The sequence below is a fragment of the Bubalus bubalis genome, chromosome X (assembly GCF_019923935.1).
Source record: "Bubalus bubalis isolate 160015118507 breed Murrah chromosome X, NDDB_SH_1, whole genome shotgun sequence".
NCBI classification, from domain to species: Eukaryota; Metazoa; Chordata; class Mammalia; order Artiodactyla; family Bovidae; genus Bubalus; species Bubalus bubalis.
Genome location: NC_059181.1, coordinates 89,157,193 through 89,301,371, shown reverse-complemented (window position 1 = coordinate 89,301,371; position 144,179 = coordinate 89,157,193). Strand labels below are relative to the sequence as shown.

Here is a 144,179-nt window from a genome sequence, read left to right as displayed (position 1 = left end):
CTATGTACAATGTTGAACCAAATGATACATATATAAACCAGGCCATCAAAATTTGCACTTCATTTCTTCTAGAGGTATGCAAACAAGGATGGCATCATCTCTATCCAATGTGAAGTGCTAGGTAATCAGGCACACTCCCTGTTTACTTATTATTCTTTTATAGTGTTTTACATGTACACCAAATGGTGACTTAACTAACAAAATTTCACAAAAAGATCAGATAGAACTAGTAGAAAATGTAACTTTAAGAGTGAGGAAAACATCAACTACTTTAGGGGGTCATCTAGGGGACCTAGATGGGGAAGGGGAGGAGGCCCAAGAGAGAGGGGATATATGTACAATTATGGATGATTTGCATTGTTGTATGGCAGGATGGCATCACTGACTCGATGGACGTGAGTCTGAGTGAATTCCGGGAGTTGGTGATGGACAGGGAGGCCTGGCGTGCTGCGATTCATGGGGTCACGAACAGTCAGACACGACTGAGCGACTGAACTGACTGACTGAACTGATGGCAGAAACCATTACAACATTGTAAAGCAATTTTCCTCCAATTAAAAAATAAATTAATAAAAGGAAAAAACAAACATATTTCTTTCAACAGTCAAGGAAAAACTAGGTGTCAAACTCCTCTGCTACAAATGATGATGTTTTAAATTATATAATAAACTATTTACTTAATCTGAATTCTTTGAGAGGTTTAAATGATCATACTCTCAATGGACATAGATATTTTAATAACTATCTTATTAGCATATACTCATAGTCTTCTGATGACAATGTAATTTTATGATTGCATAAGAGATAAATTGAGTTAATACCACTAAGCATACGTGACATTTTTGTTGTACTGTGATCATAGATGAGTCATGAAGTAAAGTGATTAATTACAAGTCAATGTTGCTAGGGTCATTGAGTGAATATTCTTCCCTTGCAAGTATTTAGAAACTCTAAATTTATAAGCTAATGAGTTTATCCTAGCTATAAACAGGAATTAGCTTCAGAGTATTCAGGAAATTTGTGTGCAATTAACCTAAAAATGATGACTATCTAAATATATTTTGGCATATTTCTATCATACAGGGTATTGTGCAAATATATAAAATGAAATCAAATACCTACAGATAAATTTTGAATAATGGAATCCTAAGAAAATTATTTTAATGGAATAAAATTTTAAAATAAGAGAATTTTAATATAGGTCTCTAAGATATTGAAGAATGATAAATCATCCTCATCAGCCTATAAATGGCTTTACTTCATTTTGCCATGAATAGAACTTGTAACCTTAGTAAGTAGCATTATCATGACCTAAATCATGTTGAAAGGAACAGGGCTTTACAAAGAGATAAACAGTATTCATGCTTTCCATGGATATCCTCTTTCAAATATAGGAGAAAATGAATAAAACCATTTGGATTTTGTAAATAACTCTATTTGATTTGCAATCTCCATTAAGCTCAGATTAACAAAGCTATTATTAGTATTAAATTAGCAAAGTTCTTTGCACATGTGTAAGGAACCATGGGGATGTAAGAATGAAGGATAGTGGGGAAGACAAGTAAACGCTGCAAAATGAAGAATGTAATACAGGCTAAAGCTCCTTTAGATTACTTCCTTCCTACTTTATTGGCATTAAAAAATAGCTTTCCCTTTAATGAAATGCATCTTGGTTCCATCTTTTGTGAAACTGAAAACCAAAGCAAAATAATGCAAGCTGTGTGAGGGCAGAGACTGTGTCTGCTTATTTTCCACTTATCCCTTATGCTTAACACAGTGCCTAGCATATAGTAGGCATCCTATTGCTGAATACATAGATGAGGAAGCAGCAGCTGAGTTTTCCTTTGCAGGATAACAAGGATGCAACAGGAAATCATTTCATCGTATATTTCATAAGTAATGTATTGGTTGTCTATTGCTGCATAACAACATAACCCCAAAATTTAGCAGCTTAAAATGACACACACTTATTATCTGACAGTTTCTGTGGGTCAGAAATCTGGTCATGACTTAGATGGGTGCCCTGAGCTTAGGGTTTCTCACAAGGCTGCCATCATCTCAGTGTTCTACTGGGAAGGATCCATTTCCTAGCTCATTCATGATTGTTGGCAGGATTCAGTTTCTCATGGGCTGTTCTATCAAGGCCTCAGTCCCTTGGTTCCTTGCCATGAGGGGCCTCTCTGCTGACATGTCACAGCATGGCAGCTTGCTTCATCAGAGTGAGCAACCAAGAGGACAAGAGAGAGCACAAGCAAGATAGAAGTCACAGTCTTTTATAACCTAATCACTCACGAGGTCCAGCTCACACCTAAGGGAAGGGAATTACACAAAGGAGTGAAGCACCATGATCTTTGGGGACCACATCAGAACGTGAGTACTACAGATGCTGAGTAGACTGGTTGTTTTGAGTATAGGTAAATGAAAAACTGCATAGATGGTGAAGCTGGAAAGTAGACTGGAGTTAGGCCAGCTGTGGAGGTTCTTGAGATGTCCTAAGTTGTCTGAACTTTGTTCTGATGCTAGCTACTCAAGGGCATACACACTGAGGAAACCAGAAGGGAAAGAGACACATGTACCCCAATGTTCATCACAGCACTGTTTATAATAGCCAGGACATGGAAGCAACCTAGATGTCCATCAGCAGATGAATGGATAAGAAAGCTGTGGTACATATACACAATGGAGTATTACTCAGCCATTAAAAAGAATACATTTGAATCAGTTCGAATGAGGTGGATGAAACTGGAGCCTATTATACAGAGTGAAGTAAGCCAGAAAGAAAAACACCAATACAGTATACTAATGCATATATATGGAATTTAGAAAGATGGTAACAATAACCCTGTGTACGAGACAGCAAAAGAGACACTGATGTATAGAACAGTCTTATGGACTCTGTGAGAGAGGGAGAGGGTGGGAAGATTTGGGAGAATGGCATTGAAACATGTAAAATATCATGTATGAAACGAGTTGCCAGTCTAGGCTCGATGCACGATACTGGATGCTTGGGGCTGGTGCACTGGGACGACCCAGAGGGATGGAATGGGGAGGGAGGAGGGAGGAGGGTTCAGGATGGGGAACACATGTATACCTGTGGCGGATTCATTTTGATATTTGGCAAAACTAATACAATTATGTAAAGTTTAAAAATAAAATAAAATTTAAAAAAAATGTAATTCATTGATCAGCAGCATTCATATCACCTAAATACTTGCTAGAAAGACAGAAGCTTGGGCTCCTATCACAGACCCACCAAATTAGAGTCTGCCATTTTAACTAGATCCCAGCTACATCAAAGTTTCAAAAATGCTGCTTTTGTTTCTGATAAGGCGAAAACAGCTTTTGTGAAAAGATTGAACATGGAAAAGGAGGAGGAATGAATCAAAGACTACATTTTTTTTTAATTTTATTTTATTTTTAAACTTTGCATAACTGTATTAGTTTTGCCAAATATCAAAATGAATCCACCACAGGTATACATTTTTTGAACATACAAGATAGGACTGGTCTGCTCATGGCATTAGGAGATTTACAGAAGAATATGGCTGACCCTCAATACCAGTGATTCCCATACTTAATTCTGCATTAGAATCACAAGAAGCTTTTAAAATGCTCCTTGGAGAAATGCTGATTCTAGGGCTGGAGCATCATGTAGTGCCCAAAATAAAGTGCTCAAAACACAAAAGGATAGGAGAAGGTCAAAGGGATGCTGGAGCCAAGCTTTAAGAGTTCCCAACATCCAGAGCTGGAAAAATTTGAGCAACAAAATAAATAACATGGTATTATGTTATAATCCAAAGTATAAAATAAATATCCATGAATCCATACTGATATAAATGACTGAATAAATGAGAGGCCAATATCCAGGTGCTTAGTCCCTCAGTTGTATCTGATTCTTTGAGACCCCATGGATTGTAGCTTGCCAGGCTCCTCTGTCCATGGGGAAATTCTTCAGGCAAGAATACTGGAATGGATTGCCATTACCTCCTCCAGGGGATCTTCCCAACCCAGGGATTGAATCCAGGTATTGAACCCAGGTCTCCCACACTGCAAGCAGATTCTTTACCATCTGAGCCACCAGGGAAGCCCAAAAGGGATCCAGTAATGCAGGCAGAAGTCACTGCAGGTGAAGGCCCAGTGAGGCACCAAGGGAAGGTCATGGTCAAGTATGACTGCAAGGAGCTACAGAAGCGTCTCAACCTGGAGAAGTGGATCCAGGAGCAGCTCAAAGACTGCCAGGCCCTTGTTTCTCCCTCCTCCCTAACCCCTACCCTAGGAAGAGAAGATTCCAGAGCTAGAAATCAATGTGGATGAACTGGACATGGAGAGCAATGATACGTGAGCTACCAGGGTCAAGGAGCTGCTGGTTGACTTACAAACCCACTGAGGCCCTCATCTCTGGTCTGCTGGACAAGGTCTGGGGCATGAAGAAGCTGAGCACACTCAAGAAGAAGTAAGGGTACTCAACCCAGGTGAACAGTGGCTCCCACAGGACAATTGCTGGTCCCCTCCCCCAACCTCATAGCAACAGCAATGGGGGTGGGGGGCAGCCTGCGGCCAGGCCTGGTGCCATGAACTGGGCTCCCTGTGCCCCTGGCCCAGGGGCCTCTTTTCTGCCCCCAGTTTTCCATTTTGGGTGTTTATTATTATTATTATTAAACTGATGAGATTTTGTGTTTTCATGTTTACTGCAGTGTGGGCCCTCTAATAAAGCTAGGATATGCCTTTGGTGCAGCTAAAAAAAAATCATGTTGATAGTATGTACCCTTCAGGATAATGAGAATGGCACCTCACCTCTATGGTGTGTGCTCAGTTGCTCAGTCGTATCCAACTCTTTGGGAGCCCCATGGACTGCAGCCCACCAGGTTCCTCTATCCATGGGATTTCCCAGAAAAGAATACTGGAGTGGGTTGCCATTCCCTTCTACAAGGAATCTTCCTGACCTTGGGATCAAATCCACATCTGCACTGGGAAGCAGATTCTTTACCACTGTGCCACCTGGGAAGTCCATCTCACCTCTGTCGTAATCCTCTTCGAATCTCAAAGCTCCAGACAAACCCAAACTGAGGATGACATTCCACAAAATACCTGACCAGTTCATCTTATATTTGTCAAGATCATGAAAAACAAGTGAAGAAAGAAACTGTCACAGATAGGAGAAGCTAAGGAAACATGATGATTAAATGAAAGAGGGATCCTGGATTGGATTTTGCAACAGAAAAAGAATTCATGTTGATATATGGCAAAACCAATACAATATTGTACAGTTAAAAATAAAATTAAATTAAAAATGAAAAAAAGAACATTAGTGGAAAAACTAATGAGATCAAATAATGAATGAAGAAATAATAAGTCTGTAGTTTAGTTAATAGTAATGTACCAATGTTGATTTCTTAGTTTTGACAAATATACCAGAGTTACGTAAGATGTTAACAGTAGGGCACCGGGTAGCAGGTATACAGGAATTCTCAGTGCGATCTTTATAACTTCTCAGTAAACAGACTTATTCCTAAATAAAATGTCCATTACAACTCAGTAGATGTCCATGCCTCACTGTATGAGATTCTGATTCACTATTTCTGGGTGAGGGGGGACAGGTGGTTAAATACCATTATTTTCTATAAATTCCCCAGATGATTCTGGTGTGGGGTCCACACTTTAACTACTGCTCTGTACCAAACTCTTATGGTGATTTCTCTCAAACCACTGTGAAAAGTAACCACGTGATACAAAGCAGTGTTATACGGTGCAAAGAGCACTAGTTTACAGCTCGAGACTTAATCCTTCATCTACCATCATTCAGCTACAGAACCTAGATAAAGCACTTCATCTCTCTTAGCCTCAAGCTTCTCATCTGCAAAATAGAGAGTAATGACCATTAAATTAAATAAAATCTATAAAATCTAAACATGTTTCCAACATTTTTAATATTTTAAAAACGTTTAAAATTATTTATTTGTGGCAGTACTGGGTCTTCGTTGCTGCATAGGCTTTCTCTAGATGCAGAGAGCGGGAGCTACTCTAGTTGTGGTACTCGGGCTTCTCATTTTGGTGGCTTCTCTTGCTGCAAAGCACTGGCTCTAGGTGCTCAGGCTTCAGTATTTGCAGCACATGGGCTCAGTAGTTGCGGCTCACAGGCGTGAGTTCAGTGAGTGTGAGTGCAGGCATTGTGGCACTGCCCCGCAGCATGCGGAATCTTCCTGGACCAGGGATCGAACCTGTGTCCCTTGCATCAGCAGGCAGATTCTTAACCACTGGACCACCAGAGAAGTCCTCAACTTTTCAGATTACCATCTAGTTCTGTTATCGCCAACTTAATAAATAATTCCATGAAATCTAAGACAATATTTTTAAAACATTAGTGGAAGACTTTTCTCTAGGATACAAGCTAAGAAGTAAGGAAGACTATTTTAATCAATAAGTCAGAGCTAATATATCTCAAATTAATAACATCCACACTTCATGGTATTACCATATACCCAGTCCAATGATGCTGTCATTGCCCCAGATACTTTGGGACTCCTTTAATATAGATAGAAGCCATTTTTTAGGCCACAAAAGAAAGTCTTTTAAAATCACACCTCATTGACCAAATGTAACCAGCTTTCTCACCCACGTTTAACCGCCAGATAGTCCTCTAAATGACCCTTGGTTATTTCTAAAAGCCAAAACTGCCCTAAAGGAACAGAGCCTGGGCCATTATGGGGAAGAAAATTCATTTGAGAACTTCATAAAAAGATACACAGTCTTCCCCAGAAAAATACATCACCATGCAAAAAAAATTTGCCAACAATTTGAATCCCTAGACTTTATTTTAAAACTCCAAATCTGGGGAGATAAATATTTACCATTACTAAGAAAATCCAAATGTTCCGAAAAGACTCAGAAGAAATCCTTTGGAGGCAACTTCTCTGAAGGAAACAAATGCACAACAGGAAAACACTGCACGTGGGGTGTGAATAAACATCTTAAGATTTAGCTGTTACTAGTTAGGAGCAAAAAAGTCACCTTCCTCTTAATGTCAATTTCCTCATTTGCAAAATGCAGAAAAGAGGATTGTGCTACATCAATGGTTCTCCATGTGTTCATGGACCAGCCTCACAAACACCTAGGAGGTCATTAAGAGTGCCTACTGAATCAGAAACTTTGGGAGTGGGGCCCGGCCATCTGTGTTTTAACAAGCCCTTCAGGGGATTCTGATATACACTCAAGTTTGAGAACCACCAAGCTAAATGATCTCTCAAGTCTCTTTGAGCTCTCAAATTCTACAATTTGGAAAGTATAAACTTCAGTAATTCAAAATATAAAACCAAAACCAACAGTTTCAGTCACACATCTGTTAAAAGATTTTCTAAAATTAATTTCTAAGGGAAAAAGAATAAGAATCTTTACTTTTACCTTATATCCCCCACAGTACCCGTGCATACCTATTTACAAATACCGAGCATTCATATATTTACCATGTGGTCCAACTTGGCTGAAAAAGAAAATTCTTTGACCCAGAGGTAGGTGACAGAGAAAATACCTAGTTCAACTTATCTTGTACAGTTATTTTCCCTACCTTCTACCTGCAATCCAAAATATCCCATGGCTTTATTAATAAAGTAGTAGGGAAAACTGGACTTTGTTTTTATCTAAAAGCAATACATATCTTGTTTTCACTGGAAATATGCTCAAGACACACCACCAGGATTTATCAAGCAATAATAAAAATAATTATTCTATCTTAGTGCTAACAAAAGTATAATTTTGAAATAAGGCTGATGATAATGGTTTTGATTTCAAACAAGTAAACCAGATATTTAATATTAAGGAATTATTTTAATAAGTATGGTGATATCATGCTGCTGCTGCTAAGTTGCTTCAGTCGTGTCCGACTCTGTGCGACCCCATAGACAGCAGCCCACCAGGCTCCTCCGTCCCTGGGATTCTCCAGGCTTGAACACTGGAGTGGGTTTCCATTTCCTTCTCCAATGCATGAAAGTGAAAAGTGAAAGTGAAGTCACTCAGTGTGTCCGACTCTTAGCGACCCCATGGACTGCAGCCCACCAGGCTCCTCGGTCCATGGGATTTTCCAGGCAAGAGTACTGGAGTGGGGTGCCATTGCCTTCTCCGATGGTGATATCATAGTTATGTATAATATAGAAGTGCCATTATCTTTTAAAAAAACTTGATACTATAATATTTAAAAATGAAGAATAATACCTGTGAACTTAACTATCATCAAGTATTGAGCTAAGGTGAGTGGTTCAGTTCAGTTCAGTTGCTTAGTTGTGTCTAGCTCTTTGAAACCCTATGAACTGCAGCACGCCAGGACTCCCTGTCCATCACCAACTCCCGGAGTTCACCCAAACTCATCTCCATTAAGTCAGTGATGCCATCCAACCATCTCATCCTCTGTCATCCCCTTCTCTTCCTGCCCTCAATCTTTCCCAGCATCAGGGTCTTTTCAAATGAGTTAGCTCTTCACATCAGGTGGCCAAAGTATTGAAGCTTCAGCATCAGTCCTTCCAATGGACACCCAGGACTGATCTCCTTTAGGATGGACTGGTTGGATCTCCTTGCAGTCCAAGGGACTCTCAAGAGTCTTCTCCAACACCACAGTTCAAAAGCATCAATTCTTCAGTGCTCAGCCTTCTTTATAGTCCAACTCTCACATCTATACATGACCACTGGAAAAACCAGTCTTGACTAGATGAACCTTTGTTGACAAAGTAATGTGTCTGCTTTTTAATATGTTGTCTAGGTTGGTCATAACTTTCTTTCCAAGGAGTAAGCGTCTTTTAATTTCATGGCTGCGGTCACCATCTGCAGTGATTTTGGAGCCCAAAAAATAGAGTCAGCCACTGTTTCCCCATCTATTTGCCATGAATTGATGGGACCAGATGCCATAATCTTATTTTTCTGAATGCTGAGCTTTAAGCCAACTTTTTCACTCTCCTCTTTCACTTGCATCAAGAGGCTCTTTAGTTCTTCTTCACTTTCTGCCATAAGGGTGGTGTCATCTGCATATCTGAGGTTATTGATATTTCTCCCAGCAATCTTGATTCCAGCTTGTGCTTCTTCCAGCCCAGAGTTTCTCATGATGTACTCTGCATATAAGTTAAATAAGCAGGGTGACAATATACAGCCTCGATGTACTCCTTTTCCGATTTGGAACCAGTCTGTTGTTCCATGTCCAGTTCTAACTGTTGCTTTCTGACCTGCATGCAGATTTCTCAGGAGGCAGGTCAGGTGGTCTGGTAATCCCATCTCTTTCAGAATTTTTCACAGTTTAGTGGATGGGGAGGTAAAAGGAACAAGATTGGCCATGAGAGAAGCGTTGAAGTAGATATGGTATATGAGGATGCATTTTACTCTTCTACTTGAAATTTTTTAATAAGACAAAGCAGAAAATATGCCAATTCAATTATCTGCTGTTTTGAGTAAAAAGAAGCATAGAGTGGGATCCTGCCAACCAAATGAATAAACTGGAATTTTAAAAATATTATTCCTCCATTACAAGGGAAGTAATGTACTTAAATTTAGTATCTTTCAGCTAAGAAACACAGATAATGTACTAAAACATCCCACTTACCATGAGACTCAAACTGATAGTGGGGGAGAGGTAGAGATTGTCAGACGTAAGTAACAGTGATTCTCTTAAAGCTCTCACATTACAAGAAAAAAGACGCACTCTGAGGGATGATTCTGAAATAAGCAGTTTTTTTTAATAGACTCTTTAAAAATGTATGTCCTAGTACTGTCACTTAGGACTGATTTTGCATCAAGAGAAGGATGAACTCAGAGAAATCTCCATGGTAGCACTCTGCAACAATCAAAACAGAAACTGGCACCTAATTTCCACATCATTCAAACATTAAATTGTACTCATGGTCAAGTGAAATAGTCAATATTTGAGAAATGTCTCCATTAAACCATCAAGTTCCCAACTTAGATAGTGGCCTTAAGGAAGTAGACAATGAAATGCAGCACACTCTTCCTCTCATACCAATCACTTATAAATAGTAACTGTGGGCAGAAGTTTTGAGTCAATGATTACTGTTCACTGGTAAAATGATGATAGTGGTCACTACATAAAACAAAATACCTAGATCTGTACTATCCAACAGAACTGTGATGATGGAAATGTTCTATATCCTGTATTTTCCAACGCAGTAGTCTCACCATATATGGCTACAGCACTCTTGAAGTGGTGCTAATGGGACCAAGAAGCTAAATTTTAATTTTCATTCACTTAAATAGCTACGTGTGGTTATGGGTTACCATAATAAACAGTATATACAGTTTTAGAGTACTTAAGAAACACATACACACAGATAAACACACACATTTCACTTAATATCTGACTCACATTTATTAAAAATTGAAATTACAGAAAAGCATGAATAATATTGGCTTTATTAAACAAGCTTAATTAACTTACCTTTGACTAACAAATCAAAGCATTTAATATCACAAAAGGAATTTTGAGCACGAGGTCAATTCCAACCTCTGAAGTTAAAAACAAATGAAAAGCAGCCAAGACATTTTCCAAAGGAGAGAGCAACCACAGATCTCCCTCTAGTGGCAAGAGATAAAGTTGCTGCTGAAAAGCTGAACTGCTTCCTTTTATATAACTTAAGAAAACTCTAGAAGGAAAATAGATCTGGTTTTTGTAAACAACGTTAGACCTAATTTTCACTTACTATGAATTCTAATGTCTCTAGAAATCTGATCTTTCCAGGAGAAAAGAGATTTGCCAGTGACATCTGGGGAATTGGGACTTACACAAAACAAAAGCTATGGAGCCTTAACCAAACTGAGCAAAAGAAAAGAGAGAAATTTTTCTCTGTTGATAAATGTTCTAGGATGGGACATGAAAAGGAGTAGATTCAGAAGTATAAAGTAGTAAGCAGCAGTGGGTTTGTAAAAATCCATGGTACATCAAAAGAGACAATTTAAAATATTACAATTTTTTTATAACTAAAACACTTTTCATTCTTATAATCAGTTTCAAAAGACAGCTCTGCCACATTGCCATTTTAATTACAACCGTACATACTATATAGATTTAACTACTGAATGACTACTTTCAAGTACAAGAGGAAACTCAAAATAGAAGTGACTTGTGTTAACAGCTATTGTTTTTCCCTCACAGCTTCAGGAAAAACAGCTTTTATATACACTGAAGTAAGTACAGAATGTACAGAAGACAGATATATATATACAAAAGTGCATTAATACAGTAATACATTTAGCAGAAATACAGGAAAAAAATCCTGGTTAACAATCTGATACATTACAGTATTTAAGACTACTTGAAGATTCTCCAAACCAGTCAATTTCCTACTTGCTTTGGTTATGATATTGATGCTACATAACTAACCTTTGAAACTAAAACAAAAAAATTGAAATTTTTAACCATCTGTGAAATGTTTTACATATACTTGTGTTTATTCTTAATAGCTTTTGAAAACAGTTTTATAAAACTCCCAACACAAAGATTTAGAATGGATAATACATATATCTAAATTAGAGTATTCAAAGAGGAAATTAAATTGATTCACTACAGGAACAGACATGGTCTGCTCCATTCCTAAAAGCCTCAGCTTGGTAACCTAACCTCAAAGTCTCAACTTAAATCCAATTGGTCAGCTACTATTAAAGAGCAAGCAGCTCCACAAAACAAGCCATGGCTTCAGGCCACTGTTCCTTAGAACAATTCACAATAGGTAAGTGTTAACTTGTCATTTATACATATTAATTCTACAACTACCTTTATATAGCCAAAATGCATAATTAGACTACTCTCTGCATATGTATAATTAGACTACTCTCCTCTTTTCTACCCCATCCCTCACAAAAAAAGAACACAGATTTCCACAGGTTCCATTGACCACAAAGATGTAACAAAGAAATCCAACAATACTTATTGAAATCAGAGAAGACCAAATCAGTTTTTCCAAGTTCAGTATGGATATCAAATTTAAAAAATTAATTTACCATTATGTGATCTAGGTTAAAACATTAATAACCTTAATTTAAAATACAATTGTGAAGGGGGGCTGAAAACAAGTAATTTTCATATTGGAAAAATTATGTAAATAAAATTTTAGTGAGTCAACTCGGCTATACCATGCAACTTCCTATTTTTTTGTCTTAAATTATTTTATTGAAGTATAGTAGATTTCTTACTCTTATTAATAATAGCCAGTTACTTAGAATTTGTAGAGTTCCTTCTAAGCCTTATGGAAATAAGAATTAAGGATTAAGAAATAAGAATTAAGCATTTCTAAGGAGCTATGTTCCAGATACTACACTGATAAGGATGCCTAAGTCTAAATCTCTCTCAGATACCTCCCACCACTTAGCATAATTTAATTGTAAAGATAAAACTTATCTTACTTTGTCAGACTTAAAATGAATCCAAAGTTATCACAGTACATGTGTATACAAATATTTATTTTCTACCTAATAGTCCTTTTAAGGATTAAACTTACCTCTAAGTTTAGACATATTGAATGTCAGTGTGCGCAACATCAATACTATCATTTGACTGTAACTGGAAATTTTTCTATCAACCATCTCAAACTATAAACTGATTTTAAGTAACCCCTTCCCAGTTTGAAGCAAACATTTTTTCTTGTAAACAGAAGTGTTAAGAAGTTAAAAGGAAGAGGAATGTTATGCTATTACATAAATGAATACAAGAATCACTAAAGTTAACAAACAAATCAAATTGCTATATAATCTCTGCTTTTGAAGTACTTTTGCCTTGAAAATTATCTTTCCAGAGTTAACTCAATTTAAAAAATATTCTTGGGAATTCCCTGGAAGCCCAGTGGTTATAACTTCATGCTTTCACTGCCGAGGGCCTAGTTTCAATCCCTGGTCAGGGAACTAAGATCCTGCAAGCTGCACAGTGAGGCCAAAAAATAAAATAAAATAAGTAAAATAAAAAAAAATCCTGCTTCATGAGTTTTATCAGGGGAAAAAAATAAACAAATACATTAAACTATACTTTGCTGCTACTGCTGCTAAGTCGCTTCAGTCATGTCCGACTCTGTGCGACCCCAGAGACGGCAGCCCACCCATCCCTGTGATTCTCCAGGCAAGAACACTGGAGTGGGTTGCCATTCCTTCTCCAATGCATGAAAGTGAAAAGTGAAAGTGAAGTCGCGCAGTCGTGTCCGACTCTTAGTGATCCCATAGACTGCAGCCTACCAGGCTCCTCCGTCCATGGGATTTTCCAGGCAGGAGTACTGGAGTGGGGTGCCATTGCCTTCTCCAAAACTATACTTTAGATGACTTCAATGTTCTATGACCTAGCTGGGCCAAAAATCAAGTTATATAAGTGAAACTTAAGATCTGAAGGTTTTCGGTATGTACTCTATTATCATTGATTAGTTCGATATAATGCCTTTGCTTACTGATATCCAAGAGCATGGGCATTTTATAAAATGAATTACAACATTTAGATTACTTTTGAATTTGGAAAAGCCTAATGTTGACAAACAGTATAGAGTTCACCTTTAAGGCACAGGAAGCTATAAACAAAAGACTCTACGCTAGAGAATCCTGGGAACAAGACTTTTCTATTTGTCATGAACTAACATTTTTGGCTTAAATATGAAGACATTTGATAAATTTCACAATTTTTAAAGCTCATCAGAATCTGGATACCTTTATATGGTAGTTCTTAAAATTTTTCCTTTATGAGGGGTTTTAGCACTTCTAAGAGCTAAATGAGATGTCTATTCAATCCACGGAGTCATCAAATTTCAAATCAGTTTCTGGCATTAATTCAGCAATATCTAGTTAACCCAGAGGACTGACAAAATGGACAAAACAGCCACCACTTAACTAAAAATGAGACAAGTCTCAAAAAATAAAGTTATTTTACTCTAAGTTCTTCTTGGGACAGAAGAACAGTATAAAGTCCTTTGTACTTCACTACACATTATTCTACATTGCCTCACTTAAACTCAGTTGCAAAAATATAGGAAAAAATGCATCATTTTGTTTAAACTCAAGGTTTGCGCTTTTAAAACCTGTGATAGGGACTGACAGACTTCTACAAGGTCTCTTTTCCCCAGTTTTGTTGAAATATAATTGACATACACACAAGATCCCTAATAAAATGTTCTGGATAAATGTGATGTGACTTCATTATGCCCTTATTTAAGAAGTCTTATTTTTTAATCATGCCCTCATGTAACAAGGCTTATTTTTAAAGGGAAAGACTTATTTGCTCTAATGTCAATTCTCTACAGTTGAGAACTGACAATGGAGCAAATAAGTCTCACATTTTTATTAATTGGTTAGTCGAGGTTTATACTTTTAAAGAAAAAAATTGAGTTGGATTTGTTTTAAATTGCACTTAGAAAGAGATCAGACTAAATTTATTATTTATTCTAAGAAATAAATAATTCAAACCTGAATTATCTACATGAGGCATTAAAACCAAAAAAAAAAGTATAGCACATTAACAAAGACAAGAATTTTTTTTGTCTTTTTCTGTTGTTTTATTTGGGGGGAGGGGGCATAGGTAGAGAAAGACTTTGTAATCTCCCTCTTTAATCATAAGCAAACACAAATTGCTTAAATTTTTTTTCTGTTCTTTATTTCAATCTCTTCCAAGCCACCTTACTGAGCTATCTCTAATTTATGATACCATAAAGACTGTGCATCCAGATTTGCACAACACTTCATGGTGTACTTTACTATAAACACTCAAACTTTTATAAACTTTAAAAATTGGCTTTGTGGCACTTTGGTAAACTTGTTTAACAGTGACCTAAGTTAAATCTATGGTAATAAGACTGCGATTATTGGGAGAGTAGAGCAATTGGTCTTATTAGGATCTTTTTTTACTGGTCACTGTCAAGTAAATTGTTTCCAAGTATTTAACAGATACATGCTGTTCTATGGTCTCCAAAAGGGGCCTGTTTTCCTTGAAGAGTAACTAAAGAGAACAGGCAGTCATTCCCTGGAATTTTGCTTTTGCTAAGAGCAGGTAGAGAATTTAGCTGTATTTGCTCTTCTATTTACTCTTTCTGTATTTAGAAGGGAAAACACAACAAGGTGGACCCTTTCAATCTTCCTCAAGAGTATTCTGGGATTTATCCCCAAGCTCTCTTTGGGCCCTCTAAGCTAGTCAGAAGCACTAAAGAGGGGGTAAGGGGAAAGTTAGAGGGAATACTCCAACTGACAACCATATACACATATATACTGTTATTTCAGTAAAATTTTAAAGTATGAATTTAGTAGTCTTCAAAATGTTACAACCATACCACAGACCTCAGTAAAGCTGCAATATATCAATTTTTCCCTTAGTTTCAATTCTTTAACTTTTGAGGAACCAAAATAAAGTAAAAATTTCAAAACACATGATTGTAAGCAAAGGTTATGCTGAGAATTAAGAATTCACAGCTGAGAATTAAGGATCTACGTTGTTAATCTTTTTAATGGATTACTTGATATGATACAGTGTAAAAAAGGTAGGAATCTATCAACCTCTGACTCTAGAGTTTAAAAAAATATTAACAACTCATCCTACAAAATCATGATTACCTCCCAAGTTTCCACAATAAAAAGAAAATTATGAAAGTCAGAAAGCAGCTTGATTGTCAGTAGTATCAGTTTCCATTTTCTTTAACCCGTGTGAATGTTTAAAGATGTGTGGGAAAATAAAAGGAATCACACTACTTATAATGTTCATGATAACAAACTCTTCATGAAAACATTTAGAGACTCCATGATTTCACATTTAAAATTAGAGTACTATTAGTAGCCAAGAAGCAAAGGTTTTTTAATATCTCACTGCTCAGTGTATTTCTAGCGATTTATAGAGTTTAGCAGAACTGTAAGGGTTTCTTGAGTTAATTTTGAACATTAACTTATTCACATGCCATAAAGCTGTTACACCAAATATTTAAAAATTAGAGCTGTGCTGAAAATAAAAAAAAAACTACAAAAAGAAGTTGACAGAGATGTTTCTTGCCTTTAAGACAGTTTCACAGCCTAAAATTTCAAAAAGCAGTGAAAAGTAGAATTGGTTGTTTTGCTTGCTGGATTTTTCCATTTGAATATTAATCAATGTAGCATTAAGTCTAAAATTCAGCTACTAGTAACATTATTTTCTCAGTAGTCATCACTTGCAGAAAGGATTCTGAATATACACAAAGTGAAAAACAAAAACAAACCTAACAAAAGATGTTAGGGCCTATTTTTTACACATTTGAGTTAAAATGAATGAAAACAAATAAACCTAATGAAGGCACTATTGTAAACAGCAATCCACATTCTATCCCTACAACCTCAAAAAAAAGACGTCCACTAGGAATTGAGAATTATGCTATGGCCCTTTAGAAAAACTAAGAAATCATAACATTAAGAAGAAACTGAATTATGATCTCTACACATTCTATACTGACATAATAAATTATCTGTCAGCAGTACCTTGAAATCTCCTAAACTGTTAAAGTACTAATCTGAAAAAGCCCACTTAACCACTCTGAAGTTTAAATAGTTAAAACATTTACTAAATCAGTGGTTCTTAAAACTAGAGTGTGTGGCAGAATAACCTGGTACCTGTTGAAACACAATGCTATGCCCCTCCCCCAGCATTTCTGATTCACTAGGTCTGGGGTGGGACCCAAGAGTATGCATTTCTAATAACTTCTCAGGTGATGCTGAAGCTACTGGTCCGAGGACGAACTGCTGAGAACCACAGACCTAAATTATGAACGGTACGTCAGCACAGCCCTAACCAAAAGTTTGGTCAAGATGCATGTAAACAAATAAGGATAGAATAATGCTTAGAAACAATGCTGATAAATTCACCCTTATTACATCAAAACATCTACATCTGCTTCATGGTCTTCCTCAGTCACTTTCAAGGACAGCACTTCTTCATTAAGGAAGAGCCCACTGAGCCTCTCCTTCCGAGCCTGCCTCTGCTCTTTCAGCTGCCTCTTGCGTAAGGCCTTCTGTTGTAACTTCCGCTGTTTGGATCGCTTCTGTCAAAATAAAAAATTCTAAATCAGTGAGGTTCAGTTCTGGCATACCCACCCCAAAGTATGGATCAAATTCGATATTTTCTGAATAGAGATGTTCAAATTCCTCTGCAGTACAATCCTGGTTCTAGTAAGTGAGCCATTAGCTTAGACATGAAAACAATTTTTCAAGATTCTGTATTTATGGTATTTGACTAGGAAATCTGATTAGGAAGGTTTGAAACTTGATCATTTGACTAGTTATGGATAACCAATCATTTCTAAGGCTTTTTTATATTAAATTAAGGTACACTGGTGTCAGTGCAGAGGAAACATGCAGTGAACAATAATGAAAACATATGTAGAGAACACTGGCAAAATCTCTAATGCTTATTCTTTGAAGGTGCCTTTCATCCAAAAGCATTAGCAATTTTACAATTGCTGGGAAAGAACCATGTCTTTTTCATATTAAGCAAATGCCATCTTTTAAGCCCATTAGAAACCCAGTGGGTACTCTATTTCTTGCCACTGGTGAACTGATGCCAAAAAAGAATGACCACATACACAGAGGAAACCCTTGGCAACCAACAAAGCTGGCTATGTTTCTGCTACTTTGGTTAAGAACCAAGTAAAGAATCACTTTCCAGGAAAAGTCACCACTGGGTTCCCAAGAGTTATAGAGATACCCTTATCATCTGTAAGTTAGCTCCACACTGTCACCACTGCAAGGAACCGAACTTTCCCACTAAGCATAACAGAACTATTCTATATACATTTAAATTTTCTATTTTTTATGCGTCCAAAAATACTATACAGAGTTTTTTCAACTGTGAAAAGAGTAGTCAGAAATTAGAGAAAGCATTATTACATTTAAAAAAGAGCTACAAAGAAACATTCATGGTTAAAACTTTAAGAAAACATTTAACACACACACATACAAGACATACAGGACATTTTTAGGAGCTAATAGACAGCAACATCAGCAACCTAGTGAGATCTGCTCAATAGTAAGTTGCAGTCAGTATTGCAATCTTGAGACTCACTCATTATTTCCATCAATTTATCTTACTTAAAACAGACACAAAAATCAGATAAAATTGAAGGTAATATGGCTGTGGGTCAAAACAGCATTTCAAAGCACTCAATGTAGAGGGCTTTGTTCAACAGCAGAGAATCCTGCTTGCTCAATTAAAATCAAAACCCACAGGCATCTATAGAGCAGGATAATTTTAACTCTTCAAGAACTGTATGTGAAGGAATACTAATGTTAATATTGAAAGGTAAAGTTTTGTATTGATTAGACGTTTTACTTTTGAATCCCGAATCCGCTCTGCTGCACTTGCAGACAAGTTGCTGTCACTGTGTGCTCGACTCATGTTGGCACTGGAGTTTGAAGCAGAGTTTCCAACACTGGACCCACTGCTGCTTGCAGAACTGACCATGCTGGCACTGCTGCTGCTGGCACTGGCACTGGCACCGCTCACTCCACTGGTGCTTGCACAACTAAAGTTGCTTCTCTTCCAGGCCTCTCTTGTGGGCCGTAGGCGAGGGCTATGCTCCTTGATATAGTTTCTGACCTTGGAACAGACAGACAAAAACTGGTTAGTATTGTACCTTGATGTTCTGCCCTCAAAATAATGGAGAAAAGAAGAATATTGTACTTAAAGATTGTCAAAAGTGCTACAGATGCATATAGGTTGACCAGAAAGACAAAAGAAATCTCTAAATGTTGAAACAAGTACCAGAAAAATTCTGGTGCTCAAAATTCTAGAATAAATGTTATGAAGCTAGATTTTTTTAAGTATATAAACTATAATCAGTAAATGAAAAGCTACTAGCTTCCAGAATTTAGGAGTGTAAGAAAATAACACTAGAAACAGAAACCAACAATAAAAGAGATAAGAGTAGGCATTTTTTAAAAGGTTGCCACTTAAGTATGCTGCTGATTATATTAGAGTGTTTCCTAGAACTTAGGTAGGGGCCCATAATACCTGTCTTCAAACACAAGGCATCAATTTACCATACTAGTGAAAAATGGGCTGGAATGTAAAAAATTATATAGTTTGTCTGTTGAGAGAAACACTGAAATGAGAGAAATTTTTCATAAATGATGACAAACACAAAAAATTAAAATGTTCACTCAAGTATAGCTCTCAATAATATTTTGATTCTGTCCACTGGTCTTTTGTAAGATGAGTTACAATAAATCTATACCTTAGCATAACAACTCCTTAAATTGTGAAGTCAAATTTCAAATCCTATATAACTAGAAAGTAGGTTCTAGATCCAAATGATCCCAGAAAGGTATGGCCACATGAGATATACATAAAACCTCTTAAAACCACATGTTCTAATATTACATTTCACAGCAGTGATTTTGACCTTAATTATCTATATATTTATATATGACTATTCAAGTCATATATGACTATTCAAGTATAAAAAGCAGAGACATTACTCTGCCAACAAAGGTCCATCTCATCAAAGCTATGGTTTTGCCAGTAGTCATGTATGGATGTGAGATTTGGACTATAAATAAAGCTGAGCACTGAAGAACTGATGCTTCTGAACTGTGGTGTTGGAGAAGACTCTTGAGAGTCCCTTGGACTGCAAGGAAATCAAACCAGTCCATCCTAAAGGAAATCAGTCCCGAATATTCATTGGAAGGACTGATGCTGAATCTCCAATACTTTGGCCACTTGATGCGAAGAACTGACTCATTGGAAAAGACCCTGATGCTGGGCAAGATTGAAGGCAGGAGGAGAAGGGGACAACAGAGGATGAGATAGTTGGTTGGCATCACCGACTCAATGGACATGAGTTTGAGTAAACTCCAGGAGTTGGCAGTGGACAGGGAGGCCTGGTGTGCTGCAGTCCATGGGGTCGCAAAGAGTTGGACACAGCTGAGCTACTGAACTGAACTGCTTCAAGTATACATGTTATCAAACAATGGCATTTTTAATAGCTGTAGAATCTGTATTTTCTTTACATACCTGCTTCAGTTTTTCATCTGTGAGACAGTTAAGTTCAATAATAAACTCACTGTCGGTAGGGGAGATTTGAGCAGAAGGATCAATTATTTTAATAATATCAAGTTGTTCCCGAAGACCCATCTCAGTACTGACTTTACGACTCAGATACTCAATATATTCCACCTATATGATGAAAAATTATAATAAATAAGATCAATGCCAAAACCTCTGATCTTTTAGTGTGCAACTTATAATATGTTTAAGTATCAGAAACACTTATATTTTTCCCTGCAAAACAATTAGAGCTCAAATTCATATTTACTAAGCAATCTACATTAATCTAGTAGCTTTAAATTAGACAATAAATGAAACTTCACATATTCTCCACATATACGCTTTTAATTAAGAATGTCAAGATCTCTACCTGCTCATCGTTTGTCATTGCACTCCAAGGAAGTTCATCTAAATTCCGGTGCTTGTTTTTCTTTTTAGGAAGCAGGCAAGGTGAACTTGGAATACTGGGTATGACATCAGAAAGTACATCACTCCCACTGGCAATGTCACTGCCAGGTAACTTTATAAAAATAAGGAGAAGGTAGGGAAAGAAAAATTAAAAGCAAGAGTTTAAATGCCATGTTTCATATTGACTAAAAATTACTTTAATAAAAGACTAATGACAAATACTGAATCAGAAGACATTAACTCTGATCCACTCTTATTTTAGACAAAGCAGCAATATCATACTCTTTTTATATGCAGTCATTCAATGAGCAGTATTTTCCAAAAGCTTAAAATCACAATCGAAGCTTATTAAAATGCTAACTTAAGAATCACTCATCATTAAGGTTTTAAATTCATATGAATGCAGGTTAGGGCCCACACTGCATAATGAATAAGAAGCACTAGTCTCTATCTCAAGAAACCTGAGTGATCTGCCACTATCTGGCTCTTTGCCAGACACTGTGGTAGATATACTTCCAAAACAAAGACAAATAAATCATGTCCCTTGTCCTCATGACTGTATTAATAACCTCAAGACAATTAAAATAATTTAAAATATGTTGTTAATACGTATCCATGGCATTGTAACAGGTACACGGAATCCAAAGGAGTCTAAGTCATGGTCCTTACACAAGAACTTTATATTCTACTTGGAAAGATAACACAGTAGCACAAACATATAATTATACAACATAACGAACAACAAATGCATGTTTGAGATGACAAGTCATCAATGGAAATACCTAGCAACAAACTGAAGCTACAAGACTAAAGCTTAGAGAACTACTAGGGGACAGGCACTGGGGAGTCAATTGCATAGAAGAGATGTATGAAGCCACAAAAAGGGGGTGGATCACTCTGCAAGGTGATCATGTTTACAATGAAGTTATCTAAATTAGATATTCCCCTTTAAAAACATTTTTACTTTGATAGTCATTGATGAATCCAAGTACATAAGTGACATCCAACAATCTATGACTTCCTTCAAAATCTCATTAACTAACACTTCTTGAATTGTTTACCCTTGGCCCAAATGTCAGTGTAATAGTCAGTATTAAGAACATTGCTGAATGCATGCACAAAGGCCATCTTTTCCCGTTTTTAACATCAATAAAACATTTTGCTATTTCCCCTTTGAAAAACTTTAAGTCACAACATTACTATGTTAAAGATCCTCCTGGGGTTCCTAAAACAAAATGAGGTACTCCTTATCAGATGAAAGGCCTCCCCTACTTCAAACTACTTTGATAAACTAGGTAGAAAAAGGAACTTTCAAAATATCTATACTCTCAAAACATAAGAAAAAATTTCATCTAAATCTTTAGCAAATACCTGTTAAGTGCCAGACTACATGCTAAGCATTTTAATTTGTCCCTTTAATTATGTTTACATGGTTGTTGGGGGGTGGGTGGTAAAAAACAGGCAATTAATGGTCCTTTGGCCATTATTTTTTTCTGGGGAGAAGTAAAAGATTCCAGAGTTCAAATCCCAGCCCCACTGCTTACTAGCTGTGTGATCTTGTAGAGGTTAGTTCCCTTCTTTGAGCCTCAGAGTCTTCAGTAAGTTGTGGTTACTATCATCCATCTCAAAGGACTGTTGAGAGATTATATGAGGTAACATGCCTGGCACATAGGTGATACTCAATAAATTGAAGTGTGTACTTTTTTCTGTACCTTGCCATGGTTATAAAAAGAAAGGAACATAAACTCTGAGAATATTTCATGTTGCTTAAGTGGCTGGGTTAAGTTTCATATGTTAGTCTCTAAGAATGACAGCTTGGGGTAAAGGAAGAGGCATTCACATAAAGAGAATAATAAAACCATAGGTAGAAGAGAAAAAAAAAACAACACAGGATGAGATTAAGAAGACCTATATAATTAAAACAAATCAGTGCTAGGGATTTAAAAGCTTTACAAATGAACCAGAGCTGTTATATGATATAAAGAAGTAGGCCAATAACATTTCTAAATAGAAGAAGTAATAATGAAATTGGTCTGGAAGGAAGATGAGTTAAAAAGCAGTATGGGGGCTTCCCTGGTGGTTCAGTGGTTAATAATCCTCCTGCCAATGCAGGGGACATGGGTTCAGTCCCTGGTCTGGGAAGATCCCACATGCCTTGGAGCAACCAAGGCTGTGTGCCACAACCACTGAGCCTGTGCTCTACAGCCTGAGAACCACAACTACTGAAGCCCTCGCACTGTAGAGCCTGTGCTCTGCAAGAAGAGAAGCCAATGCAATGAGAAACCTGCACACCTCAACGAAGAGTTGCTCCTGCTCGTTGCAACTAGAGAAAGCCCGCGCCCAGCAATGAAGACCTAGCGCAGCCAAAAATAAATAAGTAAATAAATATTTTAATAAAATACAGTACGGGAACAAAATAGAGGAAAGACTGGAATTAGGAAGCTCTTTTTGTGATTTGGACCTAGACTAAGATAAGCAAAAACAGAAAGAAAAATGGGAACAGATAGGGAAATTTTCAAATGAAATACAATTTATAAGACTATTTGATAACTGAATAGATAAGGATAATAATCAACTGGGGCTACCCAGGTGATGCAGCAGTAAAGAATCCACTTGCCAATGCAAGGGATTCAGGTTCGATTCCTGGGTCAGGAAGATCCCTTAGAGTAGAAAATGGCAACCCACTCCGGTATTCTTGCCTGGAAAATTCCACAGACAGAGGAGCCTCGTGGGCCATAGTCCATGCAGTTGCAGAGAGTCAAACACGACTAAGCACACGGCACACAACAGTCAAATGACCATATGTGAGACCAGAAGAAAATTGGCAACATTTCACAGTCATACAACCCATCCAGGTTAACACACAACCCTTAAAGACCTCATTTTTTTTATGGCAAGAGACCTGAGGTAATGTTATATAGATCTAGTCCAACACCTCATTTTATAAGTAAGGGAAAAATGATATCCAGGGAGGGTCATACGGTTAGTGGCAGCATCCAAATCAGGACACAAGTCCAGAACTTTCAACTATATCAGACTGTCTTGCCTTGCAGGTAGTTTGGATTGAGAGAAGAAGGCAGTTTGGGGTATGGTGAGTTTGCAGTGATCATGAGAAAACCAAGTACAAATGTTCTTTGAAATTACCATTATCATTTTTCAATACAATATAAGACATGTAACAAAGCAGAGTCTTTTTTTCCCTCCATGAAAACACAGTAATTGGAAGTTGCATTACTGATTAAGGATTCAGCACCAGATAATGGGTTAGCATTAAATAATAAGGTCATTCAAGTGGAGATGTCAAGTAGCCAGTTGGAGACATGGGATTACAGCTGCAGATGTACAGAAGAATTTACTGTACGGATTCCTGTGTATTTATTAGAGCAGCAATTTTCCATTTTATAACTGAATATATTTCAGAGTCAAAATGGTTAATAACTCTCATATTTTTCATAGACAACAATATTTTGTATATTTATATTAGAATCAGTAATTGTGGCAAGGAGAATTAAATCAAACCTCTGCCATATTTTCTGTAGCATGTAGCAAAACTTTATGAGTAAGCTCATTTCTGTATCAGCTGATGTGCAATTTCAAATTGCACCTCTAGGTTTCAAGCATGACAGCTGTATTACTCACTTTCTAAATTTTCTATGCTTTCCTGCTCAACAATAAAATAATTTCTCAAGCTCTAAGACTAGTCAAATATATCTTTAACAATAAAAGGACTGTAAGCAAAGAAAACTAAGTGCAAGGCAAAATGCTTTGATGCAACTTCAAATGCTAAGATGCTTTTCATTCTAAGGTTAAAATCCTGCCTTATCAGGTAGTTAGCATTTCTCTTCCGAGAGAATCTATGAATCATTTATATTTATTTTAGTTGTAACTGAAACATCTGTTTAGAAGAAAGATTTAAACATATGTAGATTTTAATCACAACAGAGGTAATATGAATTTTTTAACTACAGTCAATGATTTTTAGCCTATATTAATCCTAACACATTAATTTGTAATTATCTTCTAGGGTAATTTACTATTCATCACTATGAGATCTCACAAAGACAAGAGAGCTTTATAAACCTTTCAGCATATTTAAACAGCAAATATCCATGGTAACAGAGTACCTACACTCCAATTTCAGAAGTGGGAAAACACATTACTAAGGTAGGCCTTAGTTTGTTTCAATGTTGTAGTCAGTCGTGTGCATTAATGGTGAGTGTTTGGGGATAGTTTTCCACTCCACTCATAAAATGAATGAAGAAGTCAGCAATTAAGATTTTAAAACGCCTGCCATTTTGCAACATTATGGATGATAAGAACTCTAAATAAGTCACATGAAATAAGCAAAAATAATAATAATTTCTCAGAATTATCAGAACTCCATCTGCTTACACTTTATTAAAAATCCTTGTAGTTGGATATTAAATACAAAGTGTGCACTTCAAAAAAATGAGACAGTGGGAAGTAGAGGAGCAAAGAATGAGAATTTGTGATTAGCAGAGGCAAAGTATTATATATAGGATGGATAAATAACAAGGTCCTACTGTATAGCACAGGGAACTATATTCAATATCCTGTGATAAACCATAATGGAAAATAATATATACATATCTGGGAGTGTGTGTGTGTATAACAGAGTCACTTTGCTGTAGAGAAGAAGTTAATACAATATTGTAATCAACTATACTTCAATAAGATTTTTTTAAATGAGGCAGTGAAGAATAAAAAGGTATAATATCTAAACAAAAATGCACACTACTTTATTATTTATAATAGAAAAAAACTGAAACAGATATGAATAGAGGAATGGTTTCATAAGTTCTGGAATATCTAGTACCAGGAATATTATGTAGTCATCAAATGAATAATTTAAATATCACAAAAAAGTTTATATGTTAAATGAAAATTTTTTATTACAGCATCTTATCCAGAAGAAAAGCAAACACTGCCCAATTCACTCTGTGAGGCAAAGTGATACAAAGGCATCACAAGAAAGGAAAACTACAGACCAGTATCTCTTATGACTACCAATGCAAAAATCTTCAACAAAATAATAGCAAACCCAATCCAGCAGCAATTTAAAAGGATTATATACCATGAGCAATTACGATTAATCCCAGGAATGCAAGGGTGAATCATTATTAGAAATCAATATACTATATCACACTAACAGAAGAGAAGAAACTGCATGATCATCTCAACAGACATGCAGAAAAAGCATGTGACAAAATCTAATACCTTTTCATATTAAAAACATAGAACTAGGAATAAAAGGGAAATGCCTCAATATGACAATAAAGAACATCTGTGAAAAACCTACAGCTAACATACTCAATAGTGAAGGACAAAGCTTCTCACCTAAGATAAGGAAAGAAACAAGGATGCCTGCTTTTGCCAGGGGTATCTAGATCTTCTCTCTTTCAACATTGTACTAGAGATCTCATCAGGGCAATTAAGCAAGGAAAAAAGTATCCAGATTGGAAAGGAAAAAACAGAACTATATATTCATAGATGACATGATCTTAAATACAGAAAACCCTAAAGAATCTATACACAAAAAATTATTAAAAATGAGTTCAGCAAAGTTGCAGGATACAAAATCAATATATGAAACACAACTGTATTTCTATACACTAGCAGTGAATAATCCAAAAAATGAAATTAAGAAAACAACTCCATTTACAACTATATTGAAAGAATAAAATGTTTAGGAATAAACTAAACCAAGGAACTAAAAGACCTAATTAAGCATAGAAAACTATTTTAAAAATCACTGAAAGAAATTAAAGAAGGCCTAAATACATTCTGGCCCATGTTTATGGACTGGAATATTTAATAATACTATTAAGATAGCAACATTCCCCAAATTGATCTACAGATTCAATGAAATCTCTATCAAAATTCAAACTTCCCTTTTTGAAGAAGTGACAACCTGATCCTAAATTTTGATAAAAAAAGAACAAAGTTGCAGAACTCATACTTTCTGATTTCAAATCTTGTTACAAAGCTAGAGTCATCAAAATATAAGGATAAGAATATCTTGCCATAGATAGATATATGAATCAGTGGAATACAATCAAGAGTCCAGAACTAAACCTATATATGTCTATGACCAATTCATTTCCACAAAGGTATCAAGATCATTAGATAAGGAAAAAATACAGTCTTTTCAACAAGTGGTGCTGGGAAAACTGGATATCTACATTCAAAAGAATGAATCTGGAACTCCTACCTTATACCATATACAAAAAGTAACTCAAAAGGATCAAAGACCTAAAATGTAGGAACTAATTAAAGCTATAAAATTCTAAAAAGGAAACAGATGAAAAAATTTGCATGATCTTGGATTAAAGGATGGTTTTAAAAATATGACATGATAAGCACAGAACTCAAGAAAATATAAATTGGAATTCTTTAAAATTTAATTTTTTGTGTATTAAAGGACACTATATCAAGCAAACAGACACAATCAAGTGAAAACACAACACACAGAATGGGAAATATTTTTGCAAATCATGTATATGATAAGGGTCTAGTAGTCATCATGTATAAAGTATTCTTACAATTCAATAATAAAAGACAACACAACTTAAAAATGGGCAAAGGATTTGAAAAGACATTTTCCCAAAGAAGATATACAAATAGTCAGTAAGATAAGAAAAGATGCTCAACATCATTAGTAATTAGGGAAATGAAAATCAAAATCACAATGATATACCAACCTTACATATAGTAGGATGGCTGTAATAAAAAAAGACAGACAATGTAAAGTGTTGGAAAGGAAGTGGAGAAACTGGAATTTTCATGTATTGCTAGTAGAAATGTAAAATGGTACAGCCACTTTGGGAAACATTTTGGCAGTTTCCCAAAAAAGTGAACATAAAGTTATCACATGACCCAGCAACTCCCAATTGTATTTTCAAGAGAATTAAAAATAAAAATCCATATGAAAACTTATACCTGAATGTTCATAGTAGTATTATTCATAAATAGCTCCAAAGTGGAAATAATCCCTCAGTTGATGATGAATTAAACAAAAAGTGATGTATCCATAAAATGGAATATTCAGTCATAGAAAGAAACTGCTATGGACTAGATGCTTGTCACCCCCTAAATCCGTATCTTGAAGCCCTAATCCTCAATGTGATATTGAAGATGGGGCTTTGGGAGGTAATTAAATTTATAAGACATCACGAGAGTGGAGCCCTTGTGATGGGATTGGTGACCTTATAAGGGAACAAAAAGAGGATATTGCAGAAGACAGCATCTGCAAGCCAAGAAGAGTGTGCTCACCAGAACCTGTCCATGATGGCATTCTGATCTTGGACTTTCAGATTCCAGAACCATGAGTGTTTGTTTTTTAACCCACCCAGTCAATGATATTTGTTACAGGAGCCTGAACTGACCTAAGACAGGAATGAAATATACTCTTATGTGCTATAACATGGATGAACTTTGAAAACAGTGAAAGACCACAGACACAAAAGGCCACATATTACACGCTGCTGCTAAGTCATTTCAGTCGTGTCCAACTTTGTGCGACCCCATAGACGGCAGCCCACCGGCTCCCCCATCCCTGGGATTCTCCAGGCAAGAACACTGGAGTGGGTTGCCATTTCCTTCTCCAATGCATGAAAGTGAAAAGTGAAAAAGTTGCTCAGTCGTGTCTGATTCCTAGCGACCCCATGGATGGCAGCCCACCAGGCTCCTCCGTCCATGGGATTTTCCATGAGTACATTTATATTAAATGTCCAGACAGGTAAATCCATAGAGAAAGTAAAAGAGTGGTTGCCAGGTGACAGGGGGAAATTAGGACTATCCACTAACAGGTATGGGTTTCTTTTGGAGTAATGTAAATATCCTGGACTTAGATATGGTGGTGGTTTCACAACATTGTGAATATATTAAAATTTCTGAATTATAGAGTTATTAAAATGGTACCTTTTATCTCAATTTTTAACATGTTTTATCCAAATCATATTTATAACTGGAGAAGGCAATGGCACCCCACTCCAGTACTCTTGCCTGGAAAATCCCATGGACGGAGGAGCCTGGTAGGCTGCAGTCCATGGGGTCGCAAAGAGTTGGACACGACTGAGCGACTTCACTTTCACTTTTCACTTTCATGCATTGGAGAAGGAAATGGCAACCCACTCCAGTGTTCTTGCCTGGAGAATCCCAGGGACGGCAGAGCCTGGTGGGCTGCCGTCTCTGGGGTCGCACAGAGTCGGACACGACTGAAGTGACCTAGCAGCAGCAGCAGCAGCAGATTATTTCTTCCTCTTTAAAAACCTCTTATTTTTCAGCATAGTATTGTTTATAACTAGAAAAAAACTGAAATCAACCTAAATATTCATTATTAGGGAAATGATTAAATTATGCTTCAGTTATTGAAAAGAATGAGATAAAGTAGCTGAAACAGCAGAGGTGACCAGGGATCAAACCTGTGCCCCCTGCAGTGGAAGCACAGAGTCTTAACAGCTGGACTGCTAGGGAAGTCCCTTTGTGTGCCTTTTTAACACTGTGCAAACATACTGTATCTGTATAAGCTCTTAATGGTGGTAACCACAGCAGAGTTGGACTTGGAGACTTATTTTTAATTTTATGCCATTCGGTATTATTTTATATTTTAATAAAAATTTTTTGAAATAAAATGTTTGATTCCTCTTTTGTACAACAATTTCAAGTATCTAGAAGGCGATATTCAAGCAAACACTGAATATAACAGTTGCTGTATGCAAGGAAAGCTTCTTCAAATGTTATTGTCTTTTTTGTTGTTGTTATTCTCTTTTACAGTCAGAAAATGGATGTTGCAATAACATGATCTACATTTTCTGAAGGACTGTTTGGAAATGCTGCCTCATAATGACAGTAATTTGCTACAAAGCCATTTTTTTGTGTTATAATGTGCCACAGAAGAAAAAACACTGTTAGGTGGAAAACATCTCTACATATGAAGAGAATACAAAATGAGAAATTATATTCCTGACAACAATGAAAAATTATGTATTATGGAGTGGTTTGTGATCTTATATATAATGTGACCCTGGTGTAAAATTATTATACCTATAAGGACATGAAGGCCATTTATTACTAAAGAGAAAATTTGCTTGGATTAATGCATAGAAAGGTACTGATGATATATATATTAACAGGAACATTATACAAGTACTAAATTACATAAAAATGTACAAAAGGTTACCTGCAGCATGAGAAGCCTAAAAGGTACATTAGTAAAAATAAAGGATACATATTTCTTCTAATTCTTAATGCTGTCATAGAATCTTTAGGACTGAACAAAAATTGGGAGAAATTTACTTTGAGGTAGAAATGAAAATACCCGATACAGAAATTCATACTTCTACTTATGGAGTAATAATGGCAATATAAGAAAAAAAAAAACCTACCTGCCATTCAAATTCGCTATCTGACCAATCCCAGTATGTGCTAATAGAAGAAGAGACATCACTGCAGACACTCCCTTCAGGAAATAAATCAAAAGACGTGAACTCTTGATCATCTAATAGGGAATAGCAATCATCTTGATCTCCAACAGAAACGGATGAGAACAGTTCTTCACTGCATTCTGAGCTGGCCACACTTGTTCCACAGGAAGTTAAGTTCCACCTTAAAAACGACACAAAGTCAATCACAACAGAAACTACAGAATCCATACAATTTTTTTTTCCACTGATAGATTTATTTTTTTTAATTTTATTTTATTTTTAAACTTTACAAAATTGTATTAGTTTTGCCAAATATCAAAATGAATCCACCACAGGTATACATGTGTTCCCCATCCTGACATACAATTTTTTAAGATACAAACAGTTCAGTTCAGTCGCTCAGTTGTGTCCGACTCTTTGCGACCCCATGGACTGTAGCATGCCAGGCTTCCCTGTCCATCACCAACTCCCAGAGCTACAAACAAGATATATTTATTACATTTATGAGGAATATGAGCATATTTCTAGATACAATATACGATAATTATTTTCAAAAGAGCTCTTGTAAAGATATATAGTAAAATATTTATGAATGAGTATGTCTGGAACCTATCTCAAAATTATATGGAAGGGATTGAGGAATGAGTGCATGTTCAGTTGCTTCAGTCGTCTGACTCTGTGTAATCTTATGGACTGTAGTCTGTCAGGTTCCTCTGTCCATGGGATTCTCCAGGCAAGAATACTGGAGTGGGTTGCCATGCCCTCCTCCAGGAGATCTTCCTGACCCAGGGATAGAACTTGCATCTCTTAGGTCTTCTGCATTTGTAGGTGGGTTCTTTACCACTAGCGCCACAGATAGGGGCATAGATAAAAGTACGCTGCCGTATGTAATTACTGAAGCTGCATGATAGGCATATGGGGTTCATTACACTATTCTCTACTTTCACATCTGACTGGAGCCAGAATGAATTCTAATTCTTGCTCTGTCATTTGCCTGCTGTTTGATCTGAAACAAAACAAATCTTTGCCAAGCCTGGGTCATCATATTTAAAATGCAGTTACTATGAACATTATATGACAATGCATACAGAGCACTCAGTGGATATAAAATGTGCTCAATACATGGCAGCTATTATTATTTTTTTTTAATTATTGGTTTTAGGTTGTGCTGGATCTTTGTTGCTGTGCCCATGTTTTCTCTAGTTGCTGCAAGTGGGGGCTACTTCTCCAGTTGTGGTGCATGGGTTTCTTATTGTGGTGGCTTCTCTTGTTGTGGAATATAGGCTCTAGGGTGCAGGCTGAATAGTTGTGGTGCACAGGCTTAGTTGTTCTGTGGCAGGTGGATTCTTAACCACTATGGACGACCAGAGAAATCCACAGCTATTATTATTAAAGGAAGAGGGCAGTCAGTGCAGGGCAGAGAAAAGTACCAACACAGTATACAGGCAGAAGCTCAAAGTGTTTCTTATATTTAAGTAACTTTTAAAAATTATTGCAAATATGTAAGAATAAGAAAGGAGTCATGAATAAGATTAAAATGACCAATAATTCCACTAATTAGCAATAACTGATCCATAATATTTTGGTACTTTTTTCTACATGCATATGTATATTTTTACGGAATCAGTGTTTTGTGTGTGTATAGGTATTAGTGCCCTATTTATTTTCACTTAACATTATATACTGAACATTTACCCAGCTATATTACTTGAAAACATTTTAATGCCTATATAAATAGTCCATTGATTAAACATAATTTATTAAACATTATCCTTCAATAACAGGTACTTAGCTGTTCAAAATTCCATTTTTTGGTATTACAAATAATACTGAGATGAAACCTTTTTGTTTATAATTATTTATCCAAATATATAATCTCTTAGGGTAAGTAACTTGAAAGGAAATTACTAAATCAAACAATATGAACACTTCTAAGGGTGATAGTATACTTAGCCAAGTACCTTTCTGAAACGTTACATAAATTTACACTCCCTGCTGCTGCTGCTGCTAAGTTGCTTCAGTCGTGTCCGACTCTGTGCAACCCCATAGATGGCAGCCCATCAAGCTCTGCCATCCCTGGGATTCTCCAGGCAAGAACACTGGAGTGGGTTGCCATTTCCTTCTCCAATGCATGAAAGTGAAAGTGAAGATGCTCAGTCGACTCTTAGCGACCCCATGGGCCGCAGCCTACCAGGCCCCTCTGTCCATGGGATTTTCCAGGCAAGAGTACTGGAGTGGGGTGCCACTGCCTTCTCCGTTACACTCCCTAAAGCAGTCTATAAAAGTGTTCATTTCACAACCTTAATAGCACTGAAATTTTCATTTTTAAAATTTTACCTAGCTGATAGGAGAAAAACTTTTTTATATCAATTTTTATTTCTTTGACTACTGTCAAGAACAAAATTAAAAATATTTATTAGCTATTTTACTACAGCATTTTACAATGTGTTAGTATTTTTCTTGTTGATTTTGTTAAGAGTTCTTTATATAGTAAGGATATTAATATTTTGTCTGTATTATTTGTATGCAGGTCAAGAAGCAACAGTTAGAACTGGACATGGAAAAATGGACTGGTTCCAAATTGGTAAAGGAGTACGTAAGGCTGTATCCTGTCACCCTGTATTTAACTTACATGCAGAGTACATCATGCGAAATGCTGGGCTGGATGAAGCACAAGCTGGAAACAAGACTGCTGGGGGAAACATCAATAACCTCAGATATGCAGATGACACCACCCTTATGGCAGAAAGCAAAGAGGAACTAAAGAGCCTCTTGATGAAAGTGAAAGAAGAGAGTGAAAAAGCTGGCTTAAAACTCAACATTCAAAAAACTAAGATCATGGCATCTGGTCCCATCACTTCATGGCAAATACATGGGGAAACAATGGAAAAGTGACAGACTTTATTTTGGGGGGCTCCAAATTCACTGCAGTTGGTGACTGAAGCCATGAAATAAAAAGACGTTTGCTCCTTGGAAGAAAAGCTATGACCAACCTAGACAGTGTAGTAAAAAGCAGAGACATTACTTTACCAACCAAGGTCCATATAGTTAAACATTACTTTACCAACCAAGGTCCATATAGTTAAAATTATGCTTTTTCCAGTAGTCCTGTATGCATGTGAGAGTTTGACCATAAAGAAAGCTAATCACCAAAGAACTGACACTTTTGAACTGTGGTACTGGAGAAGACTCTTGAGAGTCCCTTGGACTGCCAAGAGATCAAGCCAGTCAATCCTAAAGGAAATCAATCCTGAATATTCATTGGAAGGACTGACGCTGAAACTCCAATACTCTGGCCACCTGATACGTAGATTCATTAGAAAAGACCCTAATGCTGAGAAAGATTGTAGTCAGGAGAAGAAGGGGATGACAGAGGACTAGATAGTTGGATGGCATCACTGACTGAATGGACATGAGCTTGAGCAAGCTCCAGGAGATGAAGGACAGGTATGCCTGGCATGCTGCAGTCCATGGGGTCTCAAAGAGTTGGACACTATCGAGCAACTGAACAACAAGTGTATTACCTGTTGCAGAGTTATGCATTTTTATTTTTTTTTTTTTTTGGTCTTGAAACCTACAAATCTGTTTTCTTTTATAAATTTCCACTAGCTTTGTATTATTGAGATAATCTTCATTGCTTTGGCAGTAGCCTAGGAAATTAATCCTTAGGATATGAGTTAGTATATCTGATACTAATCAGGTACTGAAATAATGACTTCCTGAAGAATAGCCTATTACTTACCTATTATTGGAGAAGGCGATGGCACCCCACTCCAGTACTCTTGCCTGGAAAATCCCACGGATGGCAGAGCCTGGTGGGCTGCAGGCCATGGGGTGGCTAAGAGTTGGACACGACTGAGTGACTTCACTCTTACTTTTCACTTTCATGCATTGGAGAAGGAAATGGAAACCCACTCCAGTGTTCTTGCCTGGAGAATCCCAGGGACGGGGGAGCCTGGTGGGCTGCCGTCTATGGGGTCGCACAGAGTCGGACATAACTGAAGTGACTTAGCAGCAGCAGTACCTATTATTAGGTTGTTTCTCATCCTTCATTAAATCCACGTTTTTTCTTGAATTATGTATTCATTTTTTAATTTCCCCTCTTATTTTACATAGCTAATCTTAATTCCAAAGTTCTTGATTTATAAAATTTGGGCAACCTGACAATTTTATGGCACCTTTTCCTTTGTGATAAAGGCAGAGTATTTTAAAGCACTGAAACATACACAACATAAAACACTGAAACACACACGCTAACCTAGTATAGTTCCATAATATAAAAGCAGATGTCTAAAAACTTTTATAAATAGGCAAAAACTCAAAATTCATCTAAGAATCCTAGAATACCTTTTAATATTACCTAGCTTTATCACACACTTGCTAGGTAAGCAGTATACGCATTTTTAAAAAAGATCAACAAACCTGGTAGAATTAACCTAATTGCTTCAGTCATGCAATAGGACAATAAAAAGCCTTGAATGGCAATTACAAGTTCTGTCCTTTCACACACTCAGCAGACATTTAGTTAGTCAGTATTTTCAAAGCGCCAAGCACTGTGTCATGTACTAGGAAAAGCTGTTAGGTAATTGTTTTAATAGGCATTTCTTCTCAGCTTCAAAAATTTAGTAGAAATGTGTTTTTTTTTTTTTTCATGAGTAATAATGACTCTCTTTTTTAAAAAAAAACTATGCCATATTTAATAATTGAAACATTAGGTCACTGACAAGGGAGTCTGGAATTTGCTTGATTTTGTGCTCTTACCTTACGGCAAAATCAGGATGTTCCTCAGTTTTTCAGATCTGTAACTTTTAATAGATATTACAAAGTTCTGGGTATTCTTAGAAGCCTTAGCTCCTTGTTCTTTTCTTTTTTTAATTAACAACAAGGAAACTGATCTCATACTTGAAAGTCATTTACAAAACGGAAAAACAGCACTTCAAGTTTTCAAAAAATTCTCTTATCTTCTAATATGCAAATATTATTATTGTTGTTTTAAAACAATGTAGATAAAAACCAAGTAGGAAGTACTTTCATCCACTGCCAGTGGGAGTGTTATATTGGCACTGACATAATCTGTATATATAGATTTGGTACATATATGTATAAAACATTTTGGTAGTGTATATATAAAGAGATTTAAAAAGGTTCATTCCTTTGGACTCAGTAATTGCTTTGCTAAGAATCTATCCCTTTTCCCAAATAGAAATTTGGAAAAGAAGATGTATATACAAACTTGTCCAAATATTATAATAGCAAATAAAAAAGGGGGGAGACAAACGCTCCCAAAACATTGGGAATAATTAAATGAGTATATTTTATAATCATTAAAATCATATTTTCAGACCATTTATTGGAAAATAAAATACAAGTGCAAATAACCTGGTCACAAATTATATATATAGCTCAATCCTGGTTTTTAAAATTATATGTGTACAAAAAAATAATAACATTAAAAGTAACAACAGGGAATTCTCTGATAGTCCAGTGGTTAGGACTTGGTGCTCCCATTCCAGTGGCCCAGGTTCAATCTCTGGTCAGGGAACTAAGATCCTGCAAGCCTCATGGTACAGCCAAAAAAGGTAACATCATCAAAATGTTGACACCTGTTATCTGTGGTGAAAAGGATTATAAGTAGTCTTTATGGTTTTGTATATATGCCCACAATTTTTTCTAATGAGCTTTTAAAATAGAAATTTAAGTGATGCTTTTAGACAGTTCTGTTGGCTTCAAACATGTAACGCAAGAGCACCATGTATGTGCGCTCAGCACTGAACTCTTCAAACTTACAAAGCCCTTAAATCTTATTCCACTAAGAGAAAACTACCTAACACTAAGATCCTAGCCACAACCATGCAATTATTTACAAAGGACACTCTCTCCATATCTCAGAAGAAAAATGTTGAAAAGAATCCATGAAATGGGGTTTAACTCAGTAACTAGGCTTACTGCCAAAATTTTAATTAAAAAAAAAAAAAAGCCAAGAAGACTTATCCGCAAGGCATTTCAGCAATAATATACAGATGAAGGGCTTTCAATGGCATTTTTGTAAAATTAAGAAAAGTACATGCATCATATACATTCTTCTGAAGCCTTTCTCAGGAAGACCTAACCATTACCTCTGAGAATAAGAATCCAATGAGCACTGTGGAATCAAGTCCTACTGTCAATGATGAAAAGTCATTCCAAAGCCATCCTTTCTCAGTTAACAATCCCCTATCATCACGTGTATTCATCTCGGACGCCCTGCTAGAATTCCCATACAGCCACCTTGACGTCTGCTACTCTCTGGAGCCCAAAAGGCCATCAGGGTCCCAAGTTAGAACAGATGACACAACCCCCTACTCGGCTCATTCAAATTTCCAACTTTCATCCCAGCGACTTCAATTGTCTTGGGATCCTTACCCATCCTCTTACCCCCTCTATAGTTTGGGAGGTAAACAACATTCCATGATATTTCTAAGGCTAATTCTTCCATTTAGCCTTCTGAGTTAATCCCATCCATCTCCTTGTCATCCCACCTGCTCTAGTATTTTTGATTTCTCCTTTTCCTGTGGGCTTCTTCTAAGGAGCTAACATATCTATTCTTCGAAAATAAACACTAGACAAGGCAGAAAGCAAAGAAACTTTCACTTTTTTTCCAAATTATCATCACATCTCCCTTTCCTTTCCCTGTTAAATTTATTGAAAAGTTTCTTCTATTCTTTCAACCTTTGTAACCCACAGTTCCACTCCTATTGCACTACTGAAATTGCTGTTCTGATTACTCCCCAATCTACATTTCTAACCTGGGTAGTTCTCAAAAGCCTTATCCCCATCCTCAATTTGTTGCAACAAATCCCTAAATAAAATTATTCCTGCCTCTGTAACATATCACTTCTTGAAATGTGGTTCTCCCACCTATAACTCACAGCTCTTCTGCACTTCCAATTTTCTAACAAGACAGGAAAACTGTGGGTGGAACAAAAGGCACCCGGTAGTCTTGGGCTTTTTCTAGTTAATGGGGCTAGAAATGGGGCTCTGAAATCACAGAACTGAGTAACTAACTGCTGTATACAATACGTAGTTCATTTTGTATCCTGCCAATAGGGTGTAGCAAAGTGAGACACTGTCCTCCCACATGCTTTTCACCATTGTTCAATGTCAAAGTACTGATGTACTCCTGAAAGAGGAAGAGATAAACACACTGAGTAGTTCATATTAACCTCCTTCATCTCACAATTATAGGATCTACCAATATTGCTGTAATTTTTTCAATTTGCTAAAGGATATCCTTCATTTGATGACAATGGAAGTACAGTGGACAAAGGCTGAAAGAAAATCCACAGTTACATCAGAAAAATTCTATCCTCCAAACCAAAAAAAAAGCCTTAAAAACTATATACATATATATTTCATATTGACATTTCAATTAAAAAATGTTTTTTGGCTTACTGAAATTTATTTTATTCTCCCCAAATTCCAGACAAATCCAACTTGGTCATAAAATCCTAAAAGATACTCCTAGGAAAGTGAATTCTCAGGAAGTTGGCTATGTTCATGTAGTTTATTTTCCAGTGAACCTAGACCAGTGACACACCAATATAAGTGACAGGTGACTCTAAACACAACAAACATTCAAACTTAGGGATCGTAAGTAATAGTGCCTTGGCCCTCTTGGTTAATGAAGACTGCATAGATACCCCAGAGTCCAGTAAATGAGTGGGCACAAAACTGTCATCATCACAAGGCCCTTATCAATAGCATTATCTAAACAATCTCCACAGTTTTGTTATCAGGTAACAGTGAAGATGCAAGATAAAGGTAAATCAATTATCTACCCACTGACAAGCTTTCTGTTTTTAATGGGACTTATTTTATAATGATTAAACCCAAGACATGGCTTCCCTGGTGGCTCAAACAGTAAAGACTCCACCTGCAATATGGGAGACCTGGGTTCGTTCCCTGGGTTGGGAAGATCCCCTGGAGGAGGGCATGGCAACTCACTCCAGTATTCCTGGCTGGAGAACGCCCATGGACAGAGAAGCCTGGCAGGTTATGGTCCATGGAGTCTCAGACAGTTGGACATGACTGAGCAACTAAGCACACAGCAAACCCAAGACATAATATCAGTGCTCAACTATTCAGATCTGATTGTTGGATTGTTCCTTGAATTGATGAATAACGTGCTGTGAAGAAAAAAAGTGACCCATATGATTCTGAAATAAAAGAACTCCTTAAACTAAACTTTGCCCACATATATGATTTAGCTGTTTGCTTCTCCCTGAAAAGAAATGACTGGAAGCTTATTATCCTCTCAAATGCCACCCTGAGGAGGGGATAAGAAGGCAGAACATTCCAGAAGGAAAAAAGATTTAAAAAGCAAGGTAGCCTGGGGCAGAAACATCACCTGCTCTAAGAATTGCTAATTCTACTTTCCCTAAACTCAGCTGAGAAGAGTGCAGAGCAAGATACACTAGACCTGCTGCTACCATTCCAAGCCCTGTGAAAAGGAGTTGTTGTTGTTTAGTCGCTAAGTCCTGTCAGACTCTTCATGACCCCCTGGACTGTAGCCCGCCAGATTCCTCTGTCCATTGGAGTTCCCAGGTAGGAATACTGGAGCTGGTTGCCATTTCCTTCTCCAGGGGATCTTCCCGACCCAGAAATTGAACCCGTGTCTCCTGGCATTGGCAGGTGGGTTGTTTACTGCTGAGCCACCAGGGAAGCCCAGAGTAGGAGAAGGGGTATTGAAAAACAGGCAGTAACTAGAAAAAAATAATGCTGACTTGGAAAAACTGGGGTTGAACAAGAACCTCCCCCCTCTATCTTCATCACCTCATTCTGGAAAACAACCTTGACCTTACCAAGGTCTGATAGACAAGGGGGAGAAAAACAAGGAGAAAATGGGGAGGAGGAGAAGGAACAGAACAGAACAATCTGTAAGAAATGTTATTATTCACCGTTCTTCACTCCCCAACACCTCCACACATTTTGGGAGCACTTAACCCCTATCCCCACTCCCCTGCCCTCATCATTAGAGCAGGCTAATCCTGAGATCATTTAACTTTCCTGTGTATATGATTTACTCCAATGCGGCAAAACTTAAATATCAAATATGTGCACAAGTATTTTTATTTTCCAATGCAAACAATTCTAAGCACACTTGATTTCATAAATGTTACATTCATAGTAACATTTAGTCACATCCTGGGCTTCTGTGAGTTAGTCTAAGAAACTAACAACCATTTATAACAGTGCAGCCATTAGCTCTGTTCCAAGTTTCATCACTGTCTCCAAAGGAGTAATCCTGGCTTTGCCAAACTCGGTTTTATGACCTTGAACTCAGTCTTTTCTCTCTAGGCCCCGGTTTCTTCATTTTTTATAACCAGGATTTGGAACAGTTAAAACAAACTTACCATGACTTTCTTTTCAAATGTATTACAGTGATGAGCTTCATCATTATTTAACTGTAACACCTTGTTTTCAGACTATAACTTTCTTTTAGGTAACAAATGTATTTTATACATTCCTGGTACTCAGTAGAAGCTCAGCAACTCTGTAGACTGATTTAAGGGATTGGTGGGGGAAGCATGCAAAAGGTATTAGAATGTGGAAGGATTTGTTTGTGCTCATATTGTAAAATGGACCAGAAATCAGAACTAGAGGCCTTTGCCTTAATTCAGCTCCAGTATTTTCCATAGCTGAATCTCTCTCTCCTTCCCTCCTCCCTTGCCTCTCCTCCTCCTCCCTTTTTCTCCACACACCTTCCCCAGCCTGTTTGTGTGCCCCTATACAGGCTTCCCTGGTGGCTCAGCAGTAAAGAACATGCCTGCCAATGCAGAGACTTAAAGAGACTCAGGTTCGATCCCTGGGTCGGAAAGATTCCCTGGAGGAGGGCATGGCGACCCACTCCAGTATTCTTGCCTGGAGAATCCCATGGATAGAGGAGCCTGGTGGGCTATGGTCCATGCAGTAGCGAAGAGTGACATGAGCGATTGAGCCTGCACATACACGAATACATATAATATGCACCTATGTTATAGGTTGGGGCTGTGTGTAAAACATCTTCAAATTCCCCACATTTGATATAACACAAATGTCTGCATGATAGAATTCTCCAGAACACTCTACCTTCTAATAAAACTAGTTACAGGATGCACCCTCTCAAGAAATTTGTATAAGCAAGCTCATCCTACGCTTCGCTCCATCCCTCCACTGGCGGAGCAAACCAAAGGATGTGCTTCAGGAAAGAATCTTCCAGATTTAAGCTTATACATTTTGGCAGGGCCTAAAGTGCTAGGGCAAAGAGTTCACAGAGAAAGGAAAAAAAGAGAATCATCTGGTTTTCTAGAGCTTCACTAAAAAATGGGAGGCGGGTTGGAGGTTGGAAACAGTGCTATAAGACATTTAAAAAATAGAGAAAGGAAGATTCTAGCTTTTAAAGTGCCACCTTTCAAAACGTCGACTGATTTTGATTTTGAGCCATCCGAAATCCTCTCTATAGCATACCGGAATTGGAAGGGGTTAAACTTTTGCGGGTGGATGGAAACAGGGAAGCATCTAAAAATCAAGGGTGGGGGTTTGGGATTCGCAGGGTACAGATGGGGCAGGAGGGGGAAGGGAAGAGTAGCTGGGTCAGAAGATGAATGGGGTGGGGGAAGAGAGTAAAATGCCGGCCAAAAGGAAAATCGGAGGGAAGGGGTGCAATAGGGAGGGGGAGAGGGAAGGAGCCCGGGAATGAGAGCTGGGTGGAGAAAGGTGGGGGAGGGGGCAACTGGACGCACAGCCCCTAGGCCGAGGGCCAGGATCGGGGGGAGCCGGCGTTGTCCGACTGGAGGCAGGGGTGCGGTAAATTTGCTCCTGCCCTCAGCAGAGGATTGTACCTGTTGGTGTGGAAGCGGTGGAGCGGGTCCGTGCGATGGCAAGACGAGAGCTGGCAGCCAAAATCGCTGATGTCCAGGCAGCCCGGCTCCTCGCTCGGGCAGGTGCCCACCCCACGAGGGGGTCCCAGAAGCGGGAAGGGCTCCTCGGGAGTTAGAAACTTCTCGTATGAAGTGGTGGCTGACGCCTCGTCGGACATGGCTGGAGATGGCCTGGCTCGGACTCCCCACTCCGGCCCGGGGCTGCTCCCGCGCCTGCCCCTGCCCCCACTCTAACCTGTCCGCGGCCCACTGCTGCCCGGGGAGCGCCTGGCGGCTCGCAGGGGCTGCTCCAGGCCACCCAATCAGCGCCTCAGTGGCTTCTGCAGCCACCTCAACTGTCGTCGCGGCTGCCCGACCTAGCCCAGCGTAGCGCCGCCGCCGCTGCCACCCGGCCCGCCCACCGCGCTCGCCACTCGCGACTGCAGCAGTCTGCCAGGCGCCCGCAGGGAGGGGAAGGGCGGCGGGAAGCCGCTCCCTGTGCCCCCTGCTGGCGCGGAGGAGGAACTGAATCTCCGCCCGCCGCAGCTCGCGCCGCCGGCTCCGCCCCGCCCCGCCCCGCCCTTCGCGCGTCGAATCAGGGATTCCAGGAGCTGTAAGAGTCCGACGCTTCAGGCCAACCTCCTCCTCCACTTTCTCACCCTCGGCGGATTACTAAGCAGCAAGCCGCAGTCCCAAGAAAAGGGACTTGGCCAAGGTCACACTACGGGTGCGTGAGAAAGAATCCAGAGGCTTTGGTTCCCAGCACAGTCGATCACCCTGTCCCAATTCAACAAGTATTTATTGAACTCCTGCAGTGTGTGTGCCCAGCACTGTGCAATGGGCTGCAGGGGAAGAGGGCCAAGTAGGAAAAAAATAGTCCCTGCTTCTCTCTTGATCGCCTAACCCCGAGAACTCTTCGCAACAGCCGGCGGGCTTCTTAGAGTTGCCGGGCACGTAATGCTCTTTTGTGCTCTGTGTTCTTGCTCGCATTATGCATTCTGCTTGGAAAACCCTGCTTTTTCTCCACTGGTAATCCTTAAAGCCCCAGCTCAAATGTTACCTCCTCTGTGAAGCCTTCCCTGACTCCCAAATGAGACTTAGGCATTCCTACTCCTGTAGAAGATATAATACATTATGGCGCTAAACGTCTTGAACTTGATAAATCAGCTTATTAGGTGTCACATGCTTTTCTTTCTTCCTTCCTCCTTCTCGTCTCTCTCATTTCTAGACAGTAGTTCCAGATCTTGGGAGTGTAAAATTTTTAAAAATAGTCGAAGGAAAACACAAGGTTACCGATTACTTATTTTGCCAAAGACAATTTTTAAAAGTACCTACTATTTTACAAAAGGAAGTACATTTTAATATAAAATGATAAGGCCATAATCTCTCAATTAAAAAAACATTAAATATATTTAGCTTTATGGAAAAACATTGCAATGATCCTTGAGGGAAGTGTAGAAGTAGATGGAAAAGAGAGGAACAGTAAAAGAATGCAGGAGGACGGGAAGGAGAAAGGGGGTTGGGAGAAGTGGGGAGTTGTCACATGAGCCCCAAACAGTGTCTTGTCCTACCAACTCCTCAACCGCTCCTTAAAATTTAATGTCTTGCTTCAGTTATTTGGCTACCCTACTGTTGAGTATATCTTCTTTCACTCAATTTAGAGATCAAAGAACAGTAGTGATCTATGATGGAGAACTATGGTCTCCAATGCACCCATTTTCAGGGGCCTGGACTACTGAGACAGAACGGCCCATACCTTAGTCCTCACTAACAAGAGACTTGATTGTCCAATTGAAGCAGGAGTCAAGTGCTGCATTATAATGCAGGTACTCAGGTAATAGTACCAGAACGTATTAGTAAGAAGCTAACAAAATAGTCTCATTTAAACATATATTTATTTACACATACTATAATAGGGCAGTGTTTTTCAAACTGGAATCCAATGACAGAGTCTGAGTTTTTCTACAAGTATGTTTTACATTCAGTTTTAGGCATATTCTGGAGTATCTGGATGACTGAATGGTAACAGCTGCCACATAATTAGGACGTGTATTTGAGTCTGTTTTTAAAACCAAGTTGGCACAAAGTAATACTACTTTGTCATGAGCTAGTGAGAAAAGAAATGAAGTGACCCTCCTCCTTCAAGGCTTACTGTACAACTGAAAATTTTTGTCATTTGAAAGTAGAAAGTGATGGGAAAGGAGAGTCCTCACAAGACACACATACAAGCATGCTGAAAATCAAGAGTGCACACAGGCCAGCCGGTAGTATGCTCAGTTTCTAAGGGCAGTTTTGTCTCAGCAAATATCATGTAACACATTAAATGAACATTTTCAAAATTTGTGCATAATTGGTAAATTGAATTTGTATAAGAGCTTTATGAACAGCAGAGTTCATATTTAGTTTTGTTTATATTTAGGAAATTGTAGTATAAAATTAATATAAATGATTGGCTCTGAGAAAGTTTTTGAGTTCCCTTACATATATTTTTCAGTTGAGAAACAGTGATAGAAATAATGACAGCAGCACATAGAGTATGTGCACTATGTGTATAATGTTTACTTAAATATATGATCTAGGAGTTGATGACTGTTGTGCATCCTTCCTTCTTGCTTCACTTCAATTTTCTTGGTTAGTTCCTTGGGGGTACCTAGTCTGAATGCATTTACCCAATTCATCCTTCCCTACCATTATAATGAAATAGAATAATTCTGATATGTATATATTAGTTCCCTACATTCTTTGAGGGTCTGGGCCTGGAAGGCAACCCTGGAGTGCTCTACCTTCCTCAGGTGCATAACTCAGTACCCAGAGAGATGATGGACTGCAAGAGGGCTGTGAAGAGACTGAACAGGATCGAGAATTGCCAAACAATCTTTATCATTTTGGTTACTATTGGATAGAAATATATTGAATTTGACACAGTGATCTGTGATCTAATCTTTATAATTTTTTCATGTGACTGATGGATGCAAATTATAAGTGTGTATATATCTATGTCTATACCTAGATATATGAGATGTGCTGTGCTATGCTTAGTTGCTCAGCCATGTCCAATTCTTTGTGATTGTAACCTAGCAGGCTCCTCTGTCCATGGGAATTCTCCAGGCAAGAATATCAGAGTGGGTCACCATGCCCTCCACCAGGGGATCTTCCCAACCCAAGGACTGAACTCAGGTCTCCCACATTGCAGGCGGATTCTTTACCATCTGAGCCACCAGGGAAGCCCAAGAATACTGAAGTGGGTAGCCTATCTCTTCTCCAAGGTATCTTCCCAACCCAGGAATCCAACTAGGGTCTCCTGCATTACAGGCAGATTCTTTATCAGCTGAGCTACCAGGGAAGCCCCAGATATATTAGATTTTATATATATTGGAGAAGGATATATATATATATATAATCAGCTCCCCAAGTATCAGCAACACAACTTGAAAAACAAAGCTTGAGTATATTACTTATCACAGCAAAGGAGAACATCTATTCCATAAAGATTTGGCAGTGTCTCAGAGGGAAAAAGGTAAGGATAGAATTGATTAAAATAGGGTGTTTGTTTTAAAAGTAGAGATTTCAGTGTGGAGACTTGACTAGGATTGAGTAAGACTCATGATACAACAGTCCAAGAGTGGTGGAAGCAGCAAGGCAAGAATTGAGGTAAGAAATTTAGAGAATCTTAGGGTGCAAACATTGTCAACGCTTTCCATTGAAGAGTTCGTGGGTCTTTTGAGTAATTCTTATGAAGGGTATTCAGTATGTGCTCAGTCACTCAGTTGTGTCCAACTTTTGCAATGCTTTGGACTGTAGCCCACCAGGCTCCACTGCCCATGCAATTTTTCAGGCAAGAATACTGGAGCGGGTTGCAGTTTCCTCCTTGAGGGGATCTTCCCAACTCAGGGATCGAACCCGTGTCTCCTGTATTGCAGATTGATTCTTTACCACTGAGCCATCAGAGAAGCCCTATTGGGTCTGTGTCTACATTAATTTTTTGGCATGTGGATGACCAGTTGTTCCAGCACCATTTGTTAAAAAGATATCTTTTCTCCTTTGTCAAAGATTATTTTTTGTTGGTCTGTACTAGGACTCTGTGTTGTTCCACTGATCTATTTGTCTCTTCTTGTGCCAATACCACACTGTTTTTACTACTGTAGCTTTTATAGTAGGTTTTCAAGTTGGGTAGTGTCAGTCTTCTGACTTTGTTCTTCAAGATGTGTTGGCTATTCTAGGTCTTTTGACTTTCCGTATAAACTTAGCATAAGTCCGTCGATAGCCACAAAATAATGTGTTGGGATTATGATTGGGATTGCACTGAATCTATAGAACATTGGGAGTGCTAATGTAAATAGTATTGTGTTTTTCATTTCAAACACCACTTGATCGTTGCAGGTATATAGGAAAGTGACACTTTTGAATATTAACCTTGTTTCCTGGGGAAGTTCTTGGGATGAGCAATCAACCTGTTTGCCTGGGCAGGATAGTCCTAAAAATAGAGAGATGCTCATGAAGACAGAGGAACAGCAAAGTTATACTAATATAGACAGTAAGCATAGTTTTGTTTCTCAGAGTCCAGGCTGAGTGTGGGGATAGGCAGCTTGGGCTTTCAGTTTTTCCTTAAATACACTAGTAATATCTAAGGTGTGACCATTCTGGATTTTCACTGTTGTTTGGGGTATCACAATCACATGTCAAGTTTCTGTCTATAGTTGTTCTGGTCCCCAAGTTTCCCACAGTGGTTATTTATATCTCTGTATCAGGCTTTTCTGCTCTTCCTGCTATATAGCCATTTGCTAGATTGTCATAATAACAGCTGTGATAGAGATCATAGATCTGAAACTGAAAAATAATACTAAAAGAAGTATTATGATCAGAATTTATATGTTTGATTATGATCAGAATTTGTGGTCCACTTCTCAGCTAGGAGCCATGAGTGCCTACATTAAACCAAGGGAATATATCCCATCCCTAATCTGAAGAGTCTGCCAAACCAGCTATGGGGTTGTTCTCCAAATTGCCCAAATTCAGATTTCTTGGTTTACTTCCTGGAGTTTTAGTAGTATCAAAGATCTACTTCTTTGATATGAAGGACTTCCCTCATAGTCTGTTGGTTAAGAATCCACCTGCCAATGCAGGGGACACGGGTTCAATCCCTGGTCCAGGAAGATTCCTCATGCCACAGTGCAACTAAGCCCATGTGCCCTGAACTCTAGAGTCTGCAAGCCACAATTAGAGAAAGCCTACATGTGACAATCAAGACCCAATGCAGCCAAAAATAAATAAATAAATCTTGGAGAGGACTGTAGGGATGTAGGCACAATATCCTACTGTTAAATTAGCTCACGTTCTCCCTCAAGAAGCCAGTCCTATATTTAAGGCAGTTCAGTTCTGAACCATGGCCCATTCAGTTGCATGAACTTCTGGGGCAAGAAGTTTTAAGTGGTTGTATTAGTTTCATAAGGCTGCTATGACAAATTGCCACAAACTTGGTGGCTTTATTCTTGCACAGTTCTGAAGCCTAGAAATCTGAAATGTGGCAGGACCACACTCACTCCAGAGGCCCTAGAGGAGAAGTGGTCCCTTCTTTTTTTCAGCTTCTTGTAGCTGCCCTTGCATTCATGGACTTGTAGACTCATTTCTTCAACATCTGCCTTCATCACACTGCTTCCTTTGTGTGTCTCTCAAATCTTCCTCTGCATCACTTTTTAAAAAATATTTATTTATTTATTTGGCTGTGCTGGGTCTTAGTTTCAGTATGCAGGATATTTAGTCGTGGCATGTGGGATCTAGTTCCCTGACTAGAGATCTAACCCAGGCTCCCTGCATTGGGAGCTCGGAATCTTAGCTGCTGGATGACTAGGGAAGTCCCTGTCTCACTTTTTTAAGAACACTTTTCTTTGGACTTAGGGCCTATCTAGATAATCCAGGATAAGTTCTCCTCTCAAAATCTTTATGAATATTTTGGGCTTAATATATACTGCAATATTCACAGATTTCCGAGATTAGAAGGTGGAAATACCTTTCAGGATCTACCATTCAGCCCACTGCAGTGGCATTGTCTAAATCGCTTGATATTCTCTGAACCACAGCATGTACGGTTTGCTCTACTTTCTGTGCCTTTAATAAAGCATGAAATGAAGAGGCCTGAGAAAAGGAAAAAGAAATCCAGAATTCCCAAAAAGCAGTTAGGGTTTCAGTCCTCTAATTGGAGACCCCTCCTTTTTTCTTTTTTGAATTATCTTCTGTTTACCCTTTTTCCTAGAAGACAAACTAATGGGGCAGAATGTATATCAGAGCCAATTCTGATAATGCCAATTACCAAAATTTTAGACAAAATATCTATAATGACTGAGTCTACTTTCATCAAAAACAGTAAATGTTACATCTGATTTACAAAAAAATAGAAACAATTTTTATAGAGGAAAAAACTGAAAGATAAATAATAATAGAGATATGACATACATTCTATACCATGAATATACTAAACATACAGGAAGAACATATATTTACAGAATATCAAGAATACCAACTAGTTTCTGATCTTAGAGGAAATGCTTTTAGGTTTTCACTGTTGAGAATGATATTACTTGAGTCAGTTGGAGTAAGGTTGATGAACCTAGATTCTGTTATACAGAGTGAAGAAGTCAGAAAGAGAAAAACAAATACCATATATTAATGCATGCATATGTAATCCAGAAAAAATAGTACTGTTGAAACTATTTACAGAGAAGAAATGGAGACACAGACGTAGATAACATACTTGTGGGCACAGCAGGGGAAAGGGAGGTTAGGACAAATTGAGAAAGTAGCACTGACATATATACACTATCACATGTAAAATATGTAAGTAGTGGGAAGCTGCTGCATAACACAAGGAGCCAAGCCTGGTGCTCTGTGACAACCTAGAAGAGTAGAATTGGGGGGGTGGGGGGGCGCTCAAGAGGGAAGGGATATATATCATATATATATATATATATATATATATGACTGATTCACATTGTTGTATGGCAGAGACCAACACAACATTGTACAGAAATTATCCTCCAATAAAAAAAAGAATACCAACTAAAGAAATTCAGTAAGTCTGGAGCAGGTACAACAAAACCTATATTTTAATGGAACTCCATAGGTTAAGTCTGATACACATCCTCACTTAAAAGCCACAGGCTTTGAAGATGCTAGATTAAAATTAATAAGAAGTAAGGTTGTGGCCAAGAAAAAGTTTACAATAATAACTAAAATTATAACCAATAATGCTAAACTGCTTTTGCCTAATATTCTCAGGCAAAGTACCACCAGAACTCTGATAAATAGAAATATCATGGAGACCAAAAGCCTTGAGAAATCTCTAGATACTTTCCATTTAGGATACAATTTCTGACATTTTTATGTTAGAAATATTTTGCCCATACAAATGTAACTTAGGGGAAACTGAGCATCTTTTCTAATTAGACAACTCTTCCTATGCATCTCATCAATAGTAACACTACTGCTGCTGCTGCTGCTGCTGCTGCTAAGTCGCTTCAGGCGTGTCTGACTCTGTGCGACCCCATAGACGGCAGCCCACCAGGCTCCCCCGTCCCTGGGATTCTCCAGGCAAGAACACTGGAGTGGGTTGCCATTTCCTTCTCCAATGCATGAAAGTGAAAAGTGAAAGTGAAGTTGCTCAGTGGTGTCCAACTTTTAGCGACCCCATGGACTGCAGCCTACCAGGCTCCTCCGTCCATGGGATTTTCCAGGCAAGAGTACTTGAGTGGGGTGCCATTGCCTTCTCTGAATAGTAACACTAAATAAACATAATAGTTTCTAGCACCTTTCTTCTAAGGTAAAAGAAAAAACAAATCTTTGACTGATTGAGGGCCTTTTGGAAAATATCAAATATACCTTTAGGTACAAAATATATCCTGAAAGTTATTTTATTTCATTTTACATTTAGGATTCAACCTTAGGAAGAAAACAAAATCAAAAGTCAAGAAATTTGAATACTTAAAATAGGATAGTTGGTGAAAAGAAACAGTATTTGGCTATTCATATGAAGGGAACAATAAAGCATCTAAAAATAAACACAGAAGGTAACATGACTCTCAAGAACCTCAGCTCCTTCATAAGTGAGGAATCTTTGTTTTCTTAAATAATCAAGAACATGATTAAAGTCAACACAAAGCACAGAAATCATTCTGGTAAAACATGAAATCTTTTTTATTTGGAAGATTACATAAAATAACCCTTCACATTGTAGGTGAAGAAAATAAACAATAAATAGTGTCATGTACTATGCTGCTGCTGCTGCTAAGTCACTTCAGTCGTGTCCGACTCTGTGCGACCCCATAGACGGCAGCCCACCAGGCTCCCCCGTCCCTGGGATTCTCCAGGCAAGAACACTGGAGTGGGTTGCCATTTTCTTCTCCACTACATGAAAGTGAAAAGTGAAAGTGAAGTCGCTCAGTCGTGTCCGACTCTAGCAACCCCATGGACTGCAGCCTACCAGGCTCCTCCGTCCATGGGATTTTCTAGACAAAAGTACTGGAGTGGGGTGCCATTGCCTTCTCCGAATGTACTATGCTAGGCCCTTGAAATACAAAATAAATGTGACATACTCTAAATCGTTCAAGATTTTACAGCCTAGGTAAGGAAACAGGTATGACTTTTTTTTTAAGTGAAAGAATGTGACAGAGATTGCTAGTTGTTTATCCCTTTCTCCCCATTATTTCTAAGTGATAAAACCTGATTTTCTTGGGTGGGGGGTGTGGCTATGTACCCAAAATGTGGCTATGTAGGAAAAAATCTAATTTCTCACCCTTTCTTTCAAATAGGGGTGCTCATGTGACTAAACATAGGTCAATGGTATGTAGGTGGAAGTTGCTGGGTGGGGCCTCCTAGAAAGTTTCAAAATTTTGTCTGTGTGTATGTGTATGTGCACATATATGCACTGGGGTGGGGGAGGAGTGAGGGTGCTTATGAAGTTGTTAAGCTGGGAGGCCATTTTGCATTACCTTTTTACTCATTCTTGCCTAGGACATGGGTGTGATGGCTGGAGCTACAGCAACTATATTGTTACACTGAGGAAACTGAGCTAGGAAGGCAGAGCTTGAGCTTGAAAAATAAAGCATAAAGATGAAAGGAGAAGCTGTAACAATATTGAACTGCCTACTTTTGGATTTTTTATATAATAGAAAAATAATGGGTCTCTTAATGACATGCAAAAACAATTGTTAACTTATGCAACATATAATTATAATACCGTGAGATGCAAGGTCTAAAAGAGGTATGTATAAAGACCTATGAGTGCACATTTAAGAAAAGGATGAATTCTGCCTAGGAAAAAGGAGACTGGGAAGGTCTTCACAGAGGGAGTGACATTTGGCTTGGGATTTTAGAATATGCATATCTGTCAACTAGGCCAGAAAAGATGGGCATTGTGTATCAACAGTGACACTGAAATTCCATATCATTTCTATGGTGAAACTGGTAAATGATGAAAGATAGATGAAGGACTTAGAAAATGTTTTTATTAGAAATGGATAATGTGATAATCATTTACAATCTTAGAAACCTTTAAGGGCTGATAGGCAGAAAATTTTTGAGAAATACCAACAGAGGGTACTGTTATAATAAACTTTACATATCTACCCTCATACAATTTTCTTATTATTTCTGAAAATAAGTTATATTATTATCCTGTATAATTCTATCCATTTCAGTGCTTTAGTACTTCAAAAATTTTAATGAGTAATTCACCATTCTTTAATTGCTCTTACCAAGACTTCACTTAACAATGATTACAGGTAAGTTAGGAAAGTCATTTCTTCTCTTCAGTATACCTGTGTTAAGCAAGTTAACAGAGTATTCTTTCCTATGCTATACTGAAAATCTTGTACAGAACTAAAATACTGAATAAGCTCTATAAATACTGAGATTTATTTGAGTAATGTAGAAAGGGCTTTTCAGAAACAACCAATAGTTTTCAGATCAGTATAAATTTTTAAATAATGATATTTCCCTCTTATGAAATAGGAAATGTTTATTTCAGTTACAAAACCAAAAACCACCACTTAAAAGACTTTCCATAATCTGATTTTTTTCAAGGGAGGATAAAATCAATATATTTAGCAAAATAACAAGTACAAAAGAATTGAAAGGGATTGAACCCAGGTCTCCTGCATTGCAGGTGGATTCTTTACCAGCTGAGCCACAGGGAAACCTGAAATAATAAATAATAACATAAAATATACAAATAAATACATGTAAATAAAAAATGAAAGGGAATTAATGATCAGAGGTCACACTAAAAGCAATATATTAAAATACACAGAGAAATAAGTTTTCAGATATGTTTGGGTCTTGATTTAGATGGAAGTTAATTGAGGGGATAATCCCAGTGGAAAAAATCACCTTGGCTCTTTTAAGCCAGAAGAGTGGATTTAGCCAGCCGTTTTGGTATGGTGGTTTTACAAAGGCTCTATAATAGGATTTATGTGTTGGAGGAAGAAACTGAATGTGATGCCAGAAGTTAAGGATTTTGTATGTCTGCAAATGTAAATTTAAAAATCTGATCATTTTTAATCTGAACAATTTTTCAACCTGAACCTTATTCAACCAATACCTACACACTTCTACAATATTATGATCAAGGTTTATAATAATGATCCCAATATGTCTTCTGAATTATACCAGAATTATTTTAGGATATATTTTTATTATTTGCAAATTGGTAGTCTTGTCTGTTTTTTTTTTAACATTTCTAGATTAATCAGAGTATCCTTATCAGATACATAACCTTGGGCTTTTTCTTGGCCCTCTTCAGTAACAGCTTACAGTCAACAGAAATGAAATAGCCAACAACTGATCAATTTAAGATTCATGCTATTAGAGCAGGAATATCTATCACAAAATAATTATAATCTAACCAAAATTATAACGTCTCAAATAGCTTTTTCTAACAATTATAAGTTTTTTCCCCATAATCTGTAGTGAAAAAGAACTACAATGAAGCATGAATGAATTTACTTTTTAATTTGAGAGAATGTGGTCTGTTGATATCAGCAAGACAAGAGAAGTTAGGAATAGGCTAGGCCTCATTTTCATTGTTAGGTTGCAGGGGTGTGTGGGGAGCATGAATCTTATAACAGTACTGAAGCTTTTATTCTACAGAGTGCAATTATCCAGAAAAGGAAGCAGCTGTAGTTAGCTGCTAACACCCACAGCTGCTGGGGGAATCGGTCCATCTGTCTTGTAAAGGGAGCCTGAACTGGTCACCAGCAGTGTGTGTACCCTACAGTATAGAAACACTGTCGTATGTGTATTAGGACCCCAGATGAGCCCTTAAAAACACATAACTGAAAAATACCACAGAAAGCACAGCAGAACTTGAACACAAACTACATATGACAGTTTCGAAAATTATGTTATGAGAACATCTGGGATGAGATACTGGGAACACATCTCCCTTTCTAAAATTGGGTTTAGGAATAAGGAATATCCTCTCCCCTTACCTACTATTTTTGCAAAGCAATAGCAGCTGGTGGTAGCTTCTGTGATCAGGGCAAGTTGCCCAGAAGTCAAAGAACCAAACTGGTAAGAATTTGAGGCAGATGAAATCTCTGGAATGGGAATATGGGGTTTAGGATGAAAGGAGCTATAAGTGTAGGGTCTCTTGTTTATGTCTGAGATCTGCACCCAACCTCTCTGCTTTATTTCTACTGGCCCTAGAGACACCTCTGTCTGCTTGTTTTCCTCTGTTGACACTTATGCTTTGCACCAGGGAAGATTTCCTGACTTCTGGAACTGGACTTCTCTCAGCTTTACCCCTATGCTGACACTTTCTAATAGTCTGACACTAGAAATAATGGGGGAAATTAAGATAAAAGCTTTCTCATCCTCTCTTTCTCTTCTTTATCTTTTTAAACTTAGCCACCGGAAAAATTCCATGGACAGAGGAACCTGAAGGGCTACAGTCCATAGGGTCGCATGACTGACTAACACACACACACACACACACACACAAACTTTAAAAAAAAAATTTATAGGAGCATGTGCGGTGTGCTTAGTTGCTTAGTTGTGTCCAACTCTTTTTAACCACAAGGACTCTAGCCCACCAGGCTCTTCTGTCCATGGGATTTCCCAGGCAAGAATACTGGCATAGTCGACCCACAATGTTTTGTCAGTGGGATGGCCTATATGGGAGAAGAATCTAAACTTAGCCATTTTGAGTAGAAGACCAAGCCCAGGGACTTACCTGGCAGTCCAGTGGTTAAGACATTATCTTCCAATGCAGAGGGTGCAAGTTCAATTCCCAGTGGGGAGCTGAGATCCCACATGCCTCATGACCAAAAAACCCAAAACTGAAGCAGGGACTTCCCTGGTGGTCCAATTGCTAAGGCTCCATGCTCCCAATGCAGGGGGCCTGGGTTCAATCGCTGGTCAGGGAACTAGATCCTACATGCCATAGCTAAAAAAATCCTGTATGCCCAAGATTAAAGATTCTATGTGCCGAAACTAAGACCCACTACAGCCAAATAAATACATATTTCAAAGAAACCTGAAGCAATGCTGTAACAGAGTCAATAAAAACTTTTTAAAAATGGTCCACATTAAACACACACACACACACACACACACACACACACACACACACAAGACTAGCCATCCGTGCTATTGTTGGGGGTTGTGAAGAAAAAAAAGACAAGTTGATTCTTTGGCAGTTCAAGCCCAAAGGCTTTCCTGGGTGTGCAGGGTAATGAGTTCTGAAGTGTCAAAAGGGAGTAAAGAAGGTCAGGGAGCTACAAAATGGGTACAGGGGTAGGGACAAAGCAGTACTTGGTTTACCTTCAGCAAACTTGGGGACTTACATTCTTTTTCCTTACTAGTCCCTTTACCATCAGCAGCCTTTCTCCTGGAAAAAAAACAAAAAACAAAAAACACTGTGAACTTCCTGGGCATCAGTTGGGAAGTGGGAGTAGGTACGTGTGGAGTGAGAATAACAAAACCCTGGTACTGTAGGATCTGAGGGAAAAGAGGGGATTCCTTTTTTGTTTTTAACTAGGAAAGAGGAGATTTCCTTGTGCTATTGGGCTGAGGTAGAAATACCTGATTCTACCTGCTGCTAATGTGGAAATTACTACCACTTTGGCTGGAGTCAGAATAGTATATTAAAGAGTCTCTTGGTGCCATCCTAAAACAAGCAAAATCTTTTATAATATCCAAGCTTTAGAGAATGATGAGGTGAGGTGGGGATCCTGGACCTTTTATCTCCAGTGGTCTTAGGCAGTATGGGCAGTAATAGGGCCTGTGTGGCACAGTGGGGCACAATAATTGAGTTCATTATGACTTGCTATTTTAGTCATCTTTGCAGCCAACCTTCAGGGGAGAGACCCTTGCTTTATTGTCTCCTGTCCTTCTGCCTCTGAAGAGAACTTAGTGTTCCTGACCTGCACGGATATTGAGGGAACTCTTATGGAAAAGAAGAGCACTCACAAAGAATTTATGGCAGTTTTCTCAGTGATATTTGAGAAGGGTCAAATCATATCTAAAATGCCTTCCCTGGTAGCTCAGATGGTAAAGAATCTGCCTGCAATGCAGGAGACCTGGGTTTGATCCTTGGGTAGGGAAGATCCCCTGGAGTAGGGGATGGCGACCCACTCCAGTATTCTTGCCTGGAGAATTCCATGGACAGAGGAGCCTTGTGGGCTATGGTCCACAGAATCAGAAAGAGTCAGACATGACTGAGCAACTAACGCACACAAGACAAATCAGAGTTTTAAGTCTCGGCTCTATTTGTTAGTAGCTCTGAGTTATCTGCAATCTCACAGTTCTGAATTTTCTTAGTTGCTTAGAAAAACAAAGGAGGGGAGAGAAGGATAATACAACTACTACCAATGATCATGAGGATTAAACAACAGAAATGGATGTAAAGCACTTAATATAGTACCTAGTCCACAGATAATCAAATGTTAACCATGATTATCATTTACTATTTATCAGCTAGAAGGTCTTAACTGAGAAAACATATCCATCAACGTCAATAATTGTAATTTATATTCCAATATACCACTTAACTCTTTGCTAGGCAATGTTCTAGGTGCTACTTGCATATAACTTTTAAAATTCTCACTACAACTCTAGAGGTAGATCTTACTATTATACCCATTTTACAGATGAGGAAGTCAAGGAATAGCGTGCTTAAATCCTTTAACCAAGATTCCATGGTTGGATAAATGGTAGAGTGGAGATTCAAACTCAAAAAGCCTGGTTTACAAAATCGGTACCCTTAACCATTGAGGCATGCGGTTAAATAGTCAGACAAGAACTAAAAGGAGATGAGAAATGGAGGGTAGAAAAGGCACAGGATCAAGGCGAACAGTCAAAAACAGCAAATTTGGAGTGTCCGTTGGTTCAGAAACTTAAAAGGCATCATTGTGAACTGTTCATGTTGTCAACAAGTATATTAAGGTCTTATTTATAAATGAGTAGGTAAGCTTACAAGCCAATTTACAAGCAAGTTGCAAAAACGAGATAACTATAACTGAGGGACCTGCTTGCTTGCTAAATCGAGTCGGACTCTGTGCAACCCTATAGATTACAGCACGCCAGATTATGGGAGTGGGTTGCCATTCCTAGGCATCGAACCTGCGTTTCTTATGTTCCTGCATTAGCACGCAGATTCTCTACCACTAGTGCCACCAGGGAAGTCTATAACTAGAGGTCCCACCTTTCACGTCTTTTACCACTTAAGTGTCAGGGATCTCCCCATGATGCAATCTGCCTGCCAGGGGTGGTCCAATAAACATGGACGTGAAGGGGTTAATGCCGGGGTTTGGGGGTGGAACAAGCGGAAGCGAAGAGGATTGTGGGAGCTCCTTTGTACGTCGCCCCAGGGCATCTGGGAAATATGCAGTGCTCTTCTCTATTATGACCGGTCCTAAGTAAGGGCCACCGGCTAACTGAGTCTGGCCGCTGCCGGCGCGGCGTCTCTCCGAGGCTGGTAAGCAGGAGCCGTCGGCCGGCACCAGGAGAGCAGAGGAGGCGGAAGTTTGTAACACTTGTTTTGGGCTGAAGGTGTAGGCACGTCCTGGCCTCCAGTCGCGCTGGAACAGGGGAACCGAAGTGAAAGGGGGTGAGGAGTCGGGGGAACTGACAGCCTGACGGACCTGGCGGCGAGAAGTGATGACAAGGATGTCGGAAGAGGGTATGTAATTGTGTAGGTGATGAGTGTGTGAATCTTCTTTGTAGTGTTTGGGGATAGGGGAGATGGCGAACAGATGAATGGAAGGTAAAATCAGCAGGGTGAAAAAACATTTTGTTGGCGGGGCACCGGCACATGCGAATTGTACCTATATGGGATGATTTTATTGGAGTGATTTTCCTGAGCTCCTGGTTTCAGATTCTACTTTGGACTAGTTGACTCCCTTTTAACAAATTACCAAGCACTTGCGCTGTTTTGGGTACTGCACTGGAAGCTCTGTATGAGGAAAGGAATTAACCTTTTTCCTCGACCATTAAAGCCTGTCAGTTACAGTATGCATTTGAAGACAGGCAGTGACAATACAAGGGGATAAAGTGTTTTGAAAACCTGTCGGGGGCCACAAACGCTCCAGAGGGTGCCATCTGGGATGGTCTTTGATGTGATGATTTGACATATATTTTAAAGATAAACAGGGGAAAACTATGTGCAGTTTTCTCCAAGCACGTTCCCTTCCTGGTTAGCTCAGCTATCTGGAGTGTGACTGAGTAGCACTTAAGGCCCAAACTCGTTTATAACAGGTGAGAGCATTTATCCATCACAGTGGTACTTCCAGGACCCCTGCTGGAGAGTCAGTCTCTCCAGAGAGCAAGACCTACCTTTACATGCATAGTCTGCAAGCTCTGCTGCTGCTGCTAAGTCGCTTCAGTCGTGTCCGACTCGGTGCGATCCCATAGAGGGAAGCCAGCTAGGTTCCCCTGTCCCTGGGATTCTCCAGACAAGAACACTGGAGTGGGTTGCCATTTCCTGCTCTAATGCATGAAAGTGAAAAGTGAAAGTGAAGTCGCTCAGTCATGTCCAACTCTTAGCGACCCCATGGACTACATTCTACCAGGCTCCTCTGGCCATGGGATTTTCCAGGCAAGAGTAATGGAGTGGGTTGCCATTGCCTTCTCCGAGCTCTGGGTAGGACTAAAATGGCAGAACTCAAGGGCTGTCTGGTCTAAGCATTTGAAACGCTTCTGTGCCAGCCGTTTGGTTTTCTAGCAAACTCAGTTCACAGCTGGGAATTGTGGATTTACTTGAAATTCTAAGCAATTCTTTTAAAACTTTTGAATCATCATACACCTGCTGCTTTGTTTGCCAGAGAAACAGCAGTATAGCAGGCAGTCCAAGTCAGTGGTTCTCAAACTTTCCTGTGTATTAGAATCAGCTGGAGGACTTGCTAAAGCTCAGATTGCTGAATTCCACCAAAGAGTTGCTAATTCAGTGGGTCTGGCATTGGCCTCCAAATTTATGTTTCCTACAAGTTCCCAGGAGATGCTGATACTGCTCATTCTGGGCGTTCTCAGAACACACTTAGAGAAGTACTAGTCTAAACAGAACTGAGATTAGTAACCAGAAAGGACATCTCTAGGGGAGAGTAAGCATATTCCTAATGGTTAAACAAGTCTGAATTAAGCCATGGTAGATATGAAATAAAACAGGTGTGTTTTGGTTGTTCATTTGTATGTTTTAAATGGATGAGCAAAGATGAGTCTTCTTGAACTAAACAAAGTAAAATTTGCATCAGTTTTTTTTTTTTTCACTCATGGGGATCAGAGTTTCTTAAATCATTTAAAAAACACAATAGTTGTTTTCTTTTCAGATCCCTTTCTGAGTTATATTCAAATAGGTAGTTATTTGTGCTCCTCAGATGGCTCTAGTGATAAAGAACTCGCCTGCTAGTGCAGGAGACATAAGAGATATGGGTTCAAACACTGGGTCGGGAAGATTCTCTGGATGAGGGCATGGCAATCCATTCCAGTATTCTTGCCTGGAGAATCCCATGGACAAAGGAGCCTGGTGGGCTACAGTCCATGGAGTCACAAAGAGGCAGACATTGACTGAAGCTACTTAGCACACAGGCACACACACAGCTAGTTATTTATAGAACTCACACTTGTGTCATCACCAAAAAAAAAATGAGGTGTTCTAAGTTCTGGTAATTATGTTTGAAGTTAAAAAGTGAAAGGACAGTTGGGACAATCTAATCAACACAGAAATAGTTGTATAAGGAGCCAGAATTGAGATAGTGTGATAAGTAGTTTATTTTTTATTTTTTCACCCTCAATGAAATCCCTCCCTCTTCAGAAGAAATAATCAGTTTATTCACTCTAGAGCACAAAGGGAACCAGAAACCTTACTGTGCCAGAGATTAACATGAAACCTTATTTTATAGATTGACCTAAACAGCCTACTGGAGGGTTGCTGTTGTTGTTAGGCACTAAGTCATGTCCAATTCTTTTGTGACCCCATGGGCTGTAGCCCACCAGGCTCCTCTGTCCATGGGATTCCTCAGGAAAGAATACTGGAGTGGGTTGCCGTTTCCTTCTCCAGGGGATCTTCCTCATTAGGGATGGAACCCAGGTCTCCTGCATTGGCAGGTAGATGCTTTACTACTGTGTCACCAGGGAATGGCAGTCTGTAGTTCTGCCTACCCTCCAAACTCTTCCATGGGCCTGAAAAAGATCAGGACACATTTTTCAGAAATGTCACTCATTCTAGACCTGTTAGTGTTGGCTCCCAAATCTCTCCCCAGGCCAGTTATGAAGCAAAACAAAACCTCAAGACCAATCATGAAGACATACATAAAATGCACACAAAAGAGTCCAAATAAACTGGCTTAGGTCTACTGTGAGCTTTTTCAGTGACCAGCAAGATGCTAGGATGACGAGTGACCTGGATGTTTCAGAAATCTGAAGGTCTTCCATTACAAGGGAATCAGCAGGACACTGTAAGGGTAGGAAAAAGTTTTCCTCTACTGTCTCAAGGTCCCTGGCTGGGTCTGAAAATTAAACTGACAAAGACAGATTAACAATAGAGAAGCATACAAATGTATTTAATGTAAGTTTTATATGACATGGGAGCTGTCACAGGCAAATAAAGACCCAGAGAAACTGAGTTCAGTATTTTGTGCTGACTTCCCAGGTGGCATGACTTAGTGGCTAAACAAACAACAAAATTTTATGCTAGGTTTGACAAAGAGTGGGAAATCATGGAGAAATAAGACAAAATAAGGAGTACAAGGGAAGTGTATAAACTGGGGGAGACTTAGCAAGTCCTGTTTGTTAGGATTTTCTCTGCATCCCTTTGTATTTGGAGAGAAAAATTATCCCCTCCTCTGGATATAAGGAGGGAACCTCTCACATGAGGATTTTATGACCTGTTTCAGGAGAGAAGAGGAGCGAAGAGGTCAAGTGACCTTGTTTCTGCCATTTACTCAAACTCCTTCAGCTTTGAAATATTCAGTATGCCATGGCACCATATTTTGGGGTAGCATGTTCTGAACCCTATCAGTAATCACACACATGACTCTCAATTAAATTTCACATATGGTTGGTGAGTTGTACACTGATTCCTCCCCTCCTCACCAGTCCTCATCTCTGCCTAATTTGCACTTAGTCTTATAGACAGTATAGTTTTCAATGGAATGTAAGGGGATAAAAAGGAATAAAAGAAACCTGTGTTAGTTTGAACTATGCATCACTGTGTCCTAAGTGATTCCTAAGTAGGAATGATTGAATTTTGTTGCTCAAGCGCTCAGTAGCTTATGGATCCTGAGAGCAGACCAATGGATGCTAAACGGAATTTGCGGCCAGGTGTGTCAGAGCAGCAAACACATGATCACTCCTGAATTCAGATTCAGACAAGATTTCTTCTAATCCAGACTTCCTGCTTGTTATGGCTGATTCCCTAAACAACTTTGTTTTTTATTTTTGGCTGCACTGGTTATTTGTTGTGACACGTGGGCTTCTCTAGTTGCAGCATGCAGGCTTAGTTGCCTTATGGCATGTGAGATCTTAGTTCCCCGACCAAAGATAAAACCCATGTCCCCTGCATTGGAAGGCAGATTCTTAACCACTGGACTGCCAGGAAGTCCCTAACTTTAAATCAGTATATATCTCTAACCTGAAGTGGAGTGAAGTTTTCAATCTGGCACTTAACCACAAGGTATGGATGTCATTGTTTTCTTTGGAATGTTTTTTCTGAGGATGAGAATTCTTACATCAAGTGAATGAGAACTATAAAGTAGAGGGGAGATGGGTAATTAACATAGTTAATGTCATGTTGTTTCTTTGAAAAATAAGATTAGGAAAAAAAAAAAAAAAACAAGAGGAAGAGGAGACACAAATATATTCTAGAATCTGGAATCTGCAACTGATGAGCCAGTTGCTAGGTGTATAACTTACTGCTTTTCCCACAGTAGAGGCCTAAACAACCATGTGCCTGCAGCCAGGTTGCCCTTAGATCCTGTGACCTGTTGGAGACAGGCGAGTTACTGCTACTATGTATCATGATGACTTTTCTGTACTTGGTAATATGATGAAGGAACCCTGATAACCTACTCTCATACACACACACACACACATATGTAGTATCTATGGGAGCATTTTAATAGCTTTCAGAGATCCAAAGAACTCATATAATTGTCTTCCAAAACTGCATGTAAAAGTCTTACTGAAAGCTGGAGATCAGAAGATCAGAAATGGCCTTGCCAGAAATGTGTTTTCTAATTTCAAGGTCCTTAGAGGAGTCGCCAGTGCACTGCAGCTGAAGACCACCAGGAACATACCTGTGGTTGAGCAAGTTGGTTGCTTACTTAGTGAGTCAAGGCAGAAGGCGCACCATGGGGAGCTGGTGGAATATCTCAGAGGGTGTTAGAAAGGACTTATTATTAGGGTTTGGACTTGTATTAGGTGATTTGGGGCAGAATTAAAGAAGTGAGGCTTCGTTCTGAATTGCATTCTGTTAGGAAGCAACAGACTATACATAGGGATAATTCCATGATTGGGTATCTTAATTAATCTTATCTAGCAGCAGCAGCAGCAGGAGAATAGACTAGAAAGAGGCTAATTGGTAAAGTAGCAGCTATTAGCCAGGATAGGAAGGTGTTTTGGCCATTTTGTGATTTGATCAAAGTTGGCGTTTTGTTTCTTTTCAGACATGGATGCAGTAGTCTTGATTTTGTCACAGAGTGGCCTTGTTTGATGTTTATGGTCTGTGTATGCTCCTCTGTATCACTGCATGGGGCTGAAGGAAACCACAGTGTTATTTCCAGTGACATGTATAGATGTTTTATTCTTTTAATCTGACAGAATATGGTTCACTTTTAAAGCTTCTGTATTTGTCTATATGTTATACCCACTGCATAAGTCATTTAATCTGTAAGTTAGAAGTCCTAGTATTTTGTTGGAATTGTGTAATTGGTGAGCCCTCAATGATATTGGTTGTAAATGTTGAGTAAAACCATCAACTGACCTCATAGTTATGGGTCGAGAGCAGAATGTCTCAATCTCTTGGTTCCTTGTAAAAATGCATGTGAATTTGGTGTTTGACTCTTTCAATGTGTTCCAGCCACAATGAACGCCCTTACTGGAACCTTGATCATCCATTTACTACTATTTGTTCTGCTTACTCCTTCTGTACATTCTTCCTTGAAAATTATCCCTATCTGTTCACACATACCCCAATCTTTTGTAATACTAAAGGCCCAAGTCAGACAGTACCACTTGTTTGGAAACCTAGATCTCGTGTTCTCTTGGTCACCTTTCCCTGTTTCACTTTTTTGTCACCTTCAGTTTTGCATTGTAGTTATCTGGAACTGTGTCTGACCTTCCTACTAGTCTGTGATCCCCTGGAAAAGAGAATCTATATTAGATTGATTTAGGAGTTCCCCACAACTGCAAGATGGATGTTTTGTGCATCTTTAGGGACTGCAGAGAGGACACGTGAGCCTGGACATGCTAATGAAGATCATACATCTAATTTGTAGCAGAGCTAGGGCCAGAACCTAGGTTTCCTAATTTACAACTTGATGTTCTCTACTAGATGAAGAAGGAAAAGGGGGAAGAGGAAAAGAGGAACGAAGTAGTATGCTTCATGAGCACAAACCTTTGTATCTGTTTCATTCAGTGCTGCATCCCCACTGCGTAGAACAGTGCCTGGCACGTAGTGCACACTCAAAAAATATTTACTGAAATAACAAGTGATTGGGGTAAATAGGCATTCAGGTACAGGGATGATGTACAATGACCTTAGGGGGCATAGGTATTGTTTACTTATCATAAGTTCTTATCTCATGTGTTGTCCTGATGCAGGAAAGAATAAACAGAAAGCCCCAAAAAATCCAGCTTTTCCTGCACTGGTATTTTCCCACTGCTCTCTTGTACCACTTATCTTTCCCTGGTAGCAATTCTAAAGACTGTCAGACATCTCCCACTGAGCTCTTTCATCAGTGTTCTGATAAAAGAAAAATATGATGTACTGAACACAAAATGTCTTCATTTTATGTAAAAACCTTCTTGGGAAAGTTAGTATTTCTTTAAAAGATAAAAAAGGCATAGCTCGTTACTAATGGCTGCCTTTTATTGGCCTTGCTGGGGACATCCCAATGGGACAATGTGGCTGGAGTCTAGAGTTGCCCAAGAGGGCCTGCTCTCTCAGTAGAGATGACCCCAGGTAATGGAGGCCGTAGGTATGGCTGAAAGACAAGAAAGAGGATGGATAAAACCACATACCTTTTAGTCCCCTGTACTCGCTGGCCTGTGGTCATCATCCTGGTAACTCCTACCTCAAATCTCACTAAAGAAAATCACCTGCTGTCCCCTCCCAATCTGATTTCTTCCTCCTTGTCTTTGCTTATTGTGTTCTGAAAAAGGTATCTTTTCCTTAGCTCTATTCCAATCTTTCTTCTTCTTAATTCTTACCCCCAGGGCGAAAGTGATTTTGTACAAATTTATATAGGAAAATCATCTTCTTCTCTGTGATACCTGAAAGTACAGTCTCTTAAGATTTAAAATCTAAGGCAGGGATTTCCCTGGTGGTCCAGTGGCTAAGACTCCATGCTCCCAATGCAGAGGGCCTGGGTTTGATCCCTGGTCAGGAAACTATTAATAGATACCACATGCCACAACCAAGAGTTCACATGCCACAACTAAAGATCCTGTGTGCCACAGCTAAGACCCAGCACAGCCAAATAAATGAATTAATTAAAATAAAATTTTAAAGTGACTAAAATCCGGGGCGGAGGGAGTGGGACTAGGAAACACACTTTGGCCTCAGTGTAGTCCAAAGCCACGTGGTTTATAAGAACCCTCGATCTGAGGAGTTAAGGGCGCTTGCTCAGATGAATAGCACAGCCTCTGGGGGAAGACTGCCTGTTTTGCAGTTTGGGCTCCATGCTCTGTAGGCTTTGGTGACTTTGGGCAAGTTATTCAACCTGTCTGTGCTGTGGTTTTCTTATCTGTGAGATAGAGATGTGTTAGGGGGATTTGCAGAGTTAATATAGGTGAAGCACTTAGGATGGTGCCTGGCAAACAGTAAGTGCTATTTATTTATTTTTAAATATTAGAGTATAGTTGATTTGCAATGTTGTGTTGGTTTTGGGTGTACAGCAAAGTGATTCAGTTATACATATACATATATCCACTCTTTTTCAGATTATTTTCCCATATAGCTTATTACAGAATATTGAGTAGGGTTCCCTGTGCTATACAGGAGGTCCTTGTTGATTATCTGTTTATATATAGCAGTGTGTATATGTTAATGCCAAACTCCTGATTTATCCCTCCCCCACCTTTCTCCTCTGGTAACCATAAGTATGTTTTTGAAGTCTGTGAATCAGTTTTGTTTTGAGTTGTTGGTTTGTTTTGTTTTGGCCACACTGCGTGGCATGCAGGACCTTAGTTCCCTGACTCGGGATCAAACCTGTGCCCCCTGCAGTGGAAGCACAGAGTCCTCACCACTAGACCACCAGGGAATTCCCCTGTTTCTGTTCTGAAATAAGTTCATTTGTATCATTTTTTTTTTAGATTCCACATATTAGTGATATCATATGATATTTGTCTTTCTCTTTCTGATGTATTTCCCTTAGTATGATAATCTATAGATTCATCCATGTTTAAACAGTAAGTACTGTTTAAATGTTAGGTGTTGTATCTGTCATTATTATTATTAAAGTTATTAAAACAGACTTTTGTGTGTATGTGCCATCAGGAGCTTAAGGGAAGATGTAAGTGGCACCCCACATGTAATAAATAAGTGTTGAAAGTGAAAGTGTTGTATAGCTCAGTTGTGTCCAACTCTTTGTGACCCCATGGACTGTAGCCCACAGGCTTCTCTGTCCATGGGATTTTTCCAGGCAAGAATACTGGAGTGTGCTGCCATTTCCTTCTCCAGGGGATCTTCCCCACTCAGGGTTCGAACCCAGGTCTCCTGCATTGCAGGCAGATAGGTGTTAGAGAAGCCAAAAATGCTGAACAGACCTAAAGAATTAAGAAATTCTATCTAAGGGTGTTTTCAGGAGTTTTAATCTTTCACTAAAAACAAATCTCAGTTACAAGCCATTGCTTGTAATTTTTAAGTTATTCAAGACACAGTTGCCTAATCTAAGATTGGGAAGATTGACACCTGTGTTTTCCTCTAGTTTTATAATTTAATCTCTTACATTTAGGCCTTTGATCAATTTGGAGTTACTTTTTACATACAACATGAAGTGGGAGTCCAACTTCATTCTTTTACATGTTAATATCTAGTTGTTCCAGCACCATCTGTTGAAAAGGCTATTCTTTCTTGAGTGGTCTTGACACCCTTGTTGAAAATCAATTGCTGTAAAAGTCTGAGTTTATTTCTGGACTCTCAGTTCTATTTCTCTGATCTCTCCGTTTAACCTCCCCCAGTACCAGTCTTAATTACTATAGCTTTGGGGTATTTTTTGAAGTCATGAACTGTGAGTCATCTTCTTTTTATTTTTCCAAGATTGCTTTGGTTGTTCTGGACCCTTTGAATTTTCATGTGATTTTAGGATCATCTCATCTGTTTCAGCAAGACAGCTAGAATTTTGATAGAGATTGCAGTGAATCTGTAGAAAAATTTATGGAGTATTGCCATATTAACAACATTAAGTCTTCTGATCAATGGGCACAGGATTCTTTATATTTGGGGTCACAAAGAGTCAGGCATGACTGAGTGACTTTCCCTTTCATACTTTCATACATACACAAGTCTTGCACATCTTTTGTTAAGTTGAAAGTGAAAGTCAGTCATGTCCAACTCTTTGTGACCCCATGGATGATACAGTCCATGGACCAGCTGAGCCACCAGGGAAGCTCAAAAGTAGTGAAGTGGGTAGCCTATCCCTTCTCCAGCAGGTCTTCACGACCCAGGAATCAAACTGGGGTCTCCTGCATTGCAGGCAGATTATTTACCAGCTGAACTACCAGGGAAGCCCCTTTGTTAAATTAGTTCCTAAGTAATTTTTATGCTATTATAAATGGAATTGTTTCATTAATTTCCTGTTTGGAGTGTTCATTGCTAGTATAGTTGATTTTTGTATGTTAACCTGAAACCTTAATGATTTTATTAGTTATAGTTGTATTTTTGTGATTCCTTTGGATTTTATGTGTAAAATATCATGCCACCTATAAATACTTCTTTTCCAACATAGATGTTTTATATATCTTTTTCTCCTTTCATTGCCCTGGCTAGAACCTCCAACACAATGTGAAATACAAGTGGCAAGAATGGAAATCCTTGTCTTGTTTCTGGTTTTATTATGTGTCTAGGTGTGATTTTCTTTGAGTTTATCTTGGAATTTGTTGAGCTTCACAGATGTGTAGATTCATGTTTTTCATCAATTTTGGAGAATTTCAGGCATGTTTTCTTCAAATATACTTTCTTTCCCTTTCTCTCTCTCTCTTTCTGGGACTCGTTATGTGTATGTTGGTATGCTCATAGGTCTCTGAAGCTCTGTGAATTTTTCTTCATTCTTTTTTCTTTCTGTTCCTCATTCTGGTCAATCTCAATTGACCTGTCTTCAATTTTGATGATTCTTTTTTCTGCCAGCTCAAATCTGCCGCTAAACTCCTCCAATAAATATTTATTATATATTTCAACTCCAGAATTTCTGTTTGGGTCTTTTTAAAATAATTTGTCTCTTTATTGGTATAACCTAAATCAAATCCCTTACGATTATACAGTGGAAGTGACAAATAGATTTAAGGGACTAAATCTGATAGACAGAGTGCCTGATGAATTATGGACGGAGGTTCATGACATTGTACAGGAGACAGGGATCAAGACCATCCCCAAGAAAAAGAAATGCAAAAAAGCAAAATGGCTGTCTGAGGAGGCCTTACAAATAGCTGTGAAAATAAGAGAAGTGAAAAGCAAAGGAGAAAAGGAAAGATAGACCCATTTGAGTGCAGAGTTCCAAAGAACAGCAAGGAGAGATAAGAAGGCCTTCCTCAGCGATCAGTGCAAAGAAAGAGAGGAATAAAATAGAATGGGAAAGACTAGAGATCTCTTCAAGAAAGTTAGAGATACCAAGGGAACATTTCATGCAAAGATGGGCTCAATAAAGGACAGAAATGGTATGGACCTAAACAGAAGCAGAAGATATTAAGAAGAGGTGGCAAGAATACACAGAAAAACTGTACAAAAAAGATCTTCATGACCCAGATAATCACGATGGTGTGATAACTCACCTAGAGCAAGACATCCTGGAATGTGAAGTCAAGTGGGCCTTAGGAAGCATCACTACGAACAAAGCTAGTGGAGGTGATGGAATTCCAGTTGAGCTATTTCAAATCCTAAAAGATGATGCTATGAAAGTGCTGCTCTCAATATGCCAGCAAATTGGGAAAATTCAGCAGTGGCCACAGAACTGGAAAAGGTCAGTTTTCATTCCAAACCCAAAGAAAGGGAATGCCAAAGAATGATGAAACTACCGCACAATTGCACTCATCTCACACACTAGTAAAGTAATGCTCAAAATTCTCCAATCCAGGCTTCAACAATACGTGAACTGTGAACTTCCAGGTGTTCAAGCTGGTTTTAGAAAAGGCAGAGGAACCAGAGATCAAATTGCCGACATCCACTGGATCATCGAAAAAGCAAGAGAATTTCAGAAAAACATCTATTCCTGCTTTATTAACTATGCCAAAGCCTTTGACTGTGTGGATCACAATAAACTGTGGAAAATTCTGAAAGAGATGGGAATACCAGACCACCTGACCTGCCTCTTGAGAAATCCGTATGCAGGTCAGGGTGCAACAGTTAGAACTGGACATGGAACAACAGACTGGTTCCAAAGAGGAAAAGGAGTACGTCATGGCTCTATATTGTCACCCTGCTTATTTAACTTATATGCAGAGTACATCATGAGAAATGCTGGGCTGGATGAAACACAAGCTGGAATCAAGATTGCCAGGAGAAATATCAGTAACCTCAGATATGCAGATGACACTATACTTATGGCAGAAAGTGAAGAAGAACTAAAGAGCCTCTTGATGAAGGTGAAAGAGGAAAGTGAAAAAGTTGGCTTAAAGCTCAACATTAAGAAAACTAAGATCATGGCATCTGGTCCCATCACTTCATGGCAAATAGATGGAGAAACAGTGTAAACAGTGGCTGACTTTATTTTCTTGGGCTCCAAAATCACTGCAGATGGTGACTGCAGCCATGAAATTTAAAGATGCTTGCTCCTTGGAAGAAAAGCTATGGTCAACCTAGACAGCATATTAAAAATTAGAGACATTACTTTGCCAACAAAGGTCCGTCTAGTCAAAGCTATGGTTTTTTCAGCAGTCATATATGGATGTGAGTTGGACTATAAAGAAAGCTAAGTACTGAAGAATTGATGCTTTTGAACTGTGGTGTTGGAGAAGACTCTTGAGAGTCCCTTGGACTGCAGAGAGAGCCAACCAGTTTATCCCAAAGGAAATCAGTCCTGAATATTGATTGGAATGACTGATGCTGAAGCTGAAACTCCAATACTTTGGCCACCTGATGCGAAGAACTGATTCATTTGAAAAGACCTTGATGCTGGGAAAGATCGAAGGCAGGAGGAGAAGGGGACAGGCAGAGGAGGAGATGGTTGGATGGTATCATTGAGTTGATGGACAGGAGTTTGAGTAAGCTCCAGGAGTTGGTGATGGACAAGGAGGCCTGGTGTGCTTGGAGTCACAAAGAGTCGGAGACGACTGAGCAACTGAACTGAACTGAATTCTGTAAATTCTGTTTTTCGTGTTGTGTGTTGCCACTGAAGTCTTGCCCAGATACATCACTAAGCTTGTAGCTTAGCTGTCAGCTAAAAATTGGTGGGAGTTTTTCTATAGTGTCTTGAACCAATAACCCTCCCACTTACTACAGACCAGCTCTGTGTGTATTGTGGTACACTCTCAGTGCTCTGGTAAAGTGAAAGTGAAAGTGTTAATTACTCAGTCATGTCTGACTCTTTGGGACCCTGTGGACTATAGTCCACTAGGCTCCTCTATCCATGGGACTCTCTAGGCAAGAGTACTGGAGTGGGTTGCTATTCCCTTCTCCAGGGGATCATCCCAACCCAGGGATTAAACACAGGTATCCTTCTTTGCGTGCAGATTCTTTACCATCTGAGCTGCCAGGGAATCCCCCCAGTGCTCTGGTAAGCAGTTAACAATTCTGTCTTAGCTTTCACTTCATGTTTTCACAGACTTGAGGTTAGCCAGAGGTGAGAAATGGGAGCCTTCTATGTCTTTCTTGGGCAGGTACACAGCCCTTGACATGTGTGACTTTTAGATCTTTCGGAATGCATTGTGGCTTTTCAAAGACATCTGTGGATATCTCATTCCCCAAATCTCAAGTTTTTTAATCAGTCTCTTATTTTCCCACCAGGTGGTGCTAGTGAAAAGAACACGCCTGCTAACACAGGAGGCATAAGAGACGTGGGTTTAATCCCTGGGTCAGGAAGATTCCCTGGAGGAGGGCATGGCAGCCCACTCCAGTGTTCTTGCCTGGATAATCCCCTGGACAGAGGAGTATGGTCCGTAGTGTTGCAAAGAGTCGGACACAACTGAAGTGACTTAGCACATTTATCTCAACAGGTATCATGGTTTAGGCAGCTGTGATGTTAAACAATTGCCACTGAAACTGTTTGGCAAATGCCCCCGTAGATGCGGCTTTTCCCACTATCTCATGTCCTGCTGAGTCATGTTAAATAACTGCCAGCCATGGGAAGGAGGCTTTTTCATTGGGAGCTGACAGATCTAATAGTGATAGTGCTCTGAGGATGAGAGTTTTTCAGGCTGTTTTGAAACAGTAAAGCATCTGCCTGCAATGCAGGAGACCTGACTTCGATCCCTGGGTCGATCCCCTGGAGAAGGAAATGGCAAACCACTCCAGTATTCTAGCCTGGAAAATCCCATGGATGGAGGAGCCTGGTAGGTTACAGTCCTTGGGGTCACAAAGAGTCTGACGTGACTAAGCGACTTCATTTCAGTTCACTCACTCTGCCCCCACCAATGACTGTTAGGCTACTGGCTTTCATGGCCTTTTACCATGGGTGTGAGACTGCTGGTTTTCAAGACTACCACTGGTCAAGAGAGAGGGGGATTGAAATAGGGCAAGTTAAAAGGCCTCAAAGATCAGCGTTCTTAACAAGACTCAGTAGTTTTCTTGAATAAATGCTCCTCAGATTGGGGTCTGCATACTTTTGAATCACTTCCAGAGTTCCAAAAACGTTGATTTTAACAGTTTTTGCAAGTGTTCTCATTGCTGTTTTGCAAAAGTGGATTTCCAGAGGTTCCTACCAAGCCATTCTGAAAGCTCCTACTCATAGATTTTTATTCTTTTTAGGGTACAATCGGATCTCCATCTAAGGAAGTGTTAGTCACTCAGTTATGTCTGACTCTTTGCAACCCCATGGACTGTAGCCCACCAGGCCCCTCTGTCCATGGGATTTCCCAGGCAAGAATTCTGAAGTGGGTTAGCACTTCTTTCTCCAAGGGATCTTCTTAACCCAGGGATCAGACCCAGGGATTGAACCTGGGTCTCCTGCATTGCAGGCATATTCTTTACCATCTGAATCACCAGGAAAGCCCTATCTCCATCTAAAATAACAATCTTATGTGGATGTTTGCGTCAGAACTTCTTAGCAGTAGACAAGATTTGGACGAACAATGACAATGCTGAAGATGGCCTCTTCCTGTGTCTTGACAACTCTAAAAGTCTGTTCTGAAATGAGGCTGGGCTGTGATCATGAGCAGGCCAGTGGGTGAAAACTATGGGTAGCCAGAGGAGCTAATGTTGTCTTTTCTCCAACTAAGTCGTTTCATTCTATGCTCATAGGCACCTGAAAACCTGGAGGTATATTTGAGCCAAACTTCTCCACAGATGGGCCACCAATTCCTCTTTACTGTTCTCCATATTCTCCAGAAAGTTTACTGGACATGGACCATTCCTTTAGAAGGAATTTGGGAGAGAATGATGTTAAAGGGGGGGAAACAAATACTTATTGAATGAACCAGTGAGTAGTGGGCTGGAGAAATCAGGGCAGGCTTCCCACAGGAGGCATGGGTTTGATCTTATCCTGCAAGAATTGGTGCATGTTGGTTCAGTTCAGTTCAGTCGCTCAGTCGTGTCTGAATCTTTGCAACCCCATGAATCGCAGCACGCCAGGCCTCCCTGTCCGTCACCAACTCCCGGAGTTCACTCAAACTCACATCCATCGAGTCACTGATGCCATCCAGCCATCCCATCCTCCGTTGTCCCCTTCTCCTCCTGCCCCCAATCCCTCCCAGCATCAGAGTCTTTTCCAATGAGTCAACTCTTCACATGAGGTGGCCAAAGTACTGGAGCTTCAGCTTTAGCATCATTCCTTCCAAAGAAATCCCAGGGCTGATCTCCTTCAGAATGGACTGGTTGGATCTCCTTGCAGTCCAAGGGACCCTCAAGAGTCTTCTCCAACACCACAGTTCAAAAGCATCAATTCTTCGGCACTCAGCCTAGTTGAAAAAAAAATGTGTGGTGAGTAGGGAAGCAGTTAAATTTAATGCAACAAACTGAAATATCTAATTAATTCCACTCACTGAGCCACTGTAGGAATATACCTCAGGCTTACCCCTAGGGGAAAGCCACAGACTAGGCAATGATTAAAAAATAATAATAATAATAAGGAGGGAGGCAGTATGTCCTAGTGGTTAGGAATTCAGTTACTGATGTTAGACTGCTTAAGTTCAACTCCCAGGCTTTCTGCTTATTAGCTATGTGATCCTTGACAATTTAATCTCTCTGGCCCTATTATCTTTATCTGTGACATAGGAATACCTTCCTGCCTCACAGGTTTGGTGAGAAGATTAAATGGGATAATGCATCAATAAAGTAAAATACAGTGCCTTGTGCAGAGTAACTGCTCAGCAAAGGGCAGCAATATATTTTTTTCTTGCAGTTTTGAGATATAATTGTAATAAATTTTAAGGTATACAGTATGATATGATTTATGTATATCATGAAGTGATTATCACAATGTTTAGTGAACATCCATCATCTCATATAGGTACAGAATTAAATTAAAAAAAAACACAATTTTCCTTGTGATGAGAAAACTTAGGATTTACCCTCTTAACTTTTATATGTAACATACAGCAGTATTAATTGTATTTATCATGTTGTACGTATATCCCTAAGGCAGGCAGATTTTTAAAAATATTTATTTGGCTGTACTCGGTCTTATTAATAGTTGCAGCACTCAAGATCTTCAGTCTTTGTTGTGCCATGAAGGATCTTTTGATTGCAGCATGTGGGAGCTTTAGTTTTGGAATGAGAACTCTTAGTTGTGGCATGTGGGATCTAGTTCCCTGACTAGGGATCGAACCCTGAATTGGGAGCATGGAGTCTTAGCCACTGGACCACCAGGGAAGCCTGGAAAGTGAGTTCTTCAATTCTGTTTACACATTTAACTGTTTAAATACTGAATTAGTTTTGTTCACTTTTCTGTCTCCCATGTCTTAAACAAATTTGTTGGGTGAATGAATGCCTGCTGGTAAACGATCTTAATACAGCGAGAAGTGCTGTAACAGAGATTGAATACAAGGCACTTTTCAGTACATGAGGGATAGGGTATGTTATGCTTAACTCTGAGCAGTTCAGGGAACATTTGGTTGACTGGGGCTGTTCCCTTCTAGAATTTTCAGTGCAGTCAGATCTATGAGAGTCAACTGCATCCCCAAACTAGGTAAAGCGATGCTATGGAGCCACCAGGTGGCACTACTACACAGGGATTCAACCAGCAGAGGAGCCCTTTCCAGCCAAGAGTTCATGTTTCTGTCTGACGCAGTTTTTCTCTCCTCTCCACAGAAACTCAAGCTATGACTTCTTCCGTCTTGTTCTGCTGGTTTTGGAGCACTGCCATTCCTACCCAAGGCTCAGTTCAGTTCAGTCACTCAGTCATGTCCGATTGTTTGCAACCCCATAGACTGCAGCGCACCAGGCTTCCCTGTCCATCACCAACTCCCAGAGCTTGCTTAAACTCATTTCCAAACCCAAGGCTACTTGGGAGCCATCTGATGCTTAAGCTACTCTGTCTTTATCAGGCGAGAGGAGAGAGAGAGAGACAATGCTGAGTATATTTCCAGTTCTTTGTGTTTTGGACTTCTGACTCCCACACCATTGCCTTGTTTCTTCTGCTCTGCCCTGGATGAAACTAAAAGAGTAAGGGGGAGAAGCAAAACTACCCTTTTTTGAAACAGCAGGCACTATATCAGAAATGTTATATGGTCACATTGTTGAATGGCAACAGAACCTTGAGAAATTAATTTTGTCATTTATTTTGTCCGTTATCTTGCTTCAGCAGTTATTAACATAGGCACTGCCAGTCTTATTTCTGCAATACCTCCCACCCAACACCACTGAATTATTTTCAGGCAAATCCCAGATGATTTTTCATTGCATAATTTCATTTTAAAATGCTTTCTTACATTTCTCTCAAAAATTTTAAACGTCACAGTATCATTATAACACTTTTAAAACCCCCAAGAAATAATACCCTAATATTATCAAATATATACATTCTGTTCAAGTTTACCTAGATGTCTCATTTTAAAAACTGCATTTGGTTAATTCAAATCAGGATTCCAACAGAGTTCATACATTTAATATATTTGATATATGAGCTATGAGCCATTTTACATAGAGGGAAACTGAGGATCAAGAGATAATCTGTTGAGTATTCAAAAACAATTCTCTATTGAATCAGACCTGGTACCAGTTGTTGGGGATGCAAAGATAAGAAACACCCAAGTCTCTGCTTCAAGGAATTCAGTCTTATGCTCCTATGATGCTCTGTGAATATATTTGTCACAAGACTTAGTATTTTATTAGTGTGTGGTTTTTTTCTCTCATACCAGATAAGTGGCAGGAGGCAGGGACCAGTTTGTGGTCAACATTATATTCTTAATACCAAGCATAGTCCTTGGCACATAGTAGGTGTTTAACAACTATTGGGAAAGGAATAATTTCGTCAGAGTGGGCAGGGGGAACCATTGAAGAGTTTCAAGCAGGGCAGCAGCATGTTAAGACTATCACTGTAGATTGGTGGCGCATGTCATCATTTGGATTGAAGGCATGAGAGACTGGAGGCAGAGAAGGGACCTTTGCTGGAGAGCCAGACTAAAGCAATGGTGGTGAGTATGGAGAGGAGAAGACAGACTGGAGAGTTACTGGGGATGTTAGTTTGGCGGTACTTGTTAATTTGTTAGATGTAGAGAATGAGTGTTTCTGGCTTTAATGATGGTGGTGCCACAAATAGATTCAGAGCAAAGAGGAGAAGCGAGTTTGGGGTAGAAGATGAGTTCCATTTTGGAGATGCTAAGTTGTGTCTGTGTGATCTTCAGGAGAATGTGGAAGACTAGAGCCCAGGTCGGAGGTCAGGAAAGAAGATCAGGGGAACAGAGCATGAAGGTAGAGCTTGAAAGCCTGGTGGTGGATGCTCTCACTGGCAAGAAGACATGCAGGGAGTGGACTCAGGAGGGAACTCGGACACTTACCAAGGGAGTGGAGAATGAGAAGCCCATGCGAAGGATGAAAAAGGAACAGCCAGGGAGATTGGAAGAAAATCAGGAGAGTGTGTGGTGCCACAGAAGCCAAAAGAGGAAAAGTTCAGGAGAGAGGGAGTGGGAGTGGTTGACACTCTTGAGGTAGGTCAAGAGGTGGTGACAGAAGACAGCTCAGTGCTGTGGTCAGAGTGTGGTGAGTTGTGAAGGAGTGGCAGGTGGTGGGCATCAAAAGGCCAGTTGGTCCCTTATCCAAAAGGGCCTTGGTCACCCACCTATGGAGTTAAGCCTTCATTCTGTAGATAATGGAGAGTCATCAAGAGGTTTCAAAAAGCAGTGACCTGGTCAGATTGCAGTGTTCCAGAAAAATCAGGCTGAGGCAGGATGCTGCAGAGGATGTTGTGGAGGAATAGGATCTTTAGCAAGTAAAATTGGCAGGCACTGAAAATGGTAGCTAACACTCATTGAGCCCTTATTATGAGCCAGGCACTACTCTCAGTGCTTATATGAATTATCCCACATCATTCTCACGACCCATCTATGGGGTAGATAACGTTGTTGACCTCATTTTATGCCTGAGGAAGCTGAGGTACAGAGAGAGAAAACAATTTGCAGGTGGTCAGAGGGCTGGTAAATGACAGAGCCTAGATTCAAGTCCAGGTGGTTGGTTCTAATCCACTCTAACCTGTTTCACTGCATGCCACTCTTAACTTCTAGATTTTGTTTTGCCTTGATTAGATGTGAGGAGTGAGGGGGTTAGGATTAGGTTCAGGCTATGAGCTATCAGGCATCCAAAATAAGAACAGATTAAACAGGGTAGAGGGTTTCTGTGGTGGCTCAGTGGTAAAGAATCTGCCTGCCAAACAGGAGACATGAGTTTGACCCCTGGATCAGGAAGATCCCCTGGAGAAGGAAATATTCTTCCTTCAGCACATACTCCAATATTCTTGACTGGGAAATCTCATGGACAGAGGAGCCTGGTGGGCTACAGTCCATGGGGTTGCAAAGAGTTGGACATGACTGAGCAACTAAACAACAAACACGATAGAAATTCATTTCTCTTTCATTAAAGAAAGAAATTAATTAAAACCTAAAAGGCTTAATGGCGAGTCATCTCCACAATATGGCACTTGACTCCATGGTATAGGATACAGCTCCAGCCATCATGTTCATGCTGTAAGCAGCAAAATGCTGGGTGGAGGGAAAGAAAGAACAGATATTGGGGCCAGCTGGCAGTCTGCTATAAGAGAAATTCAAGAACTCTGCCATGGGTAATTGCAAGGAGGATGGGATTACCAGCAGTGGAGGTAGAGAATACAGGAAACCTGTTAGGCCTTATTATTTTTGTTTGCCCAAGGTCTTTCCCCTCCCTTGGAAGCAAAACCCTCTGTTTTAGGGGAGTACTGCTCCTCTCCTGTCCAGCAATGCCCGTTTTAGTTTGGGCTTCCAATCCAAGTACCCTATCATCTCCCTAGTCACAGTTGATCTGATGGGTTGATATACAGGCATGTGATGTAGATCAGAACAATCTGAATCCTTCTCTTCACCAACTTAAATGGGGGAAAATACTGTGTCCCACTTTTGTGGGACAGCTTGTAGATGTGTAGCCAGAAACCGTTGGTGGCCCTTTTACAACTACAAGGAAGAAGCATGTCTGAGAGAATGCAATCAGCATGCAGAATGAACTGTAAATACCTATTGGTGTTCAAGCCTCTGGTCTTGTCCTTGAGACCCATGTACAATCTTGCCCTTAGAGACTTCTGATAAATTCCCTCTTGTGCTCAAGTTAAAGCTGTATTTCTGTCAACTTGCAATCAGTAAAATCCTGATTAAAGCTGTGTTCTAAAAGTTAACTCTCAAATCAGTGTATATATACTTAAGGTGTGTGTGTGTGTTTCGGGGTGGTGGTCATAGTAAATAGCAAGCAGAAGCAGGAAGATAATTTATGAGGCTGTTTTAATAGTCTACATGAGGAACAATGAGAATCTGAACTAAGGTGATATCAGTGGGTACTGTAGCTCCTGGCAGGGTTTGCCATGTCTCTTCTAGACCTTGAATCAGTTGCACATATCTGCATATTGATCATCTCTGCCTGGATGGATGGCATCACCAACCACTGCTTGGATGGCATCACTGACTCAATGGACATAAGTTTGAGCAAGCTCTGGGGGTTGGTGATGGACAGGGAAGCCTGGCGTGCTGTATGTAGTCCATGGGGTCGCAAAGAGACACGACTGAACTGAACTGAACCTGGATGGAATGTAGCATGTCCCTGTTCATTATGAGGATATTTTCCTCTATGTCTTTTGTTCTTCAGTTGCTGACTTGTAACCTACTCTTTGTGACACCATGGACTGCAGCACACCAGGCTTCCCTGTACTTCACTATCTCCTAGAGTTTGTACAAACTCATGTCCATTGAATCAGTGATGCCATCCAACCATCTTATCCTCTGTCGTTCCCTTCTCCTCCTGCCCTCAATGTTTCCCAGCATCAGAGTCTTTTCTAATGAGTTAGCTCTTCACATCAGGTGGCCAAAGTATTGGAGCTTCAGCTTCACCATCAGTCCTTCCAATGAATATTCAGGGTTGATTTCTTTTAGGATTGACTGGTTTGATCTCCTTGTAATCCAAGGAGTTCTCAAGAGTCCTCTAAAACCACAGTTCAAAAGGATAAATTCTTCAGCACTCAGCTTTCTTTATGGTCCATCTCCATCCATACATGACTACTGGAAAAACCATAGCTTTGACAATACAGACCTTGTCGGCAAAGTCATGTCTCTACTTTTTAATATGCTGTCTGTTTTTCATAGCTTTTCTTCCAAGGAGCAAGCATCTTTTAATCTCATGGCTGTAGTCACCATCTGCAGTGATTTTGGAGCCCAAGAAAATAGTCTGTCTCTGTTTTTATTTTTTCCCATCCATTTGCCATGAAATGAGGGAACCGGATGCCATAATCTTCATTTTTTGAATGTTGAGATTTAAGCCAACTTTTTACTCTCCTCTTCCACCTTCATCAAGAGGCTCTTTAGTTCCTCTTCACTTTCTGCCATTAGGGTGGTGTCATCTGCACATCTGAGGTTATTGATGTTTCTCCCGACAATCTTGGTTCCAGCTTGTGCTTCATCCAGCCCAGCATTTTGCATGATATCCTCTGCATAGAAGTTAAATAAGCAGGGTGACAATATACAGCTGTGGCGTACTCCTTTCCCAATTTTAAACCAGTCTGATGTTCCATGTCCAGTTCTAACTGTTGCTTCTTGACCTCCATACAGGTTTCTCAGAAGGTAGGTAAGGTGGTCTGGTATTCCCATCTCTTTAAGAATTTTCCATAGTTTGTTGTGATCCACAAAGTCAAAGGCTTTAGCATAGCCAATGATGCAGAAGTAGATATTTTTATGGAATTCCCTTGCTTTTTATATGATCCAGTGGATGTTGGCAATTTGATCTCTGGTAGTTCTGCCTTTTCTAAATCCAGCTTGTACTCTGGAAGTTATCAGTTCATGTACTGCTGAAGTGTAGCTTGAAGGATTTTGAGCATTACCTTGCTAGCATGTGAAATGAGTGCAGTTATGCAGTAGTTTGAGTATTCTTTGGCATTGCCCTTCTTTGGGGTTGGAATGAAAACTGACCTTTTCCAGTCCTGTGGCCACTGGTGAGTTTTCCAAATTTGCTGGCATATTGAGCACAGCACTTTCACAGCATCATCTTTTAGGATTTGAAATAGCTCAGCTGGAATTACATCACTTCCACTAGCTTTGTTCATAGTAAAAGCATCCTAAGTCTTCATACTCCAGGATGTCTGGCTCTAGGTGAGTGATCAAACCATCGTGGTTATCTGGGTTACTAAGACCATTTTTGTACAGTTCTTCTGTGTATTCTTGCTACCTATTCTTAATATTTTCTGCTTCTTTTAGGTCCATATGGTTTCTGTCCTTTATTGTGCCCATCTTTGCATGAATGTTCCCTTAGTATCTGTAATTTTCTTGAAGAGATCTCTAGTCTTTCCCATTCTGTTGTTTTCCTCTACTTCCTTGCATTGTTCATTTAAGAAGGCTTTCTTATCTCTCCTTGCTATTCTCTGGAATTCTGCATTCAGATGTGTATATCTTTTCTTTTTGCCTTTGCCTTTCACTTCTTTTTTCAGCTATTGGAAAGGCCTCCTCTGACAACGATTTAGCCTTTTTGCATTTCTTTTTCTTGGGGATGGCTTTGATCACCACCTCCTATACAGTGTTACAAACCTCCATCCATAGTTCTTTAGGTACTCTGTCTATCAGATATAGTCCCTTGAATCTGTTTGTCCTTGGACATATGTGTAATATCTGCTTAAAAACTCCTCTGCCTTAATTCTAACATCTAGATCTCTAGGGGCTGGTTTTCACTGATTATCTTTTTTTCTTCAGTATGGGTAACATTTATCTGTTTCCAATATGCTCAGTCTTTTGAATTTCTTGGAGGACATGTTGTAGAGAATCTGGATTCCATTGTGTCCCTCAGAAGAGTATTGATTTTTTTGTTTTAGCAGGTAGTTAGCTTGACAGAACTCAGATTCTATACTCAATTTCCCCTGCAGTAAGTAGCAGCCAAAATTTCTGTTTAGTTCTTTTAGTTTGAACTGTTGGGGAACTGCCCTGTGAGTGCATGGCCAAGTTTGAGGAACCTGTGGGACATTCAGTCTGAGTACGTATAAGTCTGGATTAGTGGAGAGAGAGCTGGGATGGAGATGTATAATGCAGAATCTCTGGTGGCTAAATGATAGATGAGTCCATGGGTGTAGATGATATAACCAGATAACAGAGTAAGAAAACGATTGATAACAAGGCCCAATAGTTAAAGGAAAACCATAAGAAATGAGTCACTTTAGGAGACTAAGAAACAGCCAGAAAATTCAAGGCACACAAGGAGAGGTGGTATACAAAAAACAGGGGAGGAGAATTTCATGAATGAGTTAGTGGTCAGTAGATTCCAGTTTAGCAGAAAAAGCAAGCAAAGCAAGTACTAAGCAGGCTTTGGATTTAACAACTAAGAGGTCTTCACCTCAGGGATCACAGTTTCAGTGGCATGGGGCATTGCTACATTGCAGTTTGAGGAGTGTGAGTGTGTGGTAGACTTCATCCTATGTTCCCTGTTAACAGTTCCTGTCAGTAATCATACCTCTGTCTAGTCACCTGGTCTTGAATCTGGTGAGCTCGGTATATAAGTTTAACTAATAGAATGCAAGAAGTGATGCTGCTTGACTTACAAGGTTAGGTCATAAGAAACCTTGCTACTTTCACTTTGGTCTTTTAGGGCTATGAGCAATCATTTAAGAACTTTCATCACCCTGTTAGAGAGACCACATGGAGAGATTGTGAGACAACATGGACAGAGCATGAAGCCTAGCTGCACCCAGCGTTCCAGAAATCTCTACCAAGGCACCAGCCATAAAGGAAACCATCCTGGCTCCACCAGATCAACTTAGCCACCAGCTGGACATCACTAGGTGACTCCAGTAGATGCCATATGGATCGGGAAAACTGTCCAGTAAGACTTGCTCAAATTTCTCATCCACCCAATCATGACAATAATAGAATGCTTATTGTTTTCATTCCTGTGTTTGGGGTGGTTTATTAAACAGCAGTGTATAACTGGAACATTGGACATTGAATCCCTGATAGCTCAGTTGGTAAAGGATCTGCCTGCAATGCAGGCGATCCTGGTTCAATTCCTGGGTCAGGAAGATCACTGGAGGAGGAATAGGATACCCACTCCAGTATTCTTGGGCTTCCTTTGTGGCTCAGCTGGTAAAAATCTACCTGCAATGGGGGAGATCTGGGTTCTGTCCCTGGGTTGGGAAGATTCCCTGGAGAAGGAAATGGCTACCCACTCCAGTATTCTGGCCTGAAGAATTCCATGGACTGTATAGTCCAAGGGGTCTCAAAGAGTCAGACATGACTGAGCAACTTTCACTTCACTTCACTTGGGTATTGAAATAATAAAGATTGTAAATGCATGTTATACTTCCAGTAAGCTTGGAGAGGAAAAGATCAGATGGCAGCTAGAAAGTCTCATAAGATTGTGGGCAGTTTTTTTTTTTTTTTTAAGGTGGTAGATACTTGAGAGTTTGCATGTTTTGGTGGAGGGATCTAGGAGATGGAGGAAGCTGAAGATACAGAAGAGAGGGGCTATCTCACATTGATGTGTGAGATTTTGAGAAGGGCAGGGATGAGATCCAAAACTCAAGTAGAGGAGCTGATGTTAGGCATAAGGGTAGTGGGGCACTTTAGTCTCTAAAATAAGAGATGTCTGCCCTCTTCTGGATGTTTAAAAATGTCAGGCTTTCTTATTACTGTAATTAAAAGAATATATGAAGGTTAGTTAGACAGTAATGGATCTCCCAAGCATTGATGACTGTGGCACTTTCTTTGGCTTATTCACTTAACCCAGACCAGGAAATGACTAGAATTTCCATCCTTAGTTCTATTTTTCCTGTTAACTAAGAGTTTGTTCTGTCTAATGAGAATGTTGTGAGTAGAAATAGGTATTGGGCTTGAGGATGGTAATGAAGATTTAGAAGAGTTGTTTTGAGAAGTGAGAGCAGAAACTGACTAAAATTTTGTGGATTTTGTGCCTGGTGGATTTCCATGCATTATTGGATTGAAAACCACAAAAATGAGAGAGCGCTGATCATTATAACTATGATATTTTCTTTAAGGATACACACACTGCATCCTGCTAGGCTCCGTTGTCCATTGGATTCTCCAGGCAAGAATACTAGAGTGGATTGCCATGCCCTCCTCCAAGGTATCTTCCCTACCCAGGAATTGAACCTGAATCTCCTGTGTCTCCTGCGTTGGCAGGCAGTCTTTATCACTGAGCCACCTAGGAAGCCTGATATTTTAAAGTCACAGCATAAAGAGAAAAGACTATCCTTGCATGGATTCAGAGCTGATGTCTTAGGTCAAGGTTTGGTGAGAGTATTGGTCAGAGAGGTTAAAGTGATTGATTATAAGATATAAAGTAAAAAATAAGGAAATGATAAGCCATACTGGGAGAAAAATGAATGGATCAAGGAGGTCTTGATAAGGTTGAAGAATTAGTGCAGTGTGAATAAGAGAGAGAATGAGCTGGAGAGACAGAAGTAGACTAAACTGTTTCAAGGATAAAGAATTCTAGGTCATCACAAAGTTCAGGGTATGAATATGGAAGAAAGTCGTTGGAGACAGACAAGAAAATCAAGAGAATGAGAGGCCAGGGTACTGCATGAGTGAAAACATGGAACTTGAAATTACTTTAGGTAATGGAAAAACTTGAGGGTGGAAAAGAAAACATTAATTGGGATGCCATATCCCTCAATGAAGGTAAGGGAGTGAACAGAGTTCAGAAGCTGACATAATAAGAAGACTGTGATGTGGTTTACAGAGAAAAATGCATGTATTAGATAAGTTTCCTTCAGGCATGAGTTATGGTGATGTTGGCTGTGAGTTCAATTTCTTGATTTAACAATAAGGTAAATCAAGAAAAGGGAAGAGGAAATTTGCTGACCTATATGTGACACCATCCCAAAATCACTAAAATACTATCTGTTGTGTGCAATGAAACTATGGAGAAGATGGATAACTAGCTAAATTTGTGGATTCATAAGATGGCAATCAAACTTTACAAAGCATAATAAACAACATTGTTTTGAGGCTGAGAGCCAAAGAAATTTAAGATCTTGTTACTCAGGTCAGGAAAATGTTAGACCCTTCTCAGTATGATAAAGGAATAGTGCATGTATAATTCATTATTTTAAGAACTATAAAATGAGATGTCTTTAAACAGAAACACAAATGTACCTATGGCTAATTCTTGTTCATGATTGACAGTAAACCACAAAATTCTGTAAAGCAATTATCCTTCAATTTAAATAAATAAAGTGGCAAAAAAAGATTATATGTTGATTGGTTGATGAGAATGTGACCAGGGGTTTGCAGGAACGTCAACCTGTATGTCCACTAGGAGCAGTGGCTCAGTATTTGCTAGTTCACCGCTCAAGGTAATTTTATTGGATATAACTACCCCATATAATGAGAATTAATGTGTGTGTGTGTGTGTGTGTGTGTGTGTGTATGTGTGTTGAAGTATTTTAATGCAAATTTCAGACATCCTAACATTTCCTTTGTAAATATTTCAGTATGTGTCTCCAGCACAGTGATGCTTCAAGTGTGGTCTGAGGACCCTGGAGACACCTGACACCTGAAATCCATTCAAAGTGCCTGGGAACGCCTCCTTTTTCCAACTACATATCTCCATAAGGTTAAATTTTCTTCATATATGTCAACCAAAATAACCACAATGATACCACAGTGATGAAGCAAGTAAGAGTCTAGCTGTCTTATATTAAGGCAAACATTACAGAGCTTTTCAAAAAAGAAAACATTTCTAAATTATTTTTTGGGGGGGGAAATAGTTATTTTAATAAAATGTATTGTTTATGTTAACATGTAGTGAATTTATTGTTATTTTAATGAATTAATAAATATTTTTAGATATTTTCAGTTTTTATTTTGAATATAGTAAATATAAGTAGATCTGTAACCTACATAAGTGAAACTCTTTAGGGTTCAAGAAAATAGTAGTGATCTCTTTTTACTGTGCTCATATTTTAAACTATATTATAAAAAAGCTGTCAGAATTTTTAAAAAGAAGCACTAGTGTACTTCCTTTGAACATGTTTGCAAAACTTGCGGGAAGGAAGAGAAAGTTTTAAACTACTCCAGCTATGCATGAAAAGGAGCTAGCATGGAATGATTCTAGTAATTAAAGTCACCAAGGCTACTTTCTGAAACTTTGGAAATCCCACAACAACTTTTTAAAAAACCTTTTTTGTTTTTAAATAATTATGACCTCACAGGAAGTTGCAAAAGCAGTGCTTAGAGATCCATGTGCTTGTCATCAGATTTCCCCAATGATGGTATTTTATGTAACTGTAAAATGTCAAGTCCAGGAAATTGATATTGGTACAGTATTGTTAATTAGATTATAGACCTTATTCGGTTGTTGTCACTTTTTACATACTTTCTTTTTTGTGCATGCATGTAGCTCTATCCAGTTTTACCCCATGTATAGATCTATATAACCACCACCACAGTCAATATATAAAACTGTTCAGTTATATCAGTTATTCCCTGGTGGCTCAGACAGTAAAGAATTTGCCTGCATTGTAGGAGACCCGGGTAAGATCCCTGGATCAGGAAGATACGCTGGAGAAGGGAATGACGACCCACTTCAGCCTGGAGAATTTCATGGCAGACCTGGCAGGCTACAGTCATGGGGTCTCAAAGGGTCAAATAGGACTGAGTGACTAACACTTTCAGTTATCCCAAAAGTGCTCCCTTGTGCTGCCCCTTTATATTCTCAGCCCCCAGCTCCATCCTTATACCCTGGCAACAATTAATCTCTTCTCAATCTCTATAGTTTGGCATTTATATAAATGGAATCCTATAATATGTAACCTTTGGGGATTGACTTTTTTCACTGAGTGAAATGCCCTTGGAGGTCCATCCTAGTTGCTATATTAATAGTTTGTTCCTTTTTATTGCTGAGTAGTATTCCACTGGATGGATATACCAGAGTTTATTTATCCAGTCGCTAATTGAAGGACATTTGGGTTGTTTCCTGCTTTTGCTATTATGAATAAAGCTGCTCTGATTATTCATATACAGGTTTTTTTAATCTTTTATTTTTAATTGGAGGGTAGTTACTTTACAATATTATGATGGTTTCTGCCATATATCAACATGAATCAGCCATAGCTATGTATATGTCCCCTCTGTCTTTAACCTCTCTCCCACCTCCCTCCCCACCCCACCCCTCTAGGTTGTCACAGAGCACCTGATTTAAGCTCCCTGCATCATACAGCAAAATCCCACTGGCTATCTATTTTACATATGGTAATGTATATGTTTCAATGCTACTTTCTCAAATCATCCCCCTTCTCTTTCCCTCACTGTGTCCAAAAGTCTATTCTTTATGTCTGCATCTCCATTGCTGCCCTGTAGATAGGTTTATCCATACCATATTTCTAGATTTCATATATATATATGTATTAATACATGATATTTGTCTTTCTCTTCCTTCCTTACTTCACTTTGCATAATAGGTTCTAGGTTTATTCACCTCATTAGAACTGACTCAAGTGTGTTCTTTTTTATAGCTGAGTAATATTGCATTGTGTATACACACCACAGCTTCTTCTCATTTCTTTGGGATAGATGCTCAAGAGTTTACTTGTGGGGTCATATGGTAAATGCGTGTTTAGTTTTATAAGAAACTGCTAGGATGATTCCTAGAGCCTTACTATTTTACATTCCTAGCAGTATTGTATACAAGATCCTATTTTCCACAGCTTTGCCAACATTTGGTATTACTATTTTATATTTTACCCATTCTAATGAGTACATAATTGTAGCTTATTGTGGTTTTTATTTGCATTACTCTAATTAGGTAATGATATTGAACATCTTTTCATGTGCTACTTGGCCATCCATATGTCTTCTTTGGTGAGATTCTGTTCATGTCTTTTGCTCATTTTCTCATTGTATCATTTGTTTTTTACTGTTGAGTTGTGAGAATTTGTTATATATTCTAGAAACCAATTATTTGATGGGTATAAGTTTTGCAGATGTTTTCTCCAAATCTGTTGCTTGTCTTTTCATCCTCTTAACAGGCTGTATTACAGCACAAGAATTCTTAATTTTGGTGAAATCCAATTAATAATTTTTTTTTCCTTTGTTGTTCAGTAACTAAGTCATGTCCAGCTCTTTGCCACCCCATGGACTGCAGCACTCCAGACTTCCCTGTACTTCACTGTCTCCCAGAGGTTGCTCAAACTCATATCCATTGAGTCGATGATACATCCAACCATCTTATCCTCTGTCTTCCCCTTCTCCTCCTGTCCTCAATCTTTCCCAGCATCAAGGTTCTTTTCCAGTGAGTCAGCCCTTTGCATCAGGTGGCCAAAGTGTTGGAGCTTCAGCTTTAACCTCAGTCCTTCCAATGGAATATTCAGGGTTGACTTCCTTTAGGATCAACTAGTTTGATCTCCTTGTAGTCCAGGGAACTCTCAAAAGTCTTCTCCAGCACCACAGTTCAAAAGCATCAATTCTTCGGTGCTCAGCCTTCTTTATGGTCCAACTCTCACATACATACATGACTACTGGAAAAACTATAGCTTTGCTGTTCAGACATTTGTCAGCAGAGTGATGTCTCTGCTTTTTAGAACACTGTCTAGGTTTTCATAGCTTTTCTTCTGAGGACCAAACATCTTGTAATTTCATGGCTGCAGTCACCATTGGCAGCGATTTTGGAGCCCAAGAAAGTAAAATCTGCCACTGTTTCCATTTTTTCCCTGTCTATTTGCCATGAAGTGATGGGACCAGATGCCACGATCTTAGTTTTTTTGAATGTTGACTTTTAAGCCAGCTTTTTCACTCTCCTCTTTGACCTTCATCAAGAGGCTCTTTAGTTCCTCTTTGCTTTCTGCCATTAAAGTGGTATCATCTGCATATCTGAGGTTATTGATATTTCTCCTGGCAGTCTTGATTCAAGTTTGTGCTTTGTCCAGCCTGGCATTTTGCATGATACACTCTGCATATAAGTTAAATAATCAGGGTGACAGGATACAGCTTTGATATACTCATTTCCCAATTTTGAATCAGTCCATTTTTCCATGTCCAGTTCTAACTGTTACTTCTTGACCTGCATACAGGTTTCTCAGGAGACAGGCAAGGTGGTCTGGTATTCCCATCTCTTTAAGAATTTTCTACAGTTTGTTGTGATGTATGTTATGGTTTTTGGTGTCTAGTTCTTAGATCTTTTCAGCAAGATCGAGGTCCCAAAGATTTTCCTCATGTTTTCTGACTAAAAGTTTTAAAGTTTTATATTTTATACCTAAGTCCATGTTTCATTTTTTAGTTTATTTTTGTATCTTATGCAAGGTTCAGGTTGAAGGGTTTTTTTTTTCCATTGTTCAAGCACCATTTTTAAAAAAGGTATTCTTCTATTGAAATTTTTTACACCTTTGTCAAAAATCAGTTGGGTATATTTGTGTTGGTCTGTTTCTGGGTTCTTTCTTTGTTTCCTCTGACCTGTGTCTCTCATTCCTCTAATATCACACTGTCTCAATTTGCTATATCTATATAATAAATCTTATCATTAGGTAGAGTGATTCTTCTCAGTTTATTTTTTTTTTCAGAATTGTTTTAGCTATCATAGTTACTTTTAATTTCCTCACAAAGTTTAGAATAAGCTTCTCTATATCTATGAAAAATCTTCCTGGGTATATGTGTGTGTACTCAGTCATATCCAACTCTTTGTGACCCCATGGACTGTAGTCTGCTAAACTCCTCTATCCATGACAGGCAAGAATACTGGAGTGGGTTGTCATTTCCTATTCCAGGGGACCTTCCCAACTCAGGGATTGAACCCACGTCTCCTGAGACTCCTGCATTGGCAGGCGGATTCTTTACCACTCAGCCAACTGGGAAGCCCTGTAAATGCTTTACAGGTATTTAATATTCTAGTGAGTGCACTGTTGTTGTTGTTTATTGACTAAGTCGTGTCTGACTCTTTGTGACCCCATGGACTGTAGCCCGCCAGGCTCCTCTGTCCGTGGGATTTCCCAGGCAAGAATGCTGCAGTGGGTTTCCATTTCCTTCTCTAGGGGATCTTCATGACCCAGGGATGGAACCCACATCTCCTGCATTTCCTGCATTAGCAGGCAGATTCTTTACCACTAAGCTACTTGTACTAATTGTTTTAAACCTAGAGATCACTTTGGGGAGAACTGATGTCTTTACTGTATTAAGTCTTCCAGTCAGTGAATGCTGCATGTCTCTCTGAAAGGTTGCTGCTGAACCACAAAAGATGCCAGGATACTTGGCCTCTGGAGGAGAAGAATTCAATCTGGGGCCAGAGACGAGGCTTGATCACTCAGAGCTTTTGTGTAATAAAGTTTTATTAAAGTATAAAGGAGATAGAGAAAGCTTCTGACATAGACATCAGAAGGGGGCAGAAAGAGTGCCCCGCTGCTAGTCTTTAGCTGGATATTATATAGCTGCTAGCAGTCTGCTAATTAGAGAAAGGAAATGTCTCAAAACTCAGAGAATGTCACCAGGGCCCTCACCCACAACATGCATTGAGATAACATTGGCATCAGGTGAGTCATCCCGGACCATGAAACGATTGACATAAATCTTGAAGAAAGGCAGATTTCCAAACAAATATACAGTTTCATTAACATAGATTAGGAGAACAATGTATGAGTATAACATACTGGTTTGTCAAGTCAGTTCTGAGCCTTTAGGTGGAACCAAACTGAAGACAGAGTCTAGGATAAATGCATAGTACATTAACATAGCTTAAGAGACAAACATTTCCATAAGAAAAATGCATTGGTTAGCTCAAGGTTTGAGAACAGTTCAGGTGGAACCAGGTGTCATTATGGCAACACAGAATTTTAAGAGAAACCTCTTTTGAAATTTGTATAAAGAAGGGGGAAAATATAACACTAGTTTGTTTCCTCCTGCCATTTAAGAGAGAGAGAAAAAATGTCTGACACTTGCAGCTTATTTCCTCTGTTTGGAGACCCCTGGCCTTCCTATCTGTTATTCTCTCATCTCCATTCATTTAAATCTTTGCTTTTTTGCTTGCTTGCTTTCATCAGTTCAGCAGGAAGGGATATAGTTATAAAACTGCTAGGTTCTCGGTGGCTTCATCTCTGTAAACCCTGCAGCCTTAGTTGCCTCCTTTGTGGTGACAGCTCCCTCATAACGTCATGACGAGGATTTAAAGAGACATTGCAGGTGAAAGTCCTGCCTCTGACATGTTTATTTTCCTTCTTATTGATCCTGTTTTTAGCTTTTGGGCCTCTCATATCCTGTCTGTGAACCCACATGGCAATAATAGTGGGACTGACTTCCAAAGGGTTGTTGTGAGAAAGTAATGTGAGAATTGAAGTAAAACACTGAAGGGACTGCCAGATACAGAGTAAGGGCACCATGAGCAGTGGCTGTATTAATATTATATGAATGTAGGGAGGTAAAACTGTAATTTCTCCCTGATAGTTTCACTGAAAGAAACTGTTGACAGAAATCAAATATCTAGTCCAAAGACCTGCCAGCACAAGGCAGGTTGCAGGATCTTGCTGATGGTTTGGGAGAGTGTAGGAAGTTCATCTCAACACAGCAGACAACATGAAAGAAAATCTCAGAGCCAAGTGCCTGCTATGACCTGATTTTTATATGTTTGTTTTTGTATAAAAGCAGATCTGGAAGAACATAGACCAGACTGTGGGGAATCAGATTAGCTTTCACTTTTACTTTGTTCCTTTCTGTATTTGAAAGCTGTTTTATTTTAATTGAACATATGCTACACTGAACAATGTTAAGACAAATTATTTATTTAAAGGCCAGCCAATAAATTAGCCAATCAGCAAATTACACAAATGAATCTCAGGGCAGTTTCACTCACACTTCTCTTCCATTCAGCTTTCTGCCTGGCTGTTGAGCTCCTGGCTTCCTTGGCTTAGCAGCTCCCATTTCCCCAAGTTCCTTCTGCAGAGAAGTAAAACTGCTATCTTCGTCTAGATCCAGGCCATCTCAGCTGGGTCCTCACTCCCTTCCCCAGCTAAACAAGCATCCCTGCAGGTGTGTTCCTAAGCAAAGACAGTTCCTATTCCAAGAGGAACTATTTGGTTAGCTCTTAAAGGATTTTTATTCTCACCCTTTTCTACATGGGTAAAGGAGCCTAAAGCTACTGAGTTTAATAAAGTTCCCTGTGAAGAGGCTGAGAGGGAGGGCTTAGGTAATCCATCTACAAGACTGTTTAGAAAGTTTGGAGAGAAGCGTTTGATGCAGTTGTAATGGTATTCTGTGGCACAGTACTTAAAATGCACTGGGCACTCTTTCAGTTCAGTTCAGTTCAGTCGCTCTATCGTGTCTGACTCCGCAACCCCATGAATCGCAGCACGCCAGGCCTCCCTGTCCATCACCAACTCCCGGAGTTCACTCAGACTCACGTCCATCGAGTTGGTGATGCCATCCAGCCATCTCATCCTCTGTCGTCCCCTTCTCCTCCTGCCCACAATCCCTCCCAGCATCAGAGTCTTTTCCAATGAGTCAGCTCTTTGCATGAGGTGGCCAAAGTACTGGCGTTTCAGCTTCAGCATCATTCCCTCCAAAGAAATCCCAGGGCTGATCTCCTTCAGAATGGACTGGTTGGATCTCCTTGCAGTCCAAGGGACTCTCAAGAGTCTTCTCCAACACCACAGTTCAAAAGCATCAATTCTTCGGCACTCAGCCTTCTTCACAGTCCAACTCTCACATCCATACATGACCACAGGATAAACCATAGCCTTGACTAGATGGACCTTTGTTGGCAAAGTAATGTCTCTGCTTTTGAGTATGCTATCTAGGTTGGTCATAACTTTCCTTCCAAGGAGTAAGCATCTTTTAATTTCATGGCTGCAGTCACCGTCTGCAGTGATTTTGGAGCCCCCCAGAAATAAAGTCTGACACTGTTTCCACTGTTTCCCCATCTATTTCGCATGAAATGATGGGACCAGATACCATGATCTTTGTTTTCTGAATGTTGAGCTTTAAGCCAACTTTTTCACTCTCCACTTTCACTTTCATCAAGAGGCTTTTGAGTTCCTCTTCACTTTCTGCCATAAGGGTGGTGTCATCTGCATATCTGAGGTTATTGATATTTCTCCTGGCAATCTTGATTCCAGCTTGTGTTTCTTCCAGTCCAGCATTTCTCATGATGTGCTCTGCATATAAGTTAAATAAGCAGGGTGATAATATACAGCCTTGAAGTACTCCTTTTCCTATTTGGAACCAGTCTGTTGTTCCATGTCCAGTTCTAACTGTTGCTTCCTGACCTGCATACAGGTTTCTCAAGAGGCAGGTCAGGTGGTCTGGTATTCCCATCTCTTTCAGAATTTTCCACAGTTTATTGTAATCCACACAGTCAAAGGCTTTGGCATAGTCAATAAAGCAGAAATAGATGTTTTTCTGGAACTCTCTTGCTTTTTCGATGATCCAGCGGATGTTGGCAATTTGATCTCTGGTTCCTCTGCCTTTTCTAAAACCAGCTTGAACATCAGGCAGTATTTAAAGCTTTGGAAATGCTCACACATTTAATTCTTACCACAACTCTTTGAGGGACTTCCTGTTATTTCTCCAGTTTACCAATGAGGAAGGTGAAGCACAGAGCACAAATTCATACAACTTATAACAAAAAGAGCCAGGGTTTCAAGACTGTGCAAATCATGTCCCTCCTCTCTTGATCAAACTGCCCAACCCCCCCATAGGGAACCTGACTGGCCATTTTTATACAAAGTACAATATTCATATTGGAATCACGGTATCACTACTCAAAGAGCTCAGACAGTGCCCAATCACCCAGCCAGTACCCAACTCCCAAAAGCTAGATTCAAGAATATGGTTTAGTCTGTGCAGTGTAGCAACATGTCCTGCTTGAAACTAAATTTCTGATTATCTTCTTTTTCATCCATATGTTATTGAGGGTAGTTGCATTTTCACAAAAGGAGGATGTAGGATAGCCAAACAAAAAAGCCAAAAAAATTTCTCATTCCAGAAAATGCAAGTGAGATCATCCTTTTTTTTAGTTGAGTACCTCAAGATGTGATATTTAGCTAAGGTGATGGTAAAATGGTTGGAACTTGTGGATCTAGAAGTCTACAGAAACCTGTGATTGTTTTGAGGCTGCATTCTGCCATTGGTCTTCAGCCTGAGAAGTACCTGAAACTGCTGGAAATGAATAATTAAACATGTAGAACTGAATGATAATGAAAGATCTGAGTTTCAGCCAGGCTTGTAGAATACACCTCAAACAATACTCAAAAGCATATTTAAAGCCAAAGAGTGTATATTTTAAATGAAGACTGCAAAAGAGACTGAAAATATATGCAGCATATGTCCAATATAATAATTTAGTTAAGGTATAAGGGAACATCTGGTAAAGATAAGAGTAGAAATCAATGAAGTGGAAAACAAACAATAGAAAAGTCAGCTAAACCAAATTTGTCCAAAAGACTAGTAAACTTTTGGAAAAATCTACTGAGAATAAAGAGAAAATTTTAAAAAATGTATTCCAAATGCCACTAGATTGTATGCTTAAAATGGGAGATTTTATGTTACATGAATTTTACCCCAATAAAAAATATTCAGAATGGAAAAAGGGGAAATATAAGCATGGATAGAGTACAGAAGAATCATACCATTTGATATGATATTTAGTAAGTGCTGTAAAAATAACCCATTAAAATATGAAGGATTATAGATGAATCAAGAGGCAAAAATGTTGATAATTCTTGAAGCTGGGTGATGGGAAATGGGGGTTCATTATACCATTCGATACACCTTTGTGTGTATTTGAAAAGCTCCATTAAAGAAGTTTAGATACAACTCCCCAAACTATTTGAAAGTTTAGGTAATTTTGTGATTTCTTAGAAAGCTGAATGCTGAAGAATTGATGCTTTTGAACTGTGGTGTTGGAGAAGACTCTTGCGAGTCCCTTGGACTGCAAGGAGATCCAACCACTCCATTCTAAAGGAGGTCAGTCCTGGGTGTTCTTTGGAAGGAATGATGCTAAAGCTGAAACTCCAGTACTTTGGCCACCTCATGCGAAGAGCTGAGTCATTGGAAAAGACTTTGATGCTGGGAGGGATTGGGGACAGGAGGAGAAGGGGACAACAGAGGATGAGATGGCTGGATGGCATCACTGACTCGATGGATGTGAGTTTGAGTGAACTCTGGGAGTTGGTGATGGACAGGGAGGCCTGGCGTGCTGCGATTCGTGGGGTCGCAAAGAGTTGGACACGACTGAGCAACTGAACTGAACTGAACTGAGAGCTAATTGGCCTTTAAATATTACATGTTAAAGTCTATAGTAGCTCAAGGTTAAAGAGTCTTAGGGGCACATTAAGAAATGAGGAAGGTTGATGATTAAGATTCCCAAAACATCACATTATTACTTCACCACCAACTAGTTAAAAGCAAGTCATTGAGCTGGAGGCCTTACCAGTACCAAGTGTTGCCTTTAACCATTCCCTGCAAGCCACTGGGAAGTTCAGTCTTTGAGCATGAGCTGCCCGTTTTCCTTGCATGGTGCCTGGCAATAAACACTGTACTTTTATCACAACCAGTGTTGGTAGATTGGCCTTGCTGAGTAAGTGAAGGGCACGGAGACTCGAGTTTGGTATCATTAGTTCTGTTTAAGTAATGTTAAAAAAAAAAACAGTGTTGGAGATTCATATTTGAGTTGTAAAGTACCGGGGTCCAGCCCCGGTTGGATCCAGGGATTCCCTCAGGATGATGGCATAGGTGATTTAGAATAGCAATAGCTTAATTAAGTATTAATTAGAGATATAAAGAGTGGTTAAATAGGGATAGCTCAGTGAGAAAATTCAGTGGAGAAAAGAGGCTGAATAACTTGGTTTACGTGGAAAACCAATAAAACTCCGAGACAAGGAGTTTGCGTTCACCTACGTAGGCCGCAGGCGTCCTTCCGTTCTCCCGAAGGAGAGGAGATACTAAGGCCTCCCTGGTCAGATCTTAGAAGCCCAGGCAAAATTAGTAGGCTTGACGAGCCTCCACGCTCCAGATGGGAATTCAGCCAGAAGGTGAGAGAAAGAACGACATGGGGAGACCAAGCTTCGGTGAGCAAGGCCCGTAGCTTTATTTTCAACAGGGGCTTTTATACCCTAAGTTGCACATAGAGGATAATAGGGGGTGTGAAATCATGCAAAGTCAGCAGTCTTTGATCCTTATCGAAACCAGGGTTGTTTTTTTTTTTTTTTCTGCAAACTTATCGTATACAAATGGTTTAGATGATTTACATCATCTTCTGGCCAGAAGGCCTGTTAACATTTTATGACTCTGACAAAGGTTTGTCAACCATTAGACTTATTTTCTCTAAGAGTAATTATTTTAAAGTTTGGCGCCATCCTCCGAAGGTGTTAGATAAAGTTGCATTCCTATAGGGCAAAGGTGCAGTGGGTTTACAACAAAGGAAAGAGTTTATTACCTTAAGGGTCTAAAGTTGTTAACACCAAGGCCACTACTTATTTTTTCTACATACCAACTATATTAATTAATACACTTCCAAGGATACAATACAGGGGATGTGGAAACTTGGCAGCAAGCATTGGCTCAACAATGAAATCTTCTACTAGTTCTATTCTGACAATTTCTAACTCTCCGAGAGGCTCTATACTATTTGAATATCTTAAGCACCCCATAGCTCTCGTGGTTGGGAGACTGTAAACAATCGTATGCATAGCTGTAGGAGTCCGGGTAAACATGTCAGTCAAGTTAGAGAGCCATCTGAGGGGTTTGTGAACTAAAACACTCTTGTTACGCCCAGGAACTTTATTAACTGGAGCTGTAAGTTAACTCTTTTTCAGAGAGAGATGGTGGCGGGGGACAGGGCCCCCCCCCCCCCCCCGTAAAGTCAGAGGTGTAGGTGAGAGCACAAAGCAGTAAAGTAGGCAGACTCTGGTTTTGGGGGTAGATGCTCGAGAATTTCCAGGGGGACTCCTGAGGCTTGATCCCACCTTTGCGTATGTCGAGCCTCCTTCCTCATGACCTTTGCCACGGGCGGAGTTCCTCACACTGGCTCCCAGCATCAAAGCTCTAAAGAAAAGCCATAAAATAATAATTAATAATAAAAGTAATAGCTATAACTATCATGAGAGTGGTTTCCTTTAGGGGAAAGTCAACAGGTTGTGATTTTACAGCAGCTCACAGGGATTTCAGGAGTTCCGGTAATGTTTTATTTCTTGATCTTTGTGGTGGTTTGCTGTACAGTAATTTATTAAGGTGTATATTTGCATTTTATGCTTTCTGTTTTTTTCCCTCTTAAATAAGAATGTTTTAGAACCTGGAGATAATATCAGGATCTATCTATTTATTTAGGGTTTATTATGAGAATGAAATGAAACCATGTTGAGCTCTTAGAATATGCGTGGTACTGTGTAAGACCTTAATTAGTAAATGTTAGCTATCTACAATAAAAGTTTGCTATTATTATTGTCTTATTATTTGTTGATAATATTTCTCAGCTTTCTGTTAGTCTTTTATTTCTGCCAATGCTATCTTTTGTTATTGGCCTTTACTGTATAATTTCTTTCGTCATTCCTAACCATAGAAAGTCTTCTGCAGTCTAGAGATTTAATAAATATTTATTTTCTTGCAGTTTTAAATGTTGCTTTTGAACATTTGATTCTGTTCATTCCCTTCATAACAACAATATATTATTAAAAATTAGTGTACACATGCATAAAATCTGCATTTATTTCTCAAATTTATCTGGAATTCATATTTAATGTCATGGTAGAAAGTAAACAGATCTTTTTTCCAATCAGGTCATTAAGTCCCCCCAGCACCACTAATTGAACAATTCATCTCTTCCCCACTGACTTCTGTGGCTTTCACCTCTTGCATATGTTAAATTTACAACCATTTGCACTTAAAACATAGAAATGGTATGTGACTACAACTGAAGGAGGGGGAGGGGATGTTGCCAGGCAGCTGCAACCTGGAGAGAAAGAGAAAGAAAGGTAGAAAAGTCTTTTTTTGTGTCAAAGAAAGGTTCCTTAAAGATTCCATCCCTGAGTGTGACACACAAGCCACTTACTCTTATGATGTTTGGCTAATCACTTCCTGTGTGTAGACCTCAGTCTCCTCATGTGTCATGCACAGATGACAGCATCTACATCATATAGGACGGTGCCTGAGAGTTAACCTGAGTAAGCTTTGGAGTCAGCCAGTCAGGAGTGTCATCTGCGGTTCATCATGAACTAGCTGCATGATCCTAGGTCATTTCCTACCTTTCCAGTTTGTTTCCTCATCTGAAATATGTGGTGTGCATTGCATGCTCAGTTGCTCAGTTGTGTCCAACTCATTGTGACCCCATGGACTGTAGTCTGCCAGGTTCCTCTGTCGATGGGATTCTCCAGGCAAGAATACAGGAATGGGTTGCCATTTCCTTCTCCAGAAATATGTGGCAGTTAATAGTAATTAAATTAATATTAATAGTAAATTAGAAATAGTAATAGCTACCCTCTGAGGTTTCTATGAAGATTAAAGAGCTATATTCCATTAAAGGGCTTAGAACAGGAGTTCCTGACACATAATGTGCTTTTAGTAAGTCACAGTTGTGGTGATTTTAATTTCTGTCACTATTATTATGGAACAGTCAGGAAGAGAAAGAAGTTGCAGCAAAGAAGACTGAGAGGCATCAAAAAGATCTTAGAAGGGGAAACTATGAGACTGGGGTGTTAGAGAAGATCATATCTAGAAGGAGGGAGATAAAGCAAAAGAAGGTATTTCAAAGGCTAACATCTGACAAAAGACTCATTTCATCTCGCAGCATGGGGAGGGAGGTTGGAGGGGGGTTCAGGATTGGGAACATGTGTACATCCGTGGCGGATTCATGTTGATGTATGGCAAAACCAATACAATATTGTAAAGTAATTAGCCTCTAATTAAAATAAATAAATTTAAATTTAAAAAAAAAGATTAGGGAGAAAGAAAGGAAGAAAACCCATAATCTTAATTGAAACCTATCAGACAAAAAATTATCTAAAAGCTTTCTTTTGGCTATTACCCTCAGTCTGATCTGAATGCCCATGTCTCCCATGTCTTCCAAACAGAAAATACATACTTCCTGCATAAAAGAAAAGCCAGTGTCATGTGAAATGAAATAAACTCACAGATTTGCATTGTTTTGTAGAAATAAAACTTAAGACAATTTCAGCTTTAAATGACATAGAAGAAGATAGAGGCTGGAAGAAACGGGGGATGAATTAGAGGTTATCAAAGAAGTGGTCTATACTGAATCCCCAAGCTAACTCCAGTGTAAAGGAGGGCACTGGTTGGTGTAGCATTTATTTATTTTTCTTTATACTCTGTCTGGTCCCAGAGAGAAATTATGACGGCATAAACTTAATTTGTGTAAATCAGTCAACAAGTGATTATGGAGTAAAATTGAGAAAAGGTGAGTAGAAAGAGGAGTGATATTTTAATCTTGGATAAATAGGGGGCAGATTCCTTCTAAGGGCCGGTTTAGAGAATAGGATGGAGACTATAAGCCTGTAAGAGTCTGAGAATGTTGGGCTCCCCTGTGGCTTTGGGGGCCTGATTGGAGCTATATCCTGCCCCGTGGTGGGGGAGGGGTCCCCTGTATTTTCTCATGCCCTGGCATCCAGATTGTTTTTCATCTTTCCCCAGTGATTTCAATTTCTTGGGTCAGAGGGAGGTTTGCCGGGAGTTCTTGAGCTTCTGGTGTCCCCTAGCATGTAGCTAGGGTGAAGCCAGGGTCATCCCAAGTCTCCTGGTACTGAACTCTCATGAGCAGCTGCTTTGTCTGCAGTTGAGGGGGAGGCAGAGGGTAGTGTCAACCCAAAGGGTAGTCTTTTTGCCACGGGGTGTTGTTCAGAAGCATTAATGGTAGCACTTTAAGGAATCTGCTCAGGGAAGGGAACACCGCCCCTTCCCAAAGTGAACAGGAATGGAGCCCCTGAAATACCCATTTCCTATTATTGCCCCCTCCCCTGTCTGTCATCAGATTTCTCAAGATGTATTAGCTAAGAAAGCACTGGGGCATTATTTTTAAAATGTATGTATTTATTTATTTGGTTGTGCAAGGTCTTAGTTGCAGCACACAGGATCTTTTAGTTGAGGCATGTGAACTCTTTGTTGTGGCATATGGGATATAGTTCCCTGACCAGGAATTGAAACCCAGGGCCCCTGCATTGGGAGCACAGAGTCTAAGCCACTGGACCACCAGGTAAGTCCATTGGACACAGATTTAGTTCAGTGCCATAGGTCAGTTGTGATAGGGGACTCTGGGAGATAGCTCCTTTCAGCTTCCGTTTTCCTCATCTGTAAATGAGGTTGATAAAACTCCACTTCACAGTATGAGTTCCCCCCATTTAAAAGCTTCTGTATTTAGTTTTCTTATCATTTTCCTTCTGTATTCCTAAAAGTAATCTCACACAGAGACAGCAAGCATACTTGATGCTTATGAATTGACATAAAAGTCCACAACATATATTGTTTGGTGAAAAAATACACAGCATAGAATAACACTTATATTTGATCACTTTTATCTGTATATAATATCTATCTTGGTACACAGGAATAGGGAGATATCTAGAAACCCATTCATCCAAGGACTGACAATGGTTATGCAAGGGTGGGGAGTTTCAGGTAATTTGCACTTCAGTTTTTGTAGTTTCCTTCGGTCTCTGAAAGTTTAACAATAACTTGTACTCCTTTCACAAAAGGAACACAATCATCAAGGAAATAGACACACACATAGACCCTTAGGCAGATGGAGGGAGAAGCAGGGACAGAGGTCAGGCTGTCTTCTTCATTTTGCTGGTATCTACAATCTCTTCTTCCCCAAAGAAAGCCACTTTGTGGATTAATTCACGCACATAGAAGCCTCCCCCAGCCTACCCTAGTTTTCCCCATCAGCAGTCTCTGAATACAGTTAAGGGTTCACTTAGGGCTGGGTCTAGCACATTACTGTGGCTCAGAGAGGCCACTGTGCTTGCCTGGGATATCTTTTGATGTCTCCTCTGTATGTATCAGCTTTTGCAGGGTGATGATCAGATTCTCAAAACACCTGGGCCTTGTTGCTCTTACTATCACTGGTTTCCTTTGAGTGGCCCTCCTCACCACAGTATGAACAGTGGATAGTATATTTTCTCTTCCTGGTTCTACGTATATCCCCAGGACCATCATTGTTATATGCAGAACCACCACTGGTAGAAGGAGATTGAGCCTGAGAACTGTTTAGGGAATCAATGACCAGTATTTGATCCTGAAGTCTGGCCCTGACCCTGAGGGGAGGGGCACCTATGGATGTAAGTGGAGGGTTCTGAGACTCCACCATGATCACATCCTCATGTGAGTCATTAAGGGTATCATCTACTTCTATCACATCGCAATCAGCAGTGCTGATGGCCATTGCCTGGGGGCCCTGAAATGCCACAGGGCTTACTGCTGTCTCCATGATTAGCTCAGATCTTTTGGGCCGCTTCCGTTTCATAGAAGTGTCATTCCAATCCTCTTCCTCCCTTATCGTCCTGATTAACTCCAGGAAATTGGGGAGACACTCCTGCTCATTTGCATACATCCTGAGAAGATTCTTCAGCCTGAAGAACAGGTCCCCATTCAGCTCAGCCCCTAAAAGGAGCTGGTGCAGGCGTGTCTGATTTGCATCTTTCTCAGCTATTATCCCAGCCTGAATAGCGTTCTGGAGCTGCACCTCTAAACGGATTACACAAAGGGAGGCTTTCTCCCCTTGTGCCTGCAAGGTGTTAAAAAATTTGCCATGGGCAGTGACTCTGCTTTCAGAATCCCCAACACCAACTTCATGGCACACAAGAAATTTGCCACACTGAGGTTGGGGTTGGCTGTCTGCAGTAAACGCATCACCTCCCATGTGGGGCCCCTCAGGGTTTTCATCAAGCGCTTGAGCTTTTCCTATTCAGACATATTCCAATCTGGCAGGGCCCCACTGACTTGTATCAGCCAGTTTTCAAAGGTTTCTTCCTCCTGGGCTGGCACCACCCTCCCGGAGAACAATTTCATCTTTCCTTCTGCCATGTTGACCCTTGAAGGACCAAGACTCCCCTTCCCCCTCAGGGACCTCAACATGGAATGGGCCCAGGGTGGCAAGGCTGTATTCTGCTGCCAGTTGTTACCCACACGTGCAATGATGCTGGCCATGACTGACAATGATCATCTATATGAATGTAACAAAATGCTCAGCCTTTCTAGAAAAGCCTAATCTGCAGGAGAAATCCCCAAAGCAACGTTCCTGGGCTCCATCTTCCTTGTATCTCAGTAGGGTCTGTAAAGAGAAGAAGGGGGGAAAAGGTTAGTAAGGTAGTAGACTGCATGGAGCAGTTTGCGGTCGCTTCCTTTACGTTCCTGAACACTCTGCGGGTACATTTTCCATTCGGCTACTGCCCTGAAAATATCCTGCAGGAAACTGGCAATTACAATCTTCAGGAGTTAATGGGTGTTCCCGTGCTAGCAGGGTGCTTTTCAGATCTGCAACTGTGCTCTCCCGAGAATCCTCCAGGAAGGAAGGCAACAGCGGCTTAGAATTCTAGGTGAAATAGTGCTTAGAGCCCATATTGGGCTCTCAAAATAGAGAGCAGTGGTCTAAGTCTCACAGATTTGTGGTAGCAAATAAGATCTCCATGAAACTGACGGTTTCAGGTCTCAACCACACCCCCTTCTCAAAGTTTCCCCCGTTATTTCTCAGATTCCTATATGAGCTTGGAAACAAATGCGCACCTTTATTTCACAACAAGAGCTTGAGTTAGAAAGCTGGATTCCGAGGTAGGTTGACCTCTGTCCACGCGAGATTGCAGATCTCAGTCTTCAGGCCATGGCGGAGGGCAAAGCAGGGCAGGGAAGGGAAGGGTTAGAAGGAGTTTCATCCCTCATCTCGCTCCCTCGACCCCTCCCTCCACAGTAGCCAGACGGAGAATTCCCTCTCCCACCTTGTGAATACAAGCCAAAGTGACCCTCTATTACATACCCCTGAATCCACTCCGGGAAATCGTTGTCCTACCAGCTCCGCAATCAGCCGCACAGAAATTGAGTTCGAATTCGACTTTGGTGGTCTGCCACGGAGAGAGGGAATGGGAGTTGGACACACACACCCACATATGCCTCACCAGGAAGGGATCAGGAGATGCAAAGGGGGTTCAAGGCAGACAGCTTGCGATCCCCCCTGCTTCCCGCCCCCTAACTATCCCCCTGAAAACGTTCTCCTGTCAATCTAGGCAAATCCTACCCATTTGGCATCATTCAGTAGAACCCACCTCCTGTCTCTGCGCAGCCGGGCCGCGGGAGTGCTCCTTCGGCTGCCTTTCAGCCCTCGCGATTTGGTAAACAATAGAGCCGCCCAATCCTGATGGAGCTCTTCCCTCCTCTCTCCGGGACAGGCAATCGCGCCCTTTTTCGTTACCTGTGCTCGGCCGGTGGACAGCGAATGCTCTGGCGGGGACAGGTGTGGATGCCACCTTCTGGTCGCCGTGGCCCTGCAGTGAAAAAGGATGACGCCTCCTCTGCTGCTGCTGCTGCTAAGTCGCTTCAGTCGTGTCCGACTCTGTGCGACCCCATAGACGGCAGCCTACCAGGCTCCGCCGTCCCTGGGATTCTCCAGGCAAGAACACTGGAGTGGGTTGCCATTTCCTTCAGTGCATCAAAGTCAAAAGTGAAAGTAAAGTCGCTCAGTCGTGTCCGACTCTTAGCGACTCCATGGACTGAAGCCCACCAGGCTCCTCCGTCCATGGGATTTTCCAGGCAAGAGTACTGGAGTGGGTTGCCATTGCCTTCTCCGGACGCCTCCTCTACCGCTAACCAACTCAGAGCCTCCAGACGGAGCCTCTTCACCCAGCTTTGGGTAGCTGGGTCGAAGCAGCTCGGTTCCCAAGGCAGCAGAGGCCTCCCCCGCCCACTCGCTGTTAGCTCCCAGCAGCCGCCGCTTCTTTTAACCTCTGCGGGTTGAGACAAAGAGCATGATGAGTCGGTTGGCGAGGCCAATCAGCGGGGCGAGGGGGCGGCCTCCCCGCGCAGTCTCCTGCTCAGGGCCATTGCTAGCAAAAAGGAGTAGCAGGCCGGCGGGGGCTGCGGCACACAGGCGCGGAAGCCGGTGCGGTGTCAAGTGCAGCTCGGACTCTCGGACCCTGCCGATTGGCATTTTACCGTGAGTTTGCTGCTTGCCCCTCGCTTTCTTTCTCTTTCACCTCTTCCACCTCTGTCCTCCACGCTTTGAGACCAGATGCCTTCAACACGAGGTGGGACAGACATCAAGCGAACAGTGCAAGTTCCTCACCTTTGTACAGAGGGAAGGGGGAAAAAGCATTTACTGAGCGCTTTCTACGTGCAAATGGGCTGTCACGGACAACTCGTTTATTTTCAACAGCCTTGCGAAGGAGGTAGCAGTATGCCCACTTAACAGAGAGGGGACTTAAGCACCCAGTCACTATTCTTAGGAAGTGCAGAGGTAAGAGCTCACACTCAAGTCTACAAGTCTGATTTCAAATGCTGCCCCCTACTCCTCTCTACTCTCAGACTGAGGGTTAGTTGAGAAAAGCCAAAGCCAAAGTGGAGATGGGAAGGCCCATTTGGAACTATATAGAATTAGTGAGCAACGACTATTATCTCCATTTTTCAGATGAGGAAACAGGCACAAGGTTAGGCGGCTTGCCCCACATCACACAGCAAATAAATATCAGCATCCGGTTTTACTCTGTTGTTTTCCAAATACCAACTCTTTGCCGATCTGAGCTGCCTAGAGGGCATTTTTTTTACATGAGTGGTCTTAAACCAGCTCAGCTGCAGTCTTAGTGTGCTGGTAGTGCTGAAGGAGGGCTTGGAGAGGCAATGCAAAGAGGGGTAGGGGAAGAGGTAGGAAACTTGTATGGTACCCATTGTACAGAATAAGAAAACTGAGACATTTTCTTTCTCTGTTTTACACTACAGCAGGCTGCTTGCTTTTTCTTTCAGTAAAACATTATTTTTTACAGCTTATGACCTGAAAGGAGACAAGACTCAGAGAGGTAAAATGACTTGCCTGAAATTAAAAGGTGAAGCCAGAACTTGTATCATATCTCTCTGACACCAGAATCCATGCTATTAACCAAAGTATGGATATGAAGCTGGCTGCCTCAGAATCATTTTGAAAAGCTTGTTAGAAATACAGATTCCTAAGCTCTGCCTCTGGGGGATCCAGATTTACTAAGAACTAGGGCTAGGGAGGGTGATTTATATTTTTAACCAGTGCTGTAGTTAATTCTGAGATGTAGAGTGGTTTGTGAACCATTGCTAGAGACACTAAATTATGCTTATGGCAATAAGTAAATGAAGATGTGGCCAATGTATCTCTCCATATGGTAGCTGTTGTGAAATGTAACTTGAGAGCAGAAGTTCCTACCTAGGGTCCTTCCTGAAATTGTTTGTGAAGAGTAGAATTTCAACTATGTATATTCTTCTGAGTTCACAGCTTTGTAGATGTTCAAATGAGTCTGTGGCCCAGAAATGGTTAAGAACCACTCCCCTACAATCTTTCTTCCTAACATTTTCTCTTTCAATTTGTACTTGAGGAAGAAGTATGAGAAACGGAACATAATTTGATCTAACCCCCTAAATACAGCTCTCTGCCGCTGATATAGCTCTTTTATTTCCTGGCTTGAGGACACGTTGCTAGGTTGCCCTTCTGTGAGCTCTTGAGGGGACCTCTCCTTTGCTGGATTTGGAATCACTGGCCGCAGAGAAGGAGCAACTCCATGGAAACAGCATGCAGGGCTGTCCAGAGTGAATGGGCCGTGAAGCCCGTGACAGAGAAATCTGCACCATTTTCCATGACTTCTGGTTCTTGAAGAGCAGGTCTTACTTCCCTTATGTAGATTGTGGTTAGGAGGCCCCCCTTCTGGGCTTGTTCTTGATTCCTGATGTTTGGAAGCAAGCAAATAATCTGATGTCTTGTCATTGCTGTTGGGCTGTGTTCAACCTGCCAAGGAACTTTACCTGTTCCTTTCTGCCTTCTCATTGGCTACCTCAATACATAGAGTTCCTTGGAGTAAACAATGCAAATTTGGAGTTTAAGTACTTTCCATCTGAGGACTGTGGAATTTCTCATGGGTAGAACAGTAGCAAGGGGATGGAGGGTGGAGGATGTAGGAAGTAGAGTGAAGCCTCACCTCACATAACCAGGGGTGAGGCTGGCACAGCTCTTGGATTTCCTTCAGACTCTTGCTCTGCTCCCCAATATCATGACACCTGACCCCAGGTCTCTTGCAGACTCTTATTCTGTGTTTAAATTGGCTTCACTGCCAAAGTAGGTGATCTACAGTTGGAGTTGGTGGGGGTGGGATCAAGTAGGACAAAGGGTAGATCCTGTAGCTCTGACAAAAAATAGTGGAAAGAGAAAGATTGTATGCTGGTGCCTTGATTGGGCCCTTAGAACAAAGTGAAGGTCTCTTTGTGCAAGGCTGGGAGGAGGATTTGCTGAACCGGCTCCAGTTAGATAAAGGTATCCCTGATCTCTGGCATCAGTGTGTGGGAATACTTCCCAATTCATGGTTCTAATGACACCACATTTTCCAACTGTAACAAAGAAACCTTAAAAGACTGAAAGTTATGAAGGTAACACTATTAGTTGAAACAATAATAGCTGCCCTTGGCTGCCTGCCTTCTTGGTGCCAGGGACTTTCCATTTGTTATCTTATTTAAGCTTCTCAGCAATGCTGAGACAGGCATTGTTATCCCATTTTGCAAATAGGAAAACTGAGTTTCAGGGAGGTTAAAACACCTTGTAAGTGGAGGCACTGGGATTCCAGTCTGGGGCTGCGTCAGACTCCAAAGCCCGTGACAACTCTTCTCTGTTGTCTTCCAAACAAACAATTTAAACAAAAAATCCTTTCATTTTATTTTAAAATCAATTTTAATTGCTATAGAGTTTATTTACCATCTTGTGTTAATTTCTGCTGTACAGCAAAATGATTGTTTTATATATATATATATATATATATATTACACATATATGTATAAAGCTTCCCAGGTGGCACTAGTAGTAAAGAACCCCCTGCCGATGCAGGAGACATAGGAGACACGGGTTCAATCCCTAGTTTGGGAAGATCCCATGAAGGAAATGGCTACCCATTCCAGTATTCTTGAATACCATGGACAGAGGAGCCTGGTGAGCTACAGTCCATAGGGTCACAAAGAGTTGGATGCGACTGAAGCTAGTTAGCATACACATATGTCCAGTTCAGTCACTCAGGTGCGTACGACTCTTTGTGACCCCATGGACTGCAGCACGCCAGGCTTCCCTGTCCATCACCATCTTCTGGAGTTTACTCAAACTCATGTCCAGCACGTCGGTGATGCCATCCAACCATCTCATCCTCTGTCCGTCCCCTTCTCCTCCTCCCTTCAGTCTTTCCCAGCATCAGGGTGTTTTCCATTGAGTCAGTTCTTCACATCAGGTGGCCAAAGTATTGGAGTTTCATTTTCAGTATCAGTCCTTCCAATGAATATTCAGGACTGATTTCCTTTTATGGACCACAGTCTTGTCTAACTCAATGAAACTATGAGCCATGCCATGTAGGGCCACCCAAGACGGACAGGTCATGGTGGAGAGTTCTGACAAAATGTGGTCCACTGGAGAAGGGAATGGCAAACCACTTCAGTATTCTTGCCTTGAGAACCCCATGAACGCACATATGTATATGCTGCTGCTGCTGCTAAGTTGCTTCAGTTGTGTCTGACTCTGTGCGACCCTATAGACAGCAGCCTACCAGGCTCCCCCGTCCCTGGGATTCTCCAGGCAAGAACACTGGAGTGGGTTGCCATTTCCTTCTCCAATATATAAATATATATATATATATATATATATATATATATATATATATATATACACACACACACACACACAAATATAAATATATATACACACACACACACACAAATATATATATATATATGCACATTCTTTTAATATTCTTTTCCATTATAGTTTTTCATGGGATACTGAATAGAGTTATCAGTGCTCTATACAGTAGTACTGGAGAAGGTGATGGCACCCCACTCCAGTACTCTTGCTTGAAAAATCCCATGGACGGAGGAGCCTGGTAGGCTGCAGTCCATGGGGTCGCGAAGAGTCGGACATGACTGAGTGACTTCCCTTTCACTTTTCACTTTCATGCATTGGAGAAGGAAGTGGCAACCCACTCCAGTGTTCTTGCCTGGAGAATCCTAGGGACAGGGGAGCCTGGTGGGCTGCCGTCTATGGGGTTGCACAGAGTCGGACACGACTGAAGCGATTTAGCAGCATACAGTAGGACTTTGTTGTTTATCCATACTATATATAAAAGCTTACATGTGCTAACCCCAACCTCCCACTCCATCCCTTCCCCAACTCCTTCCCTCTTGGCACCTACCAGTCTGTTTTCTATATCCTTGATTCTGTTTCTGTTTCATAGATTGGTTCATTTCCAACAAACAATTTAAAATGCACTCTGCAGACGACCCAGTTTATTAGACTGATTTCAGCCTTTAAAGCAATGTTGTAATCTTACCTATATTCCTAGGATCTCATTTTTTAAATACAACTACTAATATAATGTATGGATCAACTTGTATACGGGGTATCATACTAAGTATTTTGACTAAGTATTTTGTATACTTCATCTCATGCAACCTTCATGACACTCATTTTACAGGTAAGGGTACTGAGGTTCAGAGAGTGGAAGAGACTTGGCCAAGGTCATAAAGCTAGGAAGTAGAGCAGTGAAATTCAAACCCAGGGCTATCTGATTCTATAGTCTGTATCTTTATGCTATATGCAGTGGGGCAAACAAATAAGGCCCTCATTATAAATTGACTTGTCTCTGTCAGCCACAGATCTCTCTCCTTCCCACAGCCTGCATCCAGAACCGGGTACCACTCATGCTTTTAGGCATCTGTGCTTTAGGCTGCTTCCTTAGCCTAGAACTCCTGCCCTCACTCCTACATCTAACTAGAGCCTGCTTGTGGGTTAAGAATCAAGTCAGATGCCCCCTCTCAGAGAAATTTTAGACTGCTCCCTATGCTCAGTCAGTCAGTTCAGTCGCTCAGTCATGTCCAACTCTTTGTGACTCCATGGTCTGCAGCATGCCAGGCTTCCCTGTCCATCACCAGCTCCCAGAGCTTGCTCAAACTCATGTGCAGCAAGTCAGTGATGCCATCCAACCATCTCATCCTCTGTCCGTCCCCTTCTCCTCCTGCCTTCAATCTTTCTCAGCATCAGGGTCTTTTCCAGTGAGTCAGTTCTTCACATCAGGTGGCCAAAGAATTGGAGTTTCAGCTTCAGCATCAGTCCTTCCAGTGAATATTCAGGATTGACTTTCTTTAGGATTGACTGGTTTGATCTCCTAGCAGTCCAAGGGACTCTCAAGAGTCTTCTCCAACACCACAGTTCAAAAGCATCAACTCTTCAGTGCTCATCTTTCTTTATGGTTAAACTCTCACATCCATACATGATTATTGAAAAAGCCATAGCTTTAGACTATATGGGCCTTTGTCAGCAAAGTGATGTCTCTGCTTTTTAATATGCTATCTAGCTTTGTCATAGCTTTTCTTCCAAGGAGAAAGCATCTTTTAATTTCATGGCTGCAGTCACCATCTGCAGTGATTTTGGAGCCCAAGAAAATAAAGTCTCTCATTGTTTCCCCATCTATTTGCCATGAAGTGTTGGGACCAAATGCCATGATCTTCATTTTTTGAATGTTGAATTTTAAGCCAGCTTTTTCACTCTCCTCTTTCACTTACATCAAGAGACTTCCCTGTTAGTTCAGTTGATAAAGAATCTGCCTTCAATGCAGGAGACCCTGGTTTGATTGCTGGGTCGGGAGGATCCTCTGGAGAAGAGATAGGCTACCCACTCCAGTATTCTTGGACTTCCTTTATGGCTCAGCTGGTAAAGAATCTGCCTGCAATGCGGGAGACCTGGGTTTGATCCCTGGGTTGGGAAGACACCCTGGATATCTCCCTATGCTAGGTGAAATATATTGCTTTTATGTCCTGCTCTGTCCTTGATTAGTGTAAGCTTTGTTTTGCCTTCCAGTATAGTTTAGCTCATTGTTGACCTGTCTCCCCCACTAGATTCCCAAGACCTCCAGGGCTGGTACCAAGTCCTGTTCACCCCTGCTTCACAGTGACTTACCCACAGTGATTGATATGTGTTTGTGAACAGACCAAAGGACTGGCAGAGGGATGCCTGGAATGAATGGATACATATAGGGCTGGATCCTGGCATGATCATGCAGGCTGTGCATCTGGGCTAGACTATCCAGGGAGTCTGGAATCCTTTCCACCCACTTTACAAGGTTATAAACATAAGAGATACATCATAGGGCCCATGGGGTAACTGCTCTAGGCTGACTCCAGGCTTGTTCTGAGGCCCCTACTTTGGAATTCTTGTGTAAGGGGCCAGGCTGTCCAGGATTGCTTTTATAACACCTTTGCATTCACAGAAGAAAGGTCTTCCTCGTCTCCCACGTGGACACAGGATTTGTCCCACCATACCACTGTAAAGGGTTCTGAGTGTGCTGCAGGAGCATGTGCAGCATCCGCATAGGTGTGAGGTGGGGAAACATCTTAAAAAAAATACAGTTGACTGAGGCCACCATGCCATGGATGGTCAACCACTTTATCTCATTTTATTTTGTTATTCTTTACAACAACCTTTTGAGGGAGGTCTCTTGTCCCTCGTCTGTAGCCAAAGAAACTGAGACTGAGTGAAGTGTCTTGCCTAAGGTCATACAACTAAGCAAATGGTGGAGGCAGAATTCATACTCAGGACTGTCTGTTCCCAAAGGCTGGCATTTTAACAGGAAAACACATAGGAGAAAAATTGACTCCCTCTCCCCCATAAAACAGGATGAGTTAGATTTATAAAATTATGACAGCTATTTCAGGTAAGTTGTTTCTAAATTATTGTTCACTTTTAATCCCTGAAAAAGATTGGCCAAAACAGAAGGAACCAGGGATGGAAAAGCACAATTCCTCTATCAAATATTGGCCTGAATTCCTCTCCATCAACCCCCTGCCACATGCACAGTATGAGGATGCCTAGAGAACATCCCCCTACCCTACCCCCCAGTGTCTGCTCATTTCATAATTGAGATGCTTGAGGCTCCAAGATGTTAATATATTTCTAAAGGTCACACAAGAAGTTGAAAAGAGAACTGGCACTGAGAATTCTGGTCTGCCAAATTCTAGCCCAGTTTTCTTTCTGCTAAATTGGCCTGCCTTACAGTCAATCAACACATGTTTACAGGTTACTCAGGAAAATGTGGGAAGGAAGTGGAACATTACTGCATTCTGAGATAGAAGAGGGGACAAATGCTTCCCTCACCACCCATCCTTATGCAGGTGCAGATAAAACTTGGAGATAAATCCTTGGTAGGACAGTTGGGTAATTTTGGGGTCCCCTGTGGCTTCGGGGGCGTGATTGGAGCTCCCCTCCAAGGAGAGGGGTCCGCTTTGGCTCCTGGGATATGGAGGGGGCTGCCATGGGCCCAGGAGTGCCCTGGAAGGATGCAAGGAGTGGGCCTCTTGAGCCTGTGCTCCTGGCCAGTTCTCAGCTAAAGAGTCCAAAGCAGAGGAGCCTTCCCAGCCTCTTGGCCATGAGAGTTAAGGATGTGAGGCTTAAGGGCCTCCGAACTGCTGAGGGTAGGGGAGGGCTGGTGGAAGAGCACAGGAGGCTGAGCCTCTACTCCCTCCCTCTAGACAGACTGTGGCTTGAGAGGGGTAGGGTTGTAAGGTTAGGTACTGGACTGTGGATGGAGCAGGAGCAAGAAACCAGGGAGAAGCTTATGGGGGTCATTCTGGAAGGAGAAGCACTTTAAGGCAAGTTCTTGAGTGCGGCAGCCCAGGGAAGGCTGCAGTGGGCTTCTTGCAGGGCCTGGCTTCTAGCCCACCCCCAGTTCCTCAGCCTGGTGACCCCTTTGTCCCTATTGGATGGGCTAGTGTAACTAGATCCCCAATAGCCCTCGCCTCTGGGGACTACACAGCCCAGGGTTCTGTGTGAAACCTCTGGGTCTGCAGTTTCTACCAGGCTTCCTGTCCATCTAGATGTGAGTCTGATGCCCAGTCATGGCACCCTATGCCCCTGTCCCCCACCACACCACTTCCTGTTCCTCTCCACACACCATTCCCAAGCCCCACACCCTGTCCTCTCACCCCTAGTTCCTTCCTGACAACTCCCTCAGGTTCTCAGATCTGCACCGACCATTCATTTCTTCTTGATCCCAAAATTCTTTCATGGGCCCTGGCTCCGCAATTACCTTTCATACTACTCCATCTGCTCCCAGACTGCTCCCAGACTACTCCCAGGTAGGAGCAATAGCTTGGAATCTTTGCACAGCCTCTTCCCTCTAGTATAGTGGCTCTGAACCAGGGCAATTTTATCTTCTTCCCTCACCCTGAGGACATAAGGTAATGTCTTTAGATATTTTTGTTTGTTATAGCTGTGCTGTGCTGTGCTTAGTCACTCAGTCATGTCCGACTCTTTGCCACCCCGTGGACTGTAGCTTGCCAGGCTCCTCTGTCCATGGGGATTCTCCAGGCAAGAATACTGGAGTGGGTTGCCATGCCCTCCTCTTGCCATAACTGGGTAGGTCACAACTTGTGCCACAGGATACCACTAAACATTGTATGAACACAGGGTGGGCACCTGTGATGAAGAATTATCTGGCCCCAAATGTCAATAGCCTGTACATTAAGAACACCTGCACTGTTATACAGCAACAGGTCTATAAGGTTAAGCTCAGAAACTGTCATGTATAGAGCCTTTTCTTGCTAAACTTCCAGGAATAGTTACTCTTTCTGTTCCTCAATTGGGAGAGGCGAGCGGGGTGTTGCCATGAAACAGCTAGCACATCATCAAGAATCTACAAAAAAAGAAGCAAGGAGCTTCCCTGCTCCCTAAATTTACTACCATCTTTTAGAGAAAGTACTGGACTACAACCTTTGAATGACTTTCTGCCTGTAGAAGATAGTGCCACTTTTTGGAAAGGGAAGAGCAACTTATTATTTTAGCAGTTTATCAAATGCAAAGTTTCATATGGTGAATGCAGTAAGGATGGGGAGCCCTCCTTCACTAATTTTATTTTCTTCATTCTTCAACCTTCTTTGAATATGAGAATATTTGCTGGGTCAGAAAAACACCCTAGAGGTGACTCTGTTCAGCAAAACTAACTGCCTTTGTTTTAATTTAAGGTGGAGGAATTCTTTCTTAAGAGTGTACATATTTCTCAGAAACTGGCCCAGAGAATTATTTGTTTCTTTAGAGCTGAGTTTCTTGAGCCTCTGTTTATAACTAAGCAATGAAGATGCTTGCCAAAAGATTTCATTGGTCAGTCTAACTTCTTTTTTTCCACTCTTGCCAGTTTCTTCCATCTGCACCCAGGTATCTTCAGCATGGGGGAACAAAACCACTCTCCCAGGAAGGAGCTTCAGCACTGGACACAAAAAGAGCCTCCAGGAAAGAGAAGCTGGCACTCCCATGCCTACGCCCTTGGTGCCATTTCCAACTTTATGTCCACTTTTCTGACCTTTCCTATCTATAAGGTTGTGTTCCGGCAACAGATCCATGCTGTGGCGGTGTCAGAGGCTGTGCGGCAGCTTTGGCATGAAGGCCCTCAATACTTCTACCGGGGAATCTACCCGCCTCTTCTCTCCAAGACATTGCAAGGGACTCTGCTGTTTGGGACATACGATAGCATGCTGTGTTGTCTCTCCCCTGTTGGGCCACACTCCCTGGGGAACCGCTGGGCTGCGGGGCTTATGTCTGGTGTGGTGGAGGCTGTGGCACTTAGCCCCTTTGAGAGGGTGCAAAATGTGCTCCAGGATGGTCGCAAGCAAGCTCGCTTTCCCAGCACCATCAGCATTCTCAAGGAATTTCACTCTTATGGGCTTTGGGGCCGGCTGTCACAGGGTTACTATCGCGGTTTCTGGCCTATCCTTCTCAGGAACAGCCTGGGGAGTGCTCTGTATTTCTCCTTCAAGGATCCCATCCAGAATAGCTTGGCAGAGCAAGGCCTGCCCCACTGGGTTCCTGCCTTGGTGTCTGGGAGTGTCAATGGAACAATCACCTGCCTAGTTCTGTATCCTCTGATTGTGCTGGTTGCCAATATGCAGTCCCACATTGGCTGGCAGAGCATGCCAAGCTTATGGGCCTCTATCCAGGATGTGTGGGACACTCGGGGCCGAAAGGTATTTCTGATCTACCGGGGAGGTTCCCTGGTCATCCTAAGGTCCAGTGTAACCTGGGGCCTTACTACTGCTATCCATGACTTCCTGCAGAGGAGGTATCATTCCAGGAAAGAGCCGAAAGACTGACTGGCTGCAGGCAGTGTAGTGTGGCCATGGCAACTTGTTATTGTAAGCCTTCCTGGGGTGGCTTAAATAGCTTACTTCTTTGGCTTGGTCACCTAATACAACTATTCTTCAAAATCTTTCAACTGTCAGTACACTTGAGAAGGTCCCAACTACCAGCCTGTTGTGTAAAGACAAAACCCAATAGGGTTCCTTGGTTAGAAAAAGAAATTCACCCCAGTTTATCCACAGCTTCAAGCAGACACAGGAAGGCTTTATGTAACATGTCACCTGCATGAAATGTCATTCCTTTAAGGAATTTGCTGACATTAAGAGGAAACTCTAAAAGATGACCTTAATCAGGCACTGTGAGTTCTGGGACCCCTCCAGTTGTCTTCTGGGCCAAACTGAGTGGAGGACCAGGAATTCCAATTTCAGAGAACTAAGCTTGACTCTTGGTATGGGGATTCCAGAGACTTTTTCAGATGGCTACGTTCACTACCCCTGCCACCACCTCTCTCACTTTTCAAAGTTGTTGGTGCTAGTTTCAGGGTAGTGGTTGTGGCTAGAAATCCTGAATTAGACTTGTCTCAACTGATCAGATGCCACAAGAACTGGTGGGAATGGGAAGAAGTGTGGTCCTTGGATGGATGGAAAGAATAGACTTTGAGTGAAGAGGTTTAGTTACATGCAGAATAGAAAATTCTACTATTGATTGATTGGTGTTACACGCTGGGACATTTCTGATAGCAAGGCAATAACATTGCCTAGTAACCACTTGAGTTTCCCTAAGAAATCTGGAACTGAAATGATTATATCTCTTCATCAATAATTGCATATTTTATTGCCATGGATAAATATAATTACTGTGACATAAGTTAAAGATCTGAAATTGTAGCCTGTCATTTAAAGTCATTCAAAATATGCCCCCCATAAACTATGTAGCATATTATCACACCATTCCTACTTACATAGATCCCATACCCTAGCCAAACTGGAGTATTATTCCCTCCTCAAACATGCCACTAACTTTCCCATAGCCATGCTCTATCTTCTCCACCTCCAACACCTGTTCTCTACATGCCAGTTCGCCAAAATCCTTCCAGTTCCTCAAAGCCCAGCTCAGATGCCACCTTCTCTAAGGAGTCTCTTCTGATTGCCCCTACTGAATGTGATTGCCCCTACTGAATGTGATTGCCCCTACTGAATGTGATTGCCCCTAAGTGAATGTGACATTAGTCTCTTGTGATGTCTCTCTCCAATTACACTTCATACGTGGCACTGATTCCATTATGTCACTGAGCTCATGTGGTCCTCTGTTCTTGATGTTCTTCAATACCTCCTACTAGACTGTAAAACTCCTTGAAAGCAGGGATTCTTGTATATGTTTTTAAATCTCCCATTGTGCCTAGGTGCTCAATAATGTTGGCTGAATTATTGAATTGATTATCAAGCTGTGATATGGTCTTTATCCTCAGGGTGCTGTCCCTTGTACATGAAGATAATGTTATTGATTCATTGTCATGAAGACTTTAGGGTGTAATTTTTGTTTTATTAGTGGATTTAGTTTTGTGCTAATGATAATGATGCTGATGATGATAATAATAATACCAACAATAAGTAAAAGTGACTTTCAACTGGGACATTTGATGAGTTTGTGTTATTGGTGGCATGTTTGTTATTGGCAACACTTTGGATCTGAAATTCGCAGAGACATTGCCTAATGGTCTGATATTTATTTTTAACTCTGGAATTTTGAGGATTTCCAAGATGACATACATTGCAGTTTTTCCCTTATAAATGATATCATGTAATGATCTCCACATGCACCTCCTTCCTTACCAAACCAAAATTGTCATTTATAATGATCTGACTATAGATCCTGGCTGTGGGGATTCCTCACTGAATATCAGAGAAGTTAAAGACACGGCTGTAAGCATTATGAGATCAGAGAGCATTTGCCAGCAAGGTCAACAAAAAATGGCTGGTCCAGAATCGCTGCAGATGCATTCCCATGTCTGATCCCTCTGCAGACCTGGATGTGGTGGGTCAGTACTCTGCTTGTAGATTCAGTGACAGGGAGCACAGAGTCTGTACCAGGGAAGGAAAAGTAGAAGAGCAGTTAGTTCTACTTAAAGGCTAGCTCTCAGAATACAAAAAAATCATTATTTAGATAATGACTTCAGTTTATAAGCTGAAAAGAAGGGGATAAACTATGGTACTCTCCCACTTTTTTATTCAAGATAAAATATGGTACTCCCCCGCATTTATTTCTAAGCACACTGTCCATTTTCACTTATGTCACTATGTCAGTCCATGTCTGTTCCTTAATTTTAACTTATTTAGAAATAAGTTCAAACTTCTAGAAAAGCTGCCAACATAAATAGAGTTCAAAGAACACTCATATACCCTTTATCCCAAATCACCTACTATTAACATTTTACACCATTTGCTTTATTTCTTGAGCACTCATTCTCTCCACACATATGATATTTTTTGCTGAACTGAGTTGCACTTTTTAATATTTCTAGATTCAATATTTGTAGATTCAAATTTTTTTAAAAAGACTGAGGGCTTTAAGACACTGGCACAGTTATAATTGAATAAATGAAAGCTCACAGCAGATTTTAAAGCTACATTAGTGGTAATTATTTAAATTTACTATATTTGTCTTGTTAAAAATTTTACGTTTTCATTATGTATGTTAATACTTGAAGTTATGCAATTATAAATATGAATTTACAACTAAAGCATGTTATAATTGAAATAATTTATTTTTACAAATTGGTTCATGTAAAATTTTAAAATTACATAGGCTGGGCTTCCCTGGTGGCTCAGTGGTAAAGAATCTGCCTGCTAATGCAGGAGAGCCCAGTTCAATCCCTGGTCCTGGAACATCCCACATACCATGGAGCCACTAAGCCTGTGCGCCACATCTATTAAGCCAGTGCTCTGGAGCCTGGAAGCAACAACTACCGAGCCCATGTACCCTAGAGCCCGTGCTCTGCAACAAGAGAAGCCACTGCAGTGAGAAGCCTGTACACTGCAACTAGGGAGTAGCCCTGACTCTCCGAAACTAGAGACAAGCCCTTGCAGCAATGAAGACTCAGCACATCCAATTAATAAACAAATAAAATTATATTACAAAACACATAGGCTGATCAACTTTTCCTGTTTAAATCTTCTGAGTAAAATTTGAGAGTGTAATAGTTTTCTAGTAGTTTTAAATGTCAATATTTAGTTTTGTGGTGTTAATATTGTTTTCTGACATTTAAAAATTGCTTTTGGATATAAGATCAATAAAATAAGGAGATAATAAATACCTATGTATGTTTAAAACTTATAAAATGTAGAATTTAACACTAAAGCTACTTGGTATAAAAAGGTGAAAGAAAAAGAATAAAAATCCCTGTATGAGCTCTGTGTATTTTGGTCTAAATATAAACTACTGCAGATTCCTAAAGCTCAAAGTGAAAGAATAAGTAACTAATGTATTACAACTATTATCACAATTATATGGTTTATTAAGACAATTTTGCTTTTAATATTTATTTTTAAACATTAATAGCATTGTAATTTATGTGTTTGGGATAACCACATATAGTATGGTAAAGTTAATTAAATAATGGTATGTTGGAGACAAACTGGAGAAGGAAATGGCAACCCACTCCAGTGTTCTTGCCTGGAGAATCCCAGGGACGGGGGAGCCTGGTGGGCTTCCGTCTATGGGGTCTCACAGAGTTTGACACGACTGACGCGACTTAGCAGCAGCAGCAGCAGCAGCAGGAGATGAACAGCATGATAATTCAGGAAAAAAGTGAAAAGTTTTCCTAAAGAATAAGGTAAAAATACTGAAGTTCCCTGTTCTGTTCCCTTTCCAACTTATCTTTGTCTTTCTTTTCCTCAAATCTTCAATGCTTCCTCCTTCACCCTCAGTCCCAGTTCATGACCTTACTTTCTCTCTCATTAGGAAAAGAGAAGCATTCAGAATAGAATTACCAGTTAGAAGAACATTTATAAAGTTACTGCATATGTAATGACCACCCAAGATAAGAAATTCAACATCTTGATAACCCCCATCACTATTCCTCCTGCACTCCAAGCCCCTCACTGATGCCATTCCTCCATCCATCCTAGAGATAACTCCTATGCTGGCAAATATGATATCATTTCTTTACTTTTCTTTATAGATTTATCTTCCTGTCACTGGGAGGGGAACCCCTTCCAGGGCCCAAGAGTGGGCTCTTGTCTAACAATCGAAAAGGAATTGTCCGAGGAGACACATGTACTGACAAAGCAAAAGACTTTATTGGCAAGGGGCGCCCACGTGGACAGCAGCAGGGAAAGGGAACTTGGGAGAACTGCTCCACCACATGGCTCAAAATCTCAGGTTTTATGGTAATGGAGTTAATTTCCTGGTTGTCTCTGGCCAACCATCTTGCCTGGGCCTATATTTGGTCTGATTCAAGATCCTTCCTGGTGGCATGTGCATCTCTCAGCCAAGATGGATTCCAGCAAGAAGGTTTCTGGGAGGTTGGCAGGACATATTATGGGCTAGTGTCTCCTCTTTCCTTTTGGCCCCTCCTGAATTCTTCCAGCTGGTGATAGCTTGTCGGTTCTGTACTCCTTATCAGGACCTCCTGATGTGAGATAACTCATGCAAGTGGTGGTTATCCTGCCTGGCCAGGGCAGGCAGTTTCAGTCAGTGGTTCCCTAACATTCCATATAAGCATCCCTAAACAATACAGTTTTATTTTATAGATATTTGAACTTTATGTACTTGGAATTGTGACTAGCTTCCCAGGTGGCACAGTGGTAAAGAATCCATCTGCCAACACAGGAGACTCAAAAAACATGGGTTTGATCCCTCAGTTGGGAAGATCCCTTGGAAGAGGAAAATGGCAACTCGCTCTAGTATTCTTGCCTGGAGAATCCCATGGACAAATGGCTACAGTCAGGCCAGCTACAATCCATGGGGTTGCAAAGAGACGGACAAGACTAAGCATAAATGCACACCTTTCATATTATATGTGAGATTCATCCACACTGCTGCAAGTAGTTCTAGTTACTTCATTTTTGTAAAATAAATTTACTTTCAGTTCAGTTCAGTTCAGTCGCTCAGTCACGTCCGACTCTTTGCTACCCCATGGACTGCAGCACGCCAGGCCTCCCTGTCCATTACCAACTCACAGAGTTTACCCAAACTCATGTCCATTGAGTCAGTGATGCCATCCAACCATCTCATCCTCTGTCGTCCCCTTCTCCTCCTGCCCCCAATCTTTCCCAGCATCAGGGTCTTTTCAGATGGGACAACTCTTCGTATCAGGTGGCCAAAGCATTGGAGCTTCAGTATCAACACTTTCAATGAATATTCAGGGTTGATTTCCTTTAAGATTGACTGATTTGATCTCCTTGCAGTCCAAGGGACTCGAGAGTCTTCTCCAACACCACAGTTCAAAAGCATCAATTCTTTGGCACTGAGCCTTCTTTATGGGCCAACTCTCACATCAGTACATGACTATTGGAAAAACCATAGCTTTGACTATACAGACCTTTTTTGGCAAAGTGATATCTCTTCTTTTTAATATGCTGTCATAGTTTTTCATACTGTAGATTTGTCATAGTTTTCCTTCCAAGGAACAAGCACCTTTTAACTTCATGGCTGCAGTCACCAGCTGCAGTGATTTTGGAGCCCAGGAAAATAAAATCTGGTACTGTTTCCATTTTTTCTAAATTGCCTTGCCTCATGATTATTTTTACGTATTTTATATCCTTTACTTGACAGGTCACTGGAGGCAGAGAAAGGGTCTTTTTCATCTTTGTGTTATCCATGATACCGAATACAATCTATTACACATTGTAGATACACAATAAGTGTGTTTTGGTTAACCTGATAGCTAATACCAGAGGGATGGATAAAATAGAGTTATCATTCATAAGAATTAATGTAAATTGAATGCATACTCTGTGCCAGGTACTATACCAAAGCTTTACAATAATTATTTAATCTATCACACACTCCCATGAGATAAGCACCATTTCTAGTTTTTATTTGCCCAAGATTTCATAGTCAGTAAGTTAGAGCCTGGGGCAGAATCATCTGACTCTAAATCTTCTGCTTTAATCAGTGTGTTATAATGCAAAGCAACATGGTGGGAACTCAAACATTTTGAGTTTGGAAGAGGGTTAACAGATGAGAGACTAGCTCTTATTTCCTGGAAGACTTAGCATCTGGGTTTAGAAAGCTAGATTGGGGCTAAATTGTGGATGTCTTTGAATGCCAGGTATGGCATGAGAAGTCATCTGCCTTTCCCTGATTTCCATCTGCACCAGTCTAGATGCTGATTACCTTCTGAGGCCCAACATAAACACCTGATATGATATGAGAACTTCCACAGTCCTCCAAATCACATTGAATTGCCCCTACTTCCATAGTACTTTGTTTACATCTCTGCCTTGATGCATAATATTACTTTCTTAATGGTAATAGTCTGTGGATGTGTCTATCTTCTTCACATTTTGTAAATTCTTTGACAGCAGGCACCCTATTTTACCAGAATATATGGGAATGTGTGCATATATTTTCCTCATTTCCTCTTTATTATATATTTATAAAATCATGTACAGATGTGAGAGTTGGACCATAAAGAAGGCTTAGCACTAAAGAATTGATGCTTTTGAACTGTGGTGCTGAAGAAAACTCTTGAGAGTCCCTTGGACAGGAAGGAGATCAAACCAGTCAATCCTAAAGGAAACCAACCCTGAATATTCATTGGAAGGACTGATGCTGAAGCTGAAGCTCCAATATTTTGGCCACCTGATGCAAAGATCTGACTTCTTGGAAAAGACCCTGATGCTAGGAAAAACTGAGGACAGGAGGAGAAGGGGGCAACAGAGGATGAGATGGTTAGATGGCATCACCAATTCAATGGACATAAGTTTGAGCAAACTCTGGGACATAGTGAAGGATAGAGAAGCGTGGCATGCTGCAGTCCATGGGGTCACAGAGAGTCGGACAGGACTTAGTGACTGAACAGCAGCAGTATGAATAGCTACACTAGTGACATATAAAAAAAGATGTAGAATTCAACAACCGATTAGAAAATTCAGTATAAAAATAACCCTTTCACAGTAGCCCCCAAATCTAAAAGGTAGCTAAAAAGATAGCTAACAAACATGAATACACCATTACACATAAAAGCATAAAATTGTGCTAAAGGACATTTCAAAAATATCTGAAAGTAAAGAAATAAACTTAGTAAGAACTATACAGAGTGTGAGATTTTACCTATACACAATCTAAGATATTAGGCTGCTCTAGTTCCATGGATTCTGGCATAAGGCATGAGAATCTTGGGTGAGAGACAAAGGACTTTATTATAATTTTTTGATATAAATTTATTTATTTTAATTGGAGGCTAATTACTTTACAATATTGTATTGGTTTTGCCATACATCAACATGAATCCGCCACGGGTTTACACTTTGTTATTGACAATAAAAGCAGTAACCAGAGCTTATGATGATTTGTGTCTATCCTTAATACCCCCCACCCTCCTAACCAAGTCCCACAAGGATGATATGAAGGACACTGAACACATACTGGATTGCATTACAGGAGAGGGACAATGAGTTTGGAGGTTCCACTGATTTTATAGAAAGTAAAAGCAAGCCTGCTCTTTTTCTATGGGTAGATATTTCCTCACCCTTCATTGCAAACATGACCCTGGGAAATGGCTCAGAAAAACAGGCTTCAAGGATTGCATTTTGGCATACTCAGCAAGAAAATACAGGGATACAAAGGGACCACGGAGGATTGTTTCTCCCAAACACTATTGCATTTATACACGGGAAGACTTCATGTCAATAAGTTAGCATGCATGTGTGCTAAGTCGGTTCAGTCCTGTCCGACTCTTTGTGATCCTATGGAATGTAACCCACCTCTGTCCATGGGATTCTCCAGGCAAGAATAATGGACTGGATTGCCATGCCCTCCTTCAGGGGATCTTCCCCACCCAGGGATCAAACCCAAGTCTCTATGTCTCCTGCATTGGCAGGCAGGTTCTTTACCACTAGTATGACCTGGGAAACCCCCCAAAAGTTAGCAATTCACCTCAAATTAATCCATAAGTCCAGTAACACTCCAATCAAAATATTAATATTAACAAGACCATTTTTTTGTGGAACTTGAAAATTGATTACAAAATTGGAAAAGGCATATGCAGAAAACTTGGTTTCCCTGACAGCTCAGTTGTAAAGAATCCACCTGCAATGCAGGAGATGCCAGTTCTACTCCTGGGTCAGGAAGATCTGCTGGAGAAGGGATAAGCTACCCACTCTAGTATTCTTGGGCTTCCCTTGTGGCTTAGCTGGTAAAGAACCTGCCTGCAATGCGGGAGACCTGGGTTCAATTCCTGGGTTGGGAAGATACCCTGGAGAAGGGAAAGGCTACCCACTCCAGTATTCTGGCCTGGAGAATTCCATGGACTTTATAGTCCATTGGGTCACAAAGAGTTGGACACAACTGAGCGACTTTCACTTTCACCTTCTTTATACAGAAAATTGATTTATGAAGGATGTTGCACTGCAAACGAGTGGAGAAAGGACTGATAAAGAATGGTCTTGATCTGAGGGCTGATTTTATGTGTGTCTTCATTTTGTGAATATTCATCAAGATGTACAGTTAAGATATGTCCATTTTCTGTATGTGTGCTATACTTAAGTAAAAACCTTTTGAAAACCTGCTTAATAGTATATTTTCTCACCAGTAGAGTTGCATGTTTGAGTAGAGAAACTCAAACAAGTTTGTTTAAGCTACACTTATTTTAAACCAAATAAGGATGGCTTATAAACCAAACCAACAAAATAGGAATGCAGAAAAAAAATTCTTGGAATACAGAGAAATTTTTCAAAATATGTTACAGACCAATAATTAGAATATAAAATACGTAAAGTACCCATGAGAAGCAATATTAAGAAGACAAACAGGGGTTTCCCTGGTGGCTCAGTGGTAAAGAATCTGCCTAAATTCAGGAGACACATGTTCAATGCTTGGTCCAGAAAGATCCTTACATGCTGCGGAGCAACTAAGCCCATGTGCCACAACTACTGAGCCTGTGCTCTAAAGCCAGGAAACTGAAATTACTGAAGCCCGTGGGCTCTAGAGCCTGTGCTCCACAAGAGAACCCACTGCAATGAGAAGTCCATGCCCTGCAACTAGAGAGTAGGCCCTGTTTGCCTCAACGAGAGAAAAACCTGTGTGCAGCAACTAAAACCCAGTGCAGCCCTCCAAATAAATACAAAAATAAACAAATAAAATTATTTTTAAAAAGAAGACAAAAGAAAAATGGGTAAAGGATATCAAAAGATAAGTCAAAGAAGAGGAAGTATGTTTGCTCAGAAAAACCTACAATGAGATGCTCACCCAAAGAAATGGTATGGGAAAGGCAGGTTCAACATTAGGGAGATGCTAATTTTCATTTCTTAGACTGGTAAAAAAAGAAATTTAAAGATACTTATCTGCAAGAATGTGGGGGAAATGGGTACACTTCTACAGCTGATGTGTGTGTAAATTGATGTAATTAGCATTTGGCAGTGTCTAGTGAGGTTGAAAGTGCTGCACTCAATATGTCAGCAAATTTGGAAAATTCAGCAGTGACCACAGGACTGGAAAAGGTCAGTTTTCATTCCAATCTCTAAGAAAGGCGATGCCAAAGAATGCTCAAACTACTGTACAATTGTACTCATCTCACACGCTAGTAAAGTAACTCTCAAAATTGTCCAAGCCATGCTTCAACAATATGTGAACTGTGAACTTCCAGATGTTCAAGCTGGATTTAGAAAAGGCAGAGGAACCAGAGATCAAATTACCAACATCCACCAAATTGCTGGATCATTGAAAAAGCAAGAGTTCCAGGAAAACATCTATTTCTGCTTTATTGACTATGCCAAAGCCTTTAAGTGTGTGGATCACAATAAACTGTGGAAAATTCTGAAAGCGATGGGAATACCAGACCACCTGACTTGCCTCTTGAGAAATCTGTGTGCAGGCCAGGAAGCAACAGTTAGAACTGGACATGGAACAATAGACTGGTTCCAAATCGGGAAAGGTGTACATCAAGGCTGTATATTGTCACCCTGCTTAGTTAACTTATATGCAGAGTACATGAGAAACACTGAGCTGGATGAAGCACAAGCTGGAATCAAGATTGCCGGGAGAAATATCAATAACCTCAGATATGCAGATGACACCAGCCTTATGGCAGAAAGTGAAGAAGCACTAAAGAGCCTCTTGATGAAAATGAAAGAGGAGAGTGAAAAAGTTGGTTTAAAGTTCAACATTCAGAAAACTAAGATCATGTCATCTGGTCCCAACACTTCATGGCAAATAGATGGGGAAACAGTGGCAGACTTTATTTTAGGGGGCTTCAAAATCACTGCAGATGGTGACTGTAGCCATGAAATTAAAAGATGTTTACTCCTTGGAAGGAACGTTATGACCAACCTAGACAGCATTTTAAAAAGCAGAGACATTTCTTTGCCAACAAAGATCTGTCTAGTCAAGGCTATGGTTTTTCCAGTAGTCATGTATGGATGTGAGAGTTGGACTGTAAAGAAAGGTGAGTGCCGAAGAATTGATGCTTTTGAACTGTGGTGTTGGAGAAGACTCTTGAGAGTCCCTTGGACTGCAAGGAGATACAACTAGTCCATCCTAAAGGAGATCAGTACTGAGTGTTCATTGGAAGGACTGATGTTGAAGCTGAAACTCCAATAGTTTGGCCACCTGATGCAAAGAACTGACTCATTTGAAAAGACCCTGATGCTGGGAAAGATTGAAGGTGGGAGGAGAAGGGGCTGACAGAGAATGAGATGGTTGGATGGCATCTCTGACTCAATGGACATGAGTTGGGGTAAACTCTGGGAGTTGGTTATGGACAGGGAAGCCTGGCATGCTGCAGTCCATGGGGTCACAGAGTAGGACACAGCTGAGCAACTGAACTGAACTGCATGAGGCTGAATGGGCTTTCCAGGTAGCACTAGTGGTAAAGAACCTGCTTGCTGATGCAAGAGGTATAGAGATGGAGGTTCGATCCCTGGGTTGGGAAGATTCCCTGGAGGAGGGCATGGCAACCCACTCCAGTATTCTTGCCTGGAGAATCCCATGGACAGAGGAGCCTGGAAGGTTACAGTCCATGAGGTCACAAAGAGTCAGACACGAATGAAGCAACTGAGCATGCACACACAGTGAGGTTCAAGATGCACGTACTCTGTCATTTAGCAATTCCAGTTCTAGGAAACAAATTTATAGAGTAATAAGAGGCTATAACAAGAGAATTCATTGCAGCATTCTTTGTAATAGAAAAAAGAGTAGCTACTCAAAAATGTCCACAAGAATGAAATGCATAAGGAAACTATTCAAATATTCAAAAATGGAATATTATATACCAGTTAAAATGAATGTACATATGTTATAGCATGAACATGGATAAATTTAAAAGATTATAATGTTGGGTGAAAAAATCAAGTTGTGGGCAATTACATGCAGTGTGATATAACATTGTAAAACAAAAATTATGATAAAATTCATTTAAAAAACCCCATATCTTGTGCAATTCTAGGTACTTAGACTCAGTGAACAAAACAGAGATATCTGCCCTCGAGGACTTTACATCTCAATGGAGGAATACTGAAATAAAGCAATAAGCATACTAAGTAAATAAGTTGAATATTGTATTAGAGAATGATGAAAGCAGAACAGAGTAAGGCAGATAGAGTAGGGCTGTGCAGGTTGCAGTATTAAATAAGCTAGTTCAGATAGGCTTCATTGAAATGGTGGGATTTGAGCCTTAAAGAAGGTGAAGGAGTGTAAATAATTGGATAACATGGACAAAGGATTAATCTCCAAAATATACAAGCAGCTCATGAAGCTCAATACCAGAAAAACAAACAACCCAATGAGAAAGTGGGCAGAAAACCTAAACAGACATTTTTCAAAAGAAGACATATACATGGTTAACAAACATGAAAAGATGCTCAACATTGCTGACTCTCAAAGAAATGCAAATCAAAACTACAATGAGGTATCACCTCAGAATGGTGATAATAGTCATCGTTAAAAAATCTACAAACGATAAATTTCAAAGAGGGTGTGTAAAAAAGGGAACCCTTTTGCATTATCAGTGGAAATGTATATTAATACAGCCACTATGGAGAACAGTATGGAGAATCCTTAAAAAACTAGGAATAAAACTACAAATGACCCAACTGTCCCACTACTGGGCATATACCCTGAAACCATAATTGAAAAAATCACATGTACCCCGATGTTCATTGCAGCACTATTTGCAATAGCTTCCCTGGTAGCTCAGACAGTAAAGCATCCATCTGCAATGCAGGAGACCCGGGTTCAATCCCTGGGTTGGGAAGATCTTTTGAAGAAAGAAATATCTACCCATTCCAGTATTCTTACCTGGAGAATTCCATAGACAGAGGAGCCTGGCAGGCTACAGTCCATGGGGTTGCAAAAAATTGGACACGACTGGGTAACTAACACTTTACAATAGTTAGGACATGGAACCAACCTAGATGTCCATCAACAGATGAATGGATAAAGAAGCTGTGGTACATGTATATTAGTACAATGGATTATTACTCAGCCATAAAAAGGAACACATTTGAGTTGATTTAATGAGGTGGATGAACCTAGAGCTTATTATACAGAGTGAAGTTAGAAAGAGAAAAACAAATATTGTATATTAATGCATATATATAGAATCTATACAGATCATCAAAGCAGTCAATCCCAAAGGAAATAAACCCTGAATACTCATTGGAAAGGCTGATGCTGAAGCTGAAGCTCCAATAACTTGGCCATCTGACATGAAGACCCCAATCACTAGAAAAGAGTCTGATGCTGGGAAAGACTGAAGGCAGAAGAATAGGGCAATAGAGGATGAGAAGGTTGGATGACATCACCAATTCAATGGACATGAACTTGGGCAAACTCTGGGAGATGGTGATGGACAAGTAGGCCTGGTGTGCTGCAGTCCATGGGGTTGCAAAGAGTCAGACATGACTTGACAACTGAAAACCAAACAGATGATGCTGATAAACCTATTTCCAAGACAGCAGGGGAAACACAGACATAGAGAACAGATTTGTGGACATAGTGGGGGAAGAAGATGGTAGGATGAATTGAGAGAGTAGCGTGAAAACACACAGTACTGTATGTAAAATAGATAGCTAGCGTGAAAACATACAGTACTGTATGTAAAATAGATAGCTACTGGGAATTTGCTGTATGACTCAGGGAGCTTAAACCGGTGCTCTGTGACAACATAGAGGATGGGATGGGGTGGAAGGGAAGTTCAAGAGGGAGGGGCCATACGTATATCTATGACTGATTCATGATGATGTATGGCAGACCAACATAATATCATAAAGCTATTTTCCTTCAACCAAAAGTAAATTTTAAAAAGGAAAATGCATTAAATACTCATAACCTACCCAACATCATTGCTTAGATTAACCTGCCCTAAGGATCATGGCATCCAGTCCCATCACTTCATGGGAAATAGATGGGAAAACAGTGTCAGACTTTATTTTTCTGGGCTCCAAAATCACTGCAGATGGTGACTGCAGCCATGAAATTAAAAGACGCTTACTCCTTGGAAGGAAAGTTATGACCAACCTAGATAGCATATTCAAAAGCAGAGACATTACTTTGCCAAAAAAGTTTCATCTAGTCAAGGCTATGGTTTTTCCTGTGGTCATGTATGGATGTGAGAGTTGGACTGTGAAGAAAGCTGAGTGCCGAAGAATTGATGCTTTTGAACTGTGGTGTTGGAGAAGACTCTTGAGAGTCCCTTGGACTGCAAGGAGATCCAACCATCGCATTCTGAAGGAAATCAGCCCTGGGGTTTCTTTGGAAGGAATGATGCTGAAGCTGAAACTCCAGTACTTTGGCCACCTCATGCGAAGAGTTGAGTCATTGGAAAAGACTGATGCTGGGAGGGATTGGGGGCAGGAGGAGAAGGGGACGACAGAGGATGAGATGGCTGGATGGCATCACCAACTCGATGGACGTGAGTCTGAGTGAACTTCGGGAGTTGGTGATAGACAGGGAGGCCTGGCGTGCTGCGATTCATGGGGTCGCAAAGAGTCGGACACGACTGAGTGACTGATCTGATCTGATCTGATCTGAAAGGTGCTAAACCACTTACATTTATTAGCTTACATCTGGGCAAAGTCATTTAACACAAATCCTCTTTTTTATAATAAAATGTTCAGTATCTCATGTAAGTTACTGAATACTGTACTGAAAGTGAAAAACAGGGTGGTTGAACAGGTACAGAATGAGTGGAAGCATATCAGGATCAGTTGTTTACCTTGTGATCACTCAGCTGACTGGGAGCTGTAGATCTCTGCCGCTGCCCAGCATGTTGACAGAGTATCCTACCACATATCGCTGGCCAGGGAAAACATTAAAATTCAAAAGCTTGTGGTTGTGTATTTTTCTTCTGGACAGGTTTAGCTGTGTGAGTACAGGCTCATTGAGGTGTATCTTGACTTAGCTAGAGATATGATTTTGCCAGGGAAGCAACAATACAAAGCGAGAGAGGGGCAGGAGAGTGGAGGGTATATGTCAGTGAGTGATCACAAAGATGAGCATGACATCTGAGCTAGAGAAGGAGGGGAGAGAAAACAGTAAGGGAGAGAGAGATGGTGAAATCTGGTAAGACCAATGGACTAGAGATTCTGGTGAGGTTAAAGGGTAATGGGGTGTGGGTAACAAAGGGAATGAACTGGAAAAAGAGGAGGTATATCAGAATGATCATTCTTGAGTTCACCAAGAATTAAGACAGAACTACTGTTGGGAGTGACCTACTGTAGGAGCTAAAATCTTTCAGAAATAAAGGAGAGGAGTCCTGAAGTTTGGTTGATGATCACAATGCAGGCTAATTGGTGACACAAGCTGTCAAAGCTGGAGGTTTTGGAGGATGTGGGAGAGGAATGTTCTAAAGGAGGCAATGAGAAACATGAAAGACATTTACCAGAGCTTCAGGCTCTGTGGAACAATGGCCGTGGGAGAAAAAAATCATCTGCTTCTCTTGAGTGGACGTCAGGGGACACAGAATCCTCAAGGAAGAGCCTGGTTTCTGTTAGGGCAAGAAAATGAAGGGCACATTCAGAGAAGAGGATGATGATATGAAGGAATTATTGAGGTTGCATTGCATTTTAAGAGTAGGAAAGGGGTGTGAGAAGTGAAGTAAAGAGAGAATGTGGTCACAGCCTTATGGAATTTAGAATGTAGATGTTTAGGAGTATCATGGAGATTTGGGGATTCTTGTGGTGACTGGCACAAATGGGGATGGACATTATGATGAGGTGGGTTCTGATGGATTTGAGGCAGATCGATTCAAGATAGACGTTGAAGTTGGGACAGGAGTGGGGAGGTGCCTGTCTGGGGCTTCCTTCAACCCCAAGAGATGTGGAAGTTCAGTCTTTGCTCCATGTTGCTCCTGGAGACAGATCATATAAATCTGTAATGATGGAAAACGTGGCTAGAAACTACATACCACATTCAGGGTAGGAGTATCCCTTGGAAAGTGAGAGGAGAATGGAAACGGGATGAAAGTTAAGGAAACTTCAATTTTTATATAATATTTATATTCCTTAAAATGGGCAAAGTAAATATACCTAAATATTAACAACATCTAACTCTGGCGGTAGAAACACTGGTGTTCATTATATTTAATGCCTGGGACATTGTTGGCACACAGTGAAAGCTATTTTTTGAGCATGCTTTTCTGTTTTAAAAGTTCCTCCTACAAACACGCAAAACTCTAAAGTTAGAACACTGTGCTACAAGAGCATAGAAAAATAAATGAAGAGAAGTGGGGGAGGTGTGAGAAATGCTTGAGGAGAGAGTGATCAGTGATCTATGTAGAGCTCTACCACCATACACGAGTCATATCGAAAATATGGAGTGTAAGCTGAAGACAGTCCTATCTCCATTTTACTTTAATACTCTAAGGTTCTGGGTGAGTATCCAGAAAACGACCTTGGAAGACTGAGTTCTTCCAAATAACAACCAGATCCTCACTCTTCTCCCCAACAGAGACACTGGGTGGTGCTGCTGTCCAAAAATTCTGCTCGATCCTGGGGTTGTTGCTTCAATCTACAGAAGGGGATTCATCTAAGCAACTACTGTAGGCCGGCCTTCCCAGATGGCACTAGTGGTAAAGAAACCACCTGCCAATACAGGAGACATAAGAGATATGAGTTTGCTCCCTGAGTGGGGAAGATCTCCTGGAGGACTTCATGGCAACCCACTCCAGTATTCTTGCCTGGAGAATCCCATGGACAGAGGAGCCTGGCGAGCTACAGTCCATAAGGACGCAAAGAGTCGGACACATCGGAAGTGACTAAGCATGCTTTCACACTACCGTCGACCAAGCAAAGTGCTTGGGATTAGAGATATAAAGATGAATAGCCTCAGCAGATTCTCCTCTGATTACACTGCTACCAGCTTCAGTGGCTAAGAAATTAGAAAATGTGACTTTTACATAGGAGAGCACCACTGTCACAGACATGCCCAGTTGTGGGAGTGAAAGACCCCGCACGACCCACACTTTCTATGAGCACCCCCTCCCCCACCAGCTGGTCAAGGATTACAACAGACAACAGTGAGCATCGCTGGTCATCACCACAAGCTTTGGCTCCTTTGGATATAAAATGCTGAGAGTACCTGAATATGGCTTCTTCATCTTGAATCTCAGAGCTTCAGATGTTCCAAGCTAACTGGGTAAGATGTGTCTGTTTGTTGTAGAGGCCCCTGTTATTGTGGAGGAGTGAGTATACTTGGGAGGAAGGGAAGTGGACCCTCAGGACGAAAGTAGTGGGAGAAGCAGGGCAGGTAGGCCAGCCATCAGTCCCTGGAGGAATCAGAGTGTGTTTGGATGGAGTCTGGGGAGGTGAATCTGGTATGAGGTTACTAACACCCAGTTGCAGGGGTGAAGTCCTGAGTAGAGGATAGTGGACTCAGGCCAGCAAGGCTAAAGCAGTGGGAGGGGCGAGGAGGTGGGTCTAGGATTCTTTGGCCAATCGAAGAGAAGTGGGGCGGAGCCTGACACCATATAATTGAGGGGTTCCTCGCAGGAAGGCTAACCTCGTGTAGAGTGCTAAGTGGTGTCAGTGCAGCCCTCTACCTTTCTCTGATCTTCCAGCCTTCAAGTGAGGACGTGTGTCCCCGCCGGAGCCAGAGGACTATGGGGACAGGAAGGCGTGGCGGCTGCGGGGCAGACGAATTGGGCCTGCAGGAATTGGAGGGGCGGAGATTAGGATGGGCGATTTGTAGCGGCGCCTCCTGGCAAGTCAATGCCTTTGTCTTCACAGAGCGGCCTTCTGAGCGGGATTCGGATCCTTCCCGGGTTGGTCCCTGGCAGGTCCGAGGCGGGAGCCCCAGGAGCGGCCATCCACTGCGGCTGTAGGTCTGATGCTGAGGGGACGAAGAGTCTGGGGCTCGGAATGGGCCCTCTGGGACTGGCCCTTCTCTCGCTCCCCTGCTGTGACTACTAGGTTGGACTGGGCTACCAACAATGATGATAGTTATTTTAAAATGTAAGCAAATTGCTACTAACAACGTGGCTTATGAGGCCAGCCCGGTTGTTTTTTATTTAAAGTCCCTGTTTCCCCACCTCTGGATTTTGGCAGCTGATCGCTTCTCCAGGAGGGTCCTAGGGTGACCACGACGGAGGGGAGGCGTATTCGGGAAATCTGGTTGCTTGGGGGCCTCTCCATTCTTGTCTGGGCACTAGAAGTTTTTAACTCCACCAGGCTGAGACCAGGCATGGGCAGGAGAGGTCTGCTTTCTGGGCTCAGAGGTCTCCTATTATCACCTCTGGACAAACCCAGAATGATCACTGAGCACCTCACCTCCTAGCTTCATCTCTTCCTCTCTCCTCTTGAGGAGAAAACATGGTAAAATAAAAATTGACTCTGTTTGGTTTATCCCATTCTGCTAAAGTTCTTGGTTTGATCATAATCGCTGTGCCATCTTACAGCATTTACAAACCAGTCCCACAAGGAGGTATTGTGAGATATGTAATTAGTTTTGACTGGATTAATCCCTCCTTTTATTGTAGCCCCTTAGTCTACTGTCTTCAGGCAGATGAAATAGAAAGAAACTAGTCCAATTAATGCTACATTTGTATGCTGCTTCCTAACCCCCCGAGAAAAATGTCCCCCTCTCTAATAATTGAAAACAAATTGAAGGTGCTCAAATAGTGCTATCTCCTGCTACAAATTCATTAGTTGGTGAAACCCAGCCCTTAATTTTTATTCTATCCTTATCTTCTCATGTGTTTGTATCACCTCCATTTTACCTTTGCTGTGATTTTAAAAGAGTCAGACATATTGGCTCCTGGCTTCTAGAACATCTTGGTTTCTAGTGCACTTGATGCAATGGCATTTACTGTCTTCAGAAACGGGATAATGATGTGGAATAAAACGTATTCTAATAAAGACATGACTCTTCTAAGATCTGTTGCTGTTTGCCTTTTGAAAATCAGCAGGTAAAATACATATTGACATTAAATATGACAATTTTGACTCTTACTCCTTAGTATGATAATAGTTCTACCAGGGCAGTTTTTTAAATATTTCTTTTCTATCTTTTGGTCAACATGAGTGATAAGTCAGACTTGTCTGAAGTAGAGAAGTCTGACAGGCCCAAACGGAAGAAAACTAATACTAAAAAAAAAAGCCTTCTTCCCTCAAAGGTAAGTAGGTCATGGGGAGTTTCTATTTGAGACAAACAATGGTGAAAATTAATAGGTTTGGTAAATACATGCTTCTAGTAATTTTTGCCACAAAGTAAACAATAGGGTACCAATTATTTAATGTAACATTATGTTCATCATTCAGTCATGTCTGACTGTTTGTAACCCCATGAACTGTAGCTCCTGAGGCTTTTCTCCCCATTGGCTTCTCCAGGCAAGAATACTGGAGTGAATTGCCATTTCTATTCCAGGGGATCTTCTTGACTCAGAGATTGAACCCGTGCCTCCTGCACTGCAGACAGATTCTATACCTTCTGATCCACCAGGGAAGCCTAATGTAACATTCAGTTCAGTTCAGTTCAGTCGCTCAGTCATGTCCGACTATTTGCGACCCCATGAATCGCAGCACGCCAGGCCTCCCTGTCCATCACCAACTCCCGGAGTTCACTCAGACTCACGTCCATCAAGTCGGTGATGCCATCCAGCCATCTCATCCTCTGTCGTCCCCTTCTCCTCCTGCCCCCAATCCCTCCCTGCATCCGAGTCTTTTCCAATGAGTCAACTCTTCGCATGAGGTGGCCAAAGTACTGGAGTTTCAGCTTTAGCATCATTCCTTCCAAAGAACACCCAGGACTGATGTCCTTTAGAATGGACTGGTTGGATCTCCTTGCAGTCCAAGGGAGTCTCAAGAGTCTTCTCCAACAGCGCAGTTCAAAAGCATCAATTCTTTGGCACTCAGCTTTCTTCATAGTCCAACTCTCACATCCATTCATGACCAATGGAAAAACCATAGCCTTGACTAGATGAAACTTTGTTAGCAAAGTAATGTCTCTGCTTTTTAATATGCTGTCTAGATTGGTCATAAATTTCCTCCCAAGGAGCAAGTGTCTTTTAATTTCATGGCTGCAGTCACCTTCTGCAGTGATTTTGGAGTGCAGAAAAATAAAGTCAGCCACTGTTTCCACTATCATAGGCAATGGGAATTTACTGTATGGCTCAGGAAACTCAAACAATCAACCTAGAGGGGTGGGATGGGGAAGGAGGTGGGACTGGGGTTCAAAAGGGAGAGGATATGTGTATACCTATGGCTGATTCATGTTGGGGTTTGACAGAAAGCAACAAAATTTTGGAAGGCAATTATCCTTCAATAAAATAATTAAAAAGAAAAAAAATTTCATACAGATGTATCTAATTAGTTATCTTCTAACAGAGAATCTTTTGATCTTTAAAACAATAACTTTCATGACCTGCAATTTTGTGTCCATTAGGGGTGTCCAGGGAAGGCATTTCAAACATCTATCTCCACTGGTACAGCCAGCCTGTGAGTCACAGCTGTTGACTCAAAGTGTGGTTGAATGACCAGAGCTCAAGAGATAATACCCTTTCTATGAAAATCAGGCTGGAGATTAGGGGGAAAGAACTGTGGTACTTGGCCAGTTCTTTTTGGTTCTTTATTTATATTTAGCTATGGAGATTTAAGGACATGAATCCAGAGCGGGTCATGTCTTTGGGCCCTTACAGTAATGTAGAGGATAATTATCAGCAATAAAACCTACAGTATCTCCTTTTACCTCAAAATGTTTGAATGGCCAGCTTCATGTTGAAGTTCACGGCTTTTCTTGTCCATTCCCTTTTCTTTGTGGTCCAGGAAGATTTTTCTTTTAATTTCATTTGTGTAAATTTCCTATATATGGAGTGATGAATTTTAATGGTGTTGCTAATTTTCTATTAGTTTCCTTGATAAACAAGTTTCTAGCTTATGACATCTGTTGAGAGAGAACAATCTGTGGAATTTCAGTCCTTTACAATTTATTATGATTTTCTTTGAAGCTTATTACATCCTATTGTGAAATATTTCATTTGAATATTTAAAATAAGCTGTAAGTAACCCTTTTGACTAGGATGGTGACACGTGTGGAGGATATCTCTGTTATGCAAACAATGAGATTAAAGTGATATAAACTACAAAATTCAAAAATTTCAGTGCTCATTCTTCACAGCAAGTGTTCTTGCCTGGAGAATCCCAGGGACGCGGGAGCCAGGTGGGGTCACACAGAGTTGGACACAACTGAAGCGACTAAGCAGCAGCAGCAGCATTCTTCACAGAGATCAAAAACAAATTATTATACCTCAGACAGAGCACCACCTCCTGAAGAGTAAAATGGGGGCAAGATTTGATTCCAGAGAGAGTTAATGGACTATAGCAAATATGAATGGGGCCAGTATCACCTCCAGACCTCTCTTTGAGATCAATAGAAAAAGAATTTAGGCAATAAGCCCCCTCAAGAAATTCATTTCTTATTATTATTCTGTAATGTTGAAAATTAAGGATTTTGAAGAGGAAAAGGAGCTTATTATGCAAGCTACATTAAAATCAACCATGAAATCCAGTGCATACCTTACTGTTGCAGCAATTAGAAATTGGAATAGCCACTGGGAAAAAAATTCAGAAGTGGAAACTCTGTGCAGATCCAGGTGCCTTCTCTGAGAAACAAATGTGAACCATTTGAAAAGAGTGACTTCAGAAAACACCTTAATGTCTATGTTGCTAATAGTTGCTGCTTCCAAACATCAGTTTTTCTTCCTATGAGTCAGGAATGCATTACCAAGGTAGATTTAGAAAAGGCAGAGGAACAACAGATCATATTGCCAACATCTGTTGGATCATCAAAAAAGTAAGAGAATTCCAGAAAAAAATCTACTTCTGCTTTATTGACTATGCCAAAGTCTTTGACTATGTGGATCACAGCAGACTGTGGAGAATTCTTCAAGAGATGGAAATACCAGAACCCCTTGCCCGCCTCCTGAGAAACCTGTATGCAGGTCAAGAAACAACAGATAGAAATGGACATGAACAACAGACTGGTTCCAAATAGGGAAAGGAGTACCTCAAGGCTGTGTATTGTCACCCTGTTTATTTAACTTATATGCAGAGTACATCATGAGAAACGCTGGACTGGAAGAAGCACAGGTTGGAATCAAGACTGCTGGGATAAATACCAAAAACCTCAGATAGGTAGATGACACCACCCTTATGGCAGAAAATGAAGAGAAACTAAAGAGCCTCTTGATGAAAGTGAAAGAGAAAGAGTTAAAAGGTTGGATTGAGACTCAACATTCAAAAAATGAAGATCATGGCATCCGGTCCCATCACTTCATGGCAAATAGATGGAGAAAAAGTGGAAACAGTGGCAGACTTTATTTTGGGGGGCTCCAAAATCACTGCAGATGGTGACTGCAGCCATGAATTTAAAAGATGCTTACTCCTTGGAAGGAAAGTTATGACCAATCTAGACAGCATATTATAAAGCAGAGACATTACTTTGCCAACAAACGTCCGTCTAGTCAAGGCTATGGTACTTCCAGTAGTCACGTATGGATGTGAGAGTCACACTTTAAAAGAAAGCTGAGCGCCAAAAAAAACTGATGCTTTTGAACTGTGGCGTTAGAGAAGACTCTTGAGAGTCCCTTCTACAGCGAGGAGATCCAACCAGTCCATCCTAATGGAAATCAGACCTGAACATTCATTGGAAGGACAGATGCTGAAGCTGAAATTCCAATACTTTGGCCACCTGATGTGAAGAACTGAGTCATTTGAAAAGACCCTGATGCTGGGGAAGATTGAAGGTGGGAAGCGAAGGGAACAACAGAGGATGAGATGGTTGGATGGCTTCACTGACTCAATGGCCATGAGTTTGAGTAAGCTCCTGGAGTAGGTGATGGACAGGAGGGGCTGGAGTGCTGCAGTCACTGGGGTTGCTCAGCCTTCTTGATAGTCCAACTCTCACATCCATACATGATTACTGGAAAGACCATAGCTTTGACTAGACAGACCTTTGTTGGCAAAGTAATGTCTCTGCTTTTTAATATGCTGTCCAGCTTGGTCATAGCTTTTCTTCCAAGGAGCAATTGTCTTTAATTTTATGGTTGTAGTCACCATCTGCAGTGATTTTGGATCCACACCCCTCCCACCAAGAAAACTCCCTCACTGTCCCCACTGTTTCCCCATCTACTTGCTGTGAAATGATGGGATAGATGCCATGATCTTCGTTTTCTGAATTTTGAGTTTTAAACCAACTTTTTCACTCTTCTCTGTCACTTTCATCCAGAGGCTCTTTAGTTCCTCTTTGCTTTCTGCCATGAGGGTGTTATCTGCGTATCTGAGGTTATTGATATTTCTCCTAGCAATCTTGTTTCCAGCTTGTGCTTCATCCACACCAGCGTTTCTCATGATGTACTCTGCATATAAGTTAAATAAGCAGGGTGACAATATACAGCCTTGAAGTACTCCTTTCCCAATTTCGAACCAGTCTGTTGTTCCATGTCCAGTTCTAACTGTTGCTTCCTGACCTGCATACAGATTTCTCAAGAGGCAGATCAGGTGGTCTGGTATTCCCATCTCTTTCAGAATTTTCCACAGTTTCTTGTGATCCACACAGTCAAAGGCTTTGGCATAGTTGATAAAGCAGAAATCAATGCTTTTCTGGAACTGTCTTGCTTTTTCGATGATCAAACAGATGTTGGCAATTAGATCTCTGGTTCCTCTGCCTTTTCTAAATCCAACTTGAATATCTGGAAGTTCAAGGTCCATGTACTTTTGAAGCCTGGATTGCAGAATTTTGAGCATTACTTTGCTAGTGTGTGAGATGAGTGCAATTGTGCGCTAGTTTGAGCATTCTTTGATATTGCCTTTCTTTGGGATTAGAAAGGCATACTTGCGGAGCTCCACAGGCAACAGAAGACGCACAGCTGCCTCGATGTCTTCGTGCGTGATGGTGCGGCGCTTGTTGTAGCGGGCCAGGCGCCCGGCCTCCTCGGCAATCCGCTCAAACATATCTTTCACGAACGAATCCAGGATGTTCACGGAGTCGTGGGAAAGACTCAGGCCTTTATGCATTTGCCTCAGCACCCCGGGGAAATAGGTAGCAAAACTTGAGAAATTGTCCTTACGGCAGTGCCGGCGACGGCGACGGCGGCCATTAGCTGTCTTCTGCTTTGCCTGTTTTGGTTCCGCATCATACGGCTCTGGTTTGGAGGTCTCCGCTTTCGCCATCTCCGTTTCAGAGGGTTCAGTTTCCGAGGATGGTTGGGACACGACAGCGCCACCCCTCCCCGTAGCCCATCCCAGAAGACCGGTGGGGGGGGGGGTTGAAGGCCGTTGGCTGGATTTATAGGCCCTGCTTTCCCTGACGTCACAGACACTGTCCATATCTGATTGGATGCAAGGCAGGGAGACGTGTTACTATGGCAGCCCATGTCACGTGACACTGGACGTCCCACTTCCCAACTCCTAATGCGCCCTTCCCCCACGTTGCACCACCCCCCCTCCCCCCCAGTCAGCGCAACTCCCCTGGTAGCTCTGACGGTAAAGTGTCTGTCTACAGTGCGGGAGACCTGGGTTCGATCCCTGGGTCGGGAAGATTCCATGGCGAAGGAAAAGGCAACCCACTCCAGTACGCTTGCCTAGAAAATCCCATGGGCGGCGGAGCCTGGTGTCCATGTGGTCACAAAGAGTCGGACACGACTGAGAACTTCACTTTCCCTTTTCACTTTCATGTAGTGGAGAAGAAAATGGCAACCCACTCCAGCGTTCTTGCCTGGAGAATCCCAGGGACGGGGGAGCCTGGTGGGCTGCCGTCTATGGGGGTCGCACAGAGTCGGACACGCCTGAAGTGACTTAGCATAGCATAGCATAGCATACCCCACGACCCAGAGGGATGGAATGGGGAGGGAGGAGGGAGGAGGGTTCAGGATGGGGAACACATGTATACCTGTGGCGGATTCATTTTGACATTTGGCAAAACTAATACAGTTATGTAAAGTTTAAAAATAAAATAAATTTAAAAAAAAAGAAAAAAAAAATCTCTGGACGATACCTAAATATAGATGGGAGAATGAAAATGGAAAAGGCCAATGAAACTTGTAGGGAGAGAATTTTGACCATAAAGATGCCTATAATTACGGAGAAACCACGAATAGAAATAACCATTTAGGAAAGTGACGAGTTGCGAAAAGTACAGGGTTTTCCATCGAACATATGACACAACCGACACATATTGAAGCAAAGGTCAGGAGGTTCTTAATGTTTTCGTTGAGGTAGAAATGTTTTAAAGATTGAATGTAGGGCCTAAGGGGAGAACCCTTAAGTCTGGTTTGCGATGGTCAGACAGTCCTGAGGCAGTTCATCTGCAGGTGTGGTATCTGATGAGCGACTTGGTGGCCTCGGTTATGGCATGCTTGCGGAGCTCCCCAGGCAACAGAAGACGCACAGCTGCCTCGATGTCTTCGTGCGTGATGGTGCGGCGCTTGTTGTAGCGGGCCAGGCGCCCGGCCTCCTCGGCAATCCGCTCAAACATATCTTTCACGAACGAATCCAGGATGTTCACGGAGTCGTGGGAAAGACTCAGGCCTTTATGCATTTGCCTCAGCACCCCGGGGAAATAGGTAGCAAAACTTGAGAAATTGTCCTTACGGCAGTGCCGGCGACGGCGACGGCGGCCATTAGCTGTCTTCTGCTTTGCCTGTTTTGGTTCCGCATCATACGGCTCTGGTTTGGAGGTCTCCGCTTTCGCCATCTCCGTTTCAGAGGGTTCAGTTTCCGAGGATGGTTGGGACACGACAGCGCCACCCCTCCCCGTAGCCCATCCCAGAAGACCGGTGGGGGGGGGGGTTGAAGGCCGTTGGCTGGATTTATAGGCCCTGCTTTCCCTGACGTCACAGACACTGTCCATATCTGATTGGATGCAAGGCAGGGAGACGTGTTACTATGGCAGCCCATGTCACGTGACACTGGACGTCCCACTTCCCAACTCCTAATGCGCCCTTCCCCCACGTTGCACCACCCCCCCTCCCCCCCAGTCAGCGCAACTCCCCTGGTAGCTCTGACGGTAAAGTGTCTGTCTACAGTGCGGGAGACCTGGGTTCGATCCCTGGGTCGGGAAGATTCCATGGCGAAGGAAAAGGCAACCCACTCCAGTACGCTTGCCTAGAAAATCCCATGGGCGGCGGAGCCTGGTGTCCATGTGGTCACAAAGAGTCGGACACGACTGAGCGACTTCACTTTCACTTTCAGCCAAACCCAGTGAAATTCACCTAAGTTGAAAAATGAAATAATCAATTAGAGTTTCCTGAAAGAGTATGACAGACCTGCATTCCTCAAGCTCTTTCAGGCATCAGTGTGACTCAGGTCACTTCGTGTACATTTTACTCGAACCCAGTCTGATCTACAGTGGCATGTGCAAAATGTCCTTGCTTCCTCAGCAGAGTGCTCCTGAAAATAATAGGAATTAAATGAACAGCTATTATCTCCAAAATTTATCAAAAGCAATGATCAGTATGAAGAGAATGACAAAATCCCATTCTCCAAATACAGAACACAAACAGAAATAGGAATACTTACACATACACACTAAAAATATTTAACATTTTGAAAATTATAAATTCTTTTCTTAAACATTATTTAGGCCCCCCAAATACCACACATACTGGAATTGATTATTTATAGTGGTTATTTCTCAAAAAATTATTACTCTTATTGCTGAGAAGCCACTAGGATGAGAGAAAGCGAATAAAAAAAGAGAGAAATAAACCACCTAGAAATAAACGTACCTAAGGTGGTGAAAGACGTGTACTTAGAAAAAATAAGACCCTCATCAAAGAAAGTGAAGATAATACAAAAAGAGGGAAAGGTTTACCTTGTTTATGGATTGGAAAAATTGATATTGTTAAAATAAACATGCTACCCAAGGCAATCCACATACTCAATGCAATTGCTATGAACATACCAGGGCATTTCCCACAAAACTACCACAGACAATTTTAAATTTTGTGTAGCAAAGGTAAGACCCTGAATTGCCAAAACCATCTTAAGGAAGAAGATCAGAACTGGAGGAATCAGGTTCCCTGACTTTGAACTATATCAGAAAACTACATTAATCCAATCAGTATAGTATTGGCACAAAAACAGACATATGGAACCGAAGAGAGAGCCCAGAAATAAACCTATGTGCTTATGGTCAATTAATCTGTAATAAAAAAGACAAGAATATACAGTGGAGAGAAGACAATCTCTTCCATAAGTGGTGCTGGCATAACTGGATAGCTACATGCAATAAAGTAAAATTAGAACATTCTCTAACAGCATATACAAAAATAAACTTAAAATGGACTAAAGACCTAAATATAATACATATAGTATGTAGGAAGTAATTTTAAGAAACAGAATCCATTATTTTAATGAGCTGTGTTTCTTTCACATTTGTAAATTCAGAAATTAAATGAACATATTAGTCATAAAAAAACATTAAAAATACAAAACAACTGGGTTGTAAAGAGATAACTGGGACCTCAAAGGTCTCTGATACACAAGAAATGTAGCACAGAGAAGGGAAAAGCAGTTTGATGTTGAAGAATGGAACGGGGAGTAACGCTAGTAATTGTTCACTTCAGTTGATGATTGAGGAAATAAAAGAGCCTAGTGGGCTGTCACCTTGCAATGTTGTAGTTCACTGTAAAGGCAAAATAAGGGAAATGGCTTCACGGCTGAGTTAACAATTTGCAAGTCTCAACTCACGGATGATGGTGTTGATAGGATAGGCATACCCCATTCAGAAACCTTTTCAACATTACCATTGTTTCTGGATTCACTTATAAAGAGGACCCCAACACAGCATAGAAGTTAAGTGCAACAAAAAAATCAGGGAAAAAAAAACTCATTTCACACTCCCTAGAATCAGAAGTTTCTACCCTAACTCATTCAGATGATCTAATGTCGTTCTTTTCCAGCCCTTAATCTCTTGTTTTTGAAGTGGAAAACCTTCATGGTTTTCAGCTTAACATCCTAGGGATGACGAGGGCATTCATCAGAGAAGCTAAAAAGTTCATGTTGACTCCATGTCAGCCAAGGAGGGACTCAAACTGGTAGCCACAGTCACAGAGCCACCCTACAGCGAGGTTATCCTAACTAAACCAATAATGGTCTTCCTGGGGTGTTTGGGTCTGGTGACAGTAGTGTAAGAAGTATGATTATTTATTTTATTGTTCATTTTATAAAACTAATTAAGATCATTTAAATATTATATAAGTATTAGAAAATGGCCAAATAGTAAAGAATCCACTTGCAATGCAGGAGACTCAGGTCCAATCCCTGGGTCCGGAAGATCCCCTGGAGGAGGAAATGGAATCCCACTCCAGTGTTCTTGCCTGGAAAATTCCATGGACAGAAGAGCGAGGCAGGTTACAGTCCATGGAGTCACAAAGAGTCAGACACGACTGAGCGACTAATACTTTGAACACTTTCAAGTATTCTAGATCTCCTGTACAAAATGCTAGTGATTGGGTCAATTAAACACATTCATTTATTGTCTCATACTTGTGGAGGCTCTAAGTCCAAATCAAGGTTTCATCTGAGTTGGATCTTATGCAAGGTGTGAATGCATAAGGGGCCTCCATTCCTGGCCATTTTCCTTGGCTTGTAAATAGCTGAAATCTCCCTATACCTCCCCACATTTTCTTCTCTATATGTATGTATCTATGTCTGATTTTCCCTTGTTCAGTTCAGTTCATTTCAGTTGCTCAGTCGTTTCCGACTCTTTGCAACCCTATGAACCACGGCACGCCAGGCCTCCCTGTCTGTCACCAACTCCCAGAGTCCACCCAAACCCATATCCATTGTGTTGGTGAGGCCATCCAACCATCTCATCCTCTGTCATCCCCTTCTCCTCCTGCCCTCAATCTTTCCCAGCATCAGGGTCTTTTCAAATGAGTCAGCTCTCCGCATCAGGTGGCCAAAGTACTGGAGTTTCAGCTTCAACATCAGTCCCTCCAATGAATACCCAGGACTGATCTCCTTTAGGATGGACTGGATCTCCTTGCAGTCCAAGGGACTCTCAAGAGTCTTCTCCAACACCACAGTTCAAAATCATCAATTCTTCAGCGCTCAGCTTTCTTTATAGTCCAGCTCTCACATCCATGCATGACTAATGGAAAAACTGTAGCCTTGACTAGACAGACATTTGTTAGCAAAGTAATGTCTCTTCTTTTTGATATGCTGTCTAGGTTGGTCATAACTTTCCTTCCAACGAGCAAGCGTCTTTTAATTTCATGGCTGCAGTCACCATCTTCAGTGATTTTGGAGCCCAAGAAAATAAAGTCAGCCACTGTTTCCCCATCTATATGCCATGAAGTGATGGAACTGGATGCCATGATCTTAGTTTCCTGAATGTTGAGCTTTAAGCCAACTTTTTCACTCTCCTCGTTCACTTTCATCAAGAGGCTCTTCCCTTTTCATATGGATATAACTCATTTGGATTAAGACCTACTCTAATGAACATATTTTAACTTGATTACTTGGTAAATTTTCTATCTCCAAATATGATCACATATGAGTGTTTATGGCATAGATACATTAATTTTAGAGGCACAAAATCAACCCATAGGAGATACGCATTTTGAACTACTTGTGGGCATATCTCCTGCCTCTTCCATCTTATTAAGAGAACACTAGTGACCACTTATGAGAAACAAGGTGGCCCCACCACAGTCCTTTTCACAATTCTGTGAATGTTCAGTAATTTCATTTTAGTATTTTATTTCATCTTCCCTCTGTGAGGGAGAAGATAGTCTGTCATTCTCAATTGTTAGAAAGTATTCTTTACACCTACAGTTGTAATTGCTTCCTATTGTATAGGATATAAGAGCCCGTAAAGTACACCACTCTCAGCCAGACATTGAGATAAAATCCTGATAATCCACGAAATCAAACTTTTCCTGAGCACTTCAGGAAAGGGACAGGGCTCTACAGGACAGAAAAAACAGAAGACTTTCTTTAAACTGGCAGAACCTCATGAGATAAAGAAAAAGAATTGAGTTCCTCATTTCATGCCAGTCAGAATGGCTGCTACCCAAAAGTCTACAAGCAATAAATGCTGGAGAGGGTGTGGAGAAAAGGGAACCCTCTTACACTGTTGGGAATGCAAACTAGTACAGCCACTACGGAGAACAGTGTGGAGATTCCTTAAAAAACTGGAAATAGAACTGTCATACGACCCAGCAATCCCACTGCTGGGCATACACACTGAGGAAACCAGAATTGAAAGAGACACGTGTATCCCAATGTTCATTGAAGCACTGTTTATAACAGCCAGGACATGGAAGCAACCTAGATGTCCATCAGCAGACGAATGGATAAGAAAGCTGTAGTACATATACACAATGAAATATTACTCAGCCATTAAAAAGAATGCATTTGAATCAGTTCTAATGAGGTGGATGAAACTGGAGCCGATTATACAGAGTGAGGGCAGAAAGAAAAACACCAATACAGTATACTAACCCATATATATGGAATTTAGAAAGATGGTAAAGATGGAGAAGCTCTATATAGTCAGCAAAAACAATACATTAATTTTATTATGTATTGGGAGCTGACTGTGGCTCAGATCATGAACTCCTTATTGCCAAATTCAGACTGAAATTGAAGAAAGTAGGGAAAACCACTAGACCATTCAGGTATGACCTAAATCAAATCATCATCAATATGTGAGCAAAACTACAGCTCTGGTATTTTGCAAATATTTTCCAGTACTGTTTGCTTTGTTCTACAAATCTTGGAATGTTGCTAAATCCAGGGAGTGGTTGGCCAGACCTCCTCCAGGGACATAAATTCCAAGATCCTCTTCTTATCTATCTATTACACAATAGATAATAGATTCTCTTCCACACTCACAGCAGGTGTGGCTGACACCCACAGCAGTAGTCAGGGCAGTGTCCTGGTAGGTCAGAAGCAAGGTCAGAGGCCTGTTCTGCTTTGTCTCTGAAGCCTAAACAAGACTTAATGTAATTTCCCTAACAATAGTGTCTATTGTTGTAAATATCATGATTTTTCATGTTGTCTCCAATTTTTTTTTTACAAATTAAGTTCTAAGAATGATGTGGTCTTTCGTGTGCAGGACATTTATGCACTCTCATTGCCCGAGAAAGGGATGGGATGAAGACAGGTGTGGGCAGAGGAAGAAGCGCATATCTAATGCTGACTCTCCAAAATTATTTTCTGATCCCATACTGAATCTGAAGGTAAAATGAGCCATTAAAATCACTTCATACTGGCCCAGCAGAGTCAGAACTTTATACCACCTCCTTGATCAGTCCTTAGAATTGGGCTGACTTGAGAAGTTCAATGCAGCTCTGTGCAGCTGAGGTACACCTGAAGTGGCTTATGACTAAGGAACAGCAGTAAGTCTGTCCTTGTTGTGGTGTTCTGAGTGGTCCATCTTTGAGTCTATCAAAGCCTTATCATGATACTTAGGCTAGGAATGCAACACTATCTGTGTGTTTGCTTACTCTCACTACTTGCTTTCTGCTTCCATTTGTTTATGAAAGGAGATTTACTGTCATAGTCTTTGGCATGGCTCTGTAGACAATGTGTCTTTTTGTTTGCTAGTATGATCTATATGCTAACTTTATCTGTAGCTTTACAACGATGTGTCCAGGTGTGCTTCCTGAATCTATGGAAACATAGCCTCCCTAAATTCTGGAAAGTATCAACTGTTTCTCTGTGAATATTATTATTCTAAAATTTAGCCCAGTTACCACTTTTGGCATGCCTACAAGATGTACTTAATACCTCCTTAGTATTAAGTCCATTTCTTAAGTCTCTTGCCATCTGTTTAATCTTTTACTTCATGTGTCTTTCTATGAGGTAGTCTATATAATTTCTTTCATCTATATTCTAAATCAACAATTCTTCATCCAGCTGTGTATCTTCTGCTGTTTAAAATTTCTTGGAAGATATTTATAAGAATACAGTAATGTTAGGGAAGTTTAACACCACACTTACAGCAATAGACAGATAATTTAGATAGAAAATCAATAAGGAGACAGCAGTGGCCTTCAATGACATGTTAGTCCAGTTGGATGGAATAAATATTTATAGAATATTCCATCCAAAATAGCAGAATATACATTCTTTTCAAGTACACGTGGAACATACATTCTTTTCAAGTACACGTGGAACATTGTCCAGGATAGACCCCATGCTATGCCACAAAAAACCCAAGACTCAACAAACTTAAAAGAGCAGTAATTGTACCAAGCATTTTCTCTAACCACACTGTATGAAATTAGAAAATAATTACATAAAGAAAATGCAAAAACCACAAACACATGGAGACAAAAGAATATGATGGGAAAAAAAAAAACAGTGCATCAGTGAAGAAATCAAAGAAGAAGTTAGAAAATACCTGGAGACAAATGAAAACAAACACACATGTTTCCAAAACCTATGGGATGCAGCAAAAGCAGTTCTAAGAGGAAAGCTTATAGCCACGCAGGTCTACCTCAAAAACCAAGGAACATCTCCAATAAAGAACCTAACCTACCATCTAAAGGAATTAGAAAAAGAACAAGCCAAGCCCAAGGTCAGCAGAAGGAAGGAAATAATAAAGATCAGAGAAGAAATCAATAAAATAGAGACAGGAGAGAAGCAGTAATTTGAAAGGAGCCTAGGTCAGACCCACCTACTGATCTTGGAGTGTCTCTTGGAGAGGTAGGAGAAATCTGGAGCTCACTCTGGGGACATAGATACTGGTGGACGCAATTTTAGAAAGCTTTTTCTGCCACATGGACACTGGTGCTGGCAAGTATCATTTTGACATCTTCCCCCTGGCCTATAAGTCTCAGGACCAAGCCTTGCTCCTGACCACAAGCCCATGGGCACCAGGATTGGATGTCTCAGGTCAAGTAACTGGCCAGGCAGAGACACAGGCCCATCCACCAGCATCCAGCGTGCCTTATGATGCCCTGAGCCCACAGGTGCCACTGGACACAAGCCTGTCCACCAGAGTGCCTAGAATCTGTCCCACACATGAGAGCACAGGCACTAGACCTGGGACACCCAGGGTCCTGCAGCCAGAGCCCCAGGACCCAGCTCTGCCCACCATGGAGCTGCTAGTAGCCCTAGGACAGCCTGGGCCTCAGTCCCACCCACCAGCAGGTCAGCACCAGCTCTGAGATACCTTGGACTCCTCAGCCAGCTGTGCCAGGACACAGCCCCACTCACCAGTGAACCAGTGTTAGGTTTTGGATACACTAGAGCTTGCAGCCAGCTCTATCTGGAATGGGTCCCATCCAACAGAAGGTGGAAACTAGATCTAGGCTGCTCTTGGATACTGTCCAGCAGCTGCTTCAACATCTTTGTCTGTGAGAAAGCCCAAAGTGCTTGTCATTGAACAGATGTTGATGTGCCAAGGACGAGATGCACAGTCAGTGTTACTGTCTAATCTGGGTTACTAAAATTGTTACCAAACCAAACTTGGACCCACTAGCCAGCACAGAGTAAAGCCAATCTACTGACACCAGGTTGTGGCGAAGGAAAGTACACTGCTTATGGCAAGCATCAAGCAAGGAGCATGGGCAGCTAATACTCAAAAGATCTGAACTCTCTAGTGGCCTTCAGGGAAGGGTTTTTTAAAACAGAGTGAGGGAGAGGGTAACAGGGTGTGTGACCAGCACACACATATTCTTCTGATTGGTTGGTGATGAAGTATAATGGGAGTGAGCATCATCAACCTACTAGTTCCAGCTAGTTTGGGGTCTATGATCCCAATGCTTGTGGTCAGCATAGAGTTAACTTCTTTCACCTGATGTGGGTTTCAGTATCTGCAAACAGCTCAAAGTATATGGCTCAGAATATTATCTATAGCCC

General features: G+C 40.7%; 4 protein-coding genes and 1 long non-coding RNA gene across 12 annotated transcripts; 1 reads left to right on the top strand and 4 right to left on the bottom strand.

The window, feature by feature from the left end:
• Window positions 1-15,432: 15,432 nt before the first annotated feature.
• Window positions 15,433-41,237, bottom strand: FAM199X (family with sequence similarity 199, X-linked). Its single transcript, XM_006053737.4, has 6 exons — window positions 40,719-41,237; window positions 29,821-30,040; window positions 20,376-20,525; window positions 19,973-20,134; window positions 18,290-18,556; window positions 15,433-17,003 (listed from the first exon to the last, which is right to left on the bottom strand). Exons 1-6 carry the CDS (start codon window positions 40,913-40,915, stop codon window positions 16,833-16,835), a joined length of 1,167 nt encoding a protein of 388 aa, XP_006053799.1. The 5' UTR covers window positions 40,916-41,237; the 3' UTR covers window positions 15,433-16,832.
• A 14,408-nt stretch (window positions 41,238-55,645) lies between these two features.
• SLC25A53 lies at window positions 55,646-112,339 on the top strand. Of its 8 annotated transcripts, none has more exons than XR_006548889.2 (5): window positions 55,735-55,908; window positions 79,042-79,234; window positions 80,447-80,535; window positions 81,908-82,091; window positions 109,769-112,339. It is a non-coding gene; the product is annotated as a solute carrier family 25 member 53 (long non-coding RNA). The 8 variants fall into 8 exon arrangements; XR_003106620.3 differs by having other exon boundaries at window positions 79,042-79,275; XR_327126.3 differs by lacking the exons at window positions 80,447-80,535; window positions 109,769-112,339 and adding an exon at window positions 83,593-83,607 and having other exon boundaries at window positions 55,646-55,908; window positions 79,042-79,275.
• ZCCHC18 (zinc finger CCHC-type containing 18) lies at window positions 96,823-100,019 on the bottom strand. Its single transcript, XM_025275819.3, is given in 6 exon segments — window positions 96,823-97,430; window positions 97,432-98,177; window positions 98,180-98,667; window positions 99,120-99,204; window positions 99,367-99,451; window positions 99,653-100,019. Coding segments are annotated over 3 exon segments (1,209 nt in total). The 5' UTR covers window positions 98,544-98,667; window positions 99,120-99,204; window positions 99,367-99,451; window positions 99,653-100,019; the 3' UTR covers window positions 96,823-97,331.
• Window positions 112,340-128,035: 15,696 nt separating the features above from the next.
• Window positions 128,036-134,782, bottom strand: LOC112582037 (histone H2B type F-M-like). Its single transcript, XM_025275912.3, has 2 exons — window positions 134,168-134,782; window positions 128,036-128,196 (listed from the first exon to the last, which is right to left on the bottom strand). The coding sequence occupies exons 1-2, from the start codon at window positions 134,685-134,687 to the stop codon at window positions 128,036-128,038; spliced, it is 681 nt and encodes a 226-aa protein (XP_025131697.3). The 5' UTR covers window positions 134,688-134,782.
• Window positions 134,783-135,534: 752 nt separating this feature from the next.
• LOC112582036 (late histone H2B.L4-like) lies at window positions 135,535-136,304 on the bottom strand. Its single transcript, XM_025275911.3, has one exon. The coding sequence runs from the start codon at window positions 136,207-136,209 to the stop codon at window positions 135,661-135,663; it is 549 nt and encodes a 182-aa protein (XP_025131696.3). The 5' UTR covers window positions 136,210-136,304; the 3' UTR covers window positions 135,535-135,660.
• Between the last annotated feature and the right edge of the window lie 7,875 nt (window positions 136,305-144,179).

Excerpts from the sequence above, each read along its gene's own strand:
- FAM199X (XM_006053737.4), bottom strand. The coding sequence starts at position 40,915 with ATGTCCGACGAGGCGTCAGCCACCACTTCATACGAGAAGTTTCTAACT. Across the intron at positions 30,041-40,718 it reads CACCGCTTCCACACCAACAG|GTGGAACTTAACTTCCTGTG; the intron begins GTACAATCCTCT and ends GTCGTTTTTAAG. Across the intron at positions 20,135-20,375 it reads CAATGACAAACGATGAGCAG|GTGGAATATATTGAGTATCT; the intron begins GTAGAGATCTTG and ends TTCATCATATAG.
- LOC112582037 (XM_025275912.3), bottom strand. The coding sequence starts at position 134,687 with ATGGACAGTGTCTGTGACGTCAGGGAAAGCAGGGCCTATAAATCCAGC. Across the intron at positions 128,197-134,167 it reads CTTTCTAATCCCAAAGAAAG|CATCAGACCTACAGCCGCAG; the intron begins GCAATATCAAAG and ends TCGTCCCCTCAG.
- LOC112582036 (XM_025275911.3), bottom strand. The coding sequence starts at position 136,209 with ATGGACAGTGTCTGTGACGTCAGGGAAAGCAGGGCCTATAAATCCAGC.